The 139,519-nt window shown below is 45.9% G+C and overlaps 10 protein-coding genes and 1 pseudogene across 16 annotated transcripts; 2 read left to right on the top strand and 9 right to left on the bottom strand.

Moving 5' to 3' along the window:
* Positions 1-1,717: 1,717 nt before the first annotated feature.
* On the bottom strand, positions 1,718-2,899 carry FAM167B (family with sequence similarity 167 member B). Its single transcript, XM_063103805.1, has 2 exons — positions 2,639-2,899; positions 1,718-1,987 (listed from the first exon to the last, which is right to left on the bottom strand). Exons 1-2 carry the CDS (start codon positions 2,897-2,899, stop codon positions 1,757-1,759), a joined length of 492 nt encoding a protein of 163 aa, XP_062959875.1. The 3' UTR covers positions 1,718-1,756.
* A 2,470-nt stretch (positions 2,900-5,369) lies between these two features.
* Positions 5,370-11,242, top strand: LOC134383926 (myotubularin-related protein 9-like). Its single transcript, XM_063105452.1, is given in 14 exon segments — positions 5,370-5,554; positions 5,733-5,841; positions 6,033-6,158; positions 6,274-6,336; positions 6,338-6,445; positions 6,915-7,141; positions 8,463-8,624; positions 8,961-9,102; positions 9,185-9,315; positions 9,317-9,403; positions 10,910-10,917; positions 10,920-11,047; positions 11,097-11,175; positions 11,178-11,242. Coding segments are annotated over 14 exon segments (1,620 nt in total).
* Positions 11,243-11,487: 245 nt separating this feature from the next.
* On the bottom strand, positions 11,488-17,701 carry EIF3I (eukaryotic translation initiation factor 3 subunit I). The gene is made up of 11 exons (XM_063105453.1): positions 17,669-17,701; positions 17,481-17,573; positions 16,124-16,211; positions 15,753-15,818; positions 14,435-14,584; positions 14,225-14,352; positions 13,193-13,303; positions 12,985-13,074; positions 12,594-12,667; positions 11,794-11,886; positions 11,488-11,667 (listed from the first exon to the last, which is right to left on the bottom strand). Exons 1-11 carry the CDS (start codon positions 17,669-17,671, stop codon positions 11,586-11,588), a joined length of 978 nt encoding a protein of 325 aa, XP_062961523.1. The 5' UTR covers positions 17,672-17,701; the 3' UTR covers positions 11,488-11,585.
* An 81-nt stretch (positions 17,702-17,782) lies between these two features.
* TMEM234 (transmembrane protein 234) lies at positions 17,783-22,422 on the top strand. 3 transcript variants are annotated; one of them, XM_063106705.1, is made up of 6 exons: positions 17,783-17,805; positions 18,110-18,261; positions 19,072-19,138; positions 21,289-21,381; positions 21,674-21,736; positions 22,123-22,422. In XM_063106705.1, the coding sequence occupies exons 1-6, from the start codon at positions 17,790-17,792 to the stop codon at positions 22,356-22,358; spliced, it is 627 nt and encodes a 208-aa protein (XP_062962775.1). In that variant the 5' UTR covers positions 17,783-17,789; the 3' UTR covers positions 22,359-22,422. The 3 variants fall into 3 exon arrangements, with proteins under 3 accessions (XP_062962775.1, XP_062962773.1, XP_062962774.1); XM_063106703.1 differs by having other exon boundaries at positions 21,674-22,238; XM_063106704.1 differs by lacking the exons at positions 21,674-21,736; positions 22,123-22,422 and adding an exon at positions 21,056-21,197 and having other exon boundaries at positions 21,289-21,375.
* Positions 22,423-22,761: 339 nt separating this feature from the next.
* DCDC2B (doublecortin domain containing 2B) lies at positions 22,762-27,393 on the bottom strand. The gene is made up of 9 exons (XM_063103713.1): positions 27,128-27,393; positions 25,924-25,975; positions 25,384-25,460; positions 25,014-25,145; positions 24,573-24,719; positions 24,415-24,454; positions 23,657-23,792; positions 23,117-23,220; positions 22,762-22,857 (listed from the first exon to the last, which is right to left on the bottom strand). Exons 1-9 carry the CDS (start codon positions 27,391-27,393, stop codon positions 22,762-22,764), a joined length of 1,050 nt encoding a protein of 349 aa, XP_062959783.1.
* A 517-nt stretch (positions 27,394-27,910) lies between these two features.
* Positions 27,911-30,550, bottom strand: IQCC (IQ motif containing C). Its single transcript, XM_063106123.1, is given in 6 exon segments — positions 27,911-28,782; positions 28,784-29,013; positions 29,139-29,254; positions 29,489-29,753; positions 29,994-30,137; positions 30,495-30,550. Coding segments are annotated over 6 exon segments (1,404 nt in total). The 5' UTR covers positions 30,537-30,550; the 3' UTR covers positions 27,911-28,175.
* A 296-nt stretch (positions 30,551-30,846) lies between these two features.
* Positions 30,847-35,339, bottom strand: CCDC28B (coiled-coil domain containing 28B). 3 transcript variants are annotated; one of them, XM_063106554.1, is made up of 6 exons: positions 35,273-35,339; positions 33,856-34,042; positions 32,215-32,381; positions 31,901-32,094; positions 31,663-31,685; positions 30,847-31,042 (listed from the first exon to the last, which is right to left on the bottom strand). In XM_063106554.1, the coding sequence occupies exons 2-6, from the start codon at positions 34,017-34,019 to the stop codon at positions 30,988-30,990; spliced, it is 603 nt and encodes a 200-aa protein (XP_062962624.1). In that variant the 5' UTR covers positions 34,020-34,042; positions 35,273-35,339; the 3' UTR covers positions 30,847-30,987. The 3 variants fall into 3 exon arrangements, with proteins under 3 accessions (XP_062962624.1, XP_062962623.1, XP_062962625.1); XM_063106553.1 differs by having other exon boundaries at positions 33,856-34,062; positions 35,273-35,338; XM_063106555.1 differs by lacking the exons at positions 30,847-31,042; positions 31,663-31,685 and adding an exon at positions 31,695-31,762 and having other exon boundaries at positions 33,856-34,062; positions 35,273-35,338.
* Positions 35,340-37,744: 2,405 nt separating this feature from the next.
* Positions 37,745-53,043, bottom strand: TXLNA (taxilin alpha). 2 transcript variants are annotated; one of them, XM_063105974.1, is made up of 11 exons: positions 52,965-53,043; positions 52,231-52,410; positions 51,141-51,479; positions 49,500-49,675; positions 46,792-46,962; positions 44,945-45,139; positions 43,517-43,636; positions 43,210-43,284; positions 42,441-42,533; positions 41,961-42,056; positions 37,745-41,253 (listed from the first exon to the last, which is right to left on the bottom strand). In XM_063105974.1, the coding sequence occupies exons 2-11, from the start codon at positions 52,394-52,396 to the stop codon at positions 40,927-40,929; spliced, it is 1,758 nt and encodes a 585-aa protein (XP_062962044.1). In that variant the 5' UTR covers positions 52,397-52,410; positions 52,965-53,043; the 3' UTR covers positions 37,745-40,926. The 2 variants fall into 2 exon arrangements, with proteins under 2 accessions (XP_062962044.1, XP_062962045.1); XM_063105975.1 differs by lacking the exon at positions 52,965-53,043 and having other exon boundaries at positions 49,584-49,675; positions 52,231-52,675.
* A 2,766-nt stretch (positions 53,044-55,809) lies between these two features.
* On the bottom strand, positions 55,810-111,883 carry KPNA6 (karyopherin subunit alpha 6). Its single transcript, XM_063104402.1, has 14 exons — positions 111,804-111,883; positions 71,861-71,994; positions 70,443-70,535; positions 69,931-70,030; positions 68,655-68,749; positions 68,024-68,155; positions 66,775-66,863; positions 65,791-65,890; positions 65,363-65,526; positions 65,095-65,173; positions 63,579-63,704; positions 63,148-63,275; positions 62,391-62,569; positions 55,810-61,111 (listed from the first exon to the last, which is right to left on the bottom strand). Exons 1-14 carry the CDS (start codon positions 111,805-111,807, stop codon positions 60,924-60,926), a joined length of 1,611 nt encoding a protein of 536 aa, XP_062960472.1. The 5' UTR covers positions 111,808-111,883; the 3' UTR covers positions 55,810-60,923.
* Positions 76,968-77,675, bottom strand: LOC134384874 (ran-specific GTPase-activating protein-like; annotated as a pseudogene).
* A 4,085-nt stretch (positions 111,884-115,968) lies between the features above and the next one.
* Positions 115,969-132,938, bottom strand: TMEM39B (transmembrane protein 39B). Of its 2 annotated transcripts, none has more exons than XM_063105617.1 (9): positions 132,855-132,938; positions 131,025-131,151; positions 130,287-130,506; positions 129,627-129,710; positions 129,160-129,314; positions 122,053-122,389; positions 120,807-120,994; positions 117,663-117,783; positions 115,969-116,382 (listed from the first exon to the last, which is right to left on the bottom strand). In XM_063105617.1, exons 1-9 carry the CDS (start codon positions 132,856-132,858, stop codon positions 116,140-116,142), a joined length of 1,479 nt encoding a protein of 492 aa, XP_062961687.1. In that variant the 5' UTR covers positions 132,859-132,938; the 3' UTR covers positions 115,969-116,139. The 2 variants fall into 2 exon arrangements, with proteins under 2 accessions (XP_062961687.1, XP_062961688.1); XM_063105618.1 differs by having other exon boundaries at positions 116,290-116,734.
* Positions 132,939-139,519: the final 6,581 nt, after the last annotated feature.

Raw genomic sequence — 139,519 nt, 5'->3', positions numbered from 1 at the left:
AAGGTAGCATCATTCAGAGTCAGAGTCAGAAGAGAGGACAATATCCCTGTCAAATAGATGAACAGACCACACATGTTACAGTCAGATGCCATGCTAAAATGGCTGCTACAGTCGGCTGATAGAACAATACTCATGTCATCTCAGGGCACAGGATAACAGGTTTGTCATAGTCAGAGGGTAGGCTAAGGGTAGGCTAAGGGTAGGCTAAAAGCTCTCTTACAGACAGAATGCTGGACAACAGCCTGTTTCCAGAGGCAGTAAGAACAACCCCATGTCTTCAAGAGGGCAGAGTCACAGCCCCTGTTCTTGGTAGATGGCAGGGCAACACCCACTAATCATAGTTGACAAGTAGGACACACTTCCAATTCAGGTAGAGGCAAGGCCACAGCCCCCGGTAAGGGTGCAGGAATCTGGTGCCATCTCCTGCAAAGGTGGAAGACAGAACAAACACGCCTGCCCAGGCACCAAGGTGCAGGCTGCAGACTGTCAGGACTTTCTGTTATAGGCAGGAAGCAAGAACCTTGTCACAAACAGCAGGCAGACCAAGAGAATCTCCATTTCCCCTTGGGCCAGGCTGAGGGTGGGACCCATCATAAGTTGAGGGCCAGGTCACTAGTGATATGAAGAACTCCAGGTGGCCTCTATCAGGCCCAAGAACTGGGCCTTTATTCCTCCAGGAGGAAAGCGTAAATGCATCATGACCTAAGACTACACTGAGAGATCAGGCCGGGGGAGGGGAGCCCACAGAGCATTGTTGGGGTTTGTGAGGTGGAAGCTGATGGTGTGTGCACCTCAGCTGCGGAGGGAAGGGGGGGCAGGAAATGGGTGGGGGGAAGAGGAAGCCTGAGTTGGAAAGTCAAGGAGGGTAACACAGAAACAAAGGCGGAGAGATACGAAGTAAAAAAGCTACAGAATGACACAGAGCCCAGAGTTGGGGCTGCTGGCTTGGAGCAGGGCCCAGCTGCCCTTGCTGTGGAAACCCGAGCACTTCATAGTCCATCTCTGGGCCTCAGCACAAGAGTAATAACACTGCTGGTGATAGTAATGATAAGGAATAGTTCACATGTATCTCATGCTTACTGTGCACTATCTCACATATAAGCATCTCCATTTTAGAGGTAAGGAAGCAGATTCAGGGGTTAAGGAATCTCCTCAAGTTCTAATAGAAATAAATGGGGGATCTGGCTTTGAACCCAGGTCTACCAGATTCTGCATTTCTTCAGCAGCCCGATTTAACTACGTCGCCTCCTATGGGGGTGACTCAGGATTTGAAGCTCTTTCCCACTTCTTTTTTTGATGGCTGGCAGGTACCAGGAACTGAACCCTTGATCTTGGTGTTATAACACCTGCTCTAACCACCTGATCTTTCCTACTTCTGATCTTGATCAGACAGATGGATAGAGCTGCAGCTGTGGGAATCCATCCATCTCCACCCCTAACACAGGCCTTCTCTCCTGCAGTGAAAAACCTGGTCCCAGACACAGAAGACAGATAGTCAGGGGCCTTGGACCTGAATAAACGACTTCAGAGACCTTGAGGGGAAACAGAGAGGGAGTTTATTGAGGACCTTGTGGTTTCTTCCCCTTCACCAGCTGAGGCAGGAGGGATGACAGGATGCTGGGGCTCTGTGCTCTTAGAACTCAGCTCTGAGAGATCTGAGTGTCCCCCCACCCCTTCTCTGGAGCACCCTCCCTTCCTTCTTCCCAGGCAGGGTGGGGAAGGAGCAGTGGTGACCCGGGAGATGCGTAAGTGTCCCTCAGCAGAGGGTGAAGCGCCGGGAGCTGATGTTCATGCGTGTGAGTCCCAGGTGCCGCAGCGGCGGGGCCAGGACCAGACCGGCCCCCGGCTCCAGTTCCAGCTCCAGCTCAGCCTCATCCAGCAGCTCCTGGTGCAGGTGACAGGCTTGGTCCACCTTCAGCCGGTGCAGCTGGGCTCGCAGCCTCAGCAGCTGTCCTGCCAGCTGCCGGTCCTGAGCCTGCATCTCCCGCTGCGGCCGAGAGGGGGCGTGAGCTTGCTGGACCAGTCCTCAGCCTGGGGCCATGCTTCCCCTCCTGTCAACGCTCTGGGCCTTTGCAGTGGCTGTGTCCTCCCCAGCCCCCTCACACCCCAGCTTGATCCCTCCCCAGCCCTCAGATCTTGCTCCACACGGGTGGTTCTCAAACCAAGCTAAGGAGCCATTATTAAGCAAATACAGATACAATCTCCAAGGTGGAGCCTGGACATTTTCATATTTGCACATGTCGGGTTTAGAGCCACCTATTCAACACATGCTTCTGCAGATTCTGCCTACAGCATGGTCAGTCCCTCCTTTTTAATTTCACCATGTCTTTGGGGGTGTATCAATTCCCAGAGTAGGGGAGGCCATGTCTTTCTCCAGCTGTAAATGGTGGTCCCCCAAGGGCAGGGCTCTGGCCCCTGAGCTACAGGAGTTCAAGATTGGATGGAATCTTTCTTCAGCAAGGCTCCCCGAATAAAACACTGGGCAAGTCCATTCTTGGCTACTTAGCCCTGGGAGACAGGAGTAGGCAGTTGCCAGAGATGGGGTCCATTCTTGTCCCCTCCCCACACCCGTGGCCTTGGGTCCTAAGGAGGACTGCCCGAAGGCCCTGTGTAAGGCTGCACACCCCACCAGACTCACCAGCTCTCGTCGGAGCCACTCAAGGGCGGAGTCCATTGAGTGGAAGCCGCAGATAGCCCCAGGTCCCCCAGGCCCAGGTCTGGGTTGGGCCTTGCACCAGGCCTGGCTCTGGACCCGAGCTGTCCACTCCAGATATGAGGGCCGCCGTGTCTGCAGCTGCAGCTTGGCTGTCAGGGCCTTCACGGAGTCCAGGCTCTCCTCCTCCTCAACCTCCTCGTCTTCCTCGCCCACCGCCTGAAATTTCAGTGGCCCCAGGGACATGGTGGGTTTGAAGTGAGCTCTGGGATTAGGGAAAGGCTGGCAATATTGCTCAGGGAGAGGTGGCAGTTGAGGGTAAAAAGAGTGTGTTAGGGAGTATATGATAGTGAATGTTCAAGGTAAGTTAGCAAGGCTGAGTGTGCCAGGATAGGTGAGCAGAGGGGTGTTTGAGTCCAAGTGTGCAAGGGCTGGAATTTTCTTGGACTGCTAACCCAGAGCCACGTGATGCCCATCTGGGTGGGGGCAGGAGGAGCCCTATTCCTCTGACCCTTTGGGTGAATTTTATTGTTTTTATCCAGAAGGAGACACCCAGTTTCCAGAAAGGAAGTTGCTGCAGGATGAGAAAAGCATCATCCACACCAGGTCTTGGCCCTCCTCCCAAGACCCAAGTTAAGGAAGTTGAGAGGGGGGAGGAGGCTATTTGCCCTGTCCTCACTCATGACACTAGCCCTTCTGCAAAGGAATGGCATCCAGAGCCTTGGCCTGGGAGTCAAACCTGGGTTCTAGTACTGGTTCTGTGGGACCTTGGGCAAGTCAATGACCGTCTGTGAACCTCTGTTGGGACAGATCAAAACTTTCAAGCTATACTCTAAGGAGCTTTAGGTTCCCTTGGAAATCCCTCAAGGGCTGCCTGCAGGGACAGGCAGAACTATGGATGGGCTTCTAGGCCTCCCTCACCCTACCTCTCCCAGAGCTTCAACCAGAGCAGTTTCCTTTTTTAAACCTTGTACTGAAATATAACATACACACAGAAAAATGCACATATCATAAATACATGGCTCTGTGAATTCTCCCAAACCGAACACACCTATGTAACCAGCACCTACATCAAGCAACAGAGTATTATCAGCACCCAGGAAGCCTCCCCTGTGCTCCTGCCCTGTCATTACTCTCCTAAGGGTAACACTACCCTCATTTCTGACAGCACAGATTAATTTTGCCTGTTTGTATTCTTTCCAGTGGTTCTTAAACTTTAGCACGCATCAGAATCACCTGGCAATCTTGCTAAAACAGATTGCTGGGTCCCACACCTGGAGTTTCTGATTCAGTATGTATGAGATGGGTCCTAATAATTTGTATTTCTCCTAGATTCCCATCCCACCTGCTGCTGCTGGTCTGGGTTTTTACAATTTGTACTCTTTCATGTCTGATTTCTTTCACAGAGCAGTTCCAATTTTATGTCTATATTCTGGGGTGTCCATCTATGATTTCAGGTTTTGTTTTTTTTTCCCCTCACTCAAGTAATCTCAGAGGATGATTTCCTTCTTTTCATTTGAAAGAAGGGTTTTGTGTACTCACGTGTGCACATATATACCTGTGTGTGTGTGAGTATACATATATAACACACACATACACAAGTCTGGAACCTAGTAGACCAGAAGGCCCTTTGAAGGCATGAGTTGGTCTTCTTCTTAGTAATCAGCAACCAGCACACTATAGGCATTAGTGTTTAAGAAATAGGGCTGGCCCCTGGCTCACTTGGGCGAGTGTGGTGCTGATAACACCAAAGCCACGGGTTCAGATCCCTACATGGGGGTGGCCGGTGGTGCTGACAGCACCAAGTCAAGGGTTTAGATCCCCTTGCCGGTCATCTTTAAAATAAATAAATAAATAAATAAATCTTAAAAATTAAAATTAAAGAAATTAAAAAATAATTAGGTGATGGATGGATGGATGAGTGCTCCAGTCAATCAGTTTAGCCTCTACTGTAATTTTACCAGCTTGAGTATGTCTCTTGCCAAACTGAAAACACTGTGAACAGAACCTTCCTCAATCATCCCTGGGTCCTAACACCAAACACAGGGCCCAGGTCACTCTACAGGCAATACATACTTGGTGAAAGGATGGAGTGATAGGGGATGGGGTTCCCGAGGGCAGGACTCAGCGAGAAGTGGGCGGCCCAGAGGGCGCCCTCAGGCTGGGATTTCCAGCTGTGGAGGGGGAGGGGCGCCAGCTACACAGCTGCTTGCATTTAAGGTGGACCAAGGGACTTCCCCCACCCAAGCCTCACATGTACAGGAGGAAGTAGGCAGTTCCCAGTTTAACACCCACATTTTCCAGTGCTTTCATTAGGGTACAGGAGAAGAAATGATTATTTTTCTTTCTTTTTTTAAGTCAGTGGTAGTGCTAGCACCCCAGGACTTAAAAACCAAAAATATTGAGTGCCTCCTGCGACGCAGGCGTGGGGTTAAGGCGGTTATGCAAGATTATTCTCCCCATTTCACAGATGGTGAAATTGAGGTTTCCTTACAAACAGTCTCTGGTCGGAGTCCTCGCTGAGAGATACTGGCAATAGAAGGGGAAAATTCCTGTGAAACTGCGATCCCTTCTTCTGAGGGGCCTCCTTAACAGCTGTCCTGCCGGCGTCGCCAGCTGCCCAGCCAGTTCCCGTCCCTTTCGGAGCCCGCGCCCGTCCCGCCCGACGCTCCTGGAGTCCGTCCTTCTGCTGGGCCCCAGGACCCCCACTGGCGGAATGGAGTTCTCGGAGCTGATCCGTACCGGCCGGGCCCAAGCAGAGCTCCGGCGGGGCCCGGAGGCGGCTCCGCTGCGCGGTACGCTGTGCGTCACCGGCCACCACCTGCTGCTGTCTCCAGGGCCCCAGTCGACTCCGGACCTGTGGCTGCTGCTGTTGCGTAGTGTCGACTCCATCGAGAAGCGGTGAGACGTGGCGGGGGCGTCCCCGGAGTTGGGGAGCGCGCGGCTCGGCGGAGAGAGGGGGAAGGGCAAGCGCAGTTGGAGCTGGAGCCCTTCTGCGTGATGTCCAATGCTACGAAACTCATTTCCCCTCTCCTGGTGGGAAGCGGGGAACACTGAGCCCGGGCCCGTCCATCCCCAGGGTCGCGGGTGACTCGGGCACCATCACGCTGCGCTGTAAGGATCTGCGGGTGCTGCAGCTGGACATAGACGGCGCGGGGGCGACGCTGGACATCGCCCGCTCCATCGAGGTATGCCGTTGGTGCACCCGAAGCCCTTAAGCGGCTCCGCATCCAGTGCTGTCCCGGGGCTCAGCGAAATGGCAGGGGGTGCAGGGTGGTCTGGGGAACGTGGAGAGGCTGGAACTGCGGGGCGGAGGGGCTGAAGACGGCGCGGGTGAGACGATTCCGACCTCTCCACAGCCCCTGACTTCCTTCCCCAGGCGCTGTCCTCCCTGGAATCGGTCATCACATCCTTTCCGTTCTTCTACCGTCCCAAGGGCCTGAGACTGGGGGACGCCTGGCACTTCCGCCCGCCCGAACGCTACTACAAGCGAGGAGCTCGCGAGGTGGGCGCGGTCGTGAGGGGCTGGGGATGTGGAAGAGCCGGGCCTGGAAGGGGCGCGGGGACAGGGCACTCGCTGGCTGTCCTAGACATGGCCTTCGCCCTTCCCTGTGCCGCAGACCAACGCGTGGCGGCTGAACGAGGTGAACGAGGACTTCAGCTTGTGCCCCAGTTACCCCCGGTGCGGTGATCGTGCCTCGCGCGGTGGACGATGCCCTGTCGCGCAGCGCCCGCTTCCGCCAGGGAGGCCGCTTCCCAGTGCTCAGCTACCACCACGCTCCGAGCGGGACCGTGAGCCTCGACCCTTCCGACTCCGCTCCTGGCCCGGCCGGCGTCCTTCTTGGCCCTTTTCTGCCCTGGCCTGGCCAATTCGCAGCCTGACTGCTGACCCGGCTCCTGTCCTATTCTGGCCCCGCCCCCTCCGCTCAATCCCGCCTGCACCGACTCTGGCTCCGCTCCTCCCCCGCGTTTCGGGGTCTCACCTTTCTCTGGCCCCGCCCTCGGCTGTTCTGGGCCCCTTGAACCTTAGTCTCTTCTTTGTCAACCCAGGATCCGCTCACGGTCTGCTGATAGGGTCCTTCCCGCACTCTGGCCACAAGCCACCCAGACCAGGTGCGAAGCCTGGCGTATTCCGCCCCTAAGACCCCGGGGCTCCAGCCAGCCTCTGTCAGCTCTAGCCCAGCTCCTGTGTGCAGATGCGGCTTAGAGGCTCCCTGAGGCTGGGTGGGTACAGTTTCTGGAGCTGAGTCCCTGTACACAGGTTCTGCTACGCGCCAGCCAGCCCCTGAGCGGTCCCCAGAAGCGGCGCTGCGTTGAGGAGGAGGAGCTGCTCCAAGCTGTGCTGGCAGGGGCTCGCCCTGGGGCCCGGGGCATCATAGTGGACACGCGCTCGTCCCACGCTGCTAAACAGGCCCGCATGACTGGCGGTGGCACTGAGGCCAAGGCCGTCTACCCTGGCTGGAAACAGCTGCACCGGCCCCTGGAGAGGTAAGGGGCCTCCAGTCTTCTCCCAGGCTCCCTTGTGCAGGACTCTTTGCATGTGTGGGGGTAGGGGTGGGGATGTGTTCCAGGAACCTTGACCACTGTTGGCCATCCTGCCAGGTGGGCATCCCCCTTGCACACTTCCACTGAGAGCTCATTACTCTCTGGGCACCCCAACTCTGCCTAGAAAGAAAAAGCACCTCTTTACATTAAACTGCAATTTGTCTTCCTGGAACAACCTTCCTACACATGCACACACCTCTGTGAGGGCTGTTTCTGCACAGATGCATCTGTTCCCTCTGTCTGCAGGTGATAATAGTGCCAAGAAGAGGTCTGGAAGGAGGTTTTGTGCTTAGACTTGTTCCCTATCCAAAATACAAAACTCTGTTTATTCATTTATTCACCCTGCATTGAGCATAGGGGCTGCCATGGTGGCCAGCCGAGATAGAGAGCAGTAGTGAATGGGCAATTAGAATTCAGTGAGGTAAGCAGCAGCACAAAGGAGGCACCCCTCTTAGTAAGGTGACTTCAGGTAATCCAAAGATTTCCCTGAAACCTTTAGCTTAGATTTGGATGCTTTAGCTGAGAACTGAAAGAGCAGGAGGAGTTAGCCAGAAGAGGGAGAAGGACACTCCAGGTGGTGGGAACTGCAGGTGTACAGGTACAGAGAGCCTGGTCATTTGTCCTGTTTGGGAGACAGCATCTACTTCAGTATGGTGGGAGTAGAGTATGAAGTGGGCGTACAGATAGATAAAGCCAAGGCAAAGGTCTTGGGTGCCATAGTTATGAACTTAGACTTTATCCTAAAGGCACTGGGGAGCCATTGAAGACTTTAAACAGGACTGAAAATTCTCCCATTAGATTTTTTGGCAGGTTACTGGTGACCTTGAGCAGAGCAGTTTCTGGGAAGTAGGAGCCAGATGCACTGGGGCTCCCCAGGGAGTACTTTGTTGCCCGCACCAAATTAGTGTACTTCAAGGAATATTGTGACACTTCCATCAAATTGGGGGTTTCCCGGGCATTCTGTTTCTCCAGAAGGCCATGTGCTCCCCCGCAAAAGACTCAGTCTCCCCAAAGGGTCTTCGGTCTCCCCCATCAGACTGGGTAATTCTCAAGGGTACTGAATCATTTCCATCAGATTAAGAGCTCTTCAGTGGGTTCTATGCTCCATGAGAGTAGGCTCCCCAACAGGTCCTGTGGCCCTCTTATCAGATGGGCTCCTCAGAGGGTTCTATCTCTCCTTCATTGGTCTGGAGCAGTTACTCCCAGCCTGTGCTCCCCAAGAGCCTGGGCTGGGGGAAGGATGACCAGACTCCCACTTGCTCAGGGGCCGGCCCCTACAGGAGAGCTTTGTGCGTCTGGTGGAGGCCTGTGGGGACCAGGAGCAGAGCATGGACCACTGGCTTAGTCAGCTACAGGGCTGCCGTTGGCTGGCACATGTGAAGGAGGCACTCAGCACTGCCTGCCTGGCAGCCCAGGGCATGGAGAGGTAAGGCCCCTACCCTGTGAGACAGAATGGGGTGGGATGGGCAGGGATCTCAATCCCTGGGCACAAAACCATGACTCAGTAAACAAATACAGCTTAGAAGTGGGTCCATTCTAGGGCTGAGCCCGTGGCGCACTCGGTGGCGTGCTGCGCTAGCAGCGCGGAGACGCTCCCGCCGCCGCGGGTTCAGATCCTATATAGGGATGAGCGGTGCACTCCCTGGCTGAGCGCCGGTCACGGAAAAAAAAAAAAAAAAAGAAGTGGGTCCATTCTATTTTTGGCATGACCACCCTGGCCAGGGAAGGACTTGGCCACTGTTGATGAGCCCTGGGCCCACAGGGAAGGGGCCTGCATTCTGGTGCATGGGGCTGAAGGCATGGACAGCACCCTGCTTGTGACTTCACTGGCCCAACTCATCCTGGACCCCTTGAGCCGGACCATGGCTGGGTTCCAGGAACTGGTGGAGCAGGAGTGGATTCAGGTCAGGAGCCACCCAGCCCCAGATCTACCCCTCCATCCAGAAACCATGCTTCTTTGTGCCCATTGCTCTGCCCCCTCCCCATGCCGGCCACCCCTTCCAGCTGCGCTGTGCCCACTCGGCCTTCTCCCATGCCCGCCCCAAGCATGAGGCACCCACCTTTCTCCTCTTCCTGGACTGCGTGTGGCAGCTGGGCCGCCAGTTCCTGCTGTCACTGGTTTGGGGAAGGGCTGTTGTTGGCGCTGTTTGAGCACGCCTATGCCTCCCCTTTTGGCACCTTCCTCTGCAACAGCGAAAAGGAGAGGTGAGCTAAGGGAGTGTTAATGTGGGTCAGATACCTGTTGCATCAGCACCTTACTTCATTAGATGCCATCTTTCCCTTCCAAATGAGTTTCTCTTTTAGGAAAACTCTGAGTATCCTCCCCTCCTCTACCTCGAAATCTCATACTTCCCCCTAACTTTTTTTTTTTTTTTTTTTTTAAAGATGACCGGTAAAGGGATCTCAACCCTTGACTTGGTGTTGTCAGCACCACGCCCAGCCAGTGAGCGAACCAGCCATCCCTATATAGGATCTGAACCCGTGGCCTTGGTGTTATCAGCACCACACTCTCCCGAGTGAGCCACGGGCTGGCCCCCTCTTCCCCCCAACTTCTGCAAAAGCAGAGATAGATGGGTCCAAGGCCAATCCTTCAGGCCTACCCACTGTGTCCATAGCCAAGAGCAAGTGCACCCCTACTTTGAAAACAAGGGCTGAAGGGGAAAATTGCTGCAAACATAAATTATTTCTGGGGCTCTCTACCACTTTGCTTGGTTGATTCTCATGAAGCAATAGAATGGAGGTTGAAAGCAGAGTCAAATTATTTTCAAATTGCAGCTCCACTTACCTGCTGGGTAAGCAAACCTCTCTGAGTCAGTTTCCTCATCAGTAGCATGGAGAAGATAATAGTAGTCATAATCTCGAGTGGGGTAGTGAGGATTAACTGAGTTAAAGCATGGGAAATGTTTAGCACAGTGCCTGACACATGATAGGCATACAAAAAGTGGTAGTTGTTTTTCTTATTTGGTTGTCATCTTCGTTTACCTGCCTCTCTCCCATCCTTCATCTTTAGCTTTTCTCCTAAAAATTTCTTAGCTTGGTCCTCTCCTACTGGACCAGTTTCTTTCCATCTGGACCACTCAGCAGCCTCCTCACTGCTCTCCCAGTCTCCACTTTCATCAGCTGTTTTTTAAAAAAAACTCATTGGTCTAGACCTCCAGACCTATCAACATTCACACTGAGCCCCTTCCCACTTTCCTGCTTTTGCTCATACAGTTCCGAGTGTTTCCATGTCTTTGCACACCCAGTGAATGTCTACTGATAGACCCTGCTCAAATATTGCATTCTTAACCTTCTCTGACACTTAGGCAAAGCTAAATTGGTTTCCCCTTCTAAAAGGAACTCCTTAAGAAGTAGCATTTTGTCATGGGCCGGCCCGTGGCTTACTGGGGGGAGTGTGGTGCTGATAACACCAAGGCCACGGGTTCGGATCCCTATATAGGGATGGCTGGTTAGTTCACTTGGGAGAGTGTGGTGCTAACAATACCAAGTCAAGGGTTAAGATCCCCTTACCAGTCATCTTTATTAAAAGACAAAATAAAGAAGTAGCATTTTGTCATGTTCCTCTTTTACTCTAGTGTTTGGTACAAGATCTTACTGGCAATAACATTTGCAGGAAAAAGGAGAGTGGCTATTGCCCTACTAACCATGGCGCCCACCCAGAGTCCCAAAGGACATAGCTGGGACTGGAAACTCACTCCTCATTCTCCACAGATGCCTGTGTGAACACACTCACTGTGGTCTGGACTCAACCAGCCAAAAGAGCAACGAAAACTCCGGAACACACTCTACGTCCTCAATCCCTTGGCCATCTGGCCCTCTGTGGAGCCCCAGAGCCTGTGGCTGTGGCAAGTTGACTCCCCACCCTACCCTCTCCCAAGGAGTTATCCCCTCTGTTCAGCTTCCTCATCTGTCTTCCTTCTCTTTAGGCCTATTTCTGCACTGGACCCGCCCACCTGAACCTGCAGAGGAAGCATGGGAGATGTGTGGCAAATAGTGACAGAAAGTCAGAAAACAGAAGGCTCTCAGCCAACAGTTTCAGCCTGAGCACCAATCCTAAGCACTGGCTCCTTGGACAGTGGCTGAGATTTTCCTGAAATCTCTCCTGGCCTTTCAGGACCTTTGGACCTTGGATGAGGGTGTCTGCAGCCCTGGCTAGCCCATAATACTGAAATTCTAAGTTTGAAGTGTCCAAAGTATAGGGAGAGCTAAATGATAAAGGTGTCCATGATTGACATCAGCTTGCTGGGTTGTCAGTGAGAAAGGAAAATAATGAAACAGACTCCACAAAATATCTGGCCAGAGAACATTTATTACCAAACTAATTTGTTTCTCAGAGTCCAAAACTTTCTGTGAGCAGCACTCCTGGCCTGGATGGAGAGCTAGCTTCTCAAGCTTCAAACTCAAATTCAAAGTACTGTGGGTCAAAGTAGTGGATGCGGACATAACCATCTTCACCACCGCTACTGTAGCTGGAAAAAGATAGCCAGGGACAGTCAGACGCCTGCTCAAGGAGAGGCAGGCCTGTGGGGCAAGGCATGAAAAAGGTATAGAGACCCAGCCCAGGCTGAGCTCAGCTCCCTTCATTGGGGCCCTACCTCTTGCCATCAGGATGGAAGGCAACACTGTTGATAGGTCCAAAGTGACCCTTGACTCGTCCAAACTCTTCTTCAAAGGCCAAATGAAAGAACCTGGAGGACAGAGGGTGGAGAAAAGGGACACAATTAATTCATTCTCCATCTCCTTCCAAAACACTTTGGAGGGCGCTGGCCTGTGGCTCACTCGGGAGAGTGTGGTGCTGATAACACCAAGGCCACGGGTTCGGATCCTATATAGGGATGGCCGGTTAGCTCACTGGCTGAGCGTGGTGCTGACAACACCAAGCCAAGGGTTGAGATCCCCTTACCGGTCATCTTTATATAGGATTAAAAAAAAAAAAAAAAACAAACAAACACCTTGGAGGTAGCACTCCCCAAATGCAAACTATATACCAAAAAATAAAGCAGGGAAATGAATGTGAGCAAAATAAGATGAAGTTAGGGGAAGAAGGGACCCAAGTGTCGGTCTGAATACATAGCTAACACTTACTGAGTGCTTACTATGTGCTAGGCAGTGCTCTGAGAGCTTAACAAATATTAACTCATTCATTTAATCTGCAAGTTTTATGAGGTAAGTATATTTTCATTGTCCCATTATACAGTTGAGGAAACTTTTGCACAGAGAAATACAATGACATGTCCAAGGCCTCAGAGTTGGTGCTCTTAACTGCTATATTCTATACTTGTCACAGGAGGGCTGTAAATTTGGTTGCACTTCCTAGCAGCCAATATGGTTTGTGTTCATTATGAAAAACTCACTCCATGGGGTTTCAATTTGGAAGTGCTCCCTTCCCTTTTACCTGGCCTCAAACTTGCCAATCCTGGTGGAGGTTGTGGTTACATCCATGGCTTCCTGACCACCACCCAGCACCACCTGAAGGGAAAAAGGAAGTCTAGATGGGTCCAGAAGGGCAGCCAAGTCCATTTTCTGTTTTTTCCCCTGTCCTATAAGTTTTTACCATCTCCAACGTCACAATGGAAGGATACCAGAGCAGGGGATGGACAAACATTGCAGCCACCTCCTGCCTGGTTCCCTGGGGCTACCCAATTGTTCAGCCTTTTCACTGCTCTGGGTATCTCCTCTTCCTGACACTACTTCCTTCCAACATTCGTAGCCTAACTGCTAAACAAACATCAGATCCTGGAAGCTTTCTGAGGCTTTAGCAGGAAGCCTGGGTGGGTTTCCCTTACATGGTCATAGTTGGGAGAGAGGGCAGCTGAATTGACGGGACGTTCTGTCCGGAAAGTCTTCTGATGTTCAAGGGTTGTGGAATCAAAGAGCTGGAGAGAGAAGGCAGGGAGATCTGTGAAAAAAGCCTTCTTAGGAGAAGTCAGGCAGGTTAAGAGTGTGGAGCAGGAGAGTGGGAGCTGCCTTGCCAGACCCCTCGCCCAGGCTCACCTTAGCAGTGTTGTCCTTGGATGCAGTAACAAACATGGTCATGTCCCTGGACAACTGGATGTCATTGATCTGCCGGGAATGCTCCTTAACATTCACCAACACCTCTCCAGACTAAGGAGGAAGAGTGAGACTCTGACTAGCCCCAAACCCTACTAGCCCCACTGTTCCCCAGAAGCCCAGGCAATGTTACCCAGAAATCTGAGGGAACTTGGACTTTACCCTTTCCTCACCCCTCTATCTAATCAGTCACCCCTAAGTATCTCTTGACCTGTCTAGTACTCCACATCCCCAGGCCTATTGGCTAGTTCAGGTCCACCTTGCACTGGAACTGTAGCCTGCAAAAATCTTCTAAGGAGAAAAATCTGATCACTAATAACCCTTTAAAGATTCCCTACTGCCTAGAGGAAAATCAAAACTCCTTACCTCCTGACAATTAAGGATCTTTAATATCTAGTCCCTAGAACACCACATTCCAATGATTCCTGAAGAATCCAGGTTCTTCCTTAACTCTGTGCCTTTGCTTTTACTGTTCCTTTTGCCTATGGCATGTCCTTTCCTTCCTGCTTGAAGCTCGAGGTATTCTTCATGGCTTAATGTACACTCCGCTTCCTCTGTGACAGAGTACACCTTCTGCTCTTGGTTGAGACCTCTATGGCAGCACAATTCACAATCTGACTCGTGCTAGCTGTTTGCAAGTCTGTCTCACTCTGGGGCAGTAACCACGTCTGATTCACTTCTTTGTCCTAGGAGCCCAGCATAGGGCCTGGCAGTCAGTGGTGGCAGGAAAATGCTTATCTGTGATCATTATTAACATGTGCATATTCTGTGACAAATTTTTCAAACACCTTATGTCATTTGATCCTTGAAACATTTTACAGATAAACAGGCTCAGGGAATTTATCCTATTCAAGATCACATGGCTAGAAAGAGGGAAATCTATATTTGAATCCAGCCCTTGCTCTTAACCACTGTGCTATCCTGCCTCTTACAATGAATCATCATGGTGGGCTTGGGCCTCACCTGGCCCCTTACCTTGGCACTATACTGGTTGAGCTCTCCACTCTCATGGCCTGCGATGATGCACTCCCCCAGGGGTCCCCAAACAGCACTGGTGATCTTGGAGTCATTGCAAGGGATCTTCATGTAGGGCTCATTGTTGTCTGGGTGGAACAGCAGATGTCAGGCCCTGGGCTCTGGAGCTGTATCTTTCACCTTAACCCCAGGCCAAGCCCCAGCCCTCACCGATCTGGCTTGGATCTCGTAGGTCAAAGAAGCTCACAAAACACTGGTAGCCCATCTGTTTGTCCGTGGAGAACATGATGATGTTGCCCCCAAAGTCAAAACCGCAGGTCCGGACAGCTGAGTTGGTCTTGAGTAGGGCCAGCTGCTTCCCTGAGGACAGGCAAAGTCTGGGCTACCCCTTGCCCATTGCTATTGTGGGGAAGACACTCATCATCTGCCTATCATCACATCTCACTGTGCCTCCTGCTCCAGTTTCTCCAGCCCACCTCTCTCCTCCTCCTTGCCATGCTTTGACTCAAGTCTTGTAGCCTCCCCACAGCCCCTCTTCAGACATCCTGCTGAGGTGGCATCACTCATAGTGGACTGCCATATACCTGTCTCCCCCTCAGATTACGCTCATCTTCAGTAAAGACCTGGTCTGATTTCTCTGCATGTCCCCAGTCCCCAGCATAGATCTGGCACAGAAGTGGATGCCTGGTAAATAACTACTAAACAGAGCAGCTTAATAGATCCCCTGTCTTCAGTCTCAGCTCTTCCAGTGTTTCCCACTGCTCTCTGATCTTAATAAAACTAAACAGACCACCACTCGTCCCTGCTCAGGGACCTCTACAGCATACTCAGTCCTACAGAACAAAGCCAAATTCCTGAGTTTGGCATTCAAGGCCTGCTCTGGCCCTAGCCTGCCTTTCCAGCCTTGTCTTTTCCACTGACAGTCTATTTCACACACACGTGCCCCCCCCCCCCCACCGAAGCAGGAACTCCAGTAAGATCAGACAACTTATTATTATTATTTTTTTTTTAAAAGATTAACCCTTGACTTGGTGTTGTCAGCACCACGCTCAGCCAGTGAGCGAACCGGCCATCCGTATATGGGATCCGAACCCGGGGCCTTGGTGTTATCAGCACCGCACTCTCCCGAGTGAGCCACGGGCCGGCCCAAGATCAGACAACTTAGACATGACACTTTCCATACTTTCATTTCTGCCTGTGTCAAAGTGATGACATCTTTCTCATCCTTCAAGGCCCAGCTCGTATGACATTTACCTTGGGAAACCTTCCTGGGTGGCTCCTGCCCCCACTCTGACCAGTAAGTTGCCTCCCTCTGGCCTTTCACAGTACTATATACTTCCTCTAACATGGCTTGTATCCTACTGTAATGCTTCTTTTCTCATCTGTCTGCCTTATTGTCTCATTATCTCTTATTCTCCAGACTGGGAACCATCTCTGGATTTATCTCCAATTCCCCAGAACTGTTTGCTTAAACAGGTACACTGTAGGTCCTTAATATTTGCTGCAAAAGTGAATGACCCAGGCTTACCTGTTTCACAATCCCAGAGACGACAGCTGTTGTCAGCTGAGCCAGTGAGGACATGCTTGGTGTCCCCTGAAGAGGGTGTTAAGAAACATGACTGAGTTCACCTGAGCCCTGTCCTCCTGGGAGGCCAACTGAATCACCTCCCTGTTCAGCCCCAAGGAGCCTTTCTTGCTTTCTCTTACCTCAGAGCTTTCTAACCTTCTCATTCAGAACTGAAACTTGTTCTGAATGTTTCCCCACCAATGAAGAGACTAAAGAGTAGGAGGTATTGTTCCCTAGACCTACAATAGCATCCCAAACTTCCAACCTCCAACTAAGACTCTCTGTTGCGGGCAGACCCCAGGAGCATAGACTCTGAGCAAAAACAAGGATACAGTCAGCGTCCACACACCACACAGCTCCAGTATGACCCATGTAGGTGCCCAGCCTCTCACCATTCACAGAGTACCATACATTGACGATCTGGAGGAGTCAAACAACAGGATGGTACACATCGCAGGAAGAGACATGGCCTCCTATATTGCCCCAGGACCCCTCAGCAGCCTCTAGCCAGGCTGATTCTGCTCTCTCCTGCTTATCTCTTGGGAACTAGTAGGGAGCTGGTAAAAAGACCAGCTCCTGGATTCTCCTCTCTTCTTGAAGGTAAAAGGCAGGGGAGTCAGGAGGCTTGCAAAAGCGTTCTCACTTGCTAGTTCCAGTCCTTTCCCTATACTCCCAATCTCTTTGAAGAATAAAAGGTCAAGTTGAGTTCCAGTTCAGAAAAACAGTAGCTGTGGTGTCCTGTCCAATTGGGAGCAGTTGGTAGTAGGGAAGTCTGGGTTCCAGTGCCTGCTCTGCCACTACCTCACTATATGATCTCATATAGTGCTTCTCCCCTCTCAATCTTAGTTTTCCCATCTTAAAAATGGCTAGGATAATAACGCCTTCTTCAAAGGGTAGCTGTGAGGCTCCAATGAAGTGATGCCTAAGGAATTTAAAATATAAGTGACTAACATCAATTAGGCACTCATATGCACCAGATACAGTGCTTAAGCTCCTCACATGAATGATTTCATTTAATGCTAACGACAACCCCACGAGGTACTATAAATGGGAAACGTGAAGTTTAGAAAGGTTAAATGACATACTCAAAGTCACATTGCTAGTAGATGCAGGAGTCAGGATTCAAATCAGGTCTGTTTGACTTAGAGTCCGCACTTCTAACCACTAGTTTACTTCTCTGTATGGAGGTGCCTCAAAAGGCAGTGCCATGAGGGACTGTTTGCATTGAGTAGCAAATAGTGGGACTGACTTAAGTAAGACCAGGGACACCCTCATTAAGTCCTTTGTGTCTTGATGACACAGCTTGCCTCCCATGGATCAGCTTTCCCCTATTAGAGATGGTCTACTTTCCTATTCTGGTACAATGGTTGGTTTAGTTCTTCCCCAAAATAGTCTCCTCCCGGTCCCCTGATGGAGCTGACCCACATCCCCCTTCCACAACGGTTTCCTGCTTTTCTTCTCCCAGGCTATTCCTACCAACAGTCGAGTTCTTTTCCACATTTCCCGGTAGAATACTCTCGCTGACCTACTCCCGGGATGGTCCCTCCCTACTTCTCAGAATGGGCGTTCTTTGGTTCCCTTTCGGTGGCAAAACTGGTTTGCCCACCCATCATCCTGGTAGAAGGAATTCGCCCCCTCCCCTTCGGGACCCCTCCGCATGGTCCCGCCTGCCCTCCGGCCGACGCTCACAGGGTCCTTGGCCACGGTGAAGAGGAGGTCTCCTTCGCGGTTATATTTAATCTGCGTAATGGACCGCTCATGGCCTTGCAGCAGGATCGGCTTCTGTGGGGACAGGACGGGGGTGTCAGTGTCCCGAACCAGACCCCTGCCCCAGCCCAGGACCCCCGCAACAATACCCCTGACTCTGTGGAACTCACCATCCCGGTAGTGACGCAAAGAAAGCCGCAACGTGAGTAGGACCGGAAGAACCTTCGGGCCACTTCCGGATTATGGGTCTCCGCCCCCTCGTTTCCGGAAGTAGAAGAAAGCGGTGTTGCCATGGCGGCGTCCCTCGGTGGGTAGCTGGCTCCGCCCCTCTACGGACTTACCCGACTCCCATCCGGAGTTCATTTCCCACTTCACCTCCACCCCTTAACCCCGACGCTTGCTGCAATCGCAGATCCCGGGCTGCTGGAGTCATATCCCCGGGCTCCCGGGGCGTCGGAGACCGAAGGAGGGAGTCGGGGGAGGCTAGCCGGGACTAGGAGGCCCGGGGAGGGGCGGTCTGGGCCTGGCGGCCAAGGGAGGGCCAGGCCGGGCGGGTGGCCATTTGGGGGCGAGGGTCAGAGTGATTCGATTCTCCATCCATCTGCATTCAGGGCAGGTGCTGGCTCTGGTCTTGGTGGCAGCTCTGTGGGGTGGCACGCAGCCGCTGCTGAAGCGGGCCTCCACCGGCCTGCAGCAGATTCACGAGCGGACCTGGGCCCGGCAGTTGGTGCAAGAGATGAAGACCCTCTTCTTGAATACTGAGGTGCGTCTGTGAATGGCCCCTCTCTCGGGAAGGTAGCCGCTAAGAATTTGGTCTCTGGAGTCAAACAGGTCTAGGTCAGAATCCTGGCCCCACCACTTACTCACTAGAAGCTCTTGGAATAGTCACTTGTCCTTGAGCCCCAGTTTCATCATCTGTAAAGTGGGAATTATAATGATAACCGTCTTATAGGGCAGTTGAGAATTAAGTGAAGCACATAAAGCACTTAGCACTGGGCCTAGTACATAATTAATGCTCAATCTATGGATATTATCAATATTTTATTATTGTGTTTCCTCCAATTATGTAAGGCAACTATTGTGAGCCTTTCCAGGGGGAGGGCTTGGGGCTCAAACTGGCCCTGAGGTGGGGAGGATAAGGAGGAATGTGGAGAACTGCCTCTGATCCCAACACTGCCAGTCTAGTCTAGTGGGAAAGTCAAAAAAGACATGGACATGACCACTTCTCAGGGCTAAGGACTATGATAGATTACAAAATGTTGTGTAAGTTCAGAGGAGGGAGGCAGCAGCTGGGGGATTTGGGGAAGACTTCCTGGAGAGGGTGAGATTGGCACTCAAGGCCTTGCAGGATGGGGAGAATGGGAACTAGCAGAGCCGAGTGAGATGGCATTTAGGGCAAAGGCATGGAGTTCAGTCTGTTTCCTTCTTTGCCCTGGACGTGTCCTTCTCAGAGAGCTTAGTGGGTCTTTATAACCATCCCTCCCTCTAAGGAAAGGCATATGCTAGAAGCTCAGTGGAGGCACGGCTGCTTAGTCAAGCAATCACACTGACTGCAGGTTTCTGCTGTTCGCAGTACCTGATGCCCTTTCTCCTGAACCAGTGTGGCTCCCTTCTCTATTACCTCACCTTGGCATCAACAGGTGGGTCTCTGGTTTGAAACTGCTGTGCTTGGGCCGACCCGTGGATCACTCGGGAGAGTGTGGTGCTGATAACGCCAAGGTCCGGGGTTCGGATCCCATATAGGGATGGCCGGTTAGCTCACTGGGTGAGCATGGTGCTGACAACACCAAGCCAAGGGTTAAGATCCCCTTACCGGTCATCTTTAAAAAAAAAAAAAAAGAAACTGCTGTGCTTAGTGGTGGCGTCCATTTTGGGGAGTGAACCTGAAACACCTTGTTCCTACCAGTGAGGGAGTACTGTCTCTAGTTCCCTCTTTGTACCCTCTTTCCTGATCAGTAGAGGCACAGTGGGCTTGTTATGAGTGTGTTGGCAGACACTAGCGTTGGTTTGAAGCCCAGCAGCCTTGTGCCTCAGCAGAGGAAGAAGGGAGGCTTATTTTGCTGTGCCAAGGACTGGCTTTAACATTCTTGGCTTCTACTGGGTACTGCCTGCCAGACCATAAGCAACTCCTTTATTTGAGCATTGGTTTTATTTTATTATTATTTTTTTTGGAGGCTGGCCTGCATGGAGGCTCAAACCCTTGACCATGGTGTTATAACAACATGCTCTAACCAACTGAACTAATCAACCAGCCCTGAGCCTTGGTATTATACAGTTGGTTTCATAGCATTGTGAAGATTAAATTGAGAAGCATCTAGCAGAGTAACTGGCACACTGTAGGAGCTCAATAAATATAAATTTTCTTTCAATGTTTGTTGACCTGCCCTCTATTGCATCAGATACTGTGTTAATCTTACACATTTTATTTAATTCCCATCATGACCCTGTGAAGCAGACATGATTATTTTCATTTAGGAGATGAAGTTATAAAATTTTGAGCAACTTATTTCACCTCTCATGAGTCCCCCAGCACAGCGCAGTACAGAAGGATTTGATGCTATACATTAAAGTTTATGCTCTTGAAAACACCAAGTAAAAACAAAATAAAAGAAAATAAATAAACACAAATAAAGTTTATGCTCTTGAACTTTGCTATGAGAAGTCCCCTCAGTGTGATTTCACCTCCTCTGGAGTTTCGCCTAGACCCCGAGGGGACTTGAGGGGAGTTTGGGCCCCAAATAGCTCTGGGGAACCCCTCAGAGGCCATGGGAAGGCGAGGGGATAGGACAACTTCCAGATGTGCCACTTCAGCTTCAACTAGTCACTCCACTTTCATCCCGTTTACATTTTGAGCTTCTCATAAGACTTCTTTTAAAGAATATGAAAGCCTCTGGCCTAATACATTCCACTGCTGCAGAAGAATGCTGAACCCTTGGCCAGCTGACTGCAGCTAGCCATTTACCAAGTTTTGAACAAATTGCAATTTTAGAATCCTGTTATCCATCACCTACCCTGCCTCTATCCTTTAATATCCATCCTTTCTGTTTTGTTTTGTTTTTGTCTTTTTCGTGACCGGCACTCAGCCAGTGAGTGCACCGGCCATTCCTAAATAGGATCCGAACCCGCAGCAGGCAGGAGCGTCGCCGCGCTCCCAGCGCCGCACTTTCCCGAGTGCGCCACGGGCTCGGCCCAATATCCATCCTTTCTAATAATCAGAACAGTAGTTACTATTAAGCATCTACTTCAGCCAGGGACTATACCTTGGTTTAAAACCTCAATTTGCTTCAATTTATGTGACTTCTTTGAGCCTTTTGTTTCCTTTATCTACGCAAAATGGTGATAATACTCTCCTTGCAGTAGTGTGAAAATTAGACATGTACACAAAGCACCTAGCACATAGTGTGTGCTTAACAAATGGCGGCTGTGCTTCATGTTATTGCACGCATTTCTTCTGTACCTTTGGGCTTTTGGTGTCTGCCTGTTTCTCTGTCCAGATGTCCTTGAGATCTCAGGAGTTCTTTTTAAGTGCAAAGACCTCATTCTCACTATCAAACCAGGCTGGTCCCAGACCTCAGAGTTCAGGTCTTCATGCTGGAATCCTGAGGAAGCACTGAACTTGGAGTCAGGAGACCCGGGTTTGAGTCCTGAGCTTTGCTGTGACTTCATCTGGAAAATGGGGTCATGATACCTTTTTTAAAGGTATGAAATGATGATGATGATGAAATGAAAGTGTTTTGTGCCTAGAAGAGCATTTTTTTGCATCTCAGGGATTCTTATTCTGACCATCCAGATCTGACCCTAGCTGTGCCCATCTGTAACTCTCTGGCCATTGTCTTCACGCTGATTGTTGGGAAGATCCTTGGAGAAGATATTGGTGGAAAACGTAAGTCAGACTGTTGCGAGTACTTGGGCCTTGACATACCTTAGTTCTTTCCCAGAGCCCATCTCCCATGGGTGGGTGAGAAGAGGGCCTTCTCCCATCCTGTCCCTTTCCCCTGCAGCTCTCCTGCTTCCTTGTGGCCATCAGAGTTTCCTTCCCCTGGGCAGTCTGGGGATAGAGGCTGGGGGTGGCAGTTGGCACCAGACCCCATCTGAGCCCTTCCCTCAGCCTTGTACCAGCTCCAACTGTCATGGCTGGGCTCAGTGTCCCTTGATTTCTCTCCTCGTTATCCCAGGAGCAGTCGCTGGCATGGTGCTCACCGTGGCAGGAATTATACTCTGCATTGCAAGCTCAGTGAACAAGCCTCAGGGGCAACCATCTACCCTTTGAATGGGCTGACCCCCAACTCCAGCTCTGCTGTCTCCAGGAAGCCCCTGGGCCATGAGATGCAGGCAGTGAGCAGATGGACCTAGTACTTTCCCTCTCTGAGTTTCGCTTCCACATCTCTTATGGGACAATAGCTACCTCATGGATCAATAAGAGATCATGGAACAATAAGAGATCATGAGTGAAAGGATTTTGTAAACTTCATGTGGTGTTCGGCTGCTGGGACTAAGCACAGGAGACTTTACATTCACCCTCAGCAATCTTTCTGTCCCAGCAGCTCTCTTTCTGCTGTCATCTCAGGCCCCTAGCCCAGCCACTATTACTCTGGCCTGGTCTGGACTATCCTGGTGGCAGGTTAATGGACTGCAGAACCTCAGCTTCATGGAAAGGGCCAACTGCGGTCTTTGAGCCAGAAATGCAAACAGGAGGCTTCCAGGGCCCAGGGACAGTGCCTTGGCTGCCTGAGGGGTGGAACTGAGGGGAAGCAAATGCATAAGAATGGTAGAAGAGATGAGCTTTCTGTTAGGCTTGCCTGTCCCACCCATGAGGTAGTTGGAAATCCTCTCAACTGCCAGCCCCTCTCAAACAGGTAGACAATAGTGAGCCCCAGCACTGCCTAATTCCAGCACCCAGCGCAACACCTGGTGAGTAGTAGCCTTCAATAAATCAGTAGTAAATGGACCGAGGTTAGTAAGAATTCTTTTATTGTGACAAACCCACTGCCATATTTGTGGCTTTTCTCCCAAACGCAGTCAGCTACTCCTTTCTCTGGCCAGAGAATCCCATAAGGAAATCGCTTCCACAGCTAGGGCTGCTCTGCTCATAGAGGAAGGGAAGACTGGGCTGTGGGTTTAGGAGCAGAAGAATAGGGAGGGGCTGAGGAGGCTGCAGTGTCCCCTGTGAGCCCAGGGGAGGCGCTGGCTCCTCGGGAACAGGCTGAGGACAAAAGGTGGCTACAGAGTAGTGGTCCCAGTTCCTTTCTGGAGCTGCTGGCTCTCAAGATGTCAGAGCAGGGGCTGAGGCTGGGATAGCAGTCCCCACTCCAGGCCGGTTTTCCAGGGACAGAGCCTCTTCCGCTATCTCTGCTGCCCTCTGAGGGAGGCAGAAGCCATACGGAATGGAGCTGTAAATATGTCTTACCTCCAGCCCTCAGCCAGGAGTTCCCCAGCCCCAGGAGAGGAAGAGCCTTTAGAAATTAAGAGCTGCTTTGTCATTTAACAAGGTAGGAAGTTGGGCTCTGAGATACATTCAGTCACAAGGGGAAAGAAGTATTCCTGCAGCCCAGGGCTGCCAGTTTCCAGCTCAGAACTCTTCCCATCCCAACGTACTGCTTCCTGATCTGAGGGCTTACCTGATCCAGGGGCTCCTCTGTCTGGGTGTCTTCATCATCTGCTACTTCTTGGGCCCCTGCAGTCTCCCTCCTTGGGTGGGGAGCCCCATATACTCCCATACCTCCTAATGACGGAGGCAACATTGGCTGATGCCCAGGCTGAGAAGCCCTTGGCATTCTTTCCCTTGACCTTCTCTCCCAGCCAGTTCCCCTCTCCTGAGCCTTGTTCCACATTCTCCACTATCGCAGTGGATGGCACGGAAGTTGAGAGATGGGCCTTTGGCCCCCAGCCTCATCCCTTCTTAATCCCACCCCTGAAGTCTCATTGCTTTGAGTTAAACATTGCTCTTTCCATGTGCTTCTTTTCATGCAACAAGTCCCTATGAAGAAGCAAAGGACTGGATATGAAGATGGGGGAGTAGGAGACAGTTATGGTGAGGTCAGGGCCAGCTGCATGCCTGGGTATTCAATCCCCATGGACATCCCCAACAACAGGAGGGACCATCCTCTGTCACTGTGAAAGGGTGGTTAAGAAGGACCTGGGCCCCAGGGGCCCCTTACCTGATGGAAATGAGAGTGTGGGGAGCTTGCTTCTTGGGTGGATGGTCTGCTGGGGTCTGGCATAGAAAGCAGATGGCTCAATTTGGCTGGGTTCCTTTGGAGAGGGGTGGGATGCCTGTACTCTGTGGCCTTGGGCCTGTAAAAGGGACAGTGGGTTTGGACCCCGATTGCTGGCTGTTCTTACCTTTCCTACTCTGCAGTCCAGGCTTCAAAGTGCCCTGATGTTTCTGAGAGCTTGGGAGAGGAGATGCCATCCATCTTCACTACCTGCATCCTCCCTTCCTGCTACCTCTTCCCACCAGGCTGCCTTATCCAGGGACAGAATAGCTGGTGCCTGGCACTCGAAGATGACCCATGAAACCAGACTGTGCTCCCTCAACCACCCCTCCCCATGCCCCATGCTCACTGGCTCATCTCTCAGGAGGGCTCAGGACTGGAATAGGATGGGGAACTGAAAAGTTCCCTTGGACCTTGCTATGCCATGTATGCCAGTTCTCTCTCCCAGCATCCAACCTAACAAGAAGGCATAAAGTCCTTCAACTCAGTCTGAAGATCAGAGTTCTGGTCTGGCCCCTGCTACTCAATAACTGTGTCACTCTTTTGAGCTTCAGTTTCCACCTCTGGAAAATGAGGATAATCTCTGTTTCACAAGATTTTTGAAAAGAGGCAGTGAGATAAGGTCAGAGCCTGAGCCAGAAGAGCTGTCAGCCCATCACTTTCCTTCCTTCCCACCCCCCTTGGCCCCCTGCATCACCTACCCCCTGCCTGTGCAGCCTAGACTTCGGACCTGGGGGATGCCTGCAATGAAAAAAAGAAAGGCTTGTAGTGGGCAGAGGAGGACCTGGAGTCAAAACACAGACCAGAGGGTGGCGTCTTCTGCTCCAACTAGTTACCCCTCCACCTCTCACATACATACCAGCAGCCCCTGGGCAGGGAGGGGCTAGGCACTAGCAGCTCCAGATAGGGGAGGGCCTTGAACTCATCCTCTCCAACAGCCACATAGTAATGGCCATTCACCAGAGCCTCAGCTGCTGACAGGGGGAGACCCTCCAGGGTGCAGAGTCTGGGACAGAGAGGGGAGCAGGATAAGGGCCAGTGGACAAGAGCCTCTTCGTATTCAGCAGATTATGAGGGGGTGGGTACAGTTACTACTGGTACCCTCTGGCCTCTTGCCCTCTGGGCACCAGTCACCTAGGCTCTACCCTGGCTCTGAGGGGCTTTTTCCTGTGGCATAGGAAGAGAGATCCCACTTGGGGAAACATGCTTTTGTTTTTGCCTTTTCATTTTCAGGAACAGCTAAAACCAGTGGGGAGACTCTCTTTGGGGACTTTTGGGCCTCCCCAGTCTCCATACTCACTTGCACACAGGCCCACTCTGCAGCTTGGCCTTCTCAGTCAGGAGCTTCAACACAGTTTCCCAGTCCTGGCTGGCAGCCTGTGGCAACTTCATACCAAAGGGGGGACTTAACAGGTCCCCATTCCTGAACACACTGAGAGAAAGCAGCCTGGTAAGGGGGGGGGGTCCCCAGGACTCCCTACCCATGAGAGGAAGAAGGGTGACACAGGGGCCAGATGATCTGAACCATTGCACTGGTCCATTTTCAACCATCAAGCATGTTGGACTTTTTCTGTTCCCATTGGTAATCAGGGGCTCCTGGAACAAACACCCCCATTTACTTGGTCTCACTGAAACAATCTGTACCCTTCTTCCCCAACACTGGCACTCACTGGATATAGCAGGGGGTGCCTGCAGGCAGCCAATGTCCAAGGGCCCCATCACATGGGTGGCGAGTCACAGGAGGACGCTGAAACCCAAGTAAGTCCCCCAAATCAAAAAAAAGTTGAGGCCTTTGGTTAGGAGTGGGTCAGTCAAAGTGTGTAGGGTGAAGGGGCAGGAAACAGAATGGGGTAGGAGAAGGAGCAAGGAGGGATGAGACTAGTCACATCTTTTACCAAAGGGTGCTTCTACGTCCCCTAAGTCACATTCTAAGCACCCCCTGTCCCAGTCTGTGTTTCACAGCTTCCTCTTTCCTCTGGGGACCACAGCCTGGAGATAAAGTGAAAGGCTAGGACAGAAGCGAGGGATAGTTGTCTTGAAATTCTGTACCCCAGGAAGAACAGCAGCTGGCTCCAGTGGGTATGGAGAGAGACCCCCATAGAACTGGCAGATCCTTCTGCTTTCGGGGCCCCTGACTTCCCAGACCAAATTGGGGCAATCCCAGGAGTGGAAGACAGAGGGGCTGGGGGACAACCTCCCTCAAGACTCACTTGTAGTCTGTCGCTCTTCCCACCTGGATCCTTCCCTCCAGGGGGTAAATAGCTGAAAGGACAGATAGGTCACAGGTCATCTTGAGGAGCCTGAGGCCACAACAGCCTAGTAGCTGCCGGAGTATGGAGCTGGGGCCCCACTCACAAGATAGCCTTCCCCATTGGAACAGTCTTAGTCATCTCAGTCCAGAAACAGATACTGGCACTTGAACCTGCCTTAGGATTCCTCAAGTGCTGGGTCAGGCTGGAAATCCAGACTGGGGTCTCAGATATAAACCATAAGATTAAAGATTGAGAGAAACTAGTGCATCAAGCATCCTACTATATCCCAGGAATTTTCTCATTCATGAGGTAAGTGGTTTTATCCTCGTTTTTGTATGAGTCTCAAAGAAGTTATGTGACTTTCCAAGGTCATACAGGAAGTAAGTGACTGAACCCAGATTCTAAGTCTGTCTAGCTCCTGACCCCTTGCTCCTTACATTATAGTAAGCGACCTCAGCTGAGAGCTAAGAGTAGGACTCAGAAGCCAGATATGAATTGGAAGCTTAGATACTCAAATTCTTCTCTTACCTTGGAAGATAGCCCCAACTTGCAAAGGAGAATGATTCTAGCCTAATGGCAGAGTTTGGGTTGCCTAAATACAGCAGTGAGGAAGTAATGAATAGATTTAGAGCATTTGTTGACAATGGTGATAGGGGATCTGATCAAGAAGAGCTTTTGGAAAAAGGGACTCAACCTGTAAGAAAGTGGTCTCCTCTCCACAGGCTGGTCCTGGCTGTGATGGGCATTAGCATTAGTACCAAATGGAATTCGATTTGAACTGCAGCTCAACTACTTGTTGCTTGCATACTCTTTGACAGGTTTTCACTGTTCTTTTTTTTTTTTAAAGATGACTGGTAATGGGATCTCAACCCTTGGCTTGGTGTTGTCAGCACCACACTCAGCCAGTGAGCGAACCGGCCATCCCTATATAGGATCCGAACCCATGGCCTTGGTGTTATCAGCACTGCACTCTCCCAAGTGAGCCACAGGTTTTCACTGTTTTGTCCTCCTAACTAATGGAGATAAAACCCACCTCTCCACCGGGTTAACTGAAAAAATGTATAAAGTGCCTGGTACATACATAGTAAGTACTGAATACATGCTTACTGCTGCTGCTACTGCCTCCCTCCCTGAGCTCTCTGACCAGCCCCAGCCCACTCACTGGAGCTTGTGGAATCGTTCAAAGCCAGCAGCCACATACTGTCCTCCATTCTGCAGATCTGCCAAGTCGGTGACAGGGTGGCCATGACAAGGCGTGTACAGGGCACGCACAGCCAGTGGGGCCTTCACAGCTGATGTCACCTCACAGAGGAAGGCCTCCATGGTGGGGAAGCGGCGTTGAGTCACCACCAGCTGGTGGCCTGGGGAGAACGGGTCCCCATTCCGGTAGACCACTACCCTCTTGGCCACTGGACTGCTACCCGCCATAGTGTGTCCTCAGTCAGACGCGGAGCTGTTGCCAGGCAACAGCTCTTAGTTGAGGCAGGGCTGGGAGCAGTGCCAACAGAGGTGAAGTCCTGCCCTCTCACTCAGGAAGGCAGAGAGGGAGAGCCTCTGGCAGGAGCATTTATCTGCATTCTGGGTCTCATCCAATCTGCCCTTGATGGGCCCTCACAAGAGTAGGAAGGTATAATCACTATAGGAAGAAAGACCCTAGGGTTCAGAGAGAGAAGTGGCAGAGATCACACTTAAACACTGATTTCCAATACTTTACAGAGCCTCCTTGCCACTCTGAAGCCCAATGGCTGAACTCGAAGGAGGATCAGCCTTGGGGGCTATTCCCAGGGAGGATGGCTAGATCTGCTCCTGGGCCACAGCTCCCAGCTGGCTCTGGGGACAATGCCCCATTCCAGTAGGAAGTGAACAGGACCCCAAGTCTGTCCTGGACAGAGGCGGAAGATGAAAGCAGTCACACTCAGAATCCAAGAAAAACTTTTATTCTCCATCAGGCCTCCTCCCATTCTACTTCTCCATGGTAACTCCTTATCCTGAAATTTGGATTGAGCCACAGGCAGATCCGTCTCCCTCCTCTCCCTACGTTCATGCCAGCTCTCTGCCCCAGCTTCCCTTGGTCTCAATAGCTGCCAATGGCCAGGGGCAGGAGCAGGAGGTAGAGCTGGTACCAGGGCAGTAGGATGAGGTCCAGTTTTCCTCATCGCCCTTTCATAGCATCCCTCTTGGAACTTGGTCCTCCCCTGGCTCCCCAGGGTCTAGCCTGGTGGTCCTGTTTTACATGTCCTGCCCCTCCACTGGTCCTCTCATATGTTGTCTGACCCTGTGGAAGACAGATTCTCAGGCAGCCTTGATCTCCATGGTACAGTCCTTTCATTTTTCCATTCTTCATGACTAGGCTCATTGAAGGTTCCATCTCTGGAGCTTCTATCACTGTAGCTATGGCCCTTGGGTGGTTTAGTCCTCCAGAGATCCAGGCCTCCATACTCTGGCCTTGCCTTGGTCCCATCTCAGATGATGTGGTCCTCTGAAAGGCCTGACTCTTGTGGCCTGGTTCTTTGGCAGTCAGGTTCTTTGTGGTCTGGCCCTCTGAGAGACTTGTCCACAATATTTGGGTCCTCACAGAGTGTGGGCAGCTGTGTCTCGGCCTTGCTAGAACAGTGGCCCCTAAGTTGGAGGTTTCTGGAGGTCTGGTCCTCCAGTTTTGTCTGCTGCAGGCAGGTCCCTCCAAAGGTCTGTCCACCATGGTCTGGCCGTTTGTTGAACTTGTCCCCTATAGCCTGGCTATCTGGTGGTGTAGGCAGCTGTGGTCCAGCCCTCCTGTAGCATGGTTCCCTGCACTTAGCCGCAGCAGTGTTTTTTTCCAGTGGCCAGACTTTCTGGGGATTTGTGGAGTGATTTGACCCTCTGGCAGGAGTCATCCTCATGGTGTCGCTCTTCAGTAGTCCTGTCTCTGTAGGACCGGTCAGCCAGTGGTGGACTTGGTTGTGACCAGGTACTCTCACAGGCCTGTCTCCCATGGTCTGGGCACACGCTGGGCTTGTCTCTGGTCTGGCCTGCCTCTGGGGATCTCAGTGTTTGTTTGAGAATTAGGTACTGTTGGGGGAGAGAACACAAGACTGTACCACGCAGGCCTGCTTGGGCATGAATGGCAGGAGGCCTCTCCCTAACTCCCACCCTTGGCCCTAAGTGTTCAGTAATAACTCCAAGTTAGTGCCTACCTCCTTACGGCTATTGATGGCCTGTTGCAGCCACAGCAGTTCCATGGCCAAGTGGCTGCGGTGGTATTGGAGCTCCTGGAGCTCAGGCTGGCTGTGGGGCAGTCCTGGACCTGTGACTTATGTGAAGGAGGGAAGAAAGGAAAGAGAAAACCTTAAGGAGCAGACACTGAGAATTAGTCTAGCCTTAGACCTTGGCAACCCCCCACTGCCTACCCATGTATTGCCCCCAACCAGACAGAGGAAAAAGAAAAGGGATGCAGCTTATCGAGCACAAGAGCCTTTCACTTTTCAGATGAGGAGGCTGAGGCCCAAAGAGGGTTAGGGGCTTGCCCTGATTTAGGCAGAGGTACCTGGATTCTCCATCTTTGACATGGCTCTGGTCTCCTCTTGGTTGGGTTTCCTGGTTTTCCTGCTTTGCTCAACCCAAAGCCAAGGGCTGTCCTCTTTGCAAAGACGAGTTCCTGGATTTGCTGAGCTCTCTCCTGACTTCTTCAGCACCATCTCCTCCCAGATGGTCTCTCTCTCAGACTCTTTACATGGGATATGGCTCCATAGTTCCTGCTCTGGATTTGGTATACTCTCTCCTGCTTTCCAGGTCCGATGTGACTTTGCCTTCTGAGAAATCAGTCAGAGAGGTTATGAGAACCCCAGGGCTAAACCCTTCCAAGTACCTGGCTGCTATGATCTAGCAGACAAGTTGGTGAGGATTAAGGATTGGGGTGTGAGGAGGTGAGTGCTCCATCTTCCAGTGAGACAAAGCTTGTCAATAGGAAAGGTGGATTCTACCATTCCTTTGACTTTGAATCCCCTGCCCAGGTCCTTCCTCTCCTTCCCTCCCCCCGCGGTATGTACTACCTTTGGGAGAAATCGCGGCCTGGGAATCCAGCCCTCAGTCCACTGAAGCGTGCCCAGGTCGCCCTCGATCTCTCGTACAATCGCCTCATACTGAGCTCGCAGTCTCTGGAACTGGCGTCGGACCAAGAAGCCTCGGCCGCAGGCCTGGTGAGGAGAACGAGAAGGAAGACTGTAAGAGAGGGGGCATCTCGGGGGATTCTCCTGGAGAGTTCATCCCCGTGACTGCAGGAGGGAGGATGCTGGACCGGCTGCCCTCCTCACGTGAAGGCCCTCCCCACTACTTCCCTGATCCCGGACGCGCGTGTGGTGGGAGTGGGGGCGCGCAGGGAAGGAAGTCCGCGGGTCCCAGCATTCTTCAGCGCGGGGGGGCCGGTATCTCCAGAGGTTGGCGCGCGGGTAGGGGATTGTACATCATAGCCCCATCTTGCTGGAAGGTCCCAGTCCGAGACCCCACGACTTCCCCGTAGGGAAAGTTATGTGCACCCTCCGGCCGCCCCGCACCTGCAGCGCCGACACCTGGCGAAGCCACAGCTCCCGCTCCATCCGGGCACCAACGGCCCCGCCGGCCTGCCGCGCGCCTGCGCAGTGCGTCATTAGTGGGCGCCGCCCCTGAGCATGCGCAGGTAGTGCGGCTCCATCCCCCGCTGTCTCTACGGCGACTTCCTCTCATCCCGTTGGACGCGTCCTAGAGACTGGAGCACCCTCCCCTAACCCTTGCTCCCGGGCTTTCCAGTCCTGGGTGAGCCGGACCTCCCAAACGAAAAGTGTGCCGCGCGAGGGTATCTCCGTAGAGGTCGGGGGCCGTTGGCGCCCCCGCGGAGGAAAGACGCGAGAAGGGAGGACACGGAGCCGCTTTCTTTCTTTCTGGTTTAATTCCATGCAGTGCCCCCCTCTCCCATAGCACCTGGGGGGCCGCGGAACACCCTCCCGAGTCTGTAAAAGTCCCAGTTTGAAGGGGATGAGAGGGGCAGTCTGGGCCCGGCTCCGCCGACACCTACACAGCTGACTGCTCCTCAGGCTCGGCGTTCTCGGCCAGGTGCAACTTCTGTCTGTGCCAGTCAAGGCGTGTGACGCTTTGGACCCCAGGCCTTCCTCCCACCGTGGTCTTCCCTTCCTGCCCAGGCTTCGTTTCCCCAGATGTGCAAAGGAGGGGACGAGGGTCTCTGGGGCCGTCCGTGGTCTGAGGTCGCAGTCCCCGCCTGTGCCCTTCTTGCTAGGTCACCTACTCTCTTTTCACTCTGATCCTGCAGGTCAAACGAGCTGGTGGCCCCGTGAGGCAGACTGGGGATGTGTGCGCGCATACTATTTCTGACTGAGGACTAGATGGGGAGGCAGTCTAAATTAGTAAAAATAATTGTTCAGTGCTGAAAGCGAGAAGGACATCAGACAAGCTTTGCCATGGATTGGCATCAGATAAAGTACTTGCAAATATTTTGATCAGTAGGTAAAACATATTCCCTGAGACCTTCTTTCTCCTAATATTTGGGAAAATCTTTCTACATTCCTTTCTCTGGGTGGGGGCAGTGCGTAGGTAATTCTGACTCTGTAGGACTGCAAAGGGTGGGGATGTTGGTTATGTGTTTATGTGTGAATACTCCTGGAGGGTGGTGGACAGGAGGAAACTGACCTCATCTCTGGGAGACACACACAGGTCCTTTGGAAAGGATACATAGAATTACTAAGATCTTCTAGCTGTCAAGAGAGAGTGGGGGGGAGGTTTCCGTCAGGGGGGCACCAGGCCAAACCCCTCATGCACTGCGGGCCATCTTCTGGTGGAGGTTGATGGTCTCAGAGCTCTTGAATCCATGCACCCCCACTTTTTCACCCAGGGACCAGAAATGGCCTTGGGAGCACATACCTTCCCCACCCCTGATTCCCAGGAACTGAAGCACCCAGCCACAACCTACATTGCTAAGCAGCTGGTCCAGGTTGCGGTCAGCCATCGTCTTCTTCTGCTCTTCAGGCAATGCCTCAGTGACCCCGTCTTCTTCCTCCTCGTCCTCCTCCTCCTCTCCGCACACGTCCAGGCTGAAGTGCAGCCGGGCCAGCTTCTCTTGCATCTCCCGCACATGCTCCAACTGCTCAAAGGAGCATTCCTTCCCTGCGTAGGCCCTGTCTGAGCCCTGGGAGAGAGCCCGGGACCCTGGCCCCAGCCTTGTTCCAGAGACCATGCCCACCAGCCCCACCCACAGACCCTCTTGGTCCAGCCCCCCAGACTCACCAAAGGCCTGCAGCCGGCCTGAGTGGAAATCGTTGAGCAGGTTCAATAGTCCCCCCTCCATCTCATAGACGTCAGTCACTTCAGTCAGGAAGGAGTGCTGCAGGGGCGTGCCTACAGAGCCACCTCCACCTCCGGCCAACACTGTGCGGCATTTCTCCTTGCCTACTCTGGGTGGGGTGAACATGACCATGGTCACTGACTGGGTGGGGGGCAGCCACGCACCCCCAGATCTTTTGTGCCATCTGTCAATGCACTAATTCATTTGCCCTTTCACCCACCAACATAAATGGATGTTTGTTTTCCTAGCCTTGCCCTGGGCAGCAGGACTGGTAGAGAGAAGGGAGTGAGTGAGGAGAGGTGAAGGTAGGAGGTCAAACAGAAGTCTTTTTCCAAGTCTTTTTCACAACCAGAGCCACGCTTGGGGGTGGCAGGGGGGTGCGACTTTTGGGTTCCTGTCTCAGTGCCTCACTCACTCCTCATTTCACCCTAGGTGAGTCACTTGTCCTCCCTGGTCTTCAGTGAATTTGGAGACAGTTACTTCTTTTTTTTTTTTCCAAAAGATGACCGGTAAGGGGATCCTAACCCTCGGTTTGTTGTCAGAACCACGCTCAGCAAGTGAGATAACCAGCCATCCCTACATAGGATTCGAACCCGTGGCCCTGGTGTCACCAGCACCACACTCTCCCGAGTGAGCCACGGGCTGGCCCTGACAGTTACTTCTTTATTGCCACCGGAGATATCTTACCTCTCCCAAAATATCTTTTTGCTCCTCTTCTATTTAAAAACTGTTTTGGATTTCCACTGCCCTCAGGATAACATTGTGTGCCTTTGCCAGCCTGGCCCTCTTGCTTCTCCAGTTGCATTTCCTACTACTCTCCTTCCAGCCCTGAGTTTCAGCTGCACCCCATTGTGGCCATCCCCACATATGCCTTTCAGGCAGATGGTGTGCAAAGCCACATGGAATCACAGTGATTTTATTTGGAACAACAGAAGAAATAACACTTATTTAGTGGGAACAAACAGGGACACATTAGATGCAAATTCCCAATTATTAGAAAAACTTCAGCAGAGAATTCAAATTGTGTACCTAGGTGTACCCTCACCATTTCCTGTTCCCTGACACATCAAGGCCCAAAAACCACCTGTGGTTCCCAGAACCTTTCAGGCAGTATCTTTGCTTCTTTTTTAAAATTTTCTGTTGGCAGCTGGCTGGTGTGAGTATCCTTGACCTTGTTGTTACAAGGCTGTACTCTAAACCGAGCCAACCAGCCAGCCCATCTTTCTTCCATATTTATGCCTGGCACGCCTCTCAGAGTAGAACATTCTTCCCTCTCCAGTGTATCCAACAGCTTTCTCTGACTCTCATGTCCTGGCAGGGTCGCTCAATCCTTCCTGAGGTGTACCCTCACACTATGTGATCCCAGTGACCCACCTGGCCTTTCCCCCACATACTCGAGGGTATGGACTGGGTCTGAGTCATCTGAGTTCTCGGTGGCCAATGGAGGCCACCCCAAGGAAGGCATCAATTATTGCTTTGTAACTGAAGACCAAAGCCCTCCCCCCCCATTGCCTTCCTCCCCACAGTGCTCAGTCCAGAGTTGGGGTCATTCCCTCTTTGTCCTGCTTTCTTTTGGTACCCACCTCTTGAACTTGGCCCGCTGCTTGGGGGATGGCAGATGAGGGAGTCCCAATGCCAAGGAGCCACTGTGGCTGGTGGGCACAGGGACCCTTCGTAGTGTGCCTGGGGCCTGGGCTGGCTGGGTCAGGCAGGGCTTGGGACTCCGTTTCTTCTTCTTGTCATCCATTGGGTGCTGGCTGGGCCTCAGGCCTGAGAGGGAAGTAACCTCACTGAGATAGTGAGGGGCAAAGTCATCCTTCCACCCAGAAACCCCCAAGTGTTGCAAAAGAAGGGCCCTGGGATCTTCTAACTTGTCCCCTCACAACTGTCAGGGCCTCTGTCCTCTCAGCTGTATGGTACGGGCAGGGCCAGATGCCAGTGCCTGCTTCTGGGATCATGTATTGCATTTGAAGGACCTTCCAAGGCCCACCCTAAGTTCCTTTCTACCTGAAAACCTAGGCCCTGCCTGAAATGGCTGGACCAGACACCATTATCCTGGTGCTGCTGGGGTTTCCGATCCTTGTGGCTGAGGGGTTGGGGCTGGCAGGGGAAATGTAGGGAGACAGGGTGGATGTCAGCTGGCAGGAGCCCAGCTGAGAACTAGGAGCATCTTAACTAGGCCCCGTTCTATTTATCAATTGCCTAGGCAGATGCTGACAAAGTCACACTGTCAGCATGGGAGGTGACCAAGGTGCCGGTGGGGGTGCCTAGTGTCAAGCAGTAGCTACCGGGGACGGGTATTTACAGAAGCCATTGCTCAGTAGGCAGGGCTCATTGTGGGCTTCTCTGCACTTAAGATGCTGGCATCCCTCCACTTCCACTCCACCCCCAACTGCAAATACCAGGGATTCCCAGAAGTTCCCTGGGATGTACTTCCAACCCGTGTCACCCTTCCCAGTCCCTGCTCGGCTTCAGCTGCAGCCAGGATGGGCTGGGTGGTGGGCAGCTGGCTGCCTGGGTTTCCAACAATGGCTGCGCCTGTGGCTGGTGCTGTTCAGTGGCCTCCAGTCCAGCCCCTCCTCCTAAGCCTCTGGTCTGCTGGGGAACTCCCCTCTGGAGGTCTCACTGTGGGTCTCACAGGCTGCCACCACTAAACCTGACTCCGCACCCTGGGATGGTGAGGTGGCGAGGAACATAAGCATTTAAACTGGCACATGGCTGGCTGGCACTGAATGGGTCCTGGGGTGTGGTGGAGGGGAGATGGGAGCGCATCATCTGCCTCTCCCTGCAGCAGCTTGACCCAGTTTCCGACTTGATAGAACTGGAGCAGGAGCTCCTGCTCCCCAGGAGCGGCTGGAGCGACCCGGGATCTATTTCCCATGCTCAGTCTCCAAAGCCATGTGTCAAATGGATCGCTCAGCTTGGGAGCCGGGATCCGAAGCAAAGCGGCAGACCCGCATCATGGCGCCGCCGCCCTCACTCCCTCAGGGGACTACTGACCTGGAGGTTTGGGGTCTGGAGTGACGCTTCTGTGCAAGTTCCCTCCGCCTTCCGCACTCTGCTCCCGGGAACGCGCACCGAGGGAAGCTAAGCCGGAGGGAGGTAATTTGCATTTAAAGAGAAAGTGTCCTTCTTTGGCGCTGGGATGGAGTAAGGTGGGAGGAGCATCCCCACATTTACTAAGCTGCTCCTCTCACCGACCTCACCTCCCCGCTTCAACTAACGTGGTCCTTTTGGTTGGGTGATGACGATTTGAAAAATATTTTCTTTTTCCTGTCAGTCTTAGAGAGAAGCTATAGTCCCTTACAAAATGGTAGTGGCTTTGTCAGAAGGGGGGATGGGGGATATGAGCGCGTGAAAAGTACGAAAAGTGTGTCAGGAAGAGACTGCAAGCAAAGACAGCCACCTAAGGAGTGAGTCCAGGACCCTTGTTAAGCACTGAATGTACCTTTAATCCTCCTAACCACCCTGAAGGAAGGTATCGTCATTGTCATTGTCTGTTTTACTGACAGTTGTCAGTCTTTTGAGGGCACTACTACTCTCCCCACAACATGCAGACACCCCTGGCTGGTAAGTAGTGGGGGCTGTATTCTGCTACTGATGAAGTGATGGGAGCCCTCCCCACGCCCCAGCCTTAGGAGACAGGTGTGGGGAGACCAGGTTAGAGGGAAGACTAAATGATTCCAGCCCCTGGGAGGGAAACCTGAGCGCCTGAAGGAAGCTAACCCAGCACTGCTCAATGGCTCAATGGGGCAGCTATTTAAAGACCTGAGAGAGGCTCCTGGCTCAGATCCCCAGAACAGCATCTAATGCAACAGGAGAGACGCTCATCCCAGGCCAGGCTGCCCAGCAGGCTCAAATGAAACGACCCAGGGCAATGCACACAGCCTCCTGGCCCACCTTCCCCTCCCACTGGGCAGCTTTCCTGGGTTGGGCCTCTGGCTGAGTTGGGACAGACAGTTGCTGCTTCTGCGGGCACCTGTGCAGGGCTGTTTCCCAGGTGCCTCCAACACCCAGACTGCTCCACAAGGAGTGACATTAATTCAGGATTTTTTCAATAACCAGGGGGTCAGAGGGAGGGGGGACAACAGGGAAGTCGTCCTCCTCCCCTACCAGAGCTGCTACAGAGTGGCACTTCTCCAGGAGCATGGTAGAGGGTCCAGGAGCACCTCTGGGGTGCTTCCCTGGGGAGCCAGAAGCCTCGTCATTCTCAGAGCTACTTTGCTTGGAAGCTCAAAGAGTTGGGGCAGCATCTCCCCACCCCCATCCAGAGAATCTTTGGTTGGAACGAATGTGGCCAGCACAGAAAAGTACCAATCCATCAGGGTTAGCAGTTCTGCTGGGACCGTCACAGCCAGTGTGTGGACACATCTACCTGTGGATGTCTGGAAGGGAGAGCACTTGGGTTGTCTCTGCCGCCAATGGTTGGGCATTCACCACATACCACCCTTTGTGCAGACCAACACATGCCCCAGAGAAAACAGAGTGCTGGGCAAGGCCACCAGTAGGATGTCTCCCATACAGGAGCCTCAGCTTGAATACCCAGGCTTGAGGTGGGTAAACAGAACTGAATGGAGAATGTGCTTGTCTAGAAATATGTGAAATCAAGGTTGCTGCTCATGGCACATACCCAAATAGCAGTGATGAGTGTCCACTCATTTTAATCTGGGCCTCAAGTGGCCTATGCCTAGCTCTCTGGTCTTCCTGCCTTTTGCCTTACTCATCGACACTATAGATTTCCTATTTTTAATTTTTTTGGTGGCTGGCCAGTATGGGGATCAGAACTCATGACCTTGGTGTTATAAGGTTGCACTCTAACCAACTGAGCTAAATGGCCAGCCCCCAATCTCCTATTTCAACACCTTCAGTGGTTCCCCGCTGCCCTCTAGATCTAGCCCGAGTCCCTTAGCCTGGTACACAAGCCCTAAGCCCTAACCTCATTCCCTCCTGAGCACCTGTATTCCCAGGTAAACCACTTCATTACTAAATGAACTTGTTAAACTTCTACCTGCCCTTGGAGTCAGAAGGCCCTTCCAGGTTTCTACCGCTTTCCCCTTGCTGAAGGGAGCAAAGGCCTCCTCTCTGCTCCCATAGCACCACTGACCTCTCTATGCCTTAAAGTACCTTTCCCCTTTGTTAGACTGTGACACACCAGAGGAAAGGGACTTTTTTTTTTTTTTTTGAGGGAAAGAAATCAACTTTTTGGAGTGAAAGATGCTCTCAAGTATACGAGCATCTTTCCAACTTTGCCAAGGGCTCCACTCAGGCAGCTCAAGTAAATCTGCCAGTGTCCCCAGTCTGTGGTGACTGCTGGAAGGCAGGAAGGCACCCTGGAAGATGTAGGATGCCAAGGCATAGCCATGGTCATTTTGCAGCAGATCTAGGTAAGTCAGTGAAGACTGAAGGGACAGGATAGATCCAGAAGCATCAGATGACCACAAAGGACAGGAGAGAAACAAGTAAGGCAACAGACTCTTTATTTAATGTGGTTTAAAATACACCAAAATCAAGTCCCTGGCTGTTGTGAATACCAAAAGGAGACAACAAAGCTGTCAGCACAGCTTCAAACAAGTCTGGGTGGCCAGACTAGGCCATAAAGAAAGCAGTTACAGGGACAGAAGGCAGCCCCCCTCCACCAGACAGGGTGAGAGGAGCAGGCAGGTGCCCGGCTATCGCTGGGGTGACCACCTCTGTACTGTGCAAGGTGGGAAGGCTGGAGCAGCAGCTGGAGAATCAGCTCAGCGGGGCTCAGCCCTCCCCCAGACACCAGAGCAGTTCCACCGGCCTCTTGGCCAGCCCTCAGCAGGGCCTCCATGATGGGGTGGAGAAGGGTTAAATAACCATCTTTACAGAAATAATATTCTCTTACAGAAAGTGCCTGAGCTCAGCCCATGGTCCAAAAACCTCATGGAAAACAAACAACAAATAAAAAGAAAGTGCTGCTGACACCTCTCAGAACCTGTCATACACGAAGCTCTCAGCTGGACAAGGTCCTGAACACAAGCTACTGTTAGCAGAGCCAGGGGCTCTGGCCTATGAGCTTCACCTGCTATGGTCCCCTGGAGGAAAAGCTAGCAATCTAAGAAATCAGCAAAGCTCTTGGTCCTAAGTCTGAGGTCATGTACACGAGACCCGCCTGTGTGAGGAAGGCACTGGCCTTCACTCATGGATAGGCCGTCTCCCCTGCATCTGGCCCAGGGCCTGGGCTGACTTCGGAAAGCAGAGTGAGCAGAGCAGCTGTAGTGATTGGTATGATTTGGTCAACGGGGAGGAAGAGAACGAAAGGGATCCCCATCTACACACTGGCCTGGATGCCTAGGGAATGATGGAGCTGAGTGCAAAGGTTCTGCCCTGCCTGGGGCCACCTGCCCACTGGAGCCTTCCATCTCACCAAACTGGGGCCCAACAGCCCCAACCCTCATGGACTTTAAGAGGTAGCTGAAATGAGGCAGGCAATTATGTAGGCCACTGTAGGCCCTTCCACTCTCTTCAAGGAAGCAAGCAGATGCCTCCTCCCTGTAGCTCTGGAGCCTAGCAAATCCTCTGTGGGGTTGGCAGTTCTTGTACCTCAGCCTGACACGGGCTGGAGGATGAAGAGGCAGGGACCGTTCCACACACAGGGATTTCAGAAGGGAAGAAAAAAATCTTGAAAAACACTTCTCCACAGGAGAGCAGTATCTCAGCCAGGGATGGCAAATAAGTCTCAAGACCCATACCACTGCTGGGGACATCTTGATGTGAAGTAAAGATATACCAGGGATTAGCAGGAAATGCTCTGAAGTGGATTAGTGGTGCCTGCCATGGGGGCAGGAGGAAACATGTGCTATTCATCTGCCATCTCTGGTCTAAGTCACAACATGACTCAGGAGGACTTAACATCTTTCATGAACCTATTTATGTGAAGGATTTAAGGGCTGAAACAGTGGGCTAGTTGTGGAAGATGAAGGGATGTGCAGAACAATGAATTCGCTTCAAAGAAATACAAAAGAAACAAAACCCCAACCATCCTATCCATCTTTGTCTGTGACTCCCTCAGCTACAATGAAGTGGAGGCCCAGCTAGAGATGCTTCCCAATCCAAGACTCATTCTGTCATCCCGGAAAACTGCTCTGAACAAAGACTGGCTAATCCCCTGACGATTTTGCAACCAGCAGAGCTTGTAGTGTATAGAATAGCTATGCACAGTACATGGTAGTATGTACTGGGTGTGGGGAAAGACAAATACATCTGTCTACAATCATTTTGTGAGTTTCCAGGGCTCAATTTTTTTTTTTGGCAGCTGGCTGATACACAGATCCAAACTCTTGACCTTGGTGTTACAACAGCAAGCTCTAACCAATTGACGTACCTGGCCAGCCCCCAGCCAATTGCCGAGTTTCACTCCTTACCTATCAGACAACAGCTGGGGGCTTCCACACAGGAAGTGGAACGCCAAGGAGTACTCTTATTTCTTGGGAAAGGAGGTACCAGGAAACAGAACCAGGGCAAACCTTAAGGATTTAGGGGGCAGAAACACATAAAGGGAGGGGGCGGGAAGCAGAAACAGATCTATAAAGCCAAGGGGGTAGCCGGACCTGGGGACTGGCAAGTGCTACATGGAGACGGTGGTGATGGGAATCACTGGTGGCCTACCAGATTGAAACCCATAGGCAAGCTTATGGCAAAGCCATCACAAGCCTTTTCCTTCCTTTTACTACGAACAATCTGATCTCATCGAACAGGAAACCTCAGCACCAACACAGCAAAGGAGCCAGGTGGGGTGGTGAGGGGAGTGGAACACTGGAGGCCAGGCACCCAGGTACCACTGCTACAGCACCCTTCTTCCTTCCTAGAAGACTTTCAGTACAAACTGCCATGTGCAAAAAAAAAAAAAAAAACCCACAAAAACTTCAGAAAGAATCCTTTGGGTGATCTCTTGTCAATCATTTGTGCAGGCTGGAGAGGCACCTGTGAATGATAAGGCTACTGAGAAGCATCATTGGCCTGGTCCTGGCACTACCAGAGGGCAGGGGACGTGGTGCCCAAGGGGCTCCCGATGAGAGCATCATCCCACCCAGAAACATTCTCTATGTCCCTAGTACTAGGCAGGAAAGCAGTTCAATCACCAGTTCCAAGCACCCTGCCAAAACTCTGCCTAGGGACACTTTTTCAGGTCAAAAGAAGCAAAGGAGCCTCTAGGGGAGCTAGGAGAACCCGAGCTGCCCAAGCCCTGCTCACAAGAGAACTGCAGTCAAGGCCTGGGTGTATCACTTGTCACGAGCTCTGAGGGGCTAGGAGGGGTCTGAGCCTCAAATCAGGCAGAGAAATGTTCAAGCCACTTGTCCTGCCAACTCACTGTGATGGCATCTACAGATGACGACAGCTCCTCTTAAGACTCTTTAGGCCCACAGAGGAGCCACTGACTTCATCTGTACACATTCCCACCCCCAAAGCAAGCCCACTGTACACTTAAGATATAAAATGTATGAGGCCTTGCACATATGCCATATGTATGTAAAAGGGACCCACAAAATCCAAAATTGTAAGTGTCAGATGCCAGCCAAGTCAGAAGAGCCTGGCCTTGGCACTGGATTACTTAGCGTGGGAGCCTTACATGGGCCAGGCCTGGCTGGGCTGCCTGCTCCCTTCCCAGCATGCCCCAAGCACCAGGCTCTCTAGGCAGTGGCAGAGGTGGCCTCCTGTGGACCTGTTTGGCCTGATGCTTCTGTGCTCAGTGCCCCCGGGCAGCAAGGAGCTTCTGTGGCCCTGGGGGAGCTGGGTGCTTGGGCTCCTGGCTCCTCACCACCCTGCTCCTTGGAGGCAGCAACAGCCTCTGGCCTCCGCTCAGGGACGCTGTCAGTGAGGGGGCCCTGGCCACCTGCACTCAGGTCCTGTACTCTCTTGTTCAGGTCATTGCGCTCTGTCTGCAGTGCCCGGCACAGCTTCTCCAGCCGCTGGATCTTCACCTGCAGGCCCTCCAGCTCTTTGTCCCGGAGTGTTTTCTAGGGAGAGAAATGGGGCCTTCAAGTGCCATCCCATCAACCCCCCAGCCCCCACTCCAATGCTACCATGTGGTGGAAAACACTCACTTTAACAAGGCTGGGAGCAGACCAGAGTCAAGAGCTAGCCCCTTCTAGTCAACAGTCCTGATTTATGCCATGACTTGGTTCTCAGTTGTGTGCAATGTGGTACAAAGAGGGGGCATGGCTTAGAGGTCAATGTACTCCTCCATTTATCTACCAGATGAACTTGGCAAAGTACCTGGCTTTTGAGACTATCTCATCTGTAAACAGGACTGCTAACACCATCCTCAAATCTCAAGAGAAGGTTCAATGAACCAGCTTATCTAAAACGTTCAGCAAGGTCTGGCTTGCAGTTGCTGCTCCATCAGTGGTAATTTCTTTATTCTATGTTGCAAGCCATGAAATCACAGATTATCTGGGCTGCTTTGCATACAAACCATGTACTTCATTGGCACCCTTGGTTTTTTCCGCTCCTTTATTCCTTTCTTCCATTTGCTCCCTTTGCTACTGGAGACCTACCACCGGGCTCCCCACCTCCCACGGGGAGACAGTTGGCACTGCCTTTGATCTTGGACAGACATCTGTTAATCCAAGCTCCACCTCATGCTGTGTAGAATGTACAGGAAAGGGCTGGACAGGCAGTAACAGCACACCCCAACCCCGGGTGCAGATCCCACTCAGCCCACCTCCTCAGCCATCTCAAGCAGGGCCTTGTTGCTGCTCTCCCACCGGGACCGGTACATGGTAGTTTCCTTCTCCAGCTTCTTTATCTTCTTAGTCATCTGGGTTACATGACAGATGGAGTGAAACGGTCAGACTTACGCTGTCTCCAACGTGGGGAATAATCCCAAGAGTGTGATCGATACCTTCTGTGCTACCTTACCACCAAGGAAGTCTTAAATTAAATGTCCACCACCGCAACAAGAAATGACAAGACTGCCCCTTCTCCAGGACAACCTGGAGGTTGCACACACCACTGATGCTTTGAGAAAGGGAAAGGCTGTGATCCTTCTTAACAGCCCCACCCTTAGTATCAATCACAATTACTGCAAACAGCTCCTGCGAGGCACCCCCGGGATGGGGACTTCCTGAAGGCAGGCCCAGTGTTCAAGCCTGAATGAAGTAGCCTGTGCCCAGTAGCCCCAGCCGGCCCAGACCATCCTTACCTTTTCCATCTCCTGTTTGAATGTGGTGAATACCTCGCTGCTTTTGGAAAGTGTGTTCTGGAACTCCTCAAACTTCTCTGTGTATAGGGCAAGCTGGGTAAGAAAGAAGCCCACAGGTAAGAGTGGGATTCTCTGGAAGACACCTCTGGTCCATACACTCAGACCCCTTCTTGGCCTTTTGACGCAACAATTCTATTGAGATACCATTTTTCCTCACGACAAAACAAAAACTGTATATTTGGAAGGATATAATCCAAAATGCTAAGCCTGGAAAGTAGGATTTGGGGTTATTTATATTTTGCTTTTATGTTTATTTTTGCTTTTTTTCCAGAATCAAGTATAATTTATGTAGTTAAAAACAACTGTTCTGGGCCGACGCCGTGGCGCACTCGGGAGAGTGCGGCGCTGGGAGCATGGCAGTGCTCCCGCCACGGGTTTGGATCCTATATAAGGATGGCCATTGCACTCACTGGCTGAGCGCGGTGCGGCCGGTCACAAAAAGACAAAAAAAAAAAAAAAAGTTCTGATTCCACCTTCTCAAAAGCAACCCAACACTTCCGAGCTAGAATGAAGTCCTCTGGGCATACCTATAGCTACTTGTCACCACATCGGTGCTGGGCAGATCCAGAGAGAACAAAGGCTTAGCCAAGATCACATAGCAGTCTTGGCAGAGCTGGTCCTAGAATGAGGGTCCCATTTCACTCCCCCACAGGATAGGGCCAGTGAGGGGACCTTGGAGGCACAGGGTCAGGTTAATAAACCATCTCACCTGCTGCTTCAGGTGGGTCTCCTGCTGCTTCATCAGTTCACACATCCTCTGGGACTCCACTGCTTCTTTTAGGAGCTATTTCCAAGACAGGACCCCAGACTCTGTCAGAAGCCTGCAGGGGCTGTGTTTGGCCTTTTTTAGCCACAAGCACCAGACGTATTGGGGCTTCCTGCTGTCAGACTAGTGTCTGAGGAAGCAGTGCCTGGTCTGGCCAGACAGCAACCTCTCCCATTCCCAGTTGACTATGAGCTGAGCCAAGACCCACCCCACCTCTTCCCACACCCCAACCTCAGGGCCTGAGCCTCACAAAATCCTTCTCCCGCTGGTGCCGTTCCTCTGCCTCCTTCAGCATCTCCTGGGCCTGCTGGAGCTTGGCATCCACCAGCTGCTGCTGCAGGTCCTTGTGTTTGAAGACTTTGTCAATATGCTGCAGGAAAGACAGTGGGAGGTGTCCACTTGTCAGGAGCTTCCTTTCTCAAGGAGGTCCCATCTGCAGAGACCAGTACACCCTGCCCAGCCTCCCATCTCAATCTGACATGCTGGACTCCCATGTGTACTACAGGACATGGGCCCCAAGTCCCTGGAAGGTCAACTTCCCAACCTCACCTCGTTTTTCTCCCAGTGAGACAGACCTGGGTAAGCCAGGATGGATGGAATCAGTTGCCAAGAAGCCAAGCAATAAATACACTCAAACCTCTAGCCCCAGGACTGATCACCCCGCGGGGCTGGCAGCCCTCACCTGTGCAGCTCCTGACTCCAATGTAAATGGGAAAAAAGAGCAAAAATAACGCTTCTACAAACACAACAGCTTAGCTAAGCTGGCAGAGATGTGCCTTATCTACAAGTGACGACTAGACATATGCAACCCAAGGAATGGCTGTTCTGACTTCTGCAGGAGCCCTGGGGACCTGAGCCAGGAGAGAGAGCAGCGATGAGAGAAGGTGGTGGATTCAAGTGCTACTTCAAAGGTAAAATCAACTGGACTTACTAAGGGATGTGGGGAATTTAACTTATTTTTGGATGGGGAAGGGAAGGCGCCTTGAAGACAGGTTCAGTTGGGGACATGATGAGTTCCAGGTGCCTGTTATCTAAGGTTCAGGTGGCAGGATGGGAGTGCCTGAATCTGTCTAGGGAAGGATGTAAATGAAAAGCAGCAGGGCCTGGTAGACCCACAGGTCCTCCTCCACAGGAAGTACCAAGTACTTTTTTGCCTTGTGGGGAAGAACAGGAGTGAGAAAGAGGGTCCTCAGATTCTTGAACTTAGTGCCTCACTCTACTGGTCCGGGAAGCCTCATGTCTCTCAGTGCTGAGGGACAAGAACCAAACCAGCCTCCCTTAAACCAAATGTATCACAAGCAGCCTTGTTCCCAGAGGATGGGAGGGGTGGGTCAGGGGAGTCCCCTCTAGGTCCTGCCCATCTCAACCACCACCACACCCCTAGTGCCTTGTCCAGAGCAGGTCCTCTGCCAGCCTGTAAGGTAGCTGTAGGTCTCCCTTCGAATGACAAGGGAACAGAGAGGCCCAGCACAGCAAAGTGACGGCATGGGGGCCCCAAAGATTTGAATGCCTGGGGTAGTAGCCAATGCCAGCCAAGGCAGTGACATCCTACTCTTTCAAGTGGCAGGAACAGCAGATTATCAAGGAATCAGTGGACACAGCCCCTGGAGTCCACCATTGACCACAAGTCTGGCCCCTCCCAATCCCCCAGCCACGATCGTTTCTGTGACCACCTTACCTCCTCTCGTAGCTCATACTGTTCAATCAGCTTCTTGAGCCTCTCAGCCAGCTCCATGTTCTCTTGGCGCAGCTTGGAGTTGCGCTCATTGTGCTGTTCCATCTGCAGCTGAATGTCATTCAGTGTCACCTGGAAGTGTGAAGTCACCTCCTTGCGCTTCTCTTCCTCTTCCCGGGCCCGCTGCACACCTTCTTCCTGGGCAGAGAAGTCAGCCCCAGTGCATGATCCACTGTTCCCCAGCCAGCCTCCCAAGGCTCCCCCAACAAGTCCATGACAGTCTCTGCCAATAGCCCTCCCTGCTCCCAAAGTGAGGAGTAGCCAGGCTCCTGATGGACCCCTCTGTTTATCAGGTGACATCAAGTAAGAGTCTCTCCCTAGAAAAATGCAGGCACACGTGTAAGTGCCATGCTGAAGCAATCTAGATCTCCTGAAGCCTTTTCTTTCAGATTACAAATTAAGTATTTTTGTTTTAATGAGCTTTCACCTCTCCCCCAAACCCCAAGAGACTAATTTGTTAAAATTTAGTAATACCCAAGGTTGGTAAGGGTGTGCAGAATTAGGCAGTCAGACATTGTTGATGGAGTGCACACTGCCTCCTTTTTGGAAGGCAATCTGGCAAAATATTAAAATTTGGGGCTGGCTAGTTAGCATAGTCGATTAGAGCACAGTGCTAATAACAAAGTCCAGGTTCAATCCCTATAGAGGCCAGCCACCAAAAAAAAAAAAAAGAAAAAGAAAAACCTACATACTCTTTGACCCAGCCATTTCACTTTTGAGATTTATCCTACAGCTAAAGTCTATATAATTGGCCAGGGATATATACAAGTATAACAAGAACTTTCGCTGCAGCTCTACATAGTGAGAAGTTGGAAAACCAAAAAATACCTTAACTAGGGCACTGATAAAAATACAGTATATCTATATATCAATGCTTAAAAAGAATGAGATAGCTCTACATATATTGATAGGGAAAGATAAGGCATTATATAAAGTGAGAAAAAGAAATAAGATGTGAAACAGTAAACATATAATAATTCCATTTAAAAAAACTGTATGTAAGATTTTTACATACAAAGAAAAAAGCTAGAAGACTGCACTTAAACTTACGAATAAGTAGGTTTACTTCACAGGAGTTTCTGTTGGGCACTGGGGTTGAGGAGTGTGGGCAAATAGTACCTTTAATATTTTACATACTTTTGTCACCTTTAACAAATTTAATATTAAATTTGTAATTGTTTTTGCAGCTGGCCAGTACAGGGATCCGAACCCTTGACCCTGGTGTTATCAACACCGCGCTCTAACCAACTGAGCTAACTGGGCAGCCCCAAATTTATAATGTTTTGAAAGACAGGTACTTATTAATTAAAAATGAATGAAACGAGTTGTAAAATACCATATATTCATGGATTCAAATTTTATAAGAAATATATAAACTTGCAAGGACATGCCTGCGAAAACCATCTATAGGTCACGACAGTGAGCAGGGTTTAAGCTTGGACTGACATCACCCTAGGAGAAGCAGGACAGAGAAAGGACCCAGGATCCTGAATGACCAACCAATGGGACAAGAACTGCTGGTCAGGGCTGGACCTCCACTTACTAGGGACTGCTATTTAATTGAGAACTACTGAGGCCACTGCATTTTGGGTGCACTTTTGCCTCTACCTTATCCAGTGTAAGTACGTGTCAATGGCTACAAGTAGTTCTCTACCTGTAGGGAACTATTGGGGAAATGTATTTCTACACCACAAGCCTGTACTACTTTTTCCGGGGAAAAGCCCACCAAAGATAAGCAGAAGTCAAAGGTAAGACTAGAGTCGCCAGTTGCAGGGTGCCCGCCGGCCTACCTTGAGGGAGCGGTTGTGCCGTTGCAGCTCGCGGCACAGGCTCTCGAGCTTGCTACGGGCCAGGACGGCCTTGCTGTGCTCACCACGCAGGTGGTCTTTCTCCTGTATCAGCTGGCTCTGCTTTTTCTGCAGGAGCTTCATCTGCTTCTGAGAGTTCCGGTGCTCCTCCAGCTAGGGACAGGGAGGAAGGGTAAGTGCCCTGTGGGGCTCTCCTCATGGGGATCCTATGTGACTCCCAGGTCTTCTGAGTGCCCTCTCCCGACTCCAGCCACTCCAGCCACAGTAGCTCAGGCCAGGACTGACACTGTGCTGGTGTTTTACACGCTCCTCCCATTAACTCCAGGGACCCCGTCTTAGGGACACAGAAATGGATACTCAGGACAAGCAGGGGTCACACGGCCAGAAGATCCCAGCTCTGACTCCAGAGACAAAGCTTTCCAGATACTTCAGACCACTGCACTGCCCCAACTCTCTGGACCCTCATACCCTAGGGATGAGACTACCTGCTCCCCTTCCTTGTATCCATTAACAGACCCCCATTACCCCTAATCATTCCTTCAAAGATTTAGCACTGGTTCTCCACTGCTCTCTCCCACACATTCCTTTTCTTTTTCCCCCCATCCCACACACTCCTATTATCATTCATGGCCATTTCAATATCAACAGTCAATCTTCCTGACTCCCTGGCCTCACAGTCCTTAACTCTTCCACAAACCACTCTTGTCCCCAGCTCAGCTCCCCTCCTACGCTCCTATCCAGCTCTGTATAGTGGAAATATAATACAATCCACATACGTAATTTAAAAACTTCTAGCAGCCACATTAAAAAAGAATCAATAAAATGAATTTTAATAATTTATTTAATCCAATATCTAAAATATTAAATTTCAACATGGAATCAATATAAATAATTAATTAAGATGTTTTACATTCTTTCTTTTGTCTTAGGGCTTTGAAATCTGATGTATATCTTACACTTACAGCACATCCAAATCCAGACGACCTGCACATCAATTAGCAAGTGTCCTGGACAGTGCAGGTCTAGACTTTGTCACTACTCGGAACTGTACCTATTATCTCAATTTCCAGCAACTCTAGCCAGCACCACCATCACGCATTTTTCTACCTCATTCCCACCAATATCTGTGGTCCCCAAAAAGCCTCTTACCCTATCAGATCTCCAAACCATCAACCTAACCATCATTTTACTTTGCTTCAACCCCCCTTTGAATACCTTGCTTAAATTTCTTACACCCTCAACTCTCTTGGTCCTTCTCCCAGCAAAATCTCAACCCTGATAAAGCAGCTACCTTCCTGCTGACCCTGGACTAGCATGGAAGCAAGCCTGCTTGAAATTAAATTCACGACTACCAATTTCAGGAAGACCCATATCGGCCCAGCAATCCGACTACATTTCTCATGCTACTCACACTCCTCCTCTTCCAGATAACTCTTCTGCCTCCTCTTTAAAATCTCCCCTGCCCCAGCTACCACTGTCTCGCCCATTTCCCTGTGAATACAGAAAAAACCAGAGTAGCAGAGACACAAGCCCTATATCCGCCAGTCCACCTGCCCTTGTCCTCTCCTCCAGCCACAGGGACTGAGCCATGCTCTGGCCAAGGCTGAGCCCTCTCCTTGTGCATTGGGCCGCAGCTCCCCACATGTACTCAGAACATCACTCCAGCAACTCACTTCCTCCTCTCTTACATCAGCAATCTTTTCCTGGCTGGATCATTCTAAAAGGGTGGTTATCTTTTTTATTACCTTTATTTAATCCTTACCATAATCCCATTAGGCAGGTATGATTTCCCCCATTTTACAAATGAGAAAAGTTCCTTCCAGGAGAATATCAGATAATAAATGTGGATAGAATGAAAGAATTTGAAAATAAATAATTAGGCAATGACCATCAATGGACGAATCTGTTAATTCAAATTCTGATGGGGAACATGACAATGGAGATGGGTTGGCACCCTCCCCAGCCGCCCCCCCAATGAAAAATGTTAAAACACTAAAAGTGGGACGACCATACTTTGTATTTCTTGTAATACAGCATGAACTATAGACTTCTGGGCTGGCCAGTTAGCTCATTTGATTAGAACGTAGTGCCGATAACACCGGGTCCAGGGTTCGATCCCTATAATGGCCAGCTGCCAATTAAAAAAAAATAGAGTACTACCTACAAAGAATTCTTGTCAAGAAAGTTGAATCTGAATTGAGTTAAACTCTGCTAACTTCCACTTTACTTACAGGAACTAAGGAGGTAAAGGAACAAGTTAAATGCTACCACAAAGAAGACAAAACTAGAAATGGGGCATCATACAGGACAACTCATCTGATTTCTGCAATAAGTCAATGTCATGGGGGAAAAAAGGGAGTCAGTGAGAGGAAGAATGCTCTGGGGAAAACGGGAAAAAAAAAGTATCAAGTAACTGGCATTAATTTTATTAAGCATGATAATGGCACTATGCACCTCCGTATTTTGGGCAGATGCATACAGAAGCACACAGGGGCAAGACGACATAGTATGTGGACTCAGGCCAGGAGCTAGCGCTCTACCACCCTGGAATCACTCTCTGAGAAATTTCTTTCAAATAACGTGCAGTTTCTCCTCTGTCAGCCCTGAAGAGTCTGGCTGGGAATTGACTCCCCATTTCACAGATAGGGGAAAGGTTCAGACAAGGGTTGAACAGGAATTAAGGCACCCACCTGCCCCTGCACCCCCAACCCCACGCCAGGTGGCCTGCTGACTTTCCAAGGGCAGGGAGGGTGCCAGCGAAGGGGGTAACTGACCAGTTCAGCATACTTCTTGCACAGGGCAGCTAGTTTCTCCTCTGGGGTACTCAGCGTGTTCAATGTCTGCATCAGCAACGTGATCTCCTTTCCTGCAAAATACAGGGACCAAAGGCATGCACGCCCTTCTCTGGGGGCCCCCTTCCAGGCCTGGGCCTACATTCATGAGTATTTTGGCAGACCTCTCCTATCAAATTTTATATTTTCCTTGTTAAACTGGCTGCCTTCCCTGACAAACTAGGTGCTTCATGAGGGCTGGTACTAACTCAATCCTGCTTATTGTTGTAGCCCCAGTACCGTCTATAGAGCCACCATAGAGCACATGCTCAATAAATGCTCATTAAACAAATGGCTGACTCCTTACAGTAAACTTTGAAATGAATATTCCTTCCATATATGTGATCCTAAGATTAAAAAAAAAAAAGTCTCTCTTTAAATTAGGATGATAGGAGGTTGGAGGAATAGGGTCTAGGACATGGTTTTAATGTCACCTAACCTAAATTCTTGAACACATACACAGCTGGCTGTCAAATGACGTCAATGCCTTTTCCCTACTGCCTGTGCCTAAGTCAGGGAGCCTTCCCTCTGCCCCCCCGGAGGGCTGCTGTACACAGACCAGGCTCCTGAAGTGTCAGCCCTGGAAGGCACTGAGAAATCAGCATGGAGACTGCAAATCACTGGCACATAGGTGAAATCTAACCCAAGGGTGAGTCTGGTTTGGTTGCTTCCATTTCAGATGCCAACTGTTAAAAATTTTGAGATTTCACATAACTCTAGAAAAAGGGCTTGTTGGTTAGCTCATTTGGTTAAAGCATAGTGCTGATAACATCAAGGACAAGGGTTTGGATTCCTCCATACTGGCCAGCTGCCCCCGCAAAAGAAAGAAAGAAAATCCTGGTTGCTGGGCCGGCCCGTGGCTCACGCGGGAGAGTGTGGTGCTCATAACACCAAGGCCCCGGGTTCAGATTCCATATAGGGATGGCCGGTTAGCTCACTGGGTGAGCGTGGTGCTGACAACACCAAGTCAAGGGTTAAGTTCCCCTTACCTGTCATCTTTAAAAAAAGAAGTAGAAAGTCCTGGTTGCACTCAGCCTATAGTTTTCCATGCTCTTAACTGGCCTGGTGTCAGTCAACCTTCTGGATAAAGTAGGCCCTCTCTTGGTCCTCATGGGACCCCCTGGCTAATGTAGACATCTGAGTTTTAAACTCTGGCCTAATCCATCTCTCCCACTGTAGAGAACTAGAAACTAAAACCCAGAGAGGGGAAAGGACATGCCCAAGGTCACACAGTAGGTTAGAAGTGGTGCTAGCTGACACAGGTACCCTCCCAAGCCTCCTGCTCTTCATTTTCTCAATGAGAGAGAAGGCTGGATTTCAATCCCCACTTGCTCCAAAGGCCAGGTGCAGTGAACAACCTGAACATCTTTATGCTGTGGTCCCCACACCTTTGGCTTGGATTAAACTGGGATGACTCACTGCTCTGAGAAGTATAGTCTCTGAATTCAGGTCCAAACTCCCTCCCCTCACCAGCCTCACAAGCAGCTACCCTCTGCTCACCCAGACCCTTGGCTTTCTTCTTCTCCTGTGGTCTTCGGTGGTCTCGCTCTCCAACCTCATCACTTGTGCGGATCTCTTCCGTGCTTGGTCCCCCCTTGGAGGTCTCCTTCTCACCGTTCACTACTGGGGTCACTGGCTCAGGCTCCCCATTCCTTGCAGCATAGGCCCGGGACTTCTCTGCATCTTCAGGTTCAGTGGGCTCACCCTGTGCCCCATCATCACCTGGGCCCCCCTGATTGTTGTCCACACAGTAAGTACTCAGTATGTCTTCCAGCTGGCGGCTCAGCTCCTCAGAGACATCACGGAGGGCCCCAGTCTGAACAGTTTTAGCTTGAGACACTACAGCAGGAGAGGATGAGGAGTAGGGTGAGAAATAAGATAGTTATACCACTGGTTTGGGTTTTTCAGGCCTAGCCAAACTCACCAGTTTGGGTTAAATGTAGCCTATCTTCTTCTTCTTTTTTTTTTCTTAAATGAAAACTGACGAATAAGAATGGAGTATAATTCAGCTAATCTAAGTTCATGTCAGAATTTAGACTTAAAACGTTTTTAATTGACAAATCGTAGTTGTAGTTGCCTAACTTCTTTAAGCCTCAGTTTACTTTCTTTTAAGATGATATAACTATTTCTCACTACCACCCAGATATGTTTGTTATGGGCATAAAAGTCAAGCATGTAAAGCATCTGGCACATAGGCCTGGCGAGTAGCAGGAGCTCAACTTCTAGTCCACCTCCTTCCTCCCAAAAGACATTTCTTGCTATTCAAATAGTTCCAGAAATGCCTCAGATATGAAGGGCAGCTACTGAGGTGTTTCTAATGGGACCTGGATTTGCTGCTTGGGTGTCCCATTTGACTGCCACCTTATTTAATTCTCTCAGAGCCTTCTCTCAAGAGTCCTGTTCCTGTGTTTAGAGTGTGAGGCTCCACCAACTCCCCAGGAGACCGTGGGGATCTCACAGACTCAGCACTGGCCTCTCATTCTAACGTTTCCTTCCTGGGTAAGCAGTGGCCTCAGCCTCTCCCTGAAGAAGCTAGGCCGGGACCAAAACTCCTCCCCCTGCCCGCCGGACACGCAGAGCTGGCACACACCCTCCGTCTTGCCCGGAGCCTGGCTGGCGGGACCTTCAGCTTCCCTCGTAGGAGCCGACTGGGTGGGCGGCCCGTGGGCTCCCTCTGGTCCTGCTTTCGGTTGCCCCGGGCTGCTTTTGGGGTTGCACTGTTTGGCAGCCCCGTTCTTTTTGTCTTGGTTCTTCATTGTGATCTGCAATGCTAGGTTAGAAGCGGATCCTTTAGAAACACAGTTGCTATTTTCCAGAGTTCGAAATTCCTCGCAGCCTGGATGAGAAATCCCAACACCCGGCACACAAAACTGCCTAAAACTAACAACTTGGCCGCCCTTCGCCGGAGGGAGCCAACGGTCCTCTCGGTCTCCGGCCGGTCGGGGGAGTCTGGCATGCGCGGGGAGGTTATCGGGGCGCTGTCCCTGGAGCGGGTGAGGCAAGCGACCTCCTTTTTCCCCGGAGCCACTTCCCGGCTCAACACGGCCCCCTCACGGCAGGCCGAGCGCCGGATTGGCTCGGGGCCGGAGACTGACGTGGCGGGACGCTCGACTCCCGCCCTCTCCCCCGCCCCCACGTGGGCCCCCAACGCTCGCGCAGCCACCCACGCCCCGCGCGCCCTCCAGCCTCGCGGCACGCCGCGCATGCGCAGGGGCACCAGCCCCCGCCCACGCGCGGAGTCGGTATGATTCCCCCACTCGCCGACAGCGTCCGGACTCACAGACCCTCCGACCGTCCCGTCCCATCAGCCGCCGCTGTACGTACCTCGCCGCCGACGCCCGACAGCTTCCCCAGCTCTGGCCTCGCACCGGAAACCCTGGGTAACCACTGCCGGCAGAGCCGCCTGCTCCCGCCTCAGCCAATCAATGGCGGGCGCGGGCGCGGTGCTTGCTGGGAAATACGAAGCGAAGGCGGCCTTGGAGGCGGGTGAGTTGGAAAGGCGGGGGAGGGAAAGGACTACGCGTCCCTCCATGCATCGGGGCGACCACAGCTCCCAAGATGCAATAGAAGGAGGCTCTAGTCCCAGGAGCCGGGTACTCTGGGGTCCGAACGGAGTCACCCATTCTGCACGGTTACCCTCGTCAACCTCGTTTTTGTCTCGCGGAAGCGGTGATTGTGTCTCCAAAGCCTTGCGCCTGGCTATTCTCTCCTGCACGCGTCCATCAGCCCTTCCTCTCTTACTCTGAACTCTGTGACTTAAGGAACTCTGAGGGCTCGGGACGAAGGATAGTCCTGGGCTGAGAATCAGGAGACCGTATTCTAGTTCTGACTTCATTACTAATTTGCTGTGTGGCTGGTCATTCTTTCCTTTCCCTGGGCCTCAATTCCCTTGTTCTAATGGAGGCTTTTAACAATAGCAGTTCTTTGAGCGCTTTCTCAATATCTGAGAGCTTGAGCCTCATCAAGATAAATGCTATTGGTTATTACCGTTTTACACAAGAGGAGGTGAGGCAAAGGTTAGATAACTTGTCCAAGGTCACATCGGTATTGAGTAGTCAAAAGTAGGAACTCAAAACAAGGAATTGACACTAGCACCCATCATAACGACTTGGCCACCCTGCCCTTTACCCAGAAGAAATAGCAACCGTGGCAGGCTTTCTCTGAGGCAGAATCAAGGTAATTTGTGAAAGTAGGTTATTTTTTCCCCTCGTTATCACAGGGAACGAGGTTGGCAGTCGGTCCCTCAGGAAGTGGCTGAGGGTCCCTGCAGGAGGAATTTGGCCTCAGGCAGATTCATGAGAATTTTCTGCCAGGTCCAGTCGCTACAGACAAGGTCCCAGTCGCATTGGGTCTAAAGTTGAAAAAAGCCAAAATTTCCTCCAAATATGAGATCGTGATTCTTTTTCCCCATTGCCTGTAGATAATGGAATAAAACAACAGTCCATGCGCCTGGAATTTTAAACTTACGTGGTTTGGCTTCTGCCAGTTTCCAGCCAATCCTCCCCATCCCCTCTGCCTTTTTTGCTCCATCTATATTTTAACTATTCCAGAATTTCTCAAAATTTTGCAGATGCTACTCTGTCTGCCAAAATGCTTTTGTGGCAAAAACCAAAATCTTTTGAGGCCCTGCTCAAAGGTCACCTCAGAGCCTTCCCAGTGCTCTGCAATCTGTCCTAGCTCCCGAGGTCTGGATGGAGCTCTGTTACAGCATAAGCAGTGAGGTGTGAGGTGTTGACATTACTTTTTGCTTACAAGTCAGCGAATCTTGCAAGAACTGCTGGCTAAATGCTTTGGTCCCAGAGCCTATATAATCAAGCTGGGGGTAGAGAATATTGTGAATTGTTGTACTAACTGGGCATTGTTTTAGGGCTCTTAAGATTGTTATTTTCCCCAAAGTCTCAGTTAAAGACACTTCAGGGCAGTTCTGTGTCTTGTCTTCCCCAACCCTTAGTTAGCACCAAAGTTCGTACTTACTAGGTAACATTGAGAAACAATAGTATAATGATGGAACTGAGGCTCAAAAGGTTTGAAATCCAGGTCTCTTAAAACCAAGGCCCTGATTATTTCCAGAGTAGCATATTGGAAATCCAACAAGGAAGAGGGTGTTCTAGACAGAGAAAAGAATATAAGCAAGAAAAAAGTGCATGAAAGGGGTGGAAGGTGTAGCAGGAAGGGTCAACAGTGGCCTACAGGGGCCAGCTGGGTAGTAATATGAGTGGAGTGGGGAGGCAAGGAGTAAGAAAATTTGATAGAAATACGGGTTAAGGGGCCGACCCCGTGGCGCACTTGGGAGAGTGCGGCGCTGGGAGCGCAGCAGTGCTCCCACCACGGGTTCGGATCCTATATATGGATGGCCGGTGCGCTCACGGTGTGGCCAGGTGTGGCCGGTCACAAAAAGACAAAAAAAAAAAAAAAAAAAAAGAAATACGGGTTAAGAAGTTACTTTCTCCCTTGTTATAAAACAATATATAGCAACAATATTAGCACCTGCCAGACTCAGGGAGACAGTTGGCAATGGGGGTGATTGTAGTAACACAGAGCAGCTCTTGCAGATTGCTGCCAAGCAGAAACTCAGGCCCAGATAGTATTTTTCAAGACAGATATTTATTTTTTTAAATGTTGGCTACTAATTAAAACTTAAACACACACTATCTGTCCACCAAAACCTCCCTTGTGGGTTCAATCAACGTTTTGGCTGCTTTTCTGTAATCTCTGTTTTAGGAATTGATCTAAACTGAAGGGAGGATTTTGTTAACTATTTGACCTCAGCAGGCTCAAAGGGCTGTGGAGCAGTGCTGATGAAATTAGAAACTCTAGAAAATACAAATTAAACTACAGTGACAGAACACACATCAGTGGTTGCTGGGGGTGTGGCAGGAAGGAGGGATGCTTAAGGGGCATGTGGAAACTTATGGAAGTGATGGATATGTTCACTATCTTGATTGTGGTGATGGTTTCATGGGTGCATATATGCTCAACTTACCAAATTGTAATATGTACAATTTATTGTATGTCAGTTATATTTCAATAAAGCCGATTTAAAAACTTTATGACAGGAGCAGGTTTGTGTAATTCTTATCACCCCTGTTAAGCTACAAGTTTAAACACCCTCTCTCCTCATTTACTTCCCCAAAATCTAGTCTTTAGGGTCAATCCAAACCAAAGACAATTTAGAACTTTGCAACAGGTTTTTATTTTTGCTTTATATCTATTACAGTGTTTGAAACCTAAAGAAATACATTTTCTCTTCAAATTTGGATGTGTATATAAATATCATTTTGTCTGGACTCAGCACACTCAATGCCATGGTTTTTTGGCCTATGTCTGCTCTGAAATCATCAGACTTTGTCTGTCTACCCAGGGGCCCTGAGAACATGGAAAACAGCCAGAGTTTTTGTTCTTAGAAAAATAAAAGCAAATGAATTTGGGAAGAAAAACCAGTGAGGAGAAAGATTCTGTTCACCTTTCTAGGTCCGTAGCAGGAAACCCAACCTGATCTTGGGGGATATATCCAGTCTGTTGAGTGGTTGGGATCCCAAACACCCTTCTGTTCTTAAAGGCAGTTCCCACAAAAGCTGGCTAAAAAAGTCAACACATAACTACAGGGCCTGAGGTTTCATGTAGATGTGGACTATTTAAGGAAATCCTCTGAATCAGAGGTTTCCAGCCAATCTTAGGATCTCTGAGCTCTGATTCCCCTTATTACCCCCAGGACATGGCATTCAGTTCTCTCCCCCCAAACCCAGGGCTGAAATTCCAACCTGCACAGGAGACCAGGGCTAGTGTTTAGCAGAGGGGTTCAGGTATGTGCTAATGTGAACATCAGAAGTCAGGTTGGCCCAGAAGTAGCTAGGTAGGCCCAAGCTTACTGGACACACTATGCAAACCTTGCTCCCAGGGTGTTCTGAGCCTAGAATTTAATGCTGCCTCTTCTAACTCTGGTAGCCAGCTTTGGTTCTTCACATAGCCCAGGCCTGAAGCAAAATGCCCTCTCAGAGGAAAAATAAGTTTTAATTCACAGATTTGGTCTTGACCTCAAATTCTTCCCTCGCCATGGTCTTAATCTGGGAGTGGGGTTAGGGATAGACAATGGGATGACTGAATCATTTATAAAGGCCTTGGACAAAGAGCAGCTAGTGCACACCACATGGATCCCAGTAGGGCCAAATTCTCAGCTTGTTGCCTTAACAAAAGAATCTAAAAGCTAAAACACAGAAAAAATACTGGACAAGGTTGGTCTAGAATGTGCAATTCTAAATGGCTATGGAAGAAACCTTCTCTGAGCAACCTCAGTCTCACACTCACTAACTTCTAGGGTAGTACTACCTGGAAGATGATGCTACTGGTAATGAGCATTCCCTATTTTCAGTGCACTAAGCCTTTTCCCCCTTCCCCAGCCTGCCAGGGAGGCAACAGGCGCACACATTCCTGAGGCCCCCAGCCTGCTGTCCCTACTGCGTCCCAGGAGTACCAGCAGGAACCTGGAGAAACTGGCTCCTTGCCCTCAACTGAGAATCTAGAATCTAAGCCCACAAGATGAATCTGTCGAGGAATACTCAAGATGATGGATACCAAGCTGAGTGAGTCTAGGGCAGAAGAGATAAAGACTGAACAAGAGCCAGGGCCTTCACAGAAGGACATGTGGGGGGAGGAGGTTAGTATTACTAGGCTTTCCTTTCCTTCCCTTCTAATGTGCTAGAAACAGGTATAACTCTAAGAGGTGAGGGAGGGCAGGTAGACATGAGAAAATGGAAATGCAGTTCATTTTGCTAGATAGTTTTCATTTTGAACTGGTTTGGCTTGAGAGAAATAGAAAGCCTGTGCCTAAGAGCCTTCTTTTCCTCTCCCACAGTAGCAGCTATAATCTGTGCAGTTCAGCTCCAAAAAATAGGGCTCCTGGAAGATATCTTCCAGGGCAAAGAGAGATGAAGGAATAGATCTAAGGGAAACACCAAGGGTCTCTGAAAGCTGAGGTCATCAACACCGGCTCCTTGGAGGGTTAATTTGTGCCAACTAACCCAAGTAACCAGGCTGGCCAGCTGAGGGCACATGGTCTAACAGCAGATTACAGCCAACATCAAGGCCAGGAGGTCACTGGAGATAGCTGGGAATTGAAGGCAGGCTTTTAACACCAGAGACCCCGTTAGTACTAGAGAAGATGATTCGGGAGTAGGATGCCTAGAGGGGCTGACAATAAAGAATAGCAGGCACTGTTCAAAACAGTATTTGAACACAGTAGCTAGGAAAAAGGTTCCTTGTCCTCTTAATCCATACATAGATACCTCCACTCCCAGCAGAGATCTTGAAATGGATATACCAGCCATGTGCAAACAGATGAGGATTCCAACAATAAGCCTTGACTTACCATGCTTTTCCCTATAGCAGGCTGGGAAGACCCCGTGTCCTGGCAATAACCTTTCAGAAATCTGCTGGAAAGCCTTTAACCTCACTTAGGCCAGGTTCTGGAGTCCAGATGGGGGCTGCCTACAAAGAATGGTTCTCAAGCCTGGACTAAAATATCTTTCTTCAAAGATAGCCAAAGGAGAGGATAAGATACAAAAGATGATGTTACTGCCTCTGTGGGCTGGAAGAACTTCACTTGTTGACTGAAAAGGGGTTAGAGGAAGATAATGGGAAAACATGGTCTGAGGGAAGACACAAAAGAAAGCTCCTAGAAGCCACTTTTCTCTAATGAGTAATCTGTCTTCACATTATGCCCCCAGTAGAATTCAGCTTTTGAAGGCCTTAGAGAAAACTGGCTTTAAAAGCAGCAGCCAATGACCAAAAAAAGAGTCTTCCATGTGGTACAGGAACCAGAGCCGAAGAGATTTTGAAGGAACAGTTGGGAAAGCAGGATCTGTATGTCTCATTCAAGAATATGGCCCCAATGTCAGGGACTTAACTGTTGCTTGAGATTGTACAAAGGAGATCTTACTAAGTCGCTCTGCTCTTCGGACAAGGATGATGGGATGGCGGGGGGTGGCGGGCGTGGTGGAGTGGGGAGGTTTTCTTTGAACTGTAGAATAGTTTTATAGATTTGTAATGGAGGCAGCAGGCCAAGTGAAAAGGTCCAGCCCTTTGCCTTCCAGGGCGATTGCAGATTGGTAGTCATTATTCCCAAGCTGTTGAGTGGCATTGAATTTATCAAGGTGATATAACACTGGTGTCATTTTTCAGTGATAAATGCCAGCCCTAAACCACCTTCCACAGGAAATGGCTCTGGAGTGGGACCTCAACACTAGAAGGAGAGGGCAAATTTAAGACCAATGGCCAACAATAAGCACCTGAACTTAAGATCTATAGGCAGAGGGGCATGGATTTGATCTGAGCCAGAAGGAGGTGTGTAGGAATGGGAACAAGAATGGCATAGTTTCTGGGGAAGGAAAAGCATAGCTTGGAACAGGGCACCTCTGACTATCCACATTGGGGAGGTGGGGGGCAGAGCTGATTGTGCCTTCAGCTCCATTGATGGTCTACACTTAGCTGACAACTTCCTCCACCCCATCCCCAAAAGCCGGGCTTTACTATCATGTAATCCATCCGGAGGCATAGGCAAGCCTCTGAAGCACTGCACTAGCTTTACTCAAAGAGAAAGAAAAGGCATCTGGATTATAATTGTCACAAGGAAGGGAAAACCCAAACCAGGTACAAGTATCCCAAAGAGGGAAGATACCAAGAGCTCTCACATAAGTATTTAGGCTGCTAAGTTTCTGTGATAACAGGAGAGGCAGCCATGTCTAATAACTTATGTGGACAACGGCCTCGGAGATCCAATCTGAGAAGGCAGACTGCCTTCTGGGTTTCTCTGATGTAAAGCAGGATGTGCAGCAGTGAGGACTAGAGTGATAGACTTCGCCAGGCCCTGACACCATCCTTGCTCCCTTCAGGTACCAGAACAATCAGACCAGGCTGACCTGCTTTATAAAAGGTTTCAGAGCTTACGGTTGGTCCCAGGTGGTGGTCCAGAATCCAAGCAGAGAGGAAAAGGACCAAGCTCATGCCTCCTGAGCAAGGGACCTTCCACATCTCTTTTTGGTCTTCCTCACAGTATCCTACCTACAGAAATTACAGACAGTTCTTCCTCTTGAGACCAATTAAAATTGACCTACCTAATATACAGAATATAAAAAAATACAGAACTTTTTGACATTCTCTCCTTTGGAAGTAAAATATACATGATCCAACTATGGAAGAAGAAGAAAGGCCAAAGGCAGGGATCCCTGACTATCCCAATACATGACACTCTCACTCCAACCTCCTCTGTAACTTATGGGTTACCAGAGCAAGGACCTTCTCTTCAGGAGAAAGGAATGACCATAGCCCCCCCCGCCCCAAGCTTAGGAGAAAATACAGCCACCTCAAAGGTTCACTCAACTCTGAGGGGAATTTTCAAGTAAACAAATGAAGGTGGGTCGCACCATTTGGAAGGTGAGTAGGAAACATGGGATCAGTAGCTACACATGGGAAGCCCCGTCTGAAGGCCTATACTCCTTCCCTCCACTCCCACTGGTGTACCTGCCCCAGGAGAGTGAGGGGGATCTCCCGAACTAAAGTGGTCTGGGCAAGGGGTCAGAGGGAGGGAGGGGCCTATGTCTCATGGTGGCCTCCCTATCAGCCTCTAGTCCCAGACAATGCTGGCAGCTGGGATTCCTAAAACCAGGAACTCATAGCTCTTGGGAAGAGCAATCTTAATACAAGAAAAATGTGCAAAAGAAAAAAAATTAAATAACTCAATCCAAGCATACAAGATTAATATTCTGTCAGAACAACAACACTTTGTTTTGGATTTCTCCCCTCCCCTCCCACCTCCCACCTCTGGAATATTCCATCTGCTCAAGTACCCAAGATAAGAGTTACACAGATCAGGGCAGACGACTGAGAAGGATGAAGGAAGATAAAAGGGAAGGAAGTAACCACTAAAGAAAAAAATAAAAAAAGAAAAATAAAAAAAGGTGCAAATTAATTGATTACCTCAGTCCTCCTTTGTCTACCCCTGGGCTCCTGGGTTAAAGACATGTGTGTAGCCGAAATATAGTGTAAGGAAGAAAAACCCAACACGTCCCCTTCTTGTCACAAAACCCAAATGTGAGCCTCAGATGATTCTGTCTGTCCAGAGGGTGATCCCTCCAGGGAAGGGGGCGGAGCAGGTCAAGAGCACAGTCTCCAGGGCAGCAGAGGTGTGTGGTGGCTGATGGTGGGAGGGCTGGTTTCCCACCCACCAGAGGGCTGCTCTTCTGCTGTTTGGTGGTGCTTCCCATCCCCTCCCCTCCCCGGAGGCAGACATTATAGCTGGAAGCCCTCCATGGGGGCCTCAGGCTGCTGGAAGATGAACTGCTGTTGCGTTTCATCCACTTGGGGAGCCAGACTGCTATCATCATCTTCTACACCAAAGTAGTGCTCAATGAGGTCGAAGGCCTTCTGGTAGATCTCCTGGTTCTCATGGCTCTGGAGAAACTCAATTTTATCCAATCCTATGGTGGCAAGAAGGAGAGAGAGTGAAGTGTGAGTGCTTTCCTGTGAACTGATGAAACATTTATCTATTTTTCCTTTCCTGAGGTATGTTAGTGTTTACAAATACAAATAATATGATCAGATTATTCTTTGACCTGAAAGAGGAGAGTCAAGATCTCTTCCCAAAACTACAGAATCCCAAACGAAAGACAGCAAAATGTCAGTTAAGAAATTAGAGGTTCTAGTCCTGATTCTGCTTTAATTTAGCTGCATGACCTGGGCAAATCATTAGCCTCTCTTCTCAGATATGGGTGATGAGTCAATCCAGCACTCTTATTGGAACTTGCAGAAACTGTTGGAAACACATGCCTTCCAGGGCCGAGCCCGTGGCGCACTCGGGAGAGTGCAGCGCTGGGAGCGCGGCAACGCTCCCGCCGCGGGTTCGGATCCTATATGGGAATGGCCGGTGCACTCACTGGCTGAGTGCCGGTCACGAAAAAGACAAAAAAAAAAACCAAAAAAAAACACATGCCTTCCAGCTCCTAATTATTATCAGTTTTGGATCTTTATCTTCGCATCTGTGTCACACTTATTTACTAGGTAGAGCCTGTCAGAAATAGAATTGATCTGGGCTGAGCCCGTGGCGCACTCGGTAGCGTGCTGCGCTAGCAGCGCGGCAACGCTCCCGCCGCCGCGGGTTCGGATCCTATATAAGGATGACCGGTGCACTCCCTGGCTGAGCGCCGGTCACAAAAAAAAAAAAAAAAAAAAAAAAAAGAAATAGAATTGATCTATTGCTCCTCAGAGGGAGAAGGAACTGATGGGATAAAATCCTGGATTCAAAAGACGACCCAAATCCAAATCCTAGCTCTATCCCAGCTATCAGTACAAACCTGTTACTGCCATGGAACATCTGAAACCCTGTGGAAGGTATAACATCCTAGAGCAGGAGTTCTTAACTGTTTTTAGAAACTCAAACTCAAGTCTCATGGAAGCTGGAGATGTTCCCCAGCATACCCCCTCACATACGGATGTTCCCCAGCTCCCGCCCCTCACATTCGGATGTTCCCCAGCTCCCGCCCCTCACATACAGATGTTCCCCAGCACCAACCCGCCACATATGGATGTTCCCCAACACACGCCCCCCCCCCACATATGGGTGTTCCCCAACACACCCCCCTCACATACGGATGTTCCCCAGCACACCCTCCCTCACACTTTGGAGGCTTACAGCCCCCAAGTTCTGACTTAGAACCTCTCTATTTAAGGGGGAGGTGAGGTTGGGGAGAGGGCACATACCATAGGCTTCCTCAATGAGGCCACAGTAGGGATTGACCCCTGAGCCACTGCGCTTGCCCTCTTGCTCTCCAAGCCGCAGGATGTTCTCCAGTCCATTGAGAGCCACTTGTACAATCTTTGAATCCATAACAGTCAGCAAGTCGCATAGTGGTTTGATGCAGCCCAATGAGACCAGGTACCTGGGGGCCAGAGACCAGGCAAGTTCTAAATTAACACAGGGCAACTGAAGCGCTGGGCAGGTGCTTTGGCCTGTGGTCTTCCTCATACATGTCAACACTCTCAGCAATCCACTCTTACTGAGCCTTGATAACTATCCATCCTTTCTCTGTCTCAATCTCTCCACCCTCTCATTGCTAGTGGTGTAGTTCATTTCACATGTGGATGCTACCATAGACTTCTCCTTTTCAAAGAAGCTGCTTTGATTGAGCCACAGCATGGTTCCCCTTCATTTTGTATGAGTAAATGAAAATCACATAGATTTCAGTCCTCTGGAGGACAGGAAGTAGAGGAAGGATGGATGTCTATGTCATAGGTTTCTATTATCCAGAAGGGAAAAGAGGTACTACATATCATGATCTACAGGAATCTATTCCAGATTCCAGTGTCAATATAGCAGCTTATCAGTCAAACCCTATTGTAGGTGGACTAGGGAGTAGACCTATCCCAGCAAAAGCAGTTTAGAGGTCATCTGTAAACCATGAGCAAAGAGAGAGAGAGTGCACATATCATTCAAGAAAACAGGAAAGGAATGTGATACCTGATCTGCTCAGGGGTTCCTCCTGATGTGGCATTGGTGATGGCCCAGGCTGCCTCTTTCCTTGTACGGAACTCTGCTTTCTGAAGAATTTCAATCAACACAGGGAAGATATTTGCATCTATGACAGCCTGAGAGAGGATTGGGGGAAGGGGGATAGAAGGAGAAAGTGACTTCAAAAAGAGAAAGTAAATCCAGTTCCCAAATCGGCTAAAATTTAGACATCTTCCCTCCTGTTAGTTCTCCTTTGTTCTTCCCATATATGTGACAGGCCACAGAGGAATACAGCTCTGACTACATAGAATCTTTGACCAACAGCACATACTGACCCAATTTCTAAAGGGAAACAAATTATTTCTTCTGGAAATAAATATCCCACAACCTCCTATGTTCCTATGCCACCCCATGCCCCTCAGCCTCCCTGCCTGTTCTACCTGTATTTGAGCCCTGTTGCCTGCGGTGATGTTCGAAATGGTCCAGCAAGCTTCCTTCCGGATTGACTCCTTGGGGCTGCTCAGCAAGTGGAGGAGGCAAGGGAGGGCTGAACAGTTAAGAATGACCTAGAACACCAAAAGCACAAAAAACAACAAAAGAAAAATTAGATAAATTGGACTTAATGAAAATTAAAAACTTTTGTGCAACAAGATACCAGAGTAAAAAGGGAAAACCACATAACGGGAGAAAATATTTGCAAAGTATCTATCTGATAAGAGATTAGTATCCAGAATATATGGAGAATTCCTACAACTAAACAACAAAAAATATTCCCAAATAACCCAATTAAAAAATAAGCAAAGGTGGGGCTGGCCGGTTAGCTCAGCTGGTTAGAGCCTGGTGTTGATAACACCAATGTCCAGGGTTTGATCCCTGTACCAACCAGTCACAAAACAAACAAACAAACAAACAAAAAGCAAAGGACTTCAATAGACATTTCTCCAAAATAGATATGCAGATGGACAATAAGTTCATGAAAAGATGCACAATATCACTAATGGTTAGGGAAATGCAAGTCAAAACGAGATTTCACTTCACATCCATTAGAATAGCTATTATCAAAAAAACCAAAAAATAACAAGTTGTTGGCAAGGATGTGGAGAAATTGGAACCTGGTACATTGATGATGGGAATGCAAAATAGCACAGAAGCTGTGCAAAACAGTATAGTGGTTCCTCAAAAAAAACCAAAAAACAAAAAAAAAAACCCACAAACAAAAACAAAAACAAACACATAAAATTACCATAAGAACCAGTAATTCCACTTCTAGGTATACACCCAAAAGAACTGAAAGCAGGGACTTGAACAGATATTTGTACACCAATGTTCACAGGAGCGAAAGGTGACAACCACCCAGATGTCCACTGATGGATAAACAAAATAATGTGTATACATACACATGGATGAATTTTGAAGATATTATATACTAAGTGAAATAAGCCAGATGCAAAAGGAGAACTAGTACATGAATCCATTTATATGAGGTACCTAGGGCAGCCTAACACATAGAGACAGAAAGTAGAATTGTGGTCGCTAGGGGTGAGGAGTTGGGGGAACGGGGAGTCAGAGTTTAATGGGTATACAATTTCAGTTTGAGATGATGAAAAAGTTCTGCAGATGGATGGTGGCGATAACTGAGTAACAATGTGAATATACTTAATGCCACTAAACTAGACACTTTGAAACAATGTCCAGTTGTTCCATTTAGTTTTCTTTCATAAGCACCTACCGGATGATGATGTGCTTTCAATTTACAGAAGAAAAGAAAGAACCGAGTTGCCATGATCATATAGAAAGTGGAATTTTATACTCAAGCTCATGCTTTTCTCCTAGACCATGCTGCCTCCCATCAGGACTAGAGCCCTTTACAGAGAAGGCGTTTGTCCACAAGCAGCTCTCTACAATGCTCTCCCATAGCTGGTCTGAGCTAAAATCCTGCACCTTCCTTCTCCTTACCTGGGTCTGGATGTCATCCCCAGTGACGATGTTACCCACAGCTCTCAAGGCAGGAGAAGCCACTTTGTAATCATTGTGCCTACAGAGGAGGGAGATCTGATCAGCAGAGGGCCAACACACCATGTTCAGTCCTGCTGACCACCAAAGCTGGCAGCATTCTCATGGCTCCAGACCTTTGGGTAGGACAGCAAACCGCTGACTGTGACTCTTTAGTCTGAGCATGGAGAAGCTTAGGGAACCTGTACCCTCTCTAACTCGGACTACTCACATCAGAAGCTCTACCAATCTCCGGCAGACTCCAGAGTCTATGACCGCCTGGATCTTCTCATTGGGGCCATCAGATAGATAAGAGAGGGCCCAGCAAGCATCTGCCAGCAAGTCTGAGTCGCTGCTGAAGAGTAGGCGAGACAGTACAGGCAAACAAGGAGAGACCTATTGGAAGCAGAGTGAGACTCATGGCGGGGCAGAGCTATACCAGCACTAACCCCACAAGTAATTCTAGATCCTAGGGATCTCTATTACATCAAATCTTCAGGCCTATCTTTGCACTTTACCACCCAGGCACACAAGTTCACTTACTTCATTGACAATTGGTTCTTTCAGTTTCCCATGATTTGAGACTCTCAGGGATACCCCCAAAGACTTAAAAACTCCATATTAAGGAATCTGCTGTCACTTAGAGATCGGTAAACTTACCTTTGCAAACTCTGGGGGTGGGTTCTTCCCTCGGCAGAGATTTGACAGGGCCCAGACTGCATTCCGTGTCATTGTCAGTCGTGTGGACTTGGTAAGGAGTCTGAAGGAAACAGTAAAGTCAGATCCTAAGCACTGATGCCCTGGCATAGAGCTGCTGCCAATGAACCCTGGGGGGCAAATTCAATCATATTCCTAAGACTCTAGCAGTGTGTCTATTTCTTCCTACCCATAGTCTTAAGTTAATAAAGCCGGTTTGGGCCAGGAGGCCAGCCTCTCCACAGAATAATCCTGTGCAGGACCAGCTATGGTTAATTAATACCATAGATAATAAGAACTAAACAGAGGGCTAAATCTTGAGTAAGCCTGCAAAGCTTTGAAGATAAAACATACTGTGTCCCTAATTCTGGCCACAAGTCCTGGGACAAGAAGTAGTATTCACTTTGGAAATAAAAACTGAAGGTCTAGTGTGAGGGCTTTAGCCCTCACATCAGTATGGAATGGTTTTCTGTGAAGGTTCCATGAAAGTGACAATCGTAGCCTATGAGACTGTGGTCTCTGAAGAACAGTTCATTCATCTGAGATGTCCAAATTATCCTTCATGGGGTCTTTGATCTATGATTTATAACAGAGTAGTCCAATGTACCTATGCATAACCCCAAAGCAAATCAATGCATTCTGTAGAGAAGGTTGGATTTTTCCAGATGGGCTACCCTACCTTTCTTCCCTGGTTCAACAGTGAAGCAGATATGACCAACATAAGGTTCTACAGTACCAAGAAGCAAGGAACAAGATCTGCCATGGCACAGACCAGTGGCATAATCTTCTTACTTTCAAAATATACCTATATTTTACTTCAGCAATCAGAATGCACTTTTAGAGTTTTTGTATTTACCAGTCATCTTAAGGGATCAAGTAAGCTGCCCCAAATGATCTGCCATATGGCATCTACAGATGCCCCAGGTGCAGATGATAATAATTACTCACGTTAACAAAGGATTAAGGATGGAACAGTTCAAGACGTAATCTCGGCAGACAGAGCTGTCTCCAGCTATGTTTCCCAGTGCCCAGACTGCCTGAAAAGGGGATGATGGGACTGTAACTCAGAGAGCCTGGTAGCTTCTGTGGGTACTTCATAGTCACAACTACAGAGTGAATGCCCATCAGGCCGAGAACCGTGTCAAGGCCTGAGACATACCAAACACATTCAGGTAACCTACCTGTTGAAATCGTTATTGCCCACTTGCTCTATAAGGACCTTCCCCCTGGGAGTTCCTGGTTCAGTAGGGGAAGACAGGCTGCCATTTGTGCTGCAGCCAGAGAAAACAGGACCTCCCCATCCTGCCTCCCAGAAAAGGAGAAAGTGGTCACAAGATCCCACTGCCACTCTCCACTTCTATCCAACTAACAAGAATCCAGTGGAAGGAATGGAAGTGATATCTTTATCTCCATGATCTATGGGTACTGAAAAATAGGTACTACGGTGTCTTTTTTCCAACACCACTTTTGACACCATTAATGTGTGGAGTTTTTTCCACATCAACAATTCTGACGCCAACAATTTAATTCAATTCTGACACCAACTCCTGGTATAAGCATAAACCCTACAGGTTAAGGGCCCACAGGTGAGTCCCACAAAACTGCCCCTACTTCAGACAGTTGCAAGTCCCAGGGGCCACCTGTACTTCTGACTGACCAGCTATAAATTTGAGGATTACTACAATCCCCTCCTCAGGTTTGATAATTTGCTACAACTTGAACTCAAGAAAACACTTTACTTATGTTTACTGGTTTACTGTAAAGCACATAACTAAGGAACAGCCACGTGAAAAAGATGCATAGAACAGGCTATAAGGCGAGGAGGGAAGACGATACCACCTTCCCAGCACATTTAATTTGTTCACCAACCCAGACGCTCTCCAAATCCCATCGTTCAAGAGTTTTTATAACCAAATCTTCTGGTGAGGTCAGGTTGGTGGGTGGGGCTAAGGATTCCTACCCTCTAATCCTGTTTAGTTTTTCTGATGACCAACCCCATCCTAAGGTTACCTAGGATGAGTCACCTCTGGACTCAGGTGTGATAGAAAGGGGTTCTACAAATAACAAAAGACACCTCATACCACTCAGAAAATTCCAGGGGTTTTGAGAGTACTATGCTGAAAACCAAGACAAAGACCAAATTTTAAAAAAATTATACCACAGGTATCATTAAGAATAAGCCAAATCTGAGCATTACCTGTTCCTGTACATCCTCAAAGTCCGAGTTAAGCAGCTCTATAAAAATGGGAACAGCCCCTGCTTCAATGACAATTTTGGTCTGCTGAGAGGTTCCAGAGGCAATGTTCGTTAGAGCCCAGGCAGCTTCAAACTGAAAGTGAGATTAAGCCATGACTGAGAGCTCATTCCAGACTAAGCAGCCATGCCTACCAGCTGACTCAGAACAGTAAACCTCTTGCCCATGAATGAAATAAAACCTCATAAAACACAAGCCTTTCCCCTCACCTCTTTAAATGGAGGGAAGAGGCAGTGACGTGACATCCAGCTGAGTTTCTAGCAAGTTCCAGTGGACTGACTCATCACCCATCTCAGAAGAGAGACCCAGAAAGGCTAAACACCTGTCTCAGGTCACACAGATAGATAGAAGTGGACTAGACCTTCTGATTTATAAATGAATGCCTTCCCCTGAGATTGTTTTAAGGAAGAGATTTTGGCTCTCTTTTGAAATCAAGACCTCTGAGGCAATGGTTTCCCTTAAATGTATCCTCATATTACTTGTCTATTTCCTGAGATTAGTCTATAGAACTATCCCACTGCAATTTCTTGGAAGAAGAGCTTTGATCAGGTAACCTCTTCCTCCCAGGCCTCACCTGTAACGTACAATTCTCATTCCTCTTTAGAAACTCCACAAACCGATCCACCACTCCTGGAGTGTTGATAACTTCATCTATTGGAGGACTAGGCTCTGGAAGAGAGAGAAGGAAAGGAGATGTAAAGTCAGAAGAGGCTGGCCGGGGGGCTGGCCTGTGGCTCACTTGGGAGAGCGTGGTGCTGACAACACCATGTCAAGGGTTAAGATTCCCTTACCGGTCATCTTTTAAAAAAAAAAAAAAAAAAAGAAGAGGCTGGCTGGTTAGTTTAGTTGATTGATTACAGCATGGTGCTGATAACACTAAGAGTTCAATCGATCCCTATACCAGCCAGCCACCAAAAAAAAAAAAGTCAGGAGAGGCTTTGGTTGATCATTCACTGGGGTCAGTTCACAATCCTTCCTGGATATTTCTGACCACCCTTACAAACATTCTCAAACTCCCTTCTGGTGAGGTGGTTTTAATAACCGGCTCATCTTTAAGCTGTATTAATACAGTTAGGATGCTAAAGGGTAAAGTCAATCCTAATTTAGGTATGCTCACCCTTGGCTTACTGAATATAAGCAAAGAATGGGAAGGGAGAGAGGAAAGCCCAAGGGATGAGCAGCCCTAGCCTACACATTTCTCTTCTGAAAAGACCAGTAGTCTTTTCTTTTTTGGGAGGACTGCTTCATATACTGAGGCAAGAAGTATTTTTCCTATCTTTTTTTTCTTTTTTGGCGGCTGGCCAGAACAGGGATCTTAACCCATATATCAAATTTTTATGAGCACCTATGTGCCACACAGTTCTAGGTACTAAAGATATAGTAGTGGGATTGGCCAAGTTAGCTCAGTTGGTTAGAGTGCAGCCTTATAAAGATAGAGCAGTCAACAAAACCAGAAGTCCCTGTCCTTACAGAGCTTACATCATAGTGGAGAGAGAAATTCTAATGGGGGTTGTGGGGGAGAAGAATATGTAGGGCAAGGTAAGGAGATAAAGACTGCTGTGGGTGAGGGATAGCTTGGAATTTTAGATAGGGGTCAGGATAGGCTAAGTTAAGAAGGTAGGATTTGATCACAGAAGTGGGGAAATTGTTACATAGATATTTGGGAGTAGAGGATATCACACAGAAGGAAAATCCAGTGCACAGGTGGGAATGTGCCTGGCTTGTAAAAGAAACACCAAGACCAGTAGGGCTAGAGCAAAATGAGGGGAAGAGTAGTTTGATAAGTTCAGTGAAAAGAAACAAGAAGCTAGATTATACAGGGCCTCTCTGAGAAGGACCAAGCTTTATACCTTTGGAGAGCAGTTTCCGGAATTTCTGTGTGGTTGCTAACTGCAGGTCAGAATCATCAGAAAAGAGCATTTCCACCATCTCTCTTGTGATCACACTTTCCTAGAACATAAAACAGGTTTAGGACTTTGCAAACCAACACTAGAGCCAGATGTGAACACATGATCCCACACGACATCCTGCTTTTTAAGACTTGAGGTTAAGAGGATGACATAATAGATAGGCTCAGGAAGAAGGGGTCTGTTTAATCCATGGCTGCTTCAAGTTGGGACATTTGAAAGTGATTCCTAAACTCTGAGGCAACTGATGGCTTCCCTTAAATGCTTCCTCAGGTATTTCCATCAGAGATGAATCCTTGTTGACTCCTCAAGATGAACAACTACAAAAGGGCCCACGGAAGAAAAAGCTTAGCATGGTAATTGGCAAAGCTACTAGATGATATAAATTGATTACTTTCTGTTCTGTAGAAGCAGGTACTTCACAGGCTTACATCAGGAACATGCAAGGGCCTTACCCCAGTGGTAGAGCTCACATAGGAGTCCATGAGGAGACTATCGAACATGGCGGCTTCTTCATTAATCAGCTCCACATTTCTCCGTTTAAAAAGCTGAAAGTAAAGAGACAGTGGTAATACTACTCACTGAATCAAAGAAAAGAAAGAGCAATCCAATATTAAATTATATAGCATAACTGACAAAGAAATGCTAGAGTAATGGAGAAATTGAGACCAAGCTCCATACAGTAGTCCCCCCGCCCTTACTGGCAGTTTCACTTTCCACGGTTTGTTACTTTGTGATCAACTGCGATCAAAAATATTATATGGAAAATCCCAGAAATAAACAATTCATAAGTTTTAAATTGCATGCCATTCTGAGTAGTGGGATGAAATCTCATCCTGTCTTTTGATGTCCTGCCTACGATGTGAATCATCCCTCTGTCCAGCATATCCACGCTGTACACGCTACCCATCCCTTAGTCACTTAGTAGCTGTCTCAGCTATCAGATTGACTGTCATGGTATTGCACTGTTTGTGTTCAAGAGAAGCTGTAAAGTGCTTCCTTTAAGTGAAAAGATGAAAGTATAGGAAAAGACATAGTATATGTAGGGTTCAGTACTACCTGCAGTTTCAGGCATCCACTGGGGATCTTGGAAACACATCCCTGGCAGGTAAGGGGGTCTACCGTATACTGACATAAAATGATATTCAAAGGCTTTAGTTTCTATGTTACATCAATAGTTAGAATTTAGGAGGCTAGCTGGGGCAGGGATCTGAACCCATGACCTTGGTGTTGTAAGGCTGTGCCCTAACGAACTGAGCTAACCAGCCAGCCCCCTAGTTTGCATTTTTTAAGAGAACATTTTTATAACCAAAAAGAAAAATTAAAGATTTCTATGCCCTCTGTATAAATGATGATGAGTATAAAAAGCTCTGAAAGAAAGGATTAATGGTATAGGAAGAGGGTAAGCAAAAGCAGGTTAAGTAGGAATCTACAAATGAGCAAGGCACCACCGGTCTGGTGGTGGTGTGGGATGAATGCAGATGGTGAGGCATTAATACAGTCTCAGTCCTAGGGATTTTACAAAGAATGGACTCAAGAAAATAGAAGTAAGGCAGCCCAGAATAGCTGATGAGCCTCTTAAAGGGCCAGGCTTAGAGCTGAGCCTTGAAGGCCAGGTCTAACACTGACTGCAGTGTGAAAGAGAAAAAGGCAACAAGGAGTTAGAACTCGAACGTTGAAGACATAAATGATGTCTAAGTTGGTCTAACTAGTAGAAAGGGGGAGGCTTCCAACATTGTTTTACAACAAAGGAAACTGGATGAATGGCCCAATAAGTACTTTCCTAAGGGGAAGCTGAGTGTGCAAGGTGGAAGCCAACTATAACAGCTGGATTCCCTTAACAGTATGTTTGAGAATACTTCAGTTAACTCACTTGTTGCTCCCGTTTCTGCTTTCGGAGCTGAATGCCCTCTTCCTCTCTTCTTCGCCTCATTTCCTCAGGATTCAGGGCATTGTTCTTATAGCTCTTCATTCGATAATTGTCTTTCCCTGGGCTCGCCATGGTCTCTAGAAGAAAGGAAGATACAAACACATTGTCAAAGACTCTTAAGAGAACAACATTTCCTTTTCCCTGGGCTTCTGTTTCTATCCATCCCCCACCCTCCCCTATTCCAGGGGGACCACAGCTTCTCAAGGAGGCCTAATAATCTCACCTGGCAACTCTAGCACCAACCCCATACCAACACACACACACACACACACACACACACACACACACACACACACACACACACACACACACACACACACACACACACACACACACACACACACACACACACACTCACTCTCTCTCTCTCTCTCTCTCTCTCTCTCTCTCTCTCTCTCTTTCTCTCACACCTTTAATCATAATAAGCTTGTTAAATAGGCAGTATTATAGCCATTGGGTCCTAAAGCCAGTTTGTCTGGGTTCAAATCCTGGCTCTTCTACTTGTTAGCTGTGCAACCTTGAACAAGTTGCTTTAACCTCTAATGCTTCAGGATTTTATCTCTATTTATTCATTTATTTTTTTAAAAAAAGATGACCAGTAAGGGGATCTTAACCCTTGACTTGGTGTTTGTAGCACCATGCTCACCGAAGTGAGCTAACCAGCCATCCCTATATAGGATCCAAACCCGCAGCCTTGGTGTTATCAGCACCACACTCTCCAGAGTGAGCCACAGGCCAGCCCCCAGGATTTTATCTTTAAAACGGGGACATAATAGTTCCTACTTCATAGAGTTCTTATAAGATTAAATAGGTTAATACATGTGAAGAAGTATTTCTTAGAACAATGGTAGGCACATGGTAAATGCTCACAAGTTATGATCACCCCCATTTCACAAGAGAGAAACATGACTTATCTAATAAACTCAGATATATTCAACTCAGCCAGGCTAAATACATTATAGTATGCCCAATTCTGTGGAATACCATGTATCTTTTTTTGTGATGATGCATATGCCCACCATCTTTTAAATTTTTTTAAAATTTAAAATGTATTATTTAAATATAATATAAAAGGATGAAGCATGTGTAAGTTACCAAGCAAAATAATACAATGCACATCTGTAAACCCCCAACCAAATCTAAGAATTAGAACATTATCAATATGCCTGAATCTAGTCATGGACTCTTCCCCTATCCCAAACTCCCTCATCCCCACTCCCACTCCAGCCAAAAGAAAACTGCTATCCTGAATTGTCATTATCTTTGCTTTTGTTTTATTAATCACACATATATAAATCCCTAAATATTGTATTATATTGTGTTTAGTCTTCTGAGAAGTGTATCCCCCACTCACTGGGTTTCTAAGATTCACCCATGTTTTTGCATGTGGCTGTATTTCATTCATATTTTGTGTTATATTATTTCACTGTGTAAATACATCATCATTTATCCTTTTTTCTGTTGGTCTTCCCCTCTGCGCCCCCATTTTCCCCTATTACAAACCTATGGAAAAGCTGCTGAGTACTCAGTGGTAGGATACAAGTTTTCTGGAATTCTGATTTTTTTTTTTTTTTTTCCTTTTTTTTTTTTTCGTGACCGGCACTCAGCCAGTGAGTGCACTGGTCAGTCCTATATAGGATCCGAACCCGCGGCGGGAGCGTTGCCGCGCTCCCAGCGCAGCACTCTACCAAGTGCGCCACGGGCTCGGCCCTTGGAATTCTGATTTTTTCTTGAAAGCTGAAATTTTATTATTGACAAATACAGACTCATTTCATGCATTTTGAGAAAATGTCTCTCTAGTACCTAAGTCTGAATAACCACAGTTTGACTGTTAATCATTCTCTCAAGTAAAAACAGTACTGATAAAAAAGTCTAGTATAGCTAGCAACTAAAGCCCACAGGTGATATTCCTTCAGACACATTTTTAAGGGTTGAGTCTGTACTGTTTTATCAGATATTCTTAAGTGAAACTAATATTTTTTTTAAAAGGGAGTGGTGGTAAAGAATACAAAGATTGCTAGTATAATTTGGTGCCCCTGCCTCAATTTGTGTTGACATCAGCAGTTTTATCCACCATTGTTTTTACAGCATCAGTGCAAATATCAACATAGTGAAAATGACAAATAACATCTTAATCTTCCCTTCCTAGACTCTGTGAAATAGTCACAGGGACCCCCAGGTCTGCAGGCCACACTTTGAGAATGCTGCTGTAAGGAATGAATTGCTGGGGTGGAGGTAGTAAATGTAAACTTGACCAGTTAGTGCCAAAGTTGACTTCCAATGTGTTGCCAATTTGTATTTAGCTAAGCAATACATAAATGATTCCCATTGATAATATACTTGGACCAATAGTTGGAATTGTCACCTTTGACAATCTACTGGGCATAATAAAGTATTTCACTGAGATATGATTTGCATATCCCAGATTACTAATGAGGTTAGATTTCATGTTTATTATCCATGTTTTCCCTTCTGTGAAAAACGTGTTATGTATTTTTGAAAACTGTTCTATTGAATTATTTGTCCTTTCCTTATTGATTTATAGTCCTCAGATAGTCTGGTTATTATTAATCACTTGTTTTTATGTGTTACAAATATCTTAAAGCAGTTTGTGGCTTTTCACTTTTTTCAATTTTCACTTTATAGAGTTCCTTAAAAAAAACTTCTTAATTGATTTTAACGTAGTTGAACTTTTCTTTTATAGTTAGCTTTTCCTTTTTTTTTTTTTTTTTTTTTTTTGGCAGCTGGGTGGTATGGGGATTCAAACCCTTGACCTTGGTGTTATTACACTGTGCTCTAACCAACTGAGCTAACTAGCCAGCCCATATAGTTAGCTTTTTCTGTGTGTGTCTTGTTTAATAAATCCTTCCATATTCCTAAGGCCAAAAAGATATCCTCTCATGTCTTCTAGAATTTTAGAGTATGCCTTTTACATGCAAGTGTTTCAACTACCTGAAATTTAATTATGTGTATATATGAGATAGAGATTCAATCTCATTCTTTTCCCATGTGGATAATCAATTGTTCTGGCATGGTTTACTGAATAGCCTTTCCTTTTCTACCATGCCACTCCTGTAATCAAGCAAATTTCCCTATATGCCAAGTCTTGTTTTAGGTTCCCTTCCGTTGGTCAATTTCTTTCCTGCTCCAGTGACATTATCTTCATTAATAACTTTTAACAAATCTCTTCATCTGGTAGTGTAGATCCTCCCACCTAAATCTTTTTCATAAGTGGATTGGCTCTTTTTGAGCCTTAGAAAGCCTTACAATATCAGTTTGCTATATCCTCAATAAAATCCGGTTGGGATTTTATTTGGAATTACCTTTTTCCAATACTGAATCAACATATTCACAAAATATGGTCATGTGCTTCTCCCATTTATTTTTTAGGTTTTAATGCCTCACAGTAAAGATTTTAAAATTTCTCCATAAAGATCTACGACATTTAGATTTATTCCTAGGTACTTTTGGGGGGGATGGGTGAGAGGGTGCTCTTTATCTTACAGCCAGACACCTTGCTAAATTCTTACTAAATCCAATACTTACTGGAGTGCAGTAAGACAAAATTAAATAAATTTTTATTATTAGCACTATACTGGATCTCCAGTACAATGCTAATTAATAGGTAGTGATAGACGGCATCCTCGTTATTTTCCTAATTTCAAGGAAAGTTTCCAACTTAGCATGAAGAATGATGTTTGCTGTAGTTTTTTTCGCATACATCTTTCATCAGGTTAAAGAAGACCCCGTCTATACCTAGTTTCTTATGAGTTTTTAATCATGAATAGCTCTTATATATTATCCAATCATTTTTCTGCATCTCTTGAAAATACATGTTTTTTCTTCTTAAAATGCACAACGAATGATTAGATCTATAGATTTTTTTCTTTTACTTTCTTGGTGGCTGGCTAGTACTGGGTAAATCTATAGATTTTCTAATAGAAAAACACCCTCAAAAATCCTAGGATAGGGGCCGGCCCCGTGGCGCCCTCGGGAGAGAGCAGCGCTCCCGCCGCGGATTCGGATCCTATATAGGAATGGCCGGTGCGCTCACTGGCTGAGCGCGGTGCGGGCGACACCACACCAAGGGTTGCGATCCCCTTACCGGTCACAAAAAGACCCAAAAAAAAAAAAAAAAATCCTAGGATAGGCTCAATTTGGTCAGGACAAAATATACATATTATATATGAATATATAAAATAAATATATAATGTATAAATATATAAAAACATATATATATGTTTTGGTGGCTGGCTGGTAGGGGATTCAAACTCTTGACCTTGGTCTTAACAACACCACACTCTAACCAACTGAGCATTACTGACCAACCCGATATGTTTTAAGTATTATTTAGAATTTTGTATTCTTGTTCATAAGTGATATAGGAAAAGTACAGGACCTTCTCATATCATCATTTGGCTTTGTTATGAAAGGAGTATTCTTTTCCTATTTTTGGAAGTATAAGTAAAATAACTTTTTTATTGGAAATTTGATAGAACTCATCTGTAAAACCATTTATGCCTGGTATTTTACTTTGTGAGACTATTCTTTACTACTGATTCAATATGTTTAATGGTTATAAGGCTAGTCAGACTTCCTGTTTGAGTCTTAGTAAATTGTTATTCTAGGAATTTCTCTCTTTTGTTTTCAAATGTGTTAGCATAAATTGTTCCTGTCCTCTTTTTAATTTAGTTGTCTTTGGTTATGTCCTTTTTTCATCTTTTGTGTTGTTTTATTTGTGTCTTCTTTTGTTCTTGAGAAACTTCATCAGAGACATGCCTGTTTTTATACTAGTCTTTTGAAAGATCCAAGTTTTGGCTTTGTTGATCTTCTCTACTCAATGACTTCTATCTCCTTTCCACTTCTTTTTTTTCCTGACTTAAGTTGTGTACCTAAGTCATTAATGTTCAGACAGTATTTCTATATTACCTTTCTAAGGATTATCAATTTCCTTCAAATTAATACTTTCACTGTATTTCACTTCTGAATATCTAATTCCCATTGATTTTCTTTCTTTCTTTCTTTTTTTTTTTTTTGGAATTCAGTTCTTTATATAAAGTCCCTTGTAAAAACAAAACAGAATAAAAACAAACCGAACAGGAGGGGCTAGACAAAATTTAAAAAAGAAAAAGAAAGAAAAAGGAAATAAAATAAGACAATTTATTGCTTCTCCTCCGCTTCCTCCTTGGTCTCCTCCTTCACTGAAAGAGCTTCTAGCTTTTCAGCCACTTTTTCAGCATTATCACTTTTGCCCAATCCTTTCTTTTCTCTCTCTCTTCAACCTCTTTCCTGCATTCTGCAAACTTTGTTTTGAATTTCTGTGCATTCTCAGCATTTAGGAAGCGGATGGCGAGCAGCTCCGGCTTGGGGCACTCGTCGGCAAAGTCGGCGTGGGTGTTCCAGACCCAGGCGCGGTCACTGCCCGCATTCGGCTTCAGCTCCATCATCGGTGTGATGTAGTGGTTGGCGCATATTTTCAGGGTCTTGTCCCTCCTCATGAGGAGGCGGATGGTCCCTTTCTCCTTATGCTTCAGGAGCTTGACATCGCCGGTGCCTCGTTCCTTCCATTCTGGGAGATCGTTCTCTGACGCAAATCGGAATAGCTTCGCCCGCATTTAAAAAAGTTCCTCTTCATCTTCCTCCAGCGTTTTAATTTCTTGCTCAGGAAGAGAAACTATTGGCTCAAACTGGGGGTCGTGGTTGGACTCGTCTGCATTCTCGGTGGAGGTATCATGGTCCTCATGAGTGTCCTTGGCGGCCGCCAGGCGGCAGCGGCAGCTCGGCTGGCTTGGTTGTCGCTGGGTCTGCGGCCTCTCGGCGACTAGTCGTAGCTCTTTCCCTCCGCGTCTGGCTCCCACTGATTTTCTTATTTACAACATGAGTGCTTTTTAAAATTAGTAATGTTTGGGAACTTTTGTGTTCTTTATTTCTAATATAATTACACTGTAGTCAGAGTCCTGAGAAGTCTTTTACATTTTTTGAGATTTGCTTTTTTGGCTTAATATGTATTCAATTTATATAAGTGTCCCATATATGCTTGAGAAGAATCTGTATTCTTCAATTATTGCATGGCATTCTGTATATCATACATCCATTAAATCAAGTTAATCATCATTGTTTAACTCTCCTACTGCTTTAGTATTTTTTTTCCTTGACTTATCAATACTGAATGTATCCATTTTATCCTGTAGATTTATTTTGCTTTATATATTTTAACACTATTTCATTAGGGATATACACATTTACGACTGTTGTATCTTGCTGGTGAATTTAATAGTATATTATTATAAAGTGAGACAAATTATTCCTTAACAATGCTATTTGTCTTATTTTGTTGGATATTGATATAGCTATCACTTCTGCTTCCAGCCATGATAGAATACCAGGGATCAAATTTACCCTGCAGCTGTAAACTGTTTCAGACACTGGACAACAGCAGCACAGAACTGTGATCCCCAAGAGAGGAAAACAAATGAAGTGAGTCCTACTTATCTCTTCAGCTTTCTGCCTGCAGTCACATTCTAGAACAAAAAGAGGGGTCCCAAACAGAGCAGAAAAACCTCACTAGTTAAGGAAAGAAACTAGAGAGTTCAGGGAGACTGAGGCAGCTAGAAATTGTGGGGCAGAGTTCCAGAATGGAGAAAGGTAACAAATTTAAAAAGCTTGAGAAATCTGCTTGCGGTTCCCTGAGTCCTTTGCAGTTCCCTGAGTCTTTGCTGAAAACAAAGGATGTACACATATAGGGTAAAATTCCATGAGTCAGGCAAAGGGCAACTGGGAAGCTGTAAGCTAAACAGTTCCCAGAGCTCACACTAGGCTTTTGATGATCCAGAATGGAGATTCCTCACTAATCATTCAGGGAATTCAGTAGAGACCTTAGAAAGGCCATGCCTTATTAGTGGGATTGAACTATCCCTAGCAAATGCTACTAACAAAACTTAAAATCAAGCCTTAAATTGATAAAACCGAGTAGCATGAAACAACCACCTATAGAGCCCTACAACCTTTTAGAAAAGACAACAAAATCCAGACACTAAACACAAAATTCACAACATCTGGAATCCAGCTAAAATTTGCTAGACATTCTAAGAGGCAATGTACCCATATCAAGGGGGAAAAAAAAAAATCAGTCAACATAGTCAGACCCAGAGATCCAGAAATGATACTCCACTGGCCTGTGGGATAATATCAAGTGGTCTAATATATTTGTAACTGGATTTGCAAGAGGAAAAAAAAGGGGGGGGGATGGAAAAAAATGTATGAATAAAGACTAAAAATTCTCTAAATTTGATCCCATAAACCCTAAAAGCTATGATAATCCTTAAGCATGATTAAAAAAAAAAAAAAAAATCCCACAAGGTACATCATAGTCAAAATCCTGAAAACCTTGAAAACAGTCAGAGAAAGACCCATTACATACAGAAGATCAAAGATAAGAATGACCTGTCCTTCTTGTCAGAAACTATACAAGTCAGAAAAACAATGAAATAACGTTGTTAATGTACTGTAAGAAAAAAAAATGAAAGCAAAATAAAAACTTCAGGTTAAAAAAAAAAAAGCTGAGACTTTGCCTCTATCAGATCGGCATTAAAGTAATGCTAAAGTTCTTTAAGCAGAAAGAAAATGACAGCAGACGGAAATTCAAATCTCCACAAGATGAAGAACACTAGAAATGGCAAATACGTAGATAAATATAAAATAACCCCCCCACCACCATTTAAAAATTGTCTTTGAAGCTAATAAGCCAATAATGGAGGTAAAGTGGAATTACAAAAAATTAATCCAAAAGAAAGCAGGTAAAGAGGGGGAAAAAGAACCAAACACAGATGGGACAAAGAGAAAAATAAAATGATTTCCAGAGTTACCACATTATAATATTTGAATGGCCATCATAAAAAAAAAAAAAATCACAAGGCACACAAAGAAACAGAGACATATAACCACTTCAAGAGATAAAATAAATTGACAGAAACCATCCCTAAGGAAGCCCAGACACTGGACTTACTCTAGTAAGACTTTAAAACAACTGTCATAAATATGCCCAAAGAGCTAAAGGAAAACACGGGGCTGGCTAGTTAGCTCATTCAGTAGAGAGTGGTGCTGATAACATCACGGTCAAGGGTTTGGATCCCCATATTGATGAGATGCCAAAGAAAAAAAAAAGCTAAAGAAGAATGTCGGCAAGCGACTAAAGGAAATCAGGGAAACAATATATGAGCAAAATGAGACTATCGATAGAGATTAAGAAATTATAAAAAGGAGCCAGAAAGAAGTTCTGGAACTGAAAAATACAATTACTGAAATAAAAAATTCACTAGAGGGGTTCAACAGCAGATGTGAGCAGGTAGAAGTGTAGCAAACTTGAAGACAGGACAACTGAAATTATTCACTCTGAGGAGCAGAAAGAAAAATGAACAGAAGAACCTAGTAGACCCATAGAACACCATTAGGAGGATCAATATACACATTATGGGAGTCCTAAAAGCAGAAGAAAAAGGGGCAGAAGTGACATTTGAAGAGATAATGGTCAAAACCTTCCCAAATTTAGGGCCGGCCTGTGGCTCACTCGGGAGAGTGTGGTGCTGATAACACCAAGGCCATGGGTTCAGATCCCTATATAGGGAGGGCCGGTTGGCTCACTTGGGAGAGCATGGTGCTGACAACACCATGTCAAGGGTTAAGATACCCTTAACCGGTCATCTTTAAAAAAAAAAAAAAAAAAAAAAAACTTCCCAAATTTAGTTAAAAACATGAATCTACACATGAAGAAGCTCAATGAACCCCAAAGAGGATAAACTCTGAGAGATCCACATTGAGACATGTAATCAAACTGCTAAAATCCAAAAACAGAGAGAATCTTGAAAGCAGCAAGAAATAAGTCATTCACACACAAAGTATCCCCAATAAGAGCTGATTTCTCAAAAGAAATCATGAAAGTCTGAAGGCAGTAGGATAACAAAGTGCTGAAAGAAGAAACTGTCAGTCAAGAATTCTATATCTGACAAAACTGTCCTTCATAAATGAGGGAGAAATTAAGATATTCCCAGATAAACAAAAGCTGAGGGAGTTTGTTACCTGCCCTACAGAAATGCTAAAGGGAGACCTTCAGACTGAAATGAAAGGACACTATACAGTAACTTGAAGTCACATGAAAAAATAAAGATCTCTGGGAAAAGTAACTACATGGGCAAATATAAAAGCAGTATTACTGTATTTTTTGGTTTGTAATTCCACTTTTCATTTCCTACATGATTTAGAAGACAAATGCATAAAATAATTACAGCCATGTGCCACATAATGATGTTTTGGTCAAACATGGACTGCATGTATGATCATGTTCCCATAAGATTACAATAGAGCTGAAAAATACCTATTGTCTGGTAACACTGAAGCATGATGCATTACTCATGTAGGAACAATAGGTTATACCGTATAGCCTAAGTGTGTAGTAGGCTACACCCTCTAGGTTTGTTTAAATACACTCTTAACAATGTGCACACAATGATGAAATTGCCCAATGACACATCACTGTATAAATCTATGTTACTGGATACATGATGTATAAAGATGTAATCTGACAACAACAACATAAACGGGGGACAGAGCTGTTCAGGAGCAGAGTTTTTGCTTGTTATTGAAGTTAAGCTGGTATCAATTCAAACTAGATTGTTATAAATTGAGGATATTAAATATAATCCCATAAGAATCACAAGGAAATATCTAAAAAAAAAAATACATGCACACGAAATAAAAATTAAAAATATACACAAAAGGAAATGAGAAGGGAACAAAGAGAGCCGGAATGGCTATACTAATACCAGACAAAACAGACTTTAAGCCAAAAACTGTTACACAAGACAAAGAGGGACATCATACGAGGGTACTTCGAAAAGTTCACGGAAAAACAGAATTAAAAGATAATACAACTATTTCCATGGACTTTTTGAAGGACCCTAGTATGGTCAATTCATCAAAAAGATGTAACAATTATAATACATATATGCAACAAATAAGATCCCCAAAATATATGAAGCAAACAGTGACAGAAGTGAAGGGGAAAATGTTTCTACAAAAACATTTGGAGACTTTATTACACCACTTTCAATAATGAAAGACAGAAGATCAATAAGGAAACAGAGGATTTGAACAACATTATAAATCAGCTAGACCTAACAGACATATATAGAACATTCCACCCAACACAACAGAATACACATTCTTCTCAAGTGCACATGGAACATTCTCCAGGATAGACAATATGTTAGGTCACAAAAAGAGTCTCAGGGCTGACTGGTTAGCTCAGTCAGTTAAAGCATAGTGTTGATAACACAAAGGTCAACGGTTCAGTTCCTTGTACTGGCCAGCTGCAAAAAAAAAAAAAGGGAGAGGGGTATCTCAATAAATTTTAAAAGTTTGAAATCATACAAAATATTTTCTCTGACTATCTGAAATGAAACCAGAAATCAATTAACAGAAGGAAAACTGGAAAGTTCACAAATATGTGGAAATTAAACAAGAGACTCTTAAGTTGGAGGACTCACACTTCCTGATTTCATAACTTACTACAAAGCTATAGTAATCAAAATGGTATGGTGCTGGCATAAGGATAAGCATATAGACAATAGATTAGAACTAATAGTCCAAAAATAAACCCATACATCTAGTCAGCCAACTGATTTTCAACAAGGGGATCAAGTTCATCAAATGGAGAAAGAACTGACTCTTCAACAAATATTGCTGGAACAAGTAGATCTCCAGATACAAAAGAATAAAGCTGGACCCCTAGCTCATACCATATTAAAAAATCAGGTCAAAATGGATCAGTGACCTAAATGTATGAGCTAAAACCATAAAACTCTTGGAAGAAATCATAGAGGTAAATTTTTATGACCTAGGACTTGGCAATGGATTCTGTGTTGTGACAACAAAAGCACAAGCAACAAAAGACATTAACCAGAAAGAGATAAGGCAACTTGGAGAATGGGAAAAAATATTTCCAATTTATATATCTGAAAAGGGTTTAATATCCAAAATATATGAAGAACTTCTACAACTCAACAACAAAAAGACAACCCAATTTTAAAATGGGGGAAGGATTTGAACAGACATTTCTCTAAAGTAGATATACAAATGGCCAACAGGCACATGAAAAGATGCTCAACATCATTAGTCACTAGGGAAATGCAAATCAAAACCACAATGAAATATCACTCCATACCTACTAGGATCCAATAAGAATAAAAAAACAAAATAGCAAGTGTTCACTTGAGGAGAAATTGGAACCTAGTGCACTGCTGGTAAGAATGTAAAATGGTACAGTCACTGTGGAGAACAGTATGGCGATTCCTCAAAAAATTAAACATAGAATTACCATATGATCCAGCAATTCTACTCTGCTATATACGCAAAATAATTCAAAGCAGGGACTCAAACAGATAATTGTAGCCAATGTTCAATGTAGCATTATTCACAATAGCTAAAAGATGGAAGCAACCCAGTATCCATCAACAGATGAATAGACGAAAAAAATGTGGTACAGTGGTCCCCCCTTATCTGTGGTTTCACTTCTTGCAGTTTCAGTTACCTGCAGTTAACTTCAGTTCAGAAATATGAAATAGAAAAAGGAAAAAAAAAATTAAAAAAAAATTTAAATGGAAAATTCCAGAAATAAAAAATTCATAAGTTTTAAATTTCACACCATGCTGAGTAGCGTGATGAAATCTCACGCTGTTCTGCCCAGGACATAAATCATCCCTTTGTCCAGTGTATCCATGTTGTATATGCTACCTCCCTACCCGTTAAGACACTTAGTCGCTTAGTAGCCGTCGTTTATCAACTCTACAGGTATCTTAGTGCTTGTGTTCAAGTAACCCTTATTTCACTTCATAATGGCCCCAAAGTGCAAGAGTAGTGATGCTGGCATATTGATATGATTGTCCTATTTTATTATTAGTTATTGTTGTTAATCTCTTACTCTAATTTATAAATTAAACCTTATCATAGGTATGTATGTATAAGAAAAAACATTGTATATATAGAGTTTGGTACTATCTGTGATTTCCAGCATCCACTGGTGATCATGGAATGGATCCCCCATGGGTAAGAGTAGGAGGATGACTGTATATGCATACTATGGAATATTATTCAGCCATAAAAAAGAATGAAGGTCTCACACATGCTATAACATGGTTGAACATTTAAGACAGTATGCCAAGTGAAATAAACAAGACACAAAAGGACAAATTATTATATGATTTCAATTATATGAGGTCCTGTCAAACTCACAGAAACTAAGTAGATTAGAGGTTATCTGGTGCTATGAGGAGGGGAAAATGGGGAATTATTGCTTAATGGGTACAGAATTTCTGTATGGGGTGATAAAAAGTTTATAATGTAATTAACATTGGGCCGAGCCCGTGGCGCACTCGGGAGAGTGCGGCGCTGAAGCGGGTTCAGATCCTATATAGGAATGGCCAGTGCACTCACTGGCTGAGTGCCGGTCACGAAAAAGACAAAAAAAAAAAAGTAATTAACATTGAATTGTACACTTAAAGATGTTAAAATGGCAAATTTTGTTACATATATTTCACCACAATAAATACTTTTTAAAATGACAGGATGCCTCTTGCCATTAAATCTGACAGAATCTCACAGTTTAAAAAACTGATAAAAGTGAAGCTGGATTGTGTTAAAGTAAGGGCAGGAGGACCTGAAGCCTTACCAACTTGGTTCTCCCCTTATGGGTATTTTCCATCCTCTCAATTTCTAATCTGAAATAGTGACTAAAAGTATTGCAAAAACTATGAAAAATAAGTTTGATCAGCAAACAGAAGAGGACAACTAACTCTAATATTGCCCTTTTTCTGGAGGATGATTATGATGACAGAGTTTAAAAAGAAATCTCCCAAAGATAAGATTTGGGTTGGTTCTTCAAGCAGGAGTTCACCTTGGGGGTGAGAATTGAATAAGGAAGAACATAAATGTGAGGGGGGGCAAGTAGTCTAAGGGAATCTGATTGAAAGAGTAGTGAAACTGGAGAGAGAGCTGAATTCTGGCACTAGAGATATTGAGGAAATGAAACTTCAGAGGTGCCCCTGGTCATTCTGGAAAGTATCCAGGGGAAACAGCAGCAGGGTCTTAGAATGTGCAAGTCTTCACACCCACTTGGCAAAGTCCAAGTGGAGCTACTGAAAAAAAAAAAAAAAAAAGTTCTAGGGGACGGCAGTGGCCTTCCTTTGGAGTACCTGATTACCCCTGGGCCTGGAGACTAAGAGGCAGAGAGGACAGATTCCTAAAGGCAGCACTATGGACTGCTGTTCCCTATTACCTGACACATGGTTTTTCATGACTCTGAGCCTAGGCTCTCCCAGAGGCTATCCCCTTCTTCAAGCAGAACTAACAGTGAAGCTGGAAGGGGAACCAAGCTGTGCTTCTTTAGTCACCATGGTGACAAGAAACTATCACAAATATTGGCTTATGACTTCACTGAAGCAGGCAGAAGAGATTATAGTGAAAGGAGGAACATCTGCAGAAGCACATTTAAAATCAGAGACAGCCCCTGTGAAGACTGGTCTATCTCTGAGGAACCCAGCAGGCCAGGGGGCTTTTTCCATCATGCATTCCCTTACTTGCTGGGTCTAGATCAAGAAAATCCACAATACAAATAAACTTTTTAAGCATTTGACCTCTCAGATAGCTTTTGTGTCTTCATCAAGAAACTCTCTCAAAATTAATAGGTCTCCATTTCTAGGGAATAAATGTCTAATGCTGCCATGCATTTTCTAAGTGTTTAGAACCAAGAGATTAGCAACAATAATACAAAATAGGTATAAGCCCTGTAATAGCTAGATTGTATCCCTCTAAAGTTCATAGGATGAAGTCCTAACTCCCAGTACCTCAGAATGCAACTATATTTGGAGACAGAGTCCTTAAAGAGGTAATTAAGGCAAATGAGGTTATTGGGATAAGCCTTAATCCAATAACTGATATTCTTATAAGGAGAGAGGGAGAACATCCATATAAACATGAAGACAGCTATCTAGAAACCAAGGAGAGAGGCCCAGAAGAAACCAACCCTACTGACACCTTGATCTCAGACTTATTCCAGCCTCCAGAATTGTGAGAAAATAAATTTCGGTTGTTTAAGCCACCCAGTCTGTCGTACTTTGTTATGGTAGCCCTAGTAAACTAATATAGGTCCTAATAGACGAAAAAAGTGAGGCTCAGGTCAAACATCAGTGAGTAGCAAGATTGCGGTAGTGCTCCATTTAATCACTGGTATGTTTAAAGATTTGAGATTTATTAAAGTTTTAAACTATGCACATTTTGTCAGAAAAATGTAGACTACATATAGCCTGTCCTATGTATGGTATGGGAACAGTATTACATCCTCAGGCTTACAAATATATGCTTCAAGTATCCTGGACAGCTGCTAGCTAGCTCTAGGACTTTCCAAACAAAAGTCTTCACGGTCTGTATTTCAAATACTATATATACCAAGATTACCAAGTGAGGCATTTGCCTAGAGGAGCTTCCAAGAGCGATATGTAAGAAATTAAGGAACTGGCCTTTATTTTTTAGGTAATGATGTGACAATCTTCAAAGGAGACCCTGGAACACCATGAAGCAATCTTTTCAAATTATGCTAGTGCTAAGTGGGTACTCCTCTTTGCAAAAGAAGATTTTCTTTCTTTTTTTTTTTTAAAGATGACGGGTAAGGGGATCTTAACCTTGCTCTCCGAGGTGAGGTAATCGGCCATCCCTATATAGGGATTCTGAACCCGTGGCCTTGGTGTTAACAGCACCACACTCTCCCAAGTGAGCCATGGGCGCCCCCCCCCCTTTTAAAGCAAGGAACGCTTTATTAAAAGAGGAGATAGACTTATGCATAAGCGGGGTAGCAAAAGTAAAGCTGGCCCCCTGAGGGGAGTTGTTCAGAGTCTTTACAGGGAAAAGAGTTAAGGGGTATAGGCCAGCATCACTGGAGGTGATCCATTCTGTTCTTCCTGGCTGCATCATGGGTGCATGCTCAGTAGGTCCAAAATGGCAGTGGTGTTCATCACTGTCACCCCAGGAGGGTCACTGTAGCAGTCACCTTGATGCTTTGTGCACAGGTGGGAATTCCTAAAGGGGTCTTAAGGTTAATCTGTAACTTTTATTATTATGGTAAAAGAAGCCTGAGGGAGGGATTTTGCAACTCAGTAAATATGTTTCCTCTTTTATCTCAGTCTATTTTGTCAGGGCAGCCCATGGGGTAATCATTTGACCTGGGGGGGGTCTCCTGACTGAGGAGTGGAAGAGTAACAAAGTGTCCTCTGCAGGGAAAATGGAGTCAGTTTGGTTCACAGGCCTAGCCTTACTCTGTTTCATTCCGCCCTGAGAGATTTTATCCTCATTCTTAAGGAGAAGAGGGCTGGAGGTCTCTTTCTTCTGAAACTACTTCCTGCTGGCCATGGGTGTAGTCCCTACCTACAGTTTGGAGGTGGAAAATCTCTCCTTAACTGATCTAGTGATTTATAGCGACTCAGTTCCTCTTAGGAGAGGTTGGGTTGGAATCCTTGTGTTATCATCATCTTGATGTGGAACTGTACCCTGGAAGATACAAGCTTTACTAACAGATTAAAAACACAGGGCTAGAATCGAATAACAGGTTTGTTTGTGTTTCCTTCTGAAAAAAAATTTTCTCTCTCCAAGTTTCCCAAATTTACCAAAGGTATTTATGACAAGACTAATTTATTTGCAAAATAAGTTTAGTTTTTGGCCAGATTATTTGCATAAAGTACAGCAAGGTAAAAGAAGACTTTCTAATGAAATGTTACTTAGTGGCACTGGGAAGAGAGATGAAAGAGATGAAAAAAACCTATTATCTCCCAACATTTGGACTCTTCAGGAATGTAAGAAACTGACCTCCTTCCAGGCTAGAATGGCCTTTCTTCAACCAGCCCCTCTCCTTTGACTCTTCACTAGGAGTTCTCAAGCAAATAAACATCAACAGAAGATTCTCGGGTTAAAACACTATGGCCACATGCCAGTTAATTTAAAAAAATGGGTTAACAGTGCACTGGGGTACACAGCCCACAGACTTAGCAAGCTACTAAGGTTTGAAAATGTGCCAAGCTCTTTGCAGATATAATCTCTAATCCTCAAAACAATAATGAGAAATGGCCATTGTTCCTATTTTATAGATGAGAAAAATGAGACTAAAGAGGTTAAGTGACAAGCCAGGAAGCTAATTAAAGTCAATCCTAACCTGTATGGTCCCAAACTCCTGGTTCAGTTCATTTTGTGAAAAGGTAAGCTATTGGGAAAAGTTAATCCACCAGAATTCTGGGTTGGAGTTTGCTCCAGCACAGATTTAAAAAAAAAAAAAAAAAAAAAGTCTGCTCTCATCCCAGAATTTCAGTTAACCACAAGCCCAAATATCTCAAAGAGTAAAAAGGTCAATAGTTTTTAACAGGACAGTTTTTTTTTTTTTTTTTTTTTTTTCGTGACCGGCGCTCAGCCAGGGAGCGCACCGGTCATTCTTACATAGGATCCGAACCCGCGGCGGCGGGAGCGTCGCCGCGCTGCTAGCGCAGCACGCTACCGAGTGCGCCACGGGCTCAGCCCATTAACAGGACAGTTTTAAGAGTAGTACAGCAGGGGAGTGGTAGGGGTGGCACCTATACACAATTTTTATAACACTATGCCAACCAAACAGAACTTGACAGAAGCCAGGGTGAAATCACCTATTTTAAGCCCCTTGTTTGAGGGCAATAATTAAGTAATTAATTAAATAAACCCCAGCATCATACTTCTGTATTCAAAAAATGTTTTCATACACACTCCTATAACAACCAATGAGAAAGATCAATTAGTAGCATATCCATTTAATAGCTAAAAAAGAAACCACGTTCAGAGGTGCCATGACTTTCACAAGATCATTCAGCTCTTGTCTTCCTTTTTTCACCCAACCTCTGATAAGTACTTTCCACCACCTCCTACACAGGTATAATTCAATTCAATTTGGCTCCTGACCTTAGACTAGCTTCTGCCTATCTTGATCTATTTACACACAGTCATTTTAACTTGAAAATTACTGGTAATCAATTTTCTAATTACTGCATATGAATGGAGCAACTGAAAACTGTTACTAAAGATGCATCTAAACTCTTAAGAGGACTCTGCATTTGTTCCCTCTTGCTTAAGAGTCCCCCTCTCCAACCACCATATCTGATTTTTAGGAACTCAGCTTCACAGCACAAGTTTTTCTTTTTCTCTCTTTCTTTAGCTTTTTCTGCGGCTGGCTGGTATGGGGAACTGAACCCTTGACCTTGTTGTTACAAGGCCATGCTCTAACCAACTGATGAGAACAGGCACATTCAGGGTGGTATGGCTGCAGACTCGAATCAACTGAGCTAACCGGTCAGCCTCAAGGTTTTCTTTTACAGCAAGTTCTTTCCCTAGACCACAAATCCAATCAACCACAAAACTGAAGTACACATGTGGACTAACACCTAAAACATCAATTAATTAAGTAAAAATCCTCCCCAAAGCTGATAAAGCCGGACGTGATGCTGGGATTTGATGGGTGGGAAGATAACACAAATGTGATAGAATAATAAATCCAAGCATTTCAAAGATGTTCTTCCAAAACTTACCTGGACTAATTTCTTATCAAAGACGCCACAAGAAAACAAAACAGACTGGCTTAAATTTTGCCTGTCTTCTTGCTGGTCTACCTAGTAAATAAGGTTAATGAATAAAAGGTTGATGGCAAAATTTTGGTATTGTTGATTTACCACCTTGCTAGCTAAAAACAGCACTGTTGGTACAGTTCCAGGAATCTCACCACCTGCAATTCTTCATACTGACAATCAGCCAGACATTTATTTGAAGCATCTTTTCATTCATTAACCCGTAGCTACTGCCCCATTTCTCAGTTCTCATAAATAGCAAATTATTTTTTGTTTCCTTTTTATTATGAACTATGTAAACACTAAAAGTTTGATACAGTACAACAAACATCTAAGAATTCTCCACTAAGATTCAACAATTTTTTTTTTTTTTTATGTGACCGGTAAGGGGATCGCAACCCTTGGCTTGGTGTCGCCCGCACCGCACTCAGCCAGTGAGCGCACCGGCCATCCCTATATAGGATCCGAACCGCGGCGGGAGCGCAGTGCAGCGCTGCACTCTCCCAAGTGAGCCACAGGGCCGGCCCAAGATTCAACAATTTTTAACAATACCATAATTGTTTTATTCTATCAGATGTGTATACAATTACATATATATATAGTTTTTCTTAAATGAACATGTCATGACTTGGCACTTCACCCAATTACTTTAATATATACCCCATAATAAAGACCTTCTTATGTAACCACAATACCATTCTCAAACCTAAGAAAATTAACAAAATAGCTAATATCTAATTGTCAAATTTCCTTAATTATCTCACAATATCTTTTACAGCTTTTTTAAAAATCTTTCCCCCAAATCCAGCTGAAGTTCACATATTGTATTTGGCCTTTTATTTTAACATTTTATAATTGAAAATTTCAAATATACACAAAAGTAAACAGAATAGTAAGTAAAATGAATCCAGTACACTAATCACCCAGATTCAAAAATCAACTTGCTGCCATTCATCTATGCTTCCACCTCTCCCAGACCCTATATTATTTTGAAGCAAATTCCTGACATATTTCATCCACATTTATTTCCATACGTATCTCCAAATAATAGACTTTAAAAAAACTACAATATCATTACTCCAACATTTGCTCATTTTAATCTACAAAACCCCACACCTCTCTCCCCCAACTCTTTTATTTACCTGTGATATTACCTTTCTGAAGACACTAGGTCAGTTACAGAATGACCATATTCTGGTTTTGGTCATTAAACTTATACCCCTATCCTTTTTATTTCCTGTAAAATGGCAGTTAGGTCTAGAAGTTAGAATAGATTCAGGTTAAGAATCTTTTTTGGCAAGAATACATACAGGTGATGCTGTGAGCTTCATACTACATCACATCAGGAGGCATTTAACGGCAGGTTGCCTGCTGTTCGTGATACCAGATTTGATAAGGTGATAACCAGATTTCTCTTCTTGAAAGTTATCTACAAATCCTGCCTCCATTCACCTTAATATTATTGTGACATGTTTCTTGAATATTATCTTTTGTGTAAAATATAAAGCACAACAAAATGACCACTTTAAAAAAACAGACATTACCAATATTGTTGAAACTGTGTGCTCTGTTCATTTTTCTAACCAAATCTGACTTCCATTCTTTCCACTCCAGTGAAACTGTGTTTATCAAGGCACAAATTATTTCCATATTATCACATGGAAATATTTCTAATGGACAGAAGTTTGTCTTGTTCTTTACCCTTAAATAGCAGTTACTAATCCTTTCTGGCTTTCTTGACACCACTCCCAACCTCACCCATACTTCTCAGTCTCTCTTGATGGCTCCTCCTCCCTATATCTATATACTGCTTCCTATCTTCATTCTCTCCCTCGGTGATCTGATCCATTCCCATGACTCCCAAATTTATGTCCGCAGCCCTGTCCTCTTCTTTCAGTTCCAAATTCATATTCAACTACCTACTTGAAATCTCCAGTTAGTTATACAAAACTAAATTTCTAACTTCCTCCTCCCCACCCTCAGCAACAGCAATAACATTTACCAGTTACCCAAGTCAAAACTTAGGTAAAAGCCATCCCTGATTCCTTCCTTTCTCCTGCCTCTTTCACTTAATCTATTGCCAAATCCTGTCACAGTTTTTATTTGCAATATATTCCTCAAATGTATTTACATCTCTCTCAATTCCTACCCTATCCAAGTCACCACCATCTCTTTGCTTGGCTACTACAACAACCTACTTCTTCCCCCGGCATTCCCTCAAATCGATAGCCACACAATAAAACTGGAGCACAGCATTCCCTCGTTTAGAATAAAATCCTCTCCACAATACAAGGCCTACACCTTCAAGCTCATCTTGTCTCATGCAACTTTTTTTTTTTTTTTTTTTTTGGTGGCTGGCCATTAAAGGGATTCAAACCCTTGACCTTGGTACTCCCAGCACCATGCTCTAACCGAGTAAGCTAACTGGCCAGTCCTCATGCAACTCTTAAACCTCATCCATCATAAGTTCCTATTGCAATGACCCTCTCAGTGTTTGGAATTCAGCAAGCTGTTTCCTGCTGCAGTCTTTGCACTTCCTGTTCTTTCTGCTTAGAATGCTCTTCCCTAGCTCTCTGAATTGCTACGTCCTTCCCCTGCTATCCTTACCCAAAGTTACCCCATTTTTGTCAAAACATCTGTTTTAGTTCCTTCATTACACTAATTACAATCTGCCTCTACTCTTCATAGAAAGTTAAATTCTACAAGGGCAGAGACCTTTGTTGTATCCACAGCATCTATAATATCATAGATACACAAATATTTGATGAATGAATCACTATTCAACTACTTATTAAATACTTATTGAGCACCTAGATTGCCCCAGACACAGGCCTAGCTATAACAGTTGCTTAATAAATGTTGGCAGAAAAATATGTACAGCAAAGAAACCTTTCTTGTGACTGGAGTGGAGCAGACTTCCCAAAGGCAAATTATAGAAGGGATTCTTACCAGAAACTCAGAAACCACAGGTTTCCTCCAGAATTGATATGAAAACTGAATAAAAACACTCCATTATAAAAACTGCAGGACAGAGAGCCTCAGGAAAAGAGAGTTTAGACTGCTAAATCCAGTGACCCTGTCAGTACTCATTCTATTTGACTTTCTGATTTCTCACTGATGATCACCTTTGCCTTCTTGAAACTCTACTCATGATTCTGACAGCACCATGCTACCAGTTCTTCTCTTACCTTTCCAACCATTCCTTCTCAGGTTGCTTACTGTGGTCCTCTTCCAAAACCAACCTCTCAATGTCAATGCGTATCAAAATTCTATCTGTGGTCATTTTCTCAAGCAGGAGCCCCCCCTCCCCCCAACTCCCTGCTCATGATCTCTCTTAGGGTTGCTCAACCTCTACTTTTTTCTTTTCTTTTTTTCTTTTGGTGGCTGTCAATCAACCTCTACTTTTACACCAATTTCCAAATCCCTATTGTCAGAACCTCTTGACACTGGCTCTCTCTACTTCACTTTCTCTCTAAACCAGTTTCTTCTATCTTCCCTCTTTCAGAGTTGATGTCACCACCATTCACCTGGTCTTGAAGTCAGCCATGAACACTTTCTCCTCCCTGAAGACAACAGGTTGGTAAATTGATTTTTACTTGTTACCCCAAATTGGTTCCTACTGTCTGCCTCCAATAACACTGTTTTAGTTCACACCCTCATCATCTCTCAGTTCTAGAGCACTAAATCTTTGAGAGCAAGAACTCTTGTATTTATCTTTGAGTGTACAGCACAGTGCACAGCACACAGCATGCTCTCAAATGTTCCATCCAGCATTTTACATGTCAGTTTTCCAAAGGATCTGAAGTCGTTTACGAGAAGTTCAACAAAATAAAAATTTACAAACAAGAATCTGGACTAGGAATATAGGAGTTCCTCCTCATCTGCTGGGGGTATACGTTCTACGACCCCTAGTGAGAAACTACAGATAGTATCGAATCCTATATATACTATGTTTTTTCCTATACATACACACCCATGATGAAGTTTAATTTATAAATTAAACACAGTAAAAGATTAACAATAACTAAGAGTAAAACAGAAAAATCACAACAATATGCAAGCATCACTACTCTTGCCACTTTGGGGCCATTATTAAGTAAAATAGAGTTATTTGAACCCAAGCACTGTGGGATACCAGGACAGTCTATCTGTGATAACCAAGATGGCTACTAAGCGACTAATGTGCATGTACCATATACAGCGTGGATGCACTAGACAAAGAGATGATTCATGTCCCAGGCAGAATGGTAGGACACTGCAAGATTTCATCACGTGACTCAGAATGGCATACAATTTAAAACTTATGAGTTATTTCTGAAATTTTCCATTTAATACTTATGGACCTCAGTTGACTATGGGTAACTGAAATCGCAGAAAGTGAAACCATGGGTAAGGAGGGGAATTACGGTATACAAATTTGTACAGAAAATGGGAAAAGGTAAATGCAATAAGCAGAACCCAACGAATCACTGAATTATTAAAACTGAGTGGCATTTTGGCATATCAGCTACCTAGCAGTCAAAATAAAGCAATATGAGCAATTACATAATTTTCATTATCCATGAAGAGAACACTCAAGTGTATTCGGAAAGCAAAGTTTCTGAAACTTGGCTTCAAGAATAAATAAATACCTATAGCTTTAGGGTCTACCTTTTAGGCTTTGATTCCAGAACCAGAGAGGCTTGAAGTAATAGAGTATGATGTCTTTCATGCTATATCATCACTCCAAATGGAAAGAAGTGGGGAGGAATAAAAGTCTAGAGAATCTTATTCTGCTTCTTCCACATAATTTGGCACTTTATCAAACAGAATACATAGGCTGAATCAGAACAGACTTAGGTTATTAGTCTGGTCTCCTCTCTGATACTCTGAAGCACTCATCTCTTTCCCTGACCTATACCTATCCTGAATACAACCAGTGATAAGAAACATATTATTCCAAAAGGAGCCCATTTCATTTCACACAGCTCCAATTATTAGAAGGTTTCTACCACTGTGAATAAGACCTACTTAAGTAGTTTACACTTGTCCTAGTTTGGGACCCTGAAGCAATCCTTAAGTATTTTCATTCACCTTTCTCTCCCATTTGTTAGACTTGCTAGATTTTCAAGAGAAAAGTAGAAATGTAGATTTCATTTACAGTCAATTGACTTTATATAGTCAATTGTTCAGTTTTTGAAAAATATTGTATTAATCCCTGTAAAACAAATCTGCTGCAAGCCAAATGTGGCCTATAGCCTACCAGTTTGCAGCCTCTGATTAGCTTTATTAATACAAATAAAAGAGCATGTTAGCATTTTTAAGTGATTCTGTCTCTTTGAGCAGACTTTAAGTGTCCTGTGGGCAAAGAGGAAGCCCTATTCTTTTCTTTCTTTCTTTTTTTTGGTAACAGTTTTATTGAGATACAATTAACATACCACAAAATTAACCCATTTAAAGTGTATGAGTCCATGATTTTTAGTATATTCAGATTTTTGCAACCATCATCACAATTGATTTTAGAACATCTTTCACCCTAAAAACAAAACAAGAAAACCCCATCTTTTTTAGCTATCATGCCCAATCTCCTCCCCACTGCCCCCCAAACCCTCAGCAATCACTAATCTACTCTTTGTCTCTATAGATTTGCCTGTAATGGACATCTCATCTAAATGGAATTATACAATATGTGGCTTTTTCTGACTGGCTTCTTTCACTTAGCATGATGATTTCAAATTTCATCCATGCAGAAGTTCGTGAATGTATCAATACTTCATTCTTCTTATTGCCCAATAGTATTTTTTTATATGGATATACAGTACATTTTATTTATCCATTCATCAGTTGACAGACATTTGGGTATTTCCTACTTTTGGGTTATAAGGATGAATGCTGCTATGAATATTTGTGTACAAGTTTTTATGTGGACACATGTTTTAATTTCTCTTGGGTATATACCTGGGAATGAAAGTGCTGGGTCATATAGTAACTATTTAACTTCTGAGGAACTGCCTAAGTGTTTTCCAAATTGGCTGCACCACTTTACAATCCCAGAAGCAGTGTGAAGACTCCAATTTTTCCACATATTCACCAACACTTGTTATTATCAGCCTTTACAATAGATTGGGTGTGGGGCGGCCCATGGCTCACTTGGGAGAGTGTGGTGCTGTGACACCAAGGCCACAGGTTCGGATCCCTATATAGGGATGGCTGGTTAGCTCACTTGGGAGAGTGTGGTGCTGACAACACCAAGTCAAGGGTTAAGATCCCCTTACTGGTCATCTTTTAAAGAAAATAATAACAACAACAATAGATTGGGTGTGAAGTGGTATCTCATTATGGTTTTGATTTGCCATTTCCTTGATGACTAATAATGTTAAGCATCTTTTCATGTACTTGTTGGCCATTTCTTCTTTAGAGAAATGTCTATTCATATCCTTTGCCCATTTTGTAACTGGGTTATCTTTCTACTAATGAGTTGTTAAGAGTTCTTTATATATTCTACATACAAATTGCTTATTAAATATGTAATTTGCAAGTAATTTTCTTTATTCAGCAGGTTGTCCTTTCACTTTCTTGATGATGTCTTTTGAAACATGAAATATATTTTGGTTGCTTGTGTTTTTTGTGTCATATCTAACAAACCATTGCCTAATCCAAGGTCATAAAGATTTACACCTATGTTTTCTTTTCTTTCTTTCTTTTTTTTTTTTTTGTCGTTTTCGTAACCGGCACTCAGCCAGTGAGTGCACTGGCCATTCCTATAAAGGATCCGAACCCGCGGCAGGAGCGTCGCCGCGCACCCAGCGCAGCACTCTCCCGCGTGCGCCACGGGCTCGGCCCACACCAATGTTTTCTTATAAGAATTTTTATGTTTAGCTCTTACATTTGGGTCTTTGATCCAGTGAGTTAGTTTTTGTGTATGGTGTGAGACGGGTCCAACTTCATTCTTTTGAATATTGAGACCTATTCCTTTTAGGCATTATATACAGCAATTAGCACATTAAGATAAAATACATCAGTGATCCACAAAAGTCCTTTCTTAATAAACTTATCTTTGAGATGCCTTCAGTGTTAATGATTTTTGTGATTAAACCAACCTATTATACCAAATTAACTTGCAGTATACAAGTTCCTTTCCCATGTCAAGTTACTTATGTTCTATGTCCTGCTAGGAAGGAACCTCTATCAGGCACCAAGGCAGATCAAGAAAGTTATACATCTGTGTCCTCAGTACTAAATATGAAGCGGTCTTCTCAAGTTCAGTACAGAATGCATTCCAAAGTCTTTGGTCATAGTTATAAGGTTTTACATACTAAATCCAGTCTAAAAATGAGGACATCATTTTTTTTTTTTTTTTTTTTTTTTTTGTCTTTTTGTGACCGGTAAGGGGATCTCAACCCTTGGCGTGGTTTTGCCTGCACCGCGCTCAGCCAGTGAGCGCACCGGCCATTCCTATATAGGATCCGAACCCGTGGCGGGAGCGCCGCTGACGCTCCCAAGCGCTGCACTCTCCCGAGTGTGCCACGAGGCCGGCCCGAGGACATCATATTTGAAAGATCTTTTAAATATCTCAAAGTCAACCTCTAATCTCTACAGGAGGGGCATTCCCAGGGAAATTTATATGTGATTGATAATGATGTGCTTGGCCTAAGCTTATATAGAAACTCCCATTTTAGAGGTGTGGAAACTGAGGCATAACTTGCAAAAAGACCCCACTAATAACTGGGAGAGCCTAATCCAGGTTTCTCTCTCTCTTTTTTTTTTTTTAAAAGATGACCGGTAAGGGGATCTTAACCCTTGACTTGATGTTGTCAGCACCACGCTCACCCAGTGAGTGAACCGGCCATCCCTATATAGGATCTAAACCTGTGGCCTTGGTGTTATCAGCACCGCACTCTCCCAAGCGAGCCACAGGCCGGCCCCCTAATCCAGGTTTTTCTGATGAAAGCTAATGTTCTCAACATTACATATACTAACTTAATAGAATACCAACCACAAGGGGATGACTCCCATTGCCTCCTGGAAGGAGTTTGCTCCTAGGAGTGTCATTGCTGCTCTTAGATTCAACTACACTACTGATTCAATCTCTCAAATGAGGTGTGATCAAGTTCTTTCCACGAATAGGGAATACTAATATTGTATGAAACAAACACTAATATGCACAGAAGTAGAAAATTTAGGGGCTGGCAGGTAGTTAGGCAGTCACTTGAAGGCTCTGTGTCACTTCAAAGGAAAAACAAAACAACCATTTAAGTTAATCTTCCCAGTTCTTGATTTTGAAGAGTGTGTGTGTTGGGGAGATGGTGATTGTGGCAGCAGCATTAATGATGGAAAGTTGAGGAAAATAGGATGAGCTGACATTAATGCCATTTAGGTCTGTTGCAGGATTTGAAAATCTTTTTAAAAGTTTAACATGTGAATGGAGAGAATACCTTGAAGGGTTTGTAATACAGAAAAAAGTATCTAGCATTAAGAGAAGGCAGCTGTGCTGGATGGACTATCAACAGGAACACTGAAAGCAGTGTTATACTGGTGAAAAGATCTACAAAGACAGATGACCTGATTCTTGGTATTTCTACTTAAGAATTGTGCAACTTGGGATCACTTACCTGTATCTTAATTTTCTTACCTTTTCCCTGCCTACTTCAGAGTTACAGTGAAGACCAAATGAAAACATACATGAAAGTACTTTATAAATAGTAAAATGCTACACTGCTAAGGTAGGATTAAATTTGGAAATGGCTTTTCAAACTTCCTAAATTTCTCTCAGAGTTTCATAACCAGGAAATACTGCAAACAAGAAAACAGAATGAAACAGGTCCAACAGCATGAGGCTCTCAGGGTGTTATCTGCAAGCCTGTCAAAACTGCTAGTCACCAACACAATGGGAGAGATTCCTCTTCTACTGGACAATTGGGTCAGTTCAAAATGGGGCCATAATTAAGGCTGCTCATATTCTGGCAGTATCCTCACAGGACTGGGCTGAAAAACAATCAGTCTAGGAAACAAACCTAAATTTATAAACTGCATGGTTTAACTGAAGGCCACCTCTGGAAAACTATCTTCTGCACACATGACTATATTCAAAGCTGAGTTTAAGTGAAATATGGAGCACTAAGGTACTAAATTAAAGTTAGATCATAGTCCTAGTTCTTCAATTCTCTAACCATAAGTCTCTCCTAGAGTTTACTAGTCTTTTGGCCTTGAAATGCTGAGACCTATGGAAGAGGGGTAAGGGGTTGGGGAGAGACACAGGAGAGGACTAGGATAGCCACAGTCCAAACAATTTCTCCAAAAGGAATTTTCCAACCATCTCTTGTGGAATGTGCAGAATCTAGTAGCTCTTACCTTCCTAGGGACACCCCACTGCTACTACTACCAGGTGCTACAAGGGACTAAAATGAATTATTTAAAGTAGGGAAACCAGGGCCGAGCCCGCGGCGCACTCGGGAGAGTGCGGCGCTGGGAGTACAGCGACGCTCCCGCCCCGGGTTCGGATCCTATGTAGGAGTGGCCAGTGCACTCACTGGCTGAGTACCGGTCACACACACACACACAAAAAAAACATTTAAAGTAGGGAAACCAAAGAGCTCAACTTCCATTTGAGTTGATCCAGAAAATATTCACTGAATATCTCCTAAGCACCTTCATATGCTTATGTGTGTATATATATACATGCATAAATGTATATGTATGTGTATACAATTGTATATATCTCCAAATGGTTATCTCCAAATTGACTCATCTTCCTAATGAGCTCAACTTTCATTTAAACCAACCCAAAAATATTCATTGAATATCTCCTAAGCACTTGCATACATGTATGTGTGTGTGTATATATCTCTCCAGATGGTTATCTCCACACTGATTCAAATAGTGTGCCAGGCAGTGTGTAAATGTTTCTGCCTTCAAGAAGCTTTACAACTTAGTTTAGATTCATAGCATTAAAAATATAAAAGATAATGAATATAAGCGTGCAATAAGTTCAGAGGGTGGGAGTGAGAACTATTTTTACTGAAGTGGTCTTTGAAGCTAGATGGTTGAGATAGTCTGAAGGTGATGGGGTGGGGAGGGTGAGTAGTACACCAAGAACAAAGAACAGATCAGAAAGCCCAGGGCCGGCCCTGTGGCTCACTCAGGAGAGTGTGGCACTGGTAGCGCCGAGGCTGTGGGTTCGGATCCTAAATGGCGATGGCCGGTGCACTCGCTGGCTGAGCGTGGTGCGGACCACACCGTGCCGAGGGTTGTGATCCCCTTACCAGTCAGAAAAAAAAAAAAAAAAAAGCCCAGGGTCAGTTTGGGGAACAAGATCAGGTTGGTTAGAGAAGCATTAAAACTAAGGTCCACACAGCAAAATGCCTGAGACAGAACCATGAAACTGCCGGCTACCTGGCTTATATCTTGCAGCATCCCCCACTCCCAACCCCAGTCTTCAGACAAGGAAGTTTCTGCATTGTCTGTGGGCTGAACTACAGAAACCCTTCTGATTAGCTCTTCATTTTAACTCTTAATAATATGACAAAGAGCCTTCTGACAAATTAAAAACAGGGATTTCTCTAGCCTGTATATATTAATTGAAAAAGAGGGAGCTAGATTTGGGAGGCAATCTTCTAAGGCCCCATGTGGAAAGGTCCAGGGCAATATGGAGGAGAAGAGCCAGACTTAGAGGCCATGCAAAGGGAATCCTCCCCACCTAGGAAGACACACCGTGAACAGACATCCAGCAATGCTCCTCAAACTTATCAACTTCTTCTAACATGATGCAGTGGCAAGAGCACTGATTTGGGAGTCAGGTGAGCTAGGTTCCAAACCAAACTGCATAAACATGGGCAAATTACCCACTATCTTTGAGTCTCACTTCTACCTCACTAAAATACGGATAACAAACTTTACAGGGCCCTGTAGGCTTAATGAGGTAATGTGAGAGTGTCTAGGGCCTAATGTCGAATCAGCAGTATTTCCTTTTTCTTTTCAGCTACTACAGTGAAAGGCCTCAATTCCTCATAAGGGCAATTTTCAGCAAGTTAGGGTCAAAGAGAAGAAATATATTTTCGTGGTTTCTATTAAATGGATTGCCTTTCCTTTTCCTTCCTTGTAACACTCTAGAACCTTTTTCTTAATCTTCATCCTTCTACTCCATCTCTATTCTCTTAAAAACTAGACTGGAAGAACTAATGATCCAAGCATTTAAAAAAGGGCTTATTCCCTATCATTTACTTCACTCCAAGGTGAACAATTCCAATTATGTCTCATTAGACAATTATAGCCCCCTGGAAATTTAAATGCTGATGACTTATGCAGTACATACCTAATACTTGAGGTCACGCAAACACCACAAACACTGCTCCTTAAACCTGCTCCTTATATATTTCTCTAAATTCATAATCTGCACTCCCTTACATGGAATTTTAAAATAGAAAGAGCTATAAAAATAGGAACGTTTTTAGTAAATATGGCCTCAAAACACATTAGAAGCAAAAATCTTAGCTAAACTGATGTGAAACTATTTATAGTCCTTTTTTATCCCACTCAACTAATATTCAAATGTGTATTACTTTCGCTACAGAAATATTAATAGTATTTAGCTCTACAGGGTTATATCCCAGAACCTGCTGGAGGTGTTATCCAAGTTGTATGCACTGTAATGCCTTTCTAAAATTCAAAAAATTAGAATCCTGAAACATCTGGCATGAATATTTTCTTATAAGGCATGCATTCTCAATGAGGGCAATATCTCAAATAAAAGGGTAAAATTAAAATTGGTTCTGGGGGCATGGGTCTTTGATATTACAATGGTATGTGGTCCTCCAAAGCTCAACCTTATCTGACAAAATCTTAGTATTACAAGAACGGCACTGAGTGACTTCATGAGAAGTAGACAAAAGTATGCAAGATCTATGCTACAAAATTATGGTGAATAGATGGTCATGACTGAGGGACTTTCTTTTCTTGATTGATTGCCAGATCTTGAAGTCATATGGGAAAAGGCGGCCTGCACATTCCTGTTGGCTGCCTTTGAATGTTATATTTCACAGTCAGTGCTTTTGTGTGTGTGTCTTGGGCTTTGGTAACCATCAAGGAAAAGTTAAAAAGTTCACTAAAAAATGATTTTAAGAAACTGATTTTTTCGGGCCGAGCCCGTGGCGCACTTGGTAGAGTGCTGCGCTGAGGCGCGGCGACACTCCCGCCGCGGGTTCGGATCCTATATAGGACTGACCGGTGCACTCACTGGCTGAGTGCCGGTCACGAAAAAACGACAAAAAAAAACCAAAAAAACAAACAAACAAACAAAAAAAGAAACTGATTTTTTCAACTGTTTTACTTTTGCTGGACAAATAACAATTTTAAATAATTTTTAAAAATTTTTATTACATTGCTTATGTTTTTACATAAATTGCCAAATTGAATTATAACTTGATGCATTACAATTTATATAAGTAAATAAACTATACTAAAAGTTACATAGCAAATACAGCTGTAAACATTTAGTTAAACACAAATACTTTTGGTTTAATTTTTTTTTTTTGTCTTTGTTGTGACCGGCACTCAGCCAGTAAGTGCACCGGCCATTCCTATATAGGATCCGAACCCGCGGCGGGAGCGTCGCCGCGCTCCCAGCGCCGCACTCTCCCGAGTGCGCCATGGGCTCGGTCCTGGTTTAACTTTTAACCTAGAAATTTAGTCATTCTTAACCCTGTAGTGAATAAAAAATAAGCTTTATACTTATCCTTTTCATGTATAAAGCACAGACATAGTACATAAAAAGATATAGAGTATATCTGTGCATGAACATTCATAGGACAGGTACATTGGTCTAAAAAGTCTCCTTAGGAGTCTCATGCGCGGCGCGCGCACACACGCACACACACGCACACACACGCACACACACACACACACAAAAAAAACAAAACCGGGGGTGGGGGGGGTGGGGGAAGAAGATATAACAACCACAATTACTTGAAGTTGATCAGACAAGCAAACAGAAAGGACATTGTTGGGGGGGAGGGGGGAGGGAGAAGGGAGGGAGGTTTTGGTGATGGGGAGCAATAATCAGCCACAATGTATATCGACAAAATAAAATTTAAAAAAAAAAAAAAAAAGTGAGCTAATAAAAAAAAATAAAAATAAAAAGTCTCCTTAGGGCCGGCCCCATGGCGCACTCGGGAGAGTGCAGCGCTTGGGAGCGCAGTGGCGCTCCCACCGCGGATTCGGATCCTATATAGGAATGGCCGGTGCGCTCGCTGGCTGAGCGCGGTGCGGACGACACCAAGCCAAGGTTTGCGATCCAAAAAAGTCTCCTTAGGGGGCCGGCCTGTGGCTCACTTGGGAGAGCGTGGTGCTGACGACACCAAGTCAAGGGTTAAGATCCCCTTACCAGTCATCTTTGTTAAAAAACAAAAACGTCTCCTTAAGAGGCGGATTAAAAAAAAAAGGCTGAGAAACACTGATATAACAATATCTTGTCAGCTTTTCAAGCCAGAAACTTGGGAGTCACTCTTGATAACTCTGTTTCCCTTATCCTCACCCCACATCTAATCATTAAGAGTGGCTTTACTTTCTCTCTCTTTTTCTTTTTTAAAAGATGACTGGTAAGGGGATCTTAACCCTTGACTTGGTATTGTCAGCACCACGCTCTCCCAAGTGAGCTAACCGGCCATCCCTATATAGGGATCCAAACCTGTGGCCTTGGTGTCATCAGCACCACACTCTCTCCCAAGTGAGCCATGGGCCGGCCCTAAGAGTGGCTTTACTTTCTAATCATTTCTGGACTCTATCTCTTTTTCTCCATTTCTACTGCCGTTGCCCTAATTCAGGTCTTCATAATCTCTTGCCTCAACATTACAAGAGCTTCATCAACCTGCCTGTTCTCTCCTTACACTCAAACTTTTTAAAACGGTTTGCCTCTCCTCTCTCATTTCTTATTTCCTCACTCCAATTTGCTTCCATGCTATCTAAACTGCTTTTGTAAAGGCCACTGATCAAGTACATGATGCAGTCCTGTTTTTGCTTGTCCTCTTGGCAGCACTCAATCCTGACAACCATTTTTTCTTCTTAAAATACTCTTTCCCTTGGTTTTTGAGACACCAATCCTTGTTTTTGTCCTCCAACTCTGGCTGCTGTTTCCCCTCTTCCTGTACATTAAAGCTGGTGTACTTTGGGGTTTTCTTTTTAGTCCATCTCTCATGACACAGTTTTCCTAGGTGCTATCAGTGACTCCCATGGTTTCAGTTATCATATATAGATATACATAGGTGGATAGATGATCAAACCTCTATCTCCATTCCCAGACCTCAGTCTCAAGCTCCAGAATTCTACATTCAATTGCTTTTTGGACACGTTCCCTTGGAGGTCAGAGACACCTCAAAACATGCAAATTTAAACTCATCTCAGTTAATAGTACCACTATTCATCCTGCTGCTCAAGCCAAGAGGCCTGGGAGTCATGCTTGATTTTCTCCCTCAGCTTTAGCCCCCAGATAAAATGAAAACCAAGTCCTGCTAAATCAAATTCATAACTCTCTTATTCCTTACTATTACCACCTCAGTCGCTGCCATCTTCATCTCTTGCCAGGACTACTGCACTACTAAAGAACTGCGCGCGCGCGCACACACACACACACACACACACACACACACACACACACACACACACACACACACACACACACACACACACCACTACTTAAAGAACCTCTACACCTACATACATGTATGTATATATACACTCACACATACATATATATATAAATAAACAAATAAGATCACGTCACTTCTGAGATTAAAACTCTTCAATGGCATTTCACTGTCCTCAGGATGAAGTCCAAACATCATTCCCCCAAGCTACCAACCCATCTAGCCCACCAATCTTCTGCTTCTGAAATACTCATTCTCCTGCTCATCCTCCACTGAGAACTCCCATCCATAGGTCAGATCTCACTCAGCTTAAAGACCTTCCCTGATTACCCTAGGCTGGGGTGGACTCTCTTATGCATACACTGCACTCTGGATTGCCTTGTCCAAAATATTTATCATTTTATACTGGTCTCCAAAGTATGGGACACAAGATAAACGGGAGCGTGGGAAGAAAAACATTTATTTATTTTTATACAGACATAGACAGAGAAGCCTTACTAATGTTTAATATATCTATTAATCTATTAATACTGGCAACTTTTATCTGTTGGTCAGATGGCCAGCTTTTCCCTGAAGAAAGACTGGGAGTTATACCAAGCAGGTGATGATACTAGTTCATTCATGTTTAACATACTGCATCACACTGTAGTCTGTGTTGCTAGTTAAGTGGACTTATAAATAATCTAGTTTAACACTCACAAAATAGATAAGTGACTTAGAGTCCTATCAAGAAACTGAATGGAAGATAATGCTAATAATGCAAGCACAAGAGAAACAAGAAAATGGTACAGCTGATGCCTCTGGAAGGAAGAGCTCTTAAGAATCAGAATTTCACCTGCCACATTACAAAAAACAAAACAAAATAATACAATGACCAGCTAATCAGGACTAAGCCAAAAATTTAAATCATCTAGAAGACTATTTAAAATACGGATTTATAATCTTTTGTGAACCCTACTCCAAATATATATTATGCCTAAAAATATACCTACTCAATATATAAAGCTATTGTTATCAGCAAGATATTTAAAAATGTGTCTTCATCCCTTTAAAATGTTTAAATATACAGAATTTTGTAAAATATATAGACTAAGAAATATTTTATAAAATACAGATTTTAATTCGGGCAAAATTTACAAATAAGACAAATAAGACAGCCAATACTATAGCTATATTTGGCCCCAAATATCCTCTCTTTGGCTAGACTAATGTTGTTAGATTTTAAAAGTTAACTTGTAACATTATTCTACAAAGCAATTAATATCATATGAAAATCCATATTTCCATCTGGCCAGTTAGCTCAGTTGTTTAGAGCATGGTACTGATAATACCAAGGTCCAGGGTTCGATCCTTGTACCAGCAAGCCACAAAAAAAAATAAATATAAATTAAAAAAAGAAAATCCAGATTTCCAGTTTCAAGAGAGGGATTGTGGAAAGAAATGGGAAATCGTGCAATACAGCAACACTATACCCACATTCCTCCATTGCAACAACTGGCTGGAACAATGGGGCTCTCCAGTTTTCCTGCCAGTCTCCATTTGGTTTATGTCATTCAAATTTACCCACTAGAATGTAAACTCTGGGATTTCACCAGAAGACTAGATTTTTGTCTGTTTTGTTCTCTGCTATATCTTCCAGGACCTAGAACAGTCCCTGGCACATAATGGGCACTCACCATTTGCTGAAAAAATAATGAAAGAGGGTAGAACAGTGGTTACTAGAGTTTGGTAGGGGGAAAGGGAAGGGGAGCAAGGGATGGGAAGAGGGTGGTCAGTGGATACAAAATAGTAGAGAGATAAGAAGAATGGGATCTAGGGTTCTATAGTAATATAGGGAGACTACGGTTAACAACAAAGTACTGTCTGTCTTTGAATAGCTAGTTGAGATGATGTTGAATGTTCCTAACACAAAGAACTGACAAATGCTTGAGGTGATGGATATACTAAGTACCTTGATATGATCATTGCACACAGTATGAATGTACTCAAATATTATATTGTACTACATAAATATATGCGATTATCATGGGTCAATTAAGAAAACTAAATTTAAAAGAGAGAGGGAAAAAAAAGAGAGAAATAGGAAGTAGAATAGTGGTTACCAGAGGTGCAGAGAGGGACAGAGAAATATTGGTTGATGGGCACAAAGTTACAAAGGCACAGTTAGATAGGAAAAATAAGTTCTGGTACTTCAGGGTGACAATAGTTAATAATATTGTATTGCATACTTGAAGACAGCCAGAAAAGAGGTATATATATATTCAATGGTATAGCCACAAAGAAATGATAAATGTTTAGGTGAAGATATGCTAACTATTCTGATTAGATCATTATATAATATATGCATGTACTGAAACAAGCTGTACCCCAAAAACATTTACAACGAAAAAAATGAAATCAAATCAAATCAAATAATTAGGGCTGGCTAGTTAGCTCAGCTGGTTAGAGTGCAGCCTTATAACACCACGGTCATGGGTTGGATCCCTGTACCTGCCAGCCGCAAAACAAAAAAAAGAAAAGAAAACAATTAATAAAGTAACTGTTACCTGCCCAGCATCTAAATGTGTGAGTTTCTGGTTTTTGATGTCTATCTAAACCTTTTTATTTTATTTTTTATTGTAATATAGTTGATTGTATCTATCTGTGGGGTACATAGATGTATGTTTCTGAAAAGTATTCATAATATGTTTCTGCCTTTCCCTCAAAAACAAAGACTAATTGATTCATCTTTACATTTAGTATAGGGTCTGACACAGTCTCCTCAAAATGAAAATATGGATAATACTATTTCTAAGATTTCAAAGTAAATACTTTGTTTACTAAATGACTAACAGGTATTAGTTATCGCTCACTGAGTACTAATTACATGCTAAGCACAATGCTAAAATGCTTTATAGATATTACCTCATTTAATCCCCATAACAATCCTATTATCACTATTTTAGAGATGAGGAAATGAGGCTCTGGGGATTAAATAACTGGTCAAGGAACTAATTATACAGAATGAAATAACTGTAATACAAGAAAAGATATGAAAAGGGCTATATGAAAGGTAAGAACAAAATGCTACAGAATTCAGAAGGAGAGCTCACTTCCAAATTGGAAGGCATAGGGCCGACCCCGTGGCCCACTCGGGAGAGTGCGGCGCTGGGAGCGCAGCGGCGCTCCCACCACGGGTCTGGATCCTATATAGGGATAGCCCGTGCGCTCACTGGCTGAGCGCGGTGCGGGCAACACTAAGCCAAGGGTTGCGATCCCCTTAGCGGTCACAAAAAAAAGAAAAAAACAAACAACAACAACAAAAAACAAATTGGAAAGCATAAAGTATTTGGGAAAGGTTCATGAAAGAGGTAGCACTTAAATTTTGGGGCTGGCCTGTTAGTTCAGTTGGTTAGAACAAGGTGTTATAACACCAAGGTCAAGGGTTCAAGTCCTCATACCGGCCAGCCACCAAAAAAAAAAAGATTTTCAACAACAGGCAAGATTTCCATACGAAACAGATGGATGGAAAAGGATTTGCTTTCACCACTTTCTCCACCAGGAATGCTTAAGTACAAAGGAGGTAGTATGAGTGGAATGCAGGATATGCTGATAAATGCTTAAGTGGAATAAGACCAGAAAAGTCATTAGGAAAGCCTTGAATGCCATTACCTACGGATTACAATTTTAGGAGTCTGTGAAGCTTCCCAAGATAAGTAAGTAGTGGAGTGACAAGATCAGGTGTGTGTTCTAGTAACATTGCTGCAGCAGAATTGGCAGTGGTAGGGGAGGCTATAGAAAAGATTAGTTTGAAAGGCTTTTTAAGTAACACCTTTACAATTTACAAAGTATTTTTTGACATCAATATTTCACTGAATCTTTAATAACAATCTTAAAAGTAGTATTATTCATATTTTCATTTTGAGGAGACTGAGATTCAGCAAGGTTAAAGACCACAGAATTAATATTCTTCTTGGGACTATGCTATGAGAAAAACCTACGCAAAGTAATTTAGGAGAGATCTCAGTGACAGGATCATACGATATTCAACATCTGCCAATACTGAAAGGGAAGAAAGAGTAAAACCAAAGATAAATTAGGTTTCCTGCCCGAGTATCTGGGCCATTGGTACCACCATTAACAAAAATGCATGAGAAACAGGCCAGGAAGGGGACAGTGAGTTTGATGTTTGAAGGATACAGCAGGTGATCAATGGTTCTGTGCCTTCTCTGAAAGTAGCTGTTAAAACTGGTATGACTGAACAAAGCAGGAGAAAAATTAAAAGAGATGTGCTGAGTTAATTCCTGATCAGAAGGGTTCAGTTAGAAAGGTTTTGTTACTTGCAGCCAAAAGCAAACTAGAAGTGGCTTTCATTATCCCATTTAAGCCCAGAAATAGGACAGTTTGAAAGCTGGCTAATTTAGCAGCTCAAAAATTGTGAAAAGATCTCTATCCTTACCCTCAGTGGCTGACTACCTTCACTCTCAAAATTGCCTGCTCTTATTTATAAATTCTGCCTCATAATCCCAACATTGCTAAAGGCAATTTCAGAGTCAGAAAAGGGTTCTTTTCTTTCTAGAGGCAGAACACAGCCCTAAATAGCCCATATTCTGGTTAGAACAATAATGACTAAGTGGCTCCTCCACTTACTAGCTACAACCTTTCCCAGGTTACTGAACTTCTCTGTGCTTCAATTTCCTCAACTAAAACATGAGAATCTCAGAAAGTACTTAGAGTGCCTAGCACATAGCAAGTTCTATATAAATGTTGGCTATTATTATTATTATTATAGCTTTCCTATCTCTGTCTTTTATCGAGGCTCTCGCACTTTGGGGAAACCTAGGTTAATATACAAACTGGCAAATAATAAAATAAAAGCTGGCAAATCTCTTTTAAATAAGGGAGGCTTCTCTAGAAGTCCCTCAGGCTTCCCTTCACACCTAATTTTTTTTTTTTGCCAGAACTGCATCATATGGCCCACGCCTCAATCAATCACTGTCTAGGGAGACAGAATTATAATGATTGGTTTAGAGTTTATATTAATCAAGAACCAGTCCCTGGGGGTAGGGAGGGGCTGCCAGATTCCTAGTTAGCAAAGTAATAGGATGGTGATAAGACAAGGAGTGTCTGCCAAGACTCATGAGGTAGTCTCTGTTAGGGAGGGTCAGAATAAAGCAACCTCCAGAGCTTTATTTTAGCTTTATTTATTTTTTTAACCTCCGGATCACCCCTACAGGGCTCCTAATGGCAGTGAAATCACTATAAAGGTCTGTTAAGGGTAGTGAAGTTTGACACAGCAGAAATAGTATAGGATATAGTCCAGAGCTGTAGGAGAGTACAATTCAGAGGCAGATTCTAAAATCATGAGGGTATGAGGGCAGGCCGTGTTAGTGTTCCCAGCACCCAAATGGCCTAGATTACCAGTCTTACATTAATTACCTAATCTTCTCAAAGCCTCAGTTTATCACTGTAAATGGAGATTACTCAATCTACCTTGGATTAGATGTTAGGATTAAATGTATCCTTACATTAATTTCATCCCTGTGGTACATTGATGAGCCAAAAAAAGAAAGAGCTGATATTCAGAAATGCAAGGTGGAATGGGGGAGAGGTACCTGAGATGCAACTGGAAAGGAGGAAGTTTCTTAACTCTAGACAAAAATTCCCCTTCAGGACCGTGGTCCGGTTTTGTTGCTCCCTATAGAACTTTCATCTTGAACTCTACCAGAAAAGGACTAACTTTATTTAAGAGCTTAAGTCTTTTTAGAGGTTTATATAAAGCAAAATGGGTAAGAATCTCAGTCCTGGCTTTGCTTCTTATCAGCTACGTTATCTTCTCTGAGGTAGTTTCCCAATCTGTAAAAACTGAGTAAATCTCTACCAAATTTATTTAACTGAGCTTAACAAAGTAAACATTAGTTCCTCCTCTTTGAGGCATCAGTGTTTCTGAAATTGAAGACCAACACAAAGCCTATAACACAGAAGCTCCTAAAATTTTTTCAATGATACTTAAAGCGGCAGCTACTAAGACAGGCCTACCAATCTTATCACTCCAGTGGAGGATTCTGGAAACCAGGGTGCTTAAGGAACTAACATGATTGAGGGTGGAAAAGAATCTGTTCTGATATATATAGAGCCCTTACTAGGATTCAAACTCCTTGACAACACTGCCCCCTACCCCTTTTCTAGAAATGTGGAAAGGAAGGCTCAGAAAGGAAGGAAAGTGACATTTATTGTGGACTATGCTAGATGCCTTCCATACGTACTGCTGAGTCTGACACTTAAGCGATTTCTCCTGATGAGAGCTAGGAAGTGGCAGGCCTAGTTAAAATACCAGATCTGATTCTAAAGTCATCTCCTTGCAGCTCAAGGGAATGTTTCCTCAGGATTAGAGATCTTACAAAATCAATTCCAGAATCTCATTTAGCTCCACACATATGATACTGGAATATGCAATTCACTCTGGACTAAACATTTCAACGTGGGCCCACAAGCAAAAAACACCTTTAACAACTTTGCCTAGGCTTAAAAAGCTTTCTTTCCCTTTTTTCAACCCAACCACTAGAGGGCCAGGCCATGAAAACCAGCAGTTACAAAGTAGGGCTCTGGAGTGAGCCACTAACGGTGTGACCTTGGGTAAGTTACTTTACCTCTCTAAGCCTCAGTTTCCTCATCTGTACAATAAGAATAACGGTAGTAACTACCTCATTAGGTTGTACAAAAATTAAGTAAAACAAGACATGTAAAGCAATCAGAACAATGCCTGCTCAGAAAGCGCTTAGCAAACTTAATAGGTTTTACTGCAGGAGAGGAACTACCACGCTGGTTATGTCTGTAAGTCCAGAGCCTTCGCCATCGTATTCTCTCCGAGCAGAGGCCTTGCCAACCGGGGTCCCCTCAGGAAGATCAACAGGTCGCTCCTTTTCTCCTAACCAGGTCCGGCCCAGAAACCTGAAGTCCCCAACCTACATATGGCCAAGGGATCTTGGCCCCTGGTTTAATACCACTGTGAGGGCTGTCACTCTGAGCCCAACAGAACCACCAGATTTCTGATTCGGCTCGGGAAGTTAGCCTGGCCTTCAGCGCCCCAAGCTGCCCTTAGCCTTGCTGCCCCTGGTTACCAGCCTGAAGCTGGCTCGCCTGGCGTCCCCTCACGAGATGACTCTACCCCGCGACGTAGGCAGGACTTTCCTGAGTTCAGGCGAGCCACTGAGCCTAGTCAAGACACGCGTCGGCCAAACACACGCCGGGAGAAGCTTCCCTCAGCGCCGCCCAGGCCTGCCGCCGGGAGCCCGGCCCCCGGCCCCAGTCTCGGCGCAAGGCGGAGGATAGGCCCATTTCTAGGCCCCGGGACCGCGTTGGCTCCAGCCCGAGACCACCACGTGGGGGCTCCAGGCGTGCCAAGGTGTCCCTGGAACCAGCCCTCGAGGACTGCTCACCGCGCGGGCCCTAGCCCGGCCCCAAACTGGCTTGGGCACACCCGGCCTGGCTTCTCCTCTCACACCTTTCTGGAGGAGCTTCTGATATCTTCCGCAGACCAGAAACAGGCTCTCGTCAGATCCCAAGCCCCGAGACTGGCTCAGCCCGAGTACCCAACTGCCTGGTATCCCTACTCACCCATCGCGGCTCCGCTCGCTTAGACTTGGCGGCGGCAGCGGCGGCAGCTTCAGCGGCAGCTTCAGCAGACAATATGGCGGATATGCAGGACGGAACACCGAAATGGACAAACTACTTAACAGCCCTGGGACGAAACGCGCTCTTGGCCACACTGCCTAGGTTACACCACCGCGCTCACTTAAAGAGACCGCAGCTACTAAAGGTGAGGGAATAGGGATGGAATACCAAAAGGAGTGGCTTGAGGGAGACTGGGAGGGATCAGTACTAAAGATAAGTTTTAAGCATGACTAGGATTTCTTAGCTGTTTCTTTCTTTCTTTTTTTTTTTAAAGATGACCGGTAAGGGGATCTTAACCCTTGACTTGGTGTTGTCAGCACCACGCTCACCCAGTGAGCTAACCGGCCATCCCTATATGGGATCCGAACCCGTGGCTTTGGTGTTATCCGCACCACACTCCCCCGAGTGAGCCACGGGCCGGCCCCTTAGCTGTTTCTGATACTAGTTCTTTATACTGAGGTCTTCTCCCCCAGAAAATTTTTCTGTGATAAACTTATCCTTTCCTTTCATAGTCAAAGGCAACCGTAGACCCTGAACTGAATATGAATAAGGAATCATCTGGAGAGAGGAAATGACTTACTCAAGACTATAGAGATAAAGAAAGGAAAAGGTCAAGACTAAACCGAAGTTTGTATTGGTGGCTGGCCTGTGGGGATCTGGACCCTTGACCTTGGTGTTATAACACCCAGAGCTAGGCCAGCCCCCATAAACCCAGATTTTCTGACTGGACGTACTACAGGTAGCCCTAGTTGAAACTGTAATCATATTGGGAGATAAGAAATAGAAAAACAATGAGACCGGGTGAAGTATAGTTGACAGAACAATTTAACGATCATTATTTTCTTAATCCTCACCGCAAGCTCTTTGAGGGCAGCCTTCAGTTCTCTATTGTTCACCACACCTAGAACAGTATCTGGCCCACGGTATGTACTCTGTAAATAGTTGTTGAATGAATAAATGAACAAATGAACAGGACAGTGGGTTATACAGAGCAAGGGGTATGATCTCCCTTTTTAGAGATGAGGAAATTCAGTGTGCACGTGCCTTTTGAATCATGGAATTTATGGCTGGTACACATTAGGCCTCCCTTTTTTATTTTATTTTTTAAAAGATGACCGGTAAGGGGATCTTAACCCTTGGCTTGGTGTTGTCAGCACCACACTCAGCCAGTGAGTGAACCGGCCATCCCTATATAGGATCTGAACCCATGGCCTTAGTGTTATAAGCACGACACTCTCCCAAGTGAGCCCTAGGCCTCCCTTTTTTGAATAACTGATGGAGTTTGGATGTGTTGTCCCCTCCAAAACTCATGTGGAAATTTGATCTCTAATTGTGGCAGTGTTGGAAACTGATTGAGTCATGGGGGTGGATCCCTCATGAATGAATTAATGCTCTCCCTGGGGGAGGGGGGATTAATGAGTGAGTTCTCACTCGATTAGTTCCCGCGAGAGCTCGTTGCTTAAAAAGACCCTGGCACCTTCTCTCTCTCTCTTGCTTTCTCTCTCTTGCTTCCTCTCGCCATGTGATCTGGTCGTACCCGCCAGCTGCCTGCCACTTTCTGCCATGAGTAGAAGCAGCCTGAGGCCCATGCCAGATGCAGCTGTCCCAGAATCGTAAGCCAAATAAACCTCTTTTCCTTATAAATTACCCAGTCTCAGGTATTTCTGTTATAGCAACACAAAACGGACTAAAACAATAACATACCAGTCCTTCTGTCCCCCACATCAACACACAGATCCAGGCTATGTCTTCAAGTCACTTGTCCCAACAGGGACCTGCTTTTGGAAGCGGAATGAGGGACCAGGTATCTGGTCCCCAGGGCCTGTCACAAAAGATTGCCAACTCTAGTTACATGCCTGGCGCATTAAGAGAAAGAACTCAAAAGAAAACTCTAGGACTCCAGGTTAGGAAAGGGAGCACTACATTTCCCTTCCTACTGCCAATGCCACTCTCTTCCTGGTCTATTTTGCCTGCCTCCTCAGTAGCCTCCAGTCTCCAGGTTCTCCTCCTCCCACCAACAATTTCCTTAAAAGTGGAGACCTTATGGTGTCAATCCTCTGCAATTTGCTACTGCCTGCCCTTAGCTAGTGCCCGAACATTTCAATCTGGCTATTACCAGCTTCTTGGGCCACTCCCCACCAGGCAACCCAGGCTCCAACCATATTTGGGGAACTACTTTTCCCCAAATATGTTCCCATCTTCGCTTGTGCCTTCGCATGTGCTGTTCTCTCTGCTTGGAATGCAGTGCCCTCTCTTCCCCACTTGACCATGCAGTGAACTGCTCACTTTCAAGACCTAACTAAACCATCACCTCTTTAGAGAAGCCTGTCTTTCCAGACAGTCAAGCTATCTGTCCTCTTTGCTTCCACAGTGCCCTGGATGCTCGTTTTCTTTAGCAGCTCACATCCTCATTTGCTCACAAGGTGTGTCCATCTCTCCCTGTTCTCTATGGAAGGGACAGTATCTTTCTCATCTTTGTAACTGTCCCAGTGTCTAGCACAGTGCTTGCCTCAACATAGGCACCAAAAACATTTGTTGAGGTGTCTGTCTCCCATATACCACTGTCACCTTATCTGCATACCCTGTGGCCAAAAAGGGCTCAGGGAACATGGACTGAATAGATGAGAATGGCTGTGACTGTCTGCACCTCTTCTCCTTCCAGGCTGAGCCCTCTATCCTATGCCCATAAGAGCCAGATGACCCTCCAAGAAGCTGTTTGTTCCCACCCTGATCATACACCGTCACTATCCTAAGGCCATTGGTGCTCCCTGACCCAGCTTCTGCTGACCTTTCCAGCCTCCACCCCACTCTCTTCTATCTTTCCTGCTCTAAGAACCACATTGTCTACCCTCCCCAAAACACACCAGGATGTTCCAGATCTAGGTGCTATTTTTTTTTTTTTGGTGGCTGGCTGGTATGCAGATCTATGTGCTATTTCACATGCCCCTTTCTCTCACTATAATGCCTTTCCCCATCTTGTCCACCTAGGAAGTGGCTAATACAACTCAGACATTCCCTCCAAGAAGCCCAAAGAGCAGTAAACATTCTCTTCCCTGTGCTACTTTATATCTTATAACTGCTATGTTCATCCTAGGGTAGCATTGCTTATTTCTGTGTCTTGGCATCCTCACCATCTACCACAGTACCTGACACAGAACAGGGTGTCAGAGACCGCATGCTCAGAGAATCAAGACATCACATTCTTTTTTTTTTTTTTTTTTTTTTTTTCCGTGACCGGCACTCAGCTAGTGAGTGCACCAGTCATTCTTATATAGGATCCGAACCCGCGGCGGGAGCGTTGCCGCGCTCCCAGCGCAGCACTCTACCAAGTGCGCCACGGGCTCGGCCCAAGACATCACATTCTGCTGGGATAGTTCAGTACTCGCCCCTTATCTGCGGGAGGTTTATGTTTCAAGACCCCCAATGGATGCCTGAAACCACGGATAATACCAAACCCTATATAGACTATGTTTTTCCTATACATACATACGATAAATTTTAATTTATAAATTAGGCGCACTAAGAGATTAACAATAATAATAAAATAGAACAATTATAACAATATACTGTAATAAAAGTTATGTGAATGTGGCCTCAAAATATCTTACTATACTGTACTATGGGTAACTGAAACTATGGAAAGCAAAACCATGGATAAGGAGGGACTGCTGTAGTGTCATTTTTCAGTTTCTTGGTTTTTCTTCAGGTTTTTATTTAGGCCCAGCTCTACCACTTCCTAGTTGTGTTACCATGGGCAAGTCACTGTAGCTCTCTGAGCTCCAGTTCTTTATCTACAGGAATGACAGCACCTACCTCCTAGGTATGTCATAAAAGTCAGATTAAGGCAAGGACTGAAATACTCAGAGAGCAGCACCTAGCACAGTGAGCATTCAGTTAGCAGCAGCTATCACTGCTACCATGGCCTTCGGTGCCTCATTTTCTCTCCATTGGTGAAGGCAGAGCCCACAGAGGACCCAGAAGCCACATGTGGTACTTCCCAGCCCAGAGTCCCACACCTCTGCTCTCTGCCTGATAGGCAAGAAGGGAAAGAACCACAGGACACAGGCTTGTTGGGAGTATAAAAATAGGACATTTTTCCCCCCTCATCACATCAATTATCAAAGAAAAAAACAGTGTGTAACAAAAATACAAAGCTCTGGTGGATTTTTTTGTGGTTTTTTTTTTTTTTTTTTGTCTTCCAGCCATCCCTCCCCAACAGCCTCTTGCCAGGAAGTCCCTGACTGAAGCCTGGATGCTGTCCCTGGGATCACCCTGGGGCTCAGGAGAACCGGTGGTCCAGGTCTCTCTGAGGGCTGGCTGAGTACGAATAGGCCTTGCCCAATACCAGGCGGTCTCGCAGCAGCTTGAAGAAGGCATAGTAGTTGCTGAAGAGGATGAGGGCCAATGAGATGGTCTGGTGCCACTTTTCGGAGGACATTAAGGAGTACAGCTGGTAGACAATGACAGCGCCCTCCAATAACAGGAGAATGTTGAGGATCCGCAGGGGTTTGCTGAAAAAGAACTGCCCAGGAAAGGGTAGACATGGAATGAAGGTATGCTCCAAAAATCTGCCTCTTGGATGGGGGTTCTGGGTGGGCCAGTGAAGGGGACAAGCTTTCGGGGCCCCATGCAGACTTGAGTGGAGAGGAAGACTTTGTAGGGTGGGCATGGACTCTGCCAACTCATCTGCCTTTGCTTGTGGTGTTCCTCCTGACAGGAGTGCTGCTTCCCATATAAGTCATTTAAGATCCTGTTCAACTTCTACCTCCTCCAGTAAGCCTTTCTTGAGAGGTCTTGCTTCTCTCTCAAACTCTTTTTCTGGTGTAAAATCAACACCTTTTTACATGTCATCCTCCAGGGTATTGTTGTTGGGCCTGAACAAATTAGAATCTTATGACACAGGCATGAAAAGTTATTATAGACTCTACAGCCTGAGTTACCTGCTACTTCATGTTACAGCAGTTTGAGCTATGCTGGAAGCTTCCAGAGCACATAGCCACACCTCACTCTTACCTGGCATTTCATGGCAAGGTAGAATAAAAATTTTCTAATCATTCAAAGAGTGCTCAATGTCTAGTGATCTCGGTTCTCCAGGGGCCAAGGTACCTAAACCTCAATAGCTGCTTACAGGATGGGAGGGAAAGTGGCAGGAAATGGGAGTCCAAGACACCAGGATGCCAGGCTCAGCTCTGCCCTTGACAGGCTGCAAGACTTTGGGCAAGACCATTCCCTCTCTGGGCCTCAGGTTTCTTGACTGTGAAATGAAGATAGCCCAGATCAGTGACTTCCCAAACTGTGTTCCTTAGAGCCCAAGAGGGTCCCTTAGGAGCTAGATCAGGTTAAGCAGGAAGAGAAGGAGGTTACCATTAGTTCCCAAGTTTCACAATAAGGCACCCTTGAATGAGTTAAGCTCTCTAAGCCAATTTCAGTATCTGAAACAGGGAGAGCCCTGGCATTTCTCTCACACACAAAGTTCTGGGGGAGACTGAATGGGAGGGTGCATGGGAAGTGCTTAGTGCCGTGCCTGGTGCACAGTGAGGAATGATGATAGTTATTATTTTCACCACCAAGAACCCCTTTTTTATTGTATCATCTTCTCCCCCTCCACCCAATGTTTTGAAAGGTCTGTTACCAAGTGAGTGCAGTTGTAAAGTGATAATTTGTATGGCTGTCCTTGTGCTGCATGTGTGCACTGTCTTCCTTTGGATTTGGGAAATACTGAAAATAGCTTCCCTTGCTATGACATCACCTCCCACCCTCTAAATCAGGGCCCAACCCTCCCTCTCAGGGGAGGAGACTCACGTGGAATCGGAAGTGGGAGACGTCAGAGGGGATGGCCACGTTGTAGTGGCCCACTGCTTTGTAGACGTTCTTGCTGTGCTTCACCAGCACACCCTGTGGCCACATGCATTCTTCAGTCCACCTGGAGGCATAGCCCAACAGTGCCCCTTATCCCCAGCTCACCCATGAAAGGGGGTACCAGAAGATTGGGCATGGGGTGATTATCAGGGCTCTACTCCCATCTCTATCACTTAGACACAGTGACCTTCCTTTTCTGGGTCTCAGTTGCCTCCTCTGTAAAATGTGATAAGAACCAGGAGAACTTCACTGCACTCGGAGTCAAAAGGCTAACACTGATTATTGAGGGACTGTCAAAAACACCCCATTTTTCCTCTCTGGGTACATTTACTTGATCTGTTCTCACCTTTAGCCTCCCTGATCCATCACACAGCTGCCTGAGTGGTCTCTGTAAAATAAATAACCCTATAAAGGCTTTCCAGTGCCCTTGGGATCAATGCACCAATGATTTGGCACGGTCTCTGAGGTCCTGGGTGGCTTCCCACAACTCCCACCACATAGCTCATGCTCAAGCCCCTCGGAACTGCTTCCAGTTCCTCCAGCACACTGTACTGCTTCATGTCTCTGCATAAGGTGCTCCTTCCAATTGGATGGCTCTTCATGATGCCTTATCCCTCTGGAAAGCTCTTCATCATCTTTCAAAACCTGGACTCCCCCAGAAAGCCTTTCTCAAGATCCCCAGAGTTCAGTAGCCATTAACTGTTCCCTGCATCTCCTATTACTGGTCCACATTACCCAATGTTTGTCATTTATCTATTTCCCTGTCTGTATCCCACACTAGGCTAAGAGCCCTTTAGGGACAGGGAATGATGTTCAACTCATTCCTGTGTCCTGAGAACATGCCACAAGGCCTGGCACAGAAAGGCCCCAGTAAGAATGTGAATGAGATGGCGGGACCAGTGAGCTTTCTTCCAATATCCTGTGAGGTGAGATATCCCAGGAATCCCAAGGGTCCTGGGCCAGAGGACTGAGAATCACAGCCTGCAAGCAGCCCGCTCCTCAATCCTGGCTCCTGCCTCATTGATTCATTCACTTACAAAGTAGTTATCATCTTATAAAACAACATGGATGAACCTCACAGACAATGTGCTAAATGAAAGAAGCTGGACACAAGTAACTACTGTATGATTTCATTTACATGAAGTTCTAGAATAGGCAAAACTAACCTATAACGAAAGAAAGTGGAAAGGTAACTGTCTTGGGGGAAAGGGGTGACTGGGAAGGGCCATGAGGAAATTTTCTGAGGGGTTGGAAATGTTCTACATCTTGATGGCAGTAGGTTACATGGGTGTATATGCCTTTATCAAAACTCAAAGAATTGTATACTTTAAGATTTGTATATTTCACTGCATATAAATTTTTTATCTTAAAAAAAAAAGACTATACACAAAACCCCCAAAATTTGCAGTGTACCTATTATAAGCCATACATTCTGCTGGGGGTGAGGAGACAGCTGAGGGCTAGACAGGCAACGGCCCTGACCTCCAGGAGCTTTTAGTCCCGGAATGACAGGCAAGTAACTAAGCAAACCCATCAGAAACCATTAAGTGCAATGATCACGGAATTATGGGGGCACTGAAGGGAGGGACCCCATACAAGGGAGGGGAACTGAACCCATTCTGGGTGATCAGGAAAGTGTTCCTGGAGGAAGCATAAGTGCTAAAGGATGATTAGAAGTTAACCAGGAAAAGAAGGATGGAAAGGACATTCCAAGCAAAAGATACATCATGTGCAAAAGCCTGGATGCAGACGAGAAGCACATGAGAACGCAAAGAAGTCTGGTCTGGCTAAAGCAGAATATGAGTTGGGGCATGGTAAGAGATGAAGCAGAAAAGGCTGGCACGATCCAGTTCATCAGCTGGGAAGCCAAGTGAAGGAGAAGGAGCCTGGATCTCATCTGAAGACCATGGAGCTGTGGACATGTTTATCCTCATATTCAGCTATATTCTACTTTTCTACTCCTCCCTCCTCTCAGAGCCTGAGGCTAAGTCAAGCCCCCTTTTGGCCCATTCAGCAAAGCCCAGTCCCTTTTCTGGATCTCCTGGACAGAGCTTGAAAGGGACACTAACTGGCAAGGAGGGCCAACACCAGGAGGTTTGGCTTCTGTGGCCTCCCTTTGCATCTCTGCTCCTTGGTGGGCCTACTTCTACAAACCTGTCCTAGGGGCCTTCTTTCTGCCAGGCCTTGTCCTGGGCCCAGGACTCAGAAAGTGATTCGAATGTGGTCCTGGCCTTGAGGAGCTTCCATTCTAATGGGGGAGTATAGGCAGGAAAATTAGTATAACCTGGGGTGAAAAGTACTTTGAGAAGGGCCGTAGAAATACTAGGTATCCAAGAAGGATGAGCCAGGCTGAGGAGAGGACAACCCAGCTCCTCAGGGTTCCTGCATAGCGTAACTCCTGCCTCTGCTCTGGGTGCAGTGCCCTTTTGCATTTAGACCTCTTATGCCCCACTCACCCTAACTATTAGTGTAAACAGCTATCTCCCCAACCAGACTGAACTCGTTAAGGATCTCATCTGTCATTTCCCCCCAGTGGACCCTCCTACCCTGACAGGGTTTACCATGAGCTACCATAGACTGATGTCTCAAAAGCACACCTTGGAATGGGTCCATCCATTGTTCAAAATCCTCTGTCTCCCTTTGCCCTACAGGTGAAAGTTCAAGCTCTGCCTGATACACTGCACCAGGCCTAGTATGGATTAGGTAGAAGTAAATGTCTGCTGAAAGAGTAGGTGACCTAATGATTGAGTGGATGAGTGAGCAGGTAAGAGAAGAGTGAAGCAATGAATGAATGAAAGCATGAGCAAGTCAGTCAGTGAGTGAATAAATAAATAAGTGAATGAGAAAGTCAATCAGTACATGAATTTACCACCTGTTCCCCTCCCATGTCCAGTACACTGCAAGTTACCCAAGGACATGGAACATGTCTGTCTTGGGCCCCACCACAGCACCACACTGGACTTGGGGCTATATGAAACATAATAACTGTTTGCTGACTGAATGAATAAGTTAATGAGCAAGTGGGCATGTGACTCCAGACAATGACCAAGAGGGCTGAGTTGGGCAGAGCAAAGTAGGGCGACTCACGGGTGCTGCAGCACGTTGGAGCACAGCGCTGGGTCCACCTTCTGCCAGCAGCCCAGATGGGCAGCAGCCTTGTGCAGCAGGTCGCAGTAACTGGCAGGCAGCAGGTGCTGCATGAGGATCACAGAGGTGCTGATGGACACCAGCAGGAAGAGTTCGCAGGACCAACGCTTGTCATAGTAATGTGTGTTCTGGGGGCAGCAGGAGATGGGAGGTGGGTGAGGTGTGAATGCTGGTAATGGCCTTGCTCCCTCTCCCTTTCCTGATTCTAACTGCTTGGAGGTTAGGATAGTACTGGGGAGACCTCACGGTGGCTTGAAACCAAGACTCAAACACCTAACAAAGAAGGCTTAAACCTGGTGCCCACTAGTCAGTTTTCTACAAAGAAAAATTACTCCCAGTGTCCCCCCACTCTGAGCCAGAGCACAAGCACGATTCAAATCTTAGCTCTGTTGCTCATTAACTATGTAAACTTGGGCAAGTCATTTAATTTGCCTGTGCTTTAGTTCCCACGTCTATTAAATGAGAATAAGTGCAACAACCAACCACCTCTGAGAGGCATTAGGAAGATTATTTTTTTGTTTTTGTTTTTGGCGGCTTCCCAGTACGGGGTAGGAGGATTATAATACGCATGAAATCTCCTAGCATGTTGTAGGTACACAACAGGCCTTAAATCTTCTCAACCTCAAATCATTTAGTGCAGTCCATCCTAAAGAAATGTTTCAGGCCTACTGCAGCTGAGGCTGTATAAGCAAGAGAGAGAGATTTTGGGGTCACTCAGATCTGGATGAATCCTGGCTTCCCTACTTAATGAAAAAGCAGGACATTATGACATATCTGTATCAAAACAGCCACTGAAATACAAAGTCACTGCTCTTTGTTGTCAAGTATTATAAATAACAATGCCGTGTCTCCCTCATTGGGTGGGTTACCTTATACAACTCACTCCCTTTCAGTGAGCTTTGCTCTCTGCACTTTTTTTTTTTTTTTTTGGTGGCTGGCCTGTACGAGGAACTGAATGAACCCTTGACCTTGGTGTTACAAGGCTGCACTCTAACCAACTGAGCTAACCGGCCAGCCCATCTCTGCACTCTCAAACAGTAGTCACTCCAGCTCTCAAGAGGAGAACAGATGGGAAATCCCGTCAAAAACAGCAGAGTTATTTACACAAGAAGGAAGGCTCACATCGGGGAGGCAGCAAGGTCAAGTCCCCTCCAGGCCCTTTCCCTCCCTGAGTTGAGCTACATACCTTCACAAACCAGACAGGCACAAAGGCCACATAATATGCACTCAGCATAGAGCTGACGAGCACTTCCTTCATGCGCCAGTTGAAGTCCATCTTGAGGAACTCCACCTCGCTGCGGATGAGGCTGGGTGACAGGCAGCAGGCATGGGTGGGCATGGCATCCGGGCCATACAGCTGTCGTGTGTGCTGCTTCCACGTCTCCCGCAGTGTCAGCAGGTAGTCCCGGCTCCTCGCCAATCCGCTGACTGCCTCCCGGGGCCCCATGGAGGCCATGTGGCTGAAGAGGTTCGTCTTGCGGAGATCACAGTTCAGCTGCAGGAACGGAATGTACATCCCAAACCTGCTGGGGAAGACGGTGGTGAGGGCAGGCCTGCCCAGGGGCCAGGATCCCAAACCTTAGCCACCGAGGGGAATCTTCTTTCCTCCCTGGGCCTCAACTCTCCTGGCTGCTCAGAGGGGAGAACTTATCCATCCTTCCTTTAATCCATCCTCCCACCTGATGGTTAGTCATTCAAAACATGTATTAGCATTAAGTGTGTGCCAAGCACTGGGGCTACAGTAGGAATACTGAGCACTCGGGATAGAGTAGGAAGCAAGAGACAAGTCCCTGACCTCATAGCCTAGTGATGAATAACAATAATCATAACAGCCCATGTTCACTGGGCACAGACTATATTCCAGGCACTGTACCAAATGCTTTATATGCATCCTCTTCTTTTTTCTCATAAGAACACTGTATTTTGACATATTTTAATATAAGATACTGTTATTTTGTCCCCCTTTGGGCTGAGGAAGCTGTGGCTCAGAGAGGTGAATTAAATTCCTAAAGGTTACACAATTAGTAAGGAAGTACTAAAGCCAGGGCTCAAAGCCAAAACTGTCTGGTACTAAAGATCAAGACAGATATTAAACAAACCACATATATGACAGGCAGCTCTTTAGTCTGCAGAGGAGGGCAGTTCAGGAACAAATATTATTGTGTGCCTATTATTTGCTATGCACTGAAATGGGCCCCTGGACAGTACAAATCCCTTCCCCTGAGCAGCACCTTTAAGGCAAGGATAGAGCTAATTAATCAAGCATTTCTTTGAGTTTGTGGCTGGTATTGTATGAGGAGAAAACTAGACAGACCCATAGCCTGGAAGAGAAATTATAAAAAGAAGGTAAATGCTGAGCACAGTACATGACACATCGCAATGGGTGCTTTTAACAAGTATTCTCTTTTTTTCAGCCTGGGACCTCTCAATTTCCCCAGGTCCCCAGAATTACACAGACCCAAAAGGGCAGCCTCAACGAGTTAGGGCCAATGACAATGCTACATTTCTTTTTTTTTTTCTTGCAGTTGGCTGGTACAGGGATCTGAACCCATGACCTTGGGGTTATAAAGCTGTGCTCTAATGCTGCATTTCTTATCGACAATTTTTTCTTTTCCTTTTTTATGGAGTCCCAGGAAGGGATATCTGAGTGACCCTGGGCAAGTAAGTCAAGCCTCTTTAGGTTTTTGTTTTCTGGTGCTATCATCCTTCTTATGGTAAAGTCGAGTCAGATAACTTAGAGAATTGTGGTCAAGAGCATAACCTTTGGGGTCAAACAGGCCTGGAATAAAATTCCAGCTCTGCTACTTACTAGCTCTGTGATTTAGGGCAAATTATTTAACCTCTATGAGCCTCAGTTTCCTTAATTTGCTCTATATTACATGGCTTGTATAGATCTTCTACTTTCAGCCAAGCATTATGCTAGTGTTTTCATAAATACTCTCTTTTAGTCCTTGCAACAACCCCCAGCATAGTTCCTGATCTAGAGTACAAGTTCAATATAATTTTGTTTAGAAAAGAAAGAAGCCAGTAATTCTGTGGAGATATGAAAGAAGATAAATGGGATTTCCAAAACACTCTTCAGGACACTTTGTAAGAATGAAGGGGTCGGAGTGTCTATGTGAAGATACTAGGTACTCAGACTCAAACTTAAAGGCAAGTACTTAAGAATCTCCCTGGCCTTGCCCTAAAAAGGACTGCAGATAAGTCCTGTGATCAATTAAATTATTTGGTGACAGTAAGTGACTGCTGATAGGCCAGAAGTTAGAAGCAGATTTGCAAGCAAGAACGGTAGATTCCCTCCCCTCCCATCCACCTGATACATGACAATATAAAAGTAGAAAATAAATTCATGTCAGCAAAAAAAAAAAGGGGGGGGGGACCTGGAGGTCAAAAGTACACAAATGATGTTGACAAATTTAGAAAGCAGATGGAGACATGCTGACAGATAGAGAGGAAGCCACCGTCTAGAGCAATGCTTTCCAATAGATATATAATGAGAGTCATATATATGATTTAAGATTTTCTAGTAGCCACACCAAAAAAAAAAAAAAGAGATGGAATTAATGTTAATATTCTATTTTACTTAACCCAGTACATGCAAAATATTATTATTTCAACATTTAATGAGTATTTATTAATTAGATATTTTTCTTTCTTTCTTTTTTGTACTCAGTCTTCAGAATCTGGTATGTATTTTACACTTAGAACACATCTCAATCCAGACTAGTCTATTTCAAGTGCTCAATAACCACAGGTGACTAGTGGCTATTAAACTGGATGGCACAGGTCTAGAATATGCCATGAGAGGACTGCACTGGGGATGGGAGCTTATCTGCCCAGAGTGACCCGAGAAAGACTCTGGCTTGAAATGGGCACATCTGATAGAGGGTAGAAGCAAGAAGCAGGGCTGAACAAATGGGACTAAACAAAGATCTGTATTTATTTGTAAGAGTCAGTCCTCTTTACTCCCCTACTCACCTCATACAACCCACCCTGAAGGATTCTTCTCCAAAGAAACTAAATAAACAGTTTGAGAAGAACTGAAGTCTCTAATGGGGGCATCTTAGAGCAACAAACTCACCCCCTTCTTGGCCTATGGGGGTCCCAGCCTGACAACCTGCACCTCATTCACTCATCTTAAAGCAAAGCCAGCTAGTGTGCCCTGCCATGCACTTAGAACTCCCAGTTAATCCTCCTCTCACTTAAACAATGGCAGAGAAAGTGAAAATGCACTACTGCTACTCAGTCCTTCATTCATTCTTTTTGTTTGTTTGTTTGGCAGCCAGCTGGTTTGGGGATCCACTTCATTCTTAAATATAGACAACCAAAGAGACCAACTATACTTGGAAAAGGGCAGCATGAAACAGAAAAACTGACGCCAATGTAAAGACAAATTGAGGGAACATAGATTTTAAAAACAAGAACAGTATGTTATGAAAAAAGAAACAATCAGAAAACAAGAAAGAGGCCTTACAGATGAAAAATATGACTGCTGAAAAAAGCTCAATAAAAAAGCTAAAGATAAAGTTGAGGAAATCTCTCTGAAGGTAAAGCAAAGAGAGACAGAAAGGAAGAGAGAGAGGAGGGAGGGAGGGAAATAGAAAGTATGAGGGAAAATATGAAGAAAATATAGGAGAAACAGATGACCAATCCATGAGGTCTACCATCTGATAAAATGAAGTCCCAGAGAGAATAGAAAAAATGGAGAGAAAGATATTATTAAAGGAATAATAGAGGAAAATTTCTCTGAGCTGAAGAAGTACCCAAATCTCCAGGTTAAAAATGTCCTAGAGTACTGATAGGATGAATGACAAAAGTTCTACGCCAGACACATCCTCATGAAGTTTCAAATAATCAAAAGATAAATAGAATGTTCCTAAAAGCTTTGAGAAAAGTAAAAACACATCATCTACAAAGGAATTGGAATCAAACAGGCATTAGACTTCTCACTAGCAACACGGGGTGCTAGAGAAAATGGAACAATATCTTCAAAATTCTAAGACAAGGGCCGAGCCCGTGGCGCACTTGGTAGGGTGCTGCGCTGGGAGCGCGGCGACACTCCCGCCGCGGGTTCGGATCCTATATAGGACTGACCGGTGCACTCACTGGCTGAGTGCCGGTCACGAAAAAACGACAAAAAAAAAAAAAAAAAAATTCTAAGACAATATGAATTTGAACTTAGAAATCTACGTCCAGCCAAACCATCAATCAAGTATGAGGACAGAACAAAGACATTTTTAGACATGTAAGGACTCAGAATGTATATACCTCCCATGTACCCATTATTAAGGAAATTACCTGATAATGCACTCCAGCAAAATAAGGGAGAAAACCAAGAAAGAGGAAGACATGGGATCCAGGAAACAGTGGATCCAACCCAGGAGGGCAGCAAAGGGAAGTCCCAGGCTGAGAGCTGTACAGCAGGCCTAAAGAGCAACCACTCCAGACTGGAGCAGGAGGATGAAGGGCTCCAGGAGGGATGTCTTTGGGCGGTGGGAAATGGACTCCAGGCAACAGGTAGCATGATTGAGAGGCTGGATAAACTTGAGGATATACTGAAGGCCCATCATTCTTTTGTCAACAAGAAAAAAGAAAGGCAATTAGAAAATCCAAGAAAAATAAAATGCTGTATAAGAAAGGTACAATATAAATATGGAGCAAACCAAAATGTGACATGATCTTAAGCAATTGATGGAACATAAGAAAAGAGAAACCATTTGACCTTGATACTAGGAACATTCTTTTTTAAGAGGCCCAAGATTGTAACTTAGTAAGTATAGAGAAGGAATGTCTTCTATGCACGCTACCGGGCCCTGCACTGAATGATATTTTTATACACATAAGTATATCAAGGCTACTTATTGATTTTTAATTTTTAGAATTAGCCTTAGACAAAGAACAGAAGACTTAAATGTGGTTATATAGGAAAATGTGAATGTCAAGCTTGACAACGTAAGAGTACAGCTGCCTGGAAGTCAGAGGAAGAAGAGGGAAGGAAAAGATGGATGGGTAGGGGTTCCTAATATTCTTGTTACATAAAAGGGATTCAAGATGCTGACTATTGTTGATGGAATAAAAAATACAGGCATACTTATAATACTGACAAAGATGACCAACAGAAAACTAAAAATAATGACAGCTACCAAATACTGGGAACAACAGGAACGGGAGGATGAGCTAAACCATCATCTGCCATTGTAGAGAAGCAGTGTGTGTGCACATGCGTGTGTGTGTGTGGTATGCTTGTATGTGTATAGAACATTTATTTCCAGGATATAAAAGAAACCAGTAACATTGGTAATTATGTCTTGGAAGGGAAAATTGGTAGATAGGAGGCAGAAGTCAAGGGGGGACTTTTTCCCTCTATACTCTTTTAGGCCTTTTGAGTTTTAACTATGTGAAACTGTTATCCAATTATAAAATCAACACATAATTTTTTAAAAGGAATAAACAAAGGCATAAGGATACTAGAATTATAGAGGTAACTCAACAACCACTTTAAACCAAAACGTGAAAGAGATTGCTTTTGAAAGGTGGGACTGAAAATCCGGAGGGTAGAGTTGCAGGCTACTTTGCATTATGAGCATTTTAACAGTACTGGATTTGATTTTTTACAATGTACTTTATCATGTCAATAAATTTTTAAAATTAATAATAAAAAATAAAACTAAATATGAACACTGGATGATGTCTGTATCCGACGAGAGTAGACTCACCAGGTAGTAACCATAAAGCGTCAAATTAAGGCAACTATTGACAGTTTTAACCAGTTAACTCTTTGAAGGGCAATTTGTTAATATTTATTAAAAATGTAAATGGAGGACCAGCCCGTGGCTCACTCGGGAGAGTGCGCTGCTGCTAACACCAAGGCCACAGGTTTGGATCCTATATAGGGACGGCTGGTTCGCTCACTGGCTAAGAATGGTGCTGACAACACCAAACCCAGGGTTAAGATCCCCTTACCAGTCATCTTTAAAAAAAAAAAAAATGTAAATGGACATACCTTGGGAATTTGTTGTATAGAAATACTGGACAAGCATGCAAAGATGTATGCAAAAGAATGTTCCCAGCCTCACTGTTGCAAGAAAAGCTAGGAAGAACTCAAAAGTCCACCAACAGAAGATAAAACAAATTTTGAAAATTCTATACAATGGAATACTATGAGACCAGACCATTAAAAAAAAAAAAAAATGGGGCAGACCCACATGTATTGCCATGGAAAAATATCCAAGTTATGATTATGTGAAAAATGCAGTAAATTACGACATCATGCATAGTATAATCCCATTTTTGTTTACATAAAACTATATGTGTATGTACTTGCACAGAAAAAAATTTGGAAGAATATACTGCAAATAATGATTTCCAGGTGACAAGATGATGTAGGTCTTTCATTTTCTAGGTTAAAAGCTTCTATAAAGTTTTATGTTTTTATAAGACGTGTCCCTCTTACAATTAAAGACTAGATATAATTGAAACAAGTGTGTTGGGGCTCCCATGCCAATCTCTTTTTGGTCATTCAGGGTAGAGAGGGAAGAGGGTCCAGTTCTGAAGCTTCCTAGGGACCAGGTTGGCCCAAGCTGAAGAAGTTCATAAACCAGAAAGCCCAGGGTTGGGAAATGACTGTCAATGCCCAGGCAATCAAGAGCCTGCCCCAGGTGCAGCCAGACTGGAAACCTCACCAAAGCCCTCCCCAATTATAGACCAGAAAAGGGCAGTCTGTGGGCTCTTCCCAGACACTATCTCCATCCTTAACAATCTGGGTTCTGGTGAGATGGAGGGAATGAGTGAGCAAAACAGACACAAAGAGAGATATACACACATGCATGTGCAGACACACACACACACACGCTTCATGAGCAGACACCCACACAGAGACACGAAGACACGCAGGAGCTTACCAGCACACAGACCCGGGGAGAAACCCAGAGATTACACAAATACTGAGATACACAGATAAAGAGAAAGAACCAGAGAGAGGAAAGGAAAAGAGAGGGAGACAAAGCCTGTGCGTTCCCCCTCGGGAATGTTCCTTTTGCATATACATGCAGATCTAAGTCCCATTCCGACCTCCCCTCAGTGGGAGCTTGTGTAAATTACACCCCTTGGTTTCTTTCGCAAAAGAAGGCTAATCATCCTGATCCCAGGGGGATGGCATCAGACAATGTGAGAGGATACTGCTGCTGCCTGCCTCCAGTCTTCCAGATATGGAGGCCTGGTGACCAAGCCACACCCAGGACAGAGGTCAGGGACCAGGTACTAGGCAGTGAGGGGTGAAGTGAGGGGTACTCACGGATAGCAGAGGAACAGGAGGTTCAGGAAGGAGTAGGTCCTGAAGAGGTGGATGAGGGATCGGCACAGACTCCAGCCTGTTGCCGTGAGAACGGTGAAGCGGGTGAGGAACAGCAGGATGGAGCGAAAGAGGGAGACCTTCCCCCTCTGAGAAGCCTGAGTCAGGACGAGATAGCATGGCATGGGGCCTTGGATGGAGGCCACAAGGGCTGTACCCAAATCCCACCCAACATGGCCTGTGATCCCACCCAGGGAAAGGTGACATAGCAGACTGGGCAGAACCTAGCAAGGTGAATCCTTTTCTTTGATGCCCAGTAAACTCAGAGCCGATGGATGTGCTCTTCAACCAAGTCCATAGGGAGCCCTAAGGAAATACCTCAGGGTTGAAGGGCTGGGCATATCTCCTTGGCACCCCCAGGAGAAAAGGGGAGTCCCAAAGTCCCTGGCCAGTTTCTAGGACCCAATCACCTCCTTCACGATGGACCCAATGAAGCGACGGCCCAGAACGATGGTGGTCACCATCAGCAAGTTGAAGTCGATCAGGTGGAAGTTCTGTCAGGGGGCAGAGGCCTGGGGGTCATGTGGGCCCCTTGCCCATACACAGGCTTTTCTCATACCCACCTCCCCCTGCCTGGTCCTTTCCACAGAGACTGTCCCCATTCTCTGACTTTCACAGGCCTCCAAGTGAGTCAGGACAGGAAACTACCTAGAGGAGTAGAACAGGACCCAGAAAAGGGAAGTGGGACAGTCCCTGAGGATAAGAGAGTGGTATGAAAGCCCTCTTGCTCTGATCTCCCACACCCCTGTCCCTGCACCTCTTGTTCTGCACAGAGTTCTTTCCACCCCTTGAAACACTCATGTATCCCTGTGGCTCATCTCTCCTACAGGACTTAAGACTGAGCTCCTTAAGGCAAAATCTGTGTCAGATTCAACTCTGAAACCCTTACAATGCTCAGTGTGATACTAAGCTCATTAGGCATGTTCAGGAATCATCAGTTTCCTGTTTCTTCTATACTTCCCATGCCTAGCACAGAGCAAAGTGCATAGTGGTGCTTGGAAAGCTATGCTAAACTCAAACCAAACATCATACACACATACACAAACAGCTGGCCCTGGCTGGGCACCTACCAGGGAGGTGTGGGAGGGCGGGTGGGAGGGCGGATACCACCACACTGTCTTGTAGATGTTGATGTAGTGGACAAAGAGGGCTATGAGCTGGCAGAAGAAGAGCTGCAACTCAAACAGAATGCTGGCCTGCACTGGCAGCTCGGGGATCTTGCAGTGCTGCAGAGGCACAACCGTCTGGGTGGCCAGTGGGGGGCTGGAGAGGCCCGTCCCAGAACTGCTCCTGGGGGTGGAGAGGGAACAACAACAGCAGCCAACTTCAGAACCTTACCGGGAAGGGCTTCTGGGGCACAGGATTGTGGGGTAAGATCAGAAAATCAGCTCATGGCAAGGACAGTCCTCCTAATCCTGCCTCTCACACAAATGAGCTGACAAAGACTTTTCCTCTCCCTAACCTTATTCAGGTATTCCAATGCCCCCTAGGAGGAAAGAATTATTAGGTCCATTCTGCAGATGAGGAAAGGGAGGCCCAGAGAGGGGAGGCAACTTGTCCAAGCCACCAGCAAATCAGGAGCAGATCTGTAGTTGGAATCCAGGCCTCTGGGCTTATTCTACCATGTCCCACTGGTCAAGTGACCACCCTCAACTGAGCTCCCTCTGGATCTTTTCTGCTGCCCACTCCCCTCTAAACCCCGACCTGGAATCTAGCATATCACATCTTAGAACCCAGTAAGGCAGTGCCCTGTCCACACTGTCCCTGTGAGCCCACAGTGAGGGACAAGAGACAGAGAGGTGGTTTACCTGGTGCGGGAACGGACACTGGTCACCGATGCACTAGAAGTGTGGCTGCCACCAGAGCCCCCTGAGGATCCAGGCTCACAGAGCGGATTTCGACAGTAAGATGTCCTGTTGGGACCTCTTCGTCCTCCTGTGGAGCTCAACATAAAATGGATCCTCAAGCCAGAGGGCATATATCAAAGATAACAGCAATGATACTGGCTACCGGTTCCCTGGCGTCTCATTTATGATTTAATTCTCACCGAGACCTATGATCTGGCCCCTACCCACCCCTTCAACCTCATCTCTCACCACTCTCTGCCTCATCCCCACTCCCATCCCCACCCCCACCCCCACCTCATGCTCTAGCCATCTTGGCCTTTCTTTCCTCAGCAAGCCAACCTTGTTGCTACCTCTTGCACTTGCTGTATCCTCTGTCTAGAAAGCCCTTCCCTGACTGTCATTTTTGAAGTTTTTAAGTAGCTGCCCCCATCACTGTCTATCCTACACATATATTTTTTTCCACCACAATTCACTCTCTGAAATGATTTGTAAACATCCTTATTGTCTGTCTCTCCCACTAAAATGTAAGGTCAGTGAGTTCAGTAGCCTCATCTGTCTTTTTCACTGCTGTATCCCATTCCTCCACTACAATGCCCAGCAAATATATGTTGATGAGTAAATGAGCCCAGCAAAGTAAGTTTTGCACAGATTAGGAAACCGAGCTTACACTGTGTCATAGACAGTGTTGGGCTCTGGGTCCTGTGCTCTCAGCTCCAGTATGCACTGGGCCCCATTCGGACACCAGTTTCTGGATGCTTACAATTTTGGTCACCTTTGAGATAGTTTTTTCCTCCAGGGCCCTGAGATCCAGCTCAGTGGGCATCCTGGTACCTAATGGGTAGGAACCAGGGCCTGAGGACTGGATCAAGGATGTAGCCTTTGGGAGACGGCTGTGGTTATGGACCCAGAACCTAGGCTTAGCAGTCTAGCCCAAGCTCCCAGGCAACACACTGCACAAGGGTCCTGTACAAGGCTCCTAAGCACCTAATCAAAGTTATAACCTGTTCCTATTTCCTCATGGTAACACAGCAGCCTCCCCTCACACTACCCCCATGCCTTAGCTCTTCAGCTCAGAAGCTTCTCCTGTACATCTCCAAAAAGTTCTTGGCTGGGAGCTCTGCCCTCTGGGAGCTCTGCCCTCAAGCCCCCAGACCAGAAGCTCTGTTCATACACTATTATACTTGGTTTAGAAAGCCACACACAAACACCCTCAGCCTACAAGCTCTGCCCACATCTACTCTCCTCTCTTTAGAAGCTCTGCACCCACATAAGGCCCGTAGGCCCCTCAGCCCCTCAGCCCCGCCTACACACAACTGTCAGCCCATTCACCCCGCCCACAAGCCAATAAAAGCCTTCTCAGCCCAGAAGCCCCGCTCCAAAAAGGGCTCCCTTAGTCTGAAAGGTCTCTCCCGCTTCCCAGTACAAGCCCCTACAGCCCAGAAAGTTCGCCCCCGCACAAGCGCCCACAGCCCAGAAGCTCCGCCCTTAGCACGAAGGCCACGCCCACCAGCAACTCCCGCTCCCACTTCTACCCCTGACCAGCAAGCCCTCACCAAAGCCCAAGCCCCGACGAGCCTTTATTTTAGAAGCCCCGCCCACCAGCCTGATGTCCCGCCCCCACAAGAGGCCCCACCCCGCAAAAGATAGGAGGGGGCGGGTCCGGTCTGCGCCCACATCCCCTCCCCCTCCCCTCGCCGGGATCCTGTCCGCGTGGGGCAGCAATTAGCAGCTTGGCCATCCCAACCCCCGCGCCAGCTCGTTCCCAGGCCGAAGCTGACCCGCTGTGCTCACCCATCTCCTCCCCCCGGCGCTCTCCGCTCCGCCGCCGCAGCTCCTGCGGGCAATATGTCGGAGCCGACGGCGGCCGGGAGAGGACTAACCACCGCAGCCCCGTGCCCGGGTATCAGCCGCGCGCTCCCGCCTCGCCGCTGTATTTGCATACAAGGCGGGCTAGAAGCTGGGAGCGCGCTTCTTAAAGGGGCCGCCAGAACAAAGACGGTGCCTGCGCGCTCTTTGTCTTGCGGTCTTCCACGCCCTTCCTGCAGCTGCTGCTGAGGAGACCCAAGACTGAGGAGAACCCACCTCTTGTTCATCCGTGTGGGCCTTCTCTCAGCATCTCTTCGGGCCCGAGGGAGAGGCTGGAACCGCCTGTCTGCTCCATACCGAGATGGACTGTATCCATGAATGGCCCACGGGCACTTCAAGCTCAGCGTGTCCCAAATTGGGCTTTCATCTTTCCCTTTGGGTTTATTGCACTTTGGTCCACCCCAGTCAAAAGCTAGGAGTCATTTCCTCCTTTCCCTCACACCCACACCCAATCTTTGACCTAGTCTTGCCAACCCTAAGCCCTAAATATTTCTCTTTTGACCCTACTCTGTTCTCACTGCCACCATCTTAGTTCAAATCCTGACTCTGCTATTTCCAAGCCTTGAAATCTTGTTTCTTACTCTTTGCAATGAGGCTGGTAATATTCACCTTATAGGTCTTGGTGAGGATTAAATGAGATAATGCATATAGTCTGTTTTAATCAATGTTAACCATTGTCCTTATTATGTTTGGCAAGCACTTAACACGGAGGAAGCATTCATTATATGACCTATAACTACTAGTTATGATTTCTTCCCTCACAAATGTTAAGAGCAGTGTTAATCACTTTGTAGCTCCATTGCTCAGCATAGTGTTTGGCACATAACAGACATCAATATTCAATTAATTGAATGAATTGGATATTTAATTAATATTCTCAGAGCTTACATTGAAGTGGGAGGAGATAGACATAAACAAAATTAGTAGGTTTTGTAGTATGTTAGAATGGAATGATTGGTGTGGAGGGAAAAAAGTAAAGGGGGGTGAGGGGTTTACCTTTTTTTTTTTTTTTGGCTGTTGGCCAGTGTGGACATCTGAAGCCTTGTCCTTGGTGTTACAACGCCATGCTCTAACCAAATGAGCTAACCAGCCAGCCTGAGGTTTGCAGTTTTAAATAGGGCAGGCAGAGTAGGCTTCACTGAGGTGACTTGAGCAAGCACGTGAAGGAAATAAGTGAGCCAGTCATGCAGATATCAGGAGAAAGGGGGCATTCCAGGCAGAGGAAATAGTTAAAGCAAGAGCCCTCAGGTGCAAGGATGTCTGGTGTACTTAAGAATTAAAGTGTGGTTTAGGTGGACTAGACATGAGAGTAGGACATGTGAAGGGATGAATCATATAGGGTTGTGTGGCTTCTACTCTGAAAGAGACAGGGAGCTATTCTAGGGTGATGGAGTTTGGAGTGTTGTCCCCTCCAAAACTCATGTGGAAATTTGATCCCCAATGCGGCAGTGTTGGAAACTGATTGAGTTATGGGGGAGGATCCCTCATGAATGGATCAATGCTCTCCCTGAGGGAGGGGGGATTAATGAGTGAGTTCTTGCTCTATTAGTTCCTGCGAGGGCTTATGTTTATAGGACCCTGGCACCTCTTGCTTCTCTCTCTTGCTTCCTCTCGCCATGTGATCTGCTCATACCTACTGGCAGCCTGCCACTTTCCGCCATGACTAGAAGCAGCCCAAGGCCCATGCCAGATGCTGGCTGTCCCAGAATCGTAAGTCAAATAAACCTCTTTCCTTTATAAGTCACCCAGTCTCAGGTATTCTGTGATAGCAACACAAAACAGACTAAAACAGAAAATTGGTACCAGGAGTGGGGTGGTTGCTTATAACGAATACTTGAAAATGTGGAAATGACGTTGGAACTGGGTGTTCAGGAGAGGCTGGAGGAATTTGGAGGAACAGGCTAGAAAAAGCCTAGCTGCTGGTGGGAGTTTAGAAGACAAGAAAACCAGGGAAACTTTGGAATGTTTTAGAGATTGTTTAAATGGTGGTGACCAGAGTGCTTGTGGATATATGGACTGTAAAGACCATTCTAAGGAGGTCTCGGATAGAAATAAGAAGGAGTTTTTCAGAAACTGGGGCAAAGATTACCCTTGTTATGAACAGGCAAAGAACTTGGGGCCGGCCTGTGGCTCACTCTGGAGAGTGCAGTGCTGATAACACCAAGGCCATGGGTTCGGATCCCATATAGGGATGGCTGGTTTGCTCACTGGGTGAGCGTGGTGCTGACAACACCAAGTCAAGGGTTAAGATCCCCTTACCGGTCATCTTTAAAAAAAAAAAAAAAAAAAAAGAACTTGGCTGCATTGTGTCTGTGCCCTTGGACTTTGTGGAAGTTGGAACTTAAGAGTTGTGAACCAGAGTATTTGGCTGGAGAAATTTCTAAGCAGCAAAGCATTCAGGAAGCTGCATGGTTATTTCTAACAGCATATGCTGAGTTATGGCAGAAAAGGCATGATGTAAAGCCAGAATTTAAGAAAGGAGCAGAGCATAAAGATTTGGAAAATTTGCAGCATAGCCATGTGGTAGAAAAGCAGAGAGCATGCAATGGTGCAGCCCAGAGACCACTAGTTAAGAAGATTAGTACAAAGGAAAGGGATTATCAAGAGAAGGAGAAAAAGGCCCTGAAGGCATTGCAGAAGCCTCTGAAGCCAACCTTTCCATTTCAGACCTAAAGGCCTAGGGAGACAGAATGGTCTTGGGGAACAGACCCGAGGCACCCTCCATGGGCTAGCTGCCCAGGGCCACCTCGAGAAACTGCTTCCAGCACCAGCACTCCAGCTGCTTTGGCTGCTCCAGCTGTGGCTAAATTGGCCCCAGGTGTGGCTGGACCTGCAGCTTTGGAAAATACAAGCCAGAAGTCTTGGTGGCATCCACGTGGTGTTAGGTCTGCAGGCTCACAGAATGCCAGAGCTGGGAAGCCTTGGGAACCTACACCCATATTCCAAAATATGTATGGAAAAGTCTGAGGGCCCAGGAAGAGATCTGTCACAGGGGTGGCAGGGGCCAAGTGGCACCACTAACCATTACCCCTAGGGACCCATTAGCAAAATTTTTGCTTCCTGTCCCCGCAACTTTATGCTCTTCTGGTCTAGAGGTCTTAGTTCCAGAGGGAGGAATGCTTCCATCAGGAGACACAAAAATGATCGCATTGAACTGGAAGTTAAGGCTGCCACCTGGCCACTTTGGGCTCCTCATGCCTCTGAATCAACAGGCTAAGAAAGGAGTTACTGTGTTGGCTGGGGTGATTGACCCAGACTACCAAGGGGAAGTTGGACTACTACTTCACAATGGAGGTGAGGAAGATTATATCTGGAATACAGGAGCTCCATTAGGACGTCTCGTAGTACTACTATGCCCGGTGATTAAGGTCAATGGAAAATTACAACAATCAAATCCAGGCAAGACTACAAATGGCCCAGCCTCTTCAGGGATAAAGGTTTGGGTCACTCCACCAGGTAGAGAACCACGACCCGCTGAGGTGCTTGCTGAAGGCAAAGGGAATACAGAATGAGTAGTAGAAGAAGGAAGTTATAAATACCAGCTTCGACCACATGACCAGTTACAGAAACGAGGATCGTAATTGGTAATTGTTCTCCCTGCTGTGTTAAGAATATGTCTCTATGTATATATACTGTACACATATTAAGCAATTATCTTTTTGTTCCTCTTGTTCCCTATCATGTACCATGAGACTTACTGACTTTATACCAGCATTTAAATGTTGTTAACCTTACTTCATAGTATTTGCAATTTTAAGTTATGGGATATTGGGAGAAGAGTAAATATCATTTAAGGACCTTAACTTTTTCTTCTTGGAAAGGGATTAATGTGTTTCCGGTTGTACGCAGGATAACATATCATGTTAGGTGAAGCTATTATGTTATTGTACCATTTGACAATTAAGTGTGATTTAAGGAGATAGAATGGACACCAAGTTGACAAGGGGTGGACTTGTGAAGGTTAATTCTAGATGTCAACTTGGTTAGATGAAGGAATGCTGAGAAACCTGGTAAAGCTATCTTTTCAGGTGTGTCCATGAGGGTGTTTCCAGCAGAGATTAGTATGAGAGTCTGAGTGGCCTGGGTGGGAAAGACCCACCCTCAGTGTGGGTGGGAACCATCCAATCCACTTGGGGTCTGGAGAGAACAAGAGACAGAGGAAAGAGGTGAAGCCCTCTCTCTCGATCCGTTGGAGCTGGGATACACTCTTCTCTCCTGTCTGTGGACATCAGAGCTTGAGACTCTTCAGCTTTTGGGTTCCAGAACTTACACCAAGAACACCATCAGCTTCCCTGGTTCTGAGGCCTTTGGACTTGGACTGAGCCATGCTACCGGCATCCAGTTTATAAACGGCCTATCATGGGACTTTTCTTCACAGCCACGTGAGCTAATTCCCCTAATAAATCCCTCTCATAATTATAACATATCCTATTGATTCTGTCTCTCTGGAGAACCCTGACTAAAAATTTGAATTTTCATTTTAAAGAACCACCCTGGCAGGTCTGTGAGAATAGGCTGTAGAAGCAGGGAGATGAGACAGAAGGCCATGGCCTTATTGAGATGTTGATGGTTTGCACCAGGTTGGGTGAGGTGGTGAGACATGGTTGGATTCTGGATTTGAAGGTAAAGTCAACAGGATTTGTTGACAGATTGAATAGGAGTGTGAGAGAAAAAGAATTAAGGATAACTCCAAGGTGTTTAAGCCTGGACAAATGGAAATATGGACTCCAATTCAACACATATATGTTTGATAAATTATTATAAATTTACATCGAGTCAGTCCTTCCCTTAGGGGAGGAAGAGGCCAGTGAGAGAGAATGAACAATCTCCAAATCACCAAGCAGAGTATAAACCAGGACTGAGATTTTCCAAAGAAATTCTAATAGAAGAGCTGGTTCTGGGGTGCTTTCTGGGCAGAGCTGACCTTTAGTTACAGCCACCTGTCCTCGGAAATCAGTTCCCTGCAAGCCTCTGGGAACCTGCTCATATCCCAAAGATTCTCTTTAGCTTGATTTGTCCCCCATGCCCCCATTAAGATGCAACTCCAACAATTTTGGGAGAGAGGATTCAAATGCGCCCACTAGGTGTCCTCCAGCTCCCTGGTTCCTCTAGCAAGTAGTAAGGGATTAAAGAACACCTGATGCACATCAACTGGGAAGCTCTTTAAAAATACCAACATAAGCTCAGTTGGTTAGTTGAGTTAGTTGTTAGCTCAGTTGGTTAGTGTGGTGTTATAACGCCAAGGTAGAGGGTTCAGATCCCCTTACGAAAAAAAAAAAAAAAAAAAAGTTCTGTCCTCTTTAGAGGGTGCTGAATTTGAAATGTATCTTAATTTCTGAACCCCCAAAGCCTAACACTATCTGGCACATAATAGGCATCCAATATGTATTATATTAGTTCAATTGAATTGAGATAGTGGCAAACTGGCTCTAGAAAGGAAGGCTGGGAAGCTAAATGGTTTCAGGAATATTCCATAGAAGACTGAGGCTGGGCCATTCCTGGGAACACAGGAACTCAGATCAACAAACATTTTTTGGCAATTACTATATATTCTGGGCACTGGGGATACACAGTCAAATAAGTGGCAATTTGCAATTTGCCACTCATTAGTGGGGAAGACAGAATAATCAATAAATTTTGGCACAGTGTGATAACAATAGCAATATGTACCAAGTTCAGAAATAGAAAGGTGACTAACTCTGACAGAGGAAGGAGTCAAGAGAAGGCTTCACAGATGACATCAGAGCTGGTTTCTGAAAAATGAATAGGTGTTTGCCTGTTGTACACCTACAGAGAAGCAGCAATAGTTTGAGTCTGGTAATCGCCTACGGAGTTGGTGGTAGGGGAATGTTGTGCTGTGCATCTACTATGTGGAAGGTGCTGGACCCTGTACATGGTAAACAGGAAACGTTTACTGAATTGATGTGAGGGCATGCACCTAAGCCAGTGTAAGAGAGTAAAACCGCTTTATGGACTGTCATGCATGTGACCCACCCATTACCTGTGGTTCCAGCCTACCCTGTACAGCATGCATTCCCTCCTTCTTCTGGTAAGAACACTCTATTTTCCCTTGGGGAACTCCCCTTCCTCTCACTCTCAGTCCATGTGGTTTGGCGAAGCTGCCTTACCTTGCAGTTCCAGTGTGGGCAGATGACCCTGGCTTGGTGAATCCAAGCATTCTATTATTCCTGCCACCTCAGGCTAGTGACTGGTTGAGGTTCAAGGGAGGGGGTGTTAGTGACTCGTCAGGCCTAGGACTATTTGGAAAGAAACTTTTATTCCCCTATGGGATGGCTAAGCAAGTAGAATATAAACTTGGAGCTCTTGGTGGCCATCTTCCCACCTTCGGGGGGGATCTTTGCTGACAATGAAGGAAACACATAGGAGTCAGAAATCAGGAAATCTTTTTTTTTGGGGGGGGGTGGCTGGCAGGTATTGGGATCCAAATCCATGACCTTGGTGTTATAAGACTGCACTCTAACCAATGGAGAAGGTAATTGGCCAGCCCAAGACACTGATGAACCCCTGCATCCAGCCATACCTGAAACTGTTATGGACTTTTTTTTTGGCAGCTGGCTGGCTGGTTGTTA

The sequence above is a fragment of the Cynocephalus volans genome, chromosome 8, assembly GCF_027409185.1.
Source record: "Cynocephalus volans isolate mCynVol1 chromosome 8, mCynVol1.pri, whole genome shotgun sequence".
Classification (NCBI taxonomy): domain Eukaryota; kingdom Metazoa; phylum Chordata; class Mammalia; order Dermoptera; family Cynocephalidae; genus Cynocephalus; species Cynocephalus volans.
This window is presented reverse-complemented; position numbering and strand designations above follow the sequence as displayed.

Bases quoted from the DNA above. Each gene is read 5' to 3' on its own strand.
- FAM167B (XM_063103805.1), bottom strand. From the start codon at position 2,899: ATGTCCCTGGGGCCACTGAAATTTCAGGCGGTGGGCGAGGAAGACGAG. The intron at 1,988-2,638 runs GTGAGTCTGGTG...TCTCGGCCGCAG, and splicing joins AGTGGCTCCGACGAGAGCTG to CGGGAGATGCAGGCTCAGGA.
- EIF3I (XM_063105453.1), bottom strand. The intron at 13,304-14,224 runs GTAAGGGGCCAG...CTTCCTCCTTAG, and splicing joins TCAACCAGTATAGTGCCAAG to TCTGGAGAGGTGTTGGTGAA. The intron at 11,668-11,793 runs GTAGGGCCCCAA...ATCTTTTTCCAG, and splicing joins TTCCATCCTGATGGCAAGAG to CTACAGTAGCGGTGGTGAAG.
- TMEM234 (XM_063106705.1), top strand. The intron at 18,262-19,071 runs GTGCGTCTGTGA...TGCTGTTCGCAG, and splicing joins CCCTCTTCTTGAATACTGAG to TACCTGATGCCCTTTCTCCT. The intron at 21,382-21,673 runs GTAAGTCAGACT...TCGTTATCCCAG, and splicing joins AGAAGATATTGGTGGAAAAC to GAGCAGTCGCTGGCATGGTG.
- DCDC2B (XM_063103713.1), bottom strand. From the start codon at position 27,393: ATGGCGGGTAGCAGTCCAGTGGCCAAGAGGGTAGTGGTCTACCGGAAT. The intron at 24,720-25,013 runs GTGAGTATGGAG...TCTCTGTCCCAG, and splicing joins CAGAGTGGGCCTGTGTGCAA to ACTCTGCACCCTGGAGGGTC. The intron at 23,221-23,656 runs GTAAGGGGCCCC...CTCCGTCATTAG, and splicing joins CACACTCTCATTTCCATCAG to GAGGTATGGGAGTATATGGG.
- CCDC28B (XM_063106554.1), bottom strand. From the start codon at position 34,019: ATGGATGACAAGAAGAAGAAACGGAGTCCCAAGCCCTGCCTGACCCAG. The intron at 32,095-32,214 runs GTGAGTCTGGGG...GGGCCTACGCAG, and splicing joins AGGCCGGCTGCAGGCCTTTG to GGAAGGAATGCTCCTTTGAG. The intron at 31,686-31,900 runs GTAGGTTGTGGC...CTCTCTTGACAG, and splicing joins TGGACCAGCTGCTTAGCAAT to CTAGAAGATCTTAGTAATTC.
- TXLNA (XM_063105974.1), bottom strand. From the start codon at position 52,396: ATGAAGAACCAAGACAAAAAGAACGGGGCTGCCAAACAGTGCAACCCC. The intron at 43,285-43,516 runs GTGAGGCTCAGG...TCTTGGAAATAG, and splicing joins ACCAGCGGGAGAAGGATTTT to CTCCTAAAAGAAGCAGTGGA. The intron at 41,254-41,960 runs GTGGGCTGAGTG...TTCTCTCCCTAG, and splicing joins TGCTTGAGATGGCTGAGGAG to AAAACACTCCGGGACAAAGA.
- KPNA6 (XM_063104402.1), bottom strand. The intron at 65,891-66,774 runs GTGAGTAATTAT...TGTTTCCTTCAG, and splicing joins ATCCTTAATCCTTTGTTAAC to ACTCCTTACCAAGTCCACAC. The intron at 63,276-63,578 runs GTAGAACAGGCA...ATCCTCTCTCAG, and splicing joins GCAACAGGGCTCAAATACAG to GCTGTCATAGATGCAAATAT.
- TMEM39B (XM_063105617.1), bottom strand. The intron at 117,784-120,806 runs GTGAGTCGCCCT...CTATGCCTCCAG, and splicing joins TCCAACGTGCTGCAGCACCC to GTGGACTGAAGAATGCATGT. The intron at 116,383-117,662 runs GTGAGTCTCCTC...TTTCCTGGGCAG, and splicing joins TCTCCCACTTCCGATTCCAC to TTCTTTTTCAGCAAACCCCT.